Source organism: Phacochoerus africanus, chromosome 8, assembly GCF_016906955.1.
Source record: "Phacochoerus africanus isolate WHEZ1 chromosome 8, ROS_Pafr_v1, whole genome shotgun sequence".
Taxonomy (NCBI): domain Eukaryota; kingdom Metazoa; phylum Chordata; class Mammalia; order Artiodactyla; family Suidae; genus Phacochoerus; species Phacochoerus africanus.
Window position 1 is genome coordinate 158160395 of NC_062551.1, and position 141486 is coordinate 158301880.

At 53.3% G+C, this 141486-nt stretch overlaps 1 protein-coding gene across 1 annotated transcript; it reads left to right on the plus strand.

Annotated features, from left to right (window-relative positions):
• Positions 1-30176: 30176 nt before the first annotated feature.
• On the plus strand, positions 30177-119170 carry GLIS1 (GLIS family zinc finger 1). Its single transcript, XM_047789044.1, has 9 exons — positions 30177-30371; positions 35274-36156; positions 95107-95268; positions 100052-100162; positions 103715-103847; positions 109447-109603; positions 115030-115208; positions 115816-115983; positions 118662-119170. Exons 2-9 carry the CDS (start codon positions 35362-35364, stop codon positions 118817-118819), a joined length of 1863 nt encoding a protein of 620 aa, XP_047645000.1. The 5' UTR covers positions 30177-30371; positions 35274-35361; the 3' UTR covers positions 118820-119170.
• The last annotated feature ends 22316 nt before the right edge of the window (positions 119171-141486 follow it).

Consider the following 141486-nt stretch of genomic DNA (forward strand, 5'->3'; position numbering starts at 1 on the left):
CCCGTACCTTTTTACTTCTCTCTTCCTGCTTTACTTTGTTCTTTAAAAAAAACCTTGAAATGAATATTGAACTCATTAAATTTCAACTCTTTTTCTGACAAACGCATGTAAGACATTAAAACCCAGAATGTTTTCTTACGTTTTGTTTTAGCAGCATCCCACAGGTTTTGCAATGGAGAGTATTCATTATCAGTTAGTTCACAATACTTGCTAACTTCCATTCTCTTTTTGATGCCCGGAACGGGACCTCTTTTAAATTTGCAAACATACGGAATTGCAAGTTATCTTTTACCTCGTGGTCAGAGAACATGTTCTGTTCATTTCAGTCCTCGGAAGTGTATTCAGACTTGCTTTGTGGCCCAGTTTTGTAAATATGACTGTGGACCCTCCTCACTTACTCAGGGACACTACTGCCCCAGCAATTCTCTGCCCTCTTTCCTGAATCAGTTTTTCCTCCCTCCTGGATCATTCCCATCAGTGTACAAGCCTGCCATTATTTCTAATATCTTAAAAAAAAAAAAAAAAAAAAGAGCCCCAGTCCTCCTTTGACTCCATTTCCACCTCCAGCCTCCTTCTCCTCTCCCTCCTTCTCCTTTGTCTTAGGCTAGCTTTGCTTGATGGCAGAGATTTTCATGTTCTGGGGCAGGTAATTTCCCTGGGAGGTGGTCCCAGGGAGCTGGGGGAATGAAAGAGGGCAGGGGGCAGCCTGTGCAAGGGTGCATTCCTGAGCTGCTGTGCCTCCCGAGGAGCCTTTAAAGTGCCTCTCAGAGCCCTGTCCAGGGGACAGTATGTATTCGCCGGAGCCCATACCCACTGGTCAAGGGCGCTGCAGAAGCATCAGCTCCACCCGCTTTAGGGTGGGTGCCTGAGGTTGCCTGGCATGCCTGTGTTTTGTAGGAGGAGCTGTGAACCTGTCCCTGCCTGAAGCCTTCACTCCATCCTCCCCTCCAAACAGCTCTTGGCTCTCACCAGGGTCTCTAGTGACTTGCATGTGGCCAAATCCAGGGAACAACTCATAGTCCTCACAGGAGTGGTCCTATCGCCTTGGATGTAGTTCATCATTTTCTGCTGTTTTTGGTTCTGGTCGTGCCCATGGCACATAGAAGTCCCCCCGCCAGGGATCAGACCCACACCACAGCAATGACCTGAGCTTCAGCAGTGACAATGCTTGGATCCTTAACCCACTAGGCCACCAGGAAACTCCATTCTCTACTCCTGGAGACCCCACCCTCTCACAGATTCGCGACGCAGTTCATGGCTGCTTTCCTTTGACTTCTTGGGCCACTGCTCCTCAGCTCCTTGATCTCTAGCCTTGGTGGCCCTGGGCTTAGTCCGTGGACTACTTGCTTTTCTGCTTATGTTCCCTCCTTTGGTGTCTCCTCTTGTTTCGCTGCATTTCAAATCCCATCGATTTACTATTGGTCCAGAGTTATGTCTTGGGCCCTGAGCTGGCCCCTAAACTCCTGACTTGTTAATCCCATTGCTATTCAGCATCTCCATTGGCATGTTTAAAACGTATCTCATGAGTACATGACTGAAACAGCTCCCAAGAGTCTCCCCAAACCTGGTCCTTCTCCTGTCACCACCATCTCCATAAACGGTAGCTCCAGCTTATAGATCTGCAGGATCAACACCTGGTGTCATCCTTGACTCTTCTCTTTCACTCCCTGTAATGATCTGTCCATAAATCCTGGTGCCTCGGCACTCAGTCTGTCCAGTTCAGCCACTGTTCCGTCATCTCTCACTGATTGGCTGAAACCACTGTCATCTCTCACTGACGGACTGCAGTAGCCTCTTAGTTGGGTGCCATCTCTGCCTTTATCCTCATTAGCAGAGCAGCCAGAGTGATCCTGCTAAAGCAGTGGTTCTCAACTGGCTCCCCACCCCCCCCCAGGGGACATTTGGCAATGGCATTGTTAACTGTCACAACAGGGTGTGTGTGTGTGTGTGTGTGTGTGTGTGTGTGTGTGTGCGCACGTACATGGATACCTGTGAGCTACTGGCGATGCCACTAAACATCCTGCAATGCACAGGACAGCCTCCCAGAGCCTCACATGTCAGCAGTGCTGAGGTTGGCAAGCCCTGTACTAAGCCCTGTGATATGACTCTGTTTAAAATTCACCAGAATCATCTCATCCAGATGGTAACTAAGAGGTAAAGCAAGATCTGCACAAAGACCTGGGAGGCCCTGCATCACACGCACACACATGCACACACATGCACGCATGCGCACTCACCCGTATTCCTCTGGCTTCAGCTCCACCTTGGCCCTGGCTGTTTCCTCTACCTGGATTCCTCCCCCTCCAATCAGGCATCCACATGACTTAATCCTTTACCTGCTTCAGGTCTTCGTCCAGGTGACACTTCTCAGGGAGGCCTTCCCTGACCAGCCTGTTAAGAAGTGCATCCTTTCCTCAAATCCTTTCCAGTCCACTTCCTGTTTGATTTTTCTCATTACCGCTAATATTCTATATAGTTTACTTATTTTATTTTGTACCCCCCCATTAGAAGGTGTGCTCCACGAGAGCAGAGATTATTATCTGTTTGATCCGCTGCTGGATTCCCAACACTTAGAATGGTCCCTGGTGCATAGCAGGCACTCAGCAAAAACGTGATGAATGAATGATAAATGAATAATGCTTTGTAAAGTGGAAGTGAGATTTGCGATTGTCATTACACGTTGGTGCTACCAAGGGAGATGGGAGAAACCCTGCCATAAGGGTCTTGAAAGAAATAACAGATGGGGACAATTGGTTAACTATTGGGGGGAAATAAAGTTAAAGCCTCACTTATATTATCCTGCAAAATACATTCCAGATGGATTAAGGAGTTACGTGTGAAAAATGAAACCACACACAAAAATTAGAAGGTATGATAGGGAAATATTTATCTTATGTCTGGTTGGAAAAAGACTAGCTTTACCTAAAGCCCATGGAAGTGATCTCAACTAAAGACTGTTGGATTAGACTCCTTGAAAATTTAGAACAGTTTTATGTGTGAAAATTTATAAACAATAGTGAAAGGCAATAAGCAAAATGAGAAAAGTATATAAGCCTGATATATTTAATACCTAAGAAGAGCTCCCCCCACATGGTAAGAAAAATGGAGAAAGGATAGGAACAGACATTTGACAGAAGAAGAAATATAGATAGCCGGGAAGTATTTTCAGATAGTTGCCCGACTAGTCATAAAATCCAAATAAAGATGAGGTCTGATTTCAATCTCACACACTGGCAAAGATGAAGGAAGTCCTGAGGCTCGTTGCTGTTGTGTGCAGTGAAGGTGGCTGTCTCACCACCGCTGGTGGGAGTGAAAGTGGGGACAGCCTTTCTGGAGGGCAGTTTGACAGTGTTCTCTGGACCTGGAAAATACTCCATCCCTTTGACCCAGGAATTCCTCTTCTTGGAAGTTGTCCCGAGGAAGCGTTCAGAGATGCAGACAGTGATTTATGTTCAAGGATGCTCATCACAGCATTATTTATAATAGAGAAAAATTGGAAACAACCAAAATGTCTAACAGCAGAGAATAACGGAATAACCAGTCCCATGGTGGTGGAATACTATGCAGCTGTTCAAAGGGGGCTTTTGTGGACTCCTTAGCGACAAGGAAAAAAAAATGCTCATGATTGAATATTTACTGTAACAAGTACTAATCGGTGTCCTTGTAAGATCGTAAAACCGTGTGCAAATTTATATACACACAGACACAATCCCACACATAGGCGTAGTGAAAAAGATGAACATTTTAAAACCTAAGCAGTCTGAGGAAGCAACCCACATGTCCAATGAATGGATTACCAAAAGATGGTATATACATGCAGTGGAATGTTATTCAGCCTTAAATAGGAGGGAACGTCTGCAGTACACAACATGGATGACCCTTGAGGACACTATACTCTGTGAAATAAGTCACAAAAAGACAAATACTACATGATTCCACTTAGGTGCTTAGAGCAGTCAACATTATAGAGACAGAAAGTAGAATGGGAGTTCCCACTGTGGCTCAGTGGGTTAAGAACCTGACTAGTATCCATGAGGATGCAGGTTTGATCCCTGGCCTCGCTCAAGGGGTTAAGGATCCGGTTTGACCCCTAGCCTGGGAACTTCCATTCACTACAGGTACGGCCCTAAAAAGAAAAAAAGAAAAAAGTAGAATGGTGGTTACCAGGGGCTGGGGGGATGGGAGAGAGAATGGGGGAGTTTTTGTTTAACAAGTACAGAATTTCAGATTTACAAGATAAGAAGAGGTGAAGGGTGGTGATGGCTGCACAGCAGTGTGAGTGTCTTTAATACTACTGAACCACATACTTGAAATTGGTTAAAGGGTAGATTTTATGTTCTGTATGTTTTAACACATTTTTTTAAAAAAAGAAAAAGAAAATCTAAGCTGTCTGAGGTTTTTGAGGGTTATGGAATTTAAAACAAAGTTTGGAGATGTTTCCCCCCCCCCCTTAAAATTTACCACAAATGAATGCGGAGAGGCAGAGAGAGGCGAGAAAAACCCAAAACTCACATTAAATGGTCCAGGATGGCTTTCTTGAGGCCTCTGTGTGTGTGCAGGAATGATTGGGAAGGCTCTCCAGAAGCCACTTGATTTAGCAAATATTTGTGGAGTCTGGGGAGCGTCCCTGCCTTCATGGAGCTTGTGTTCAAGTGCGACAGACATGTGCGAGCAGCTGGAATGCTGGGTAGGTAGCAGTGTGTGCTAAGAAGGAAGACGAAGCAGATAGTGAGTGATGGGGCTGGGGGAGGTGGGGGAGGCCTCGCAGGACGTGATGATGTGGCCGTCCTTGGGCTGTGGGGGTAGAGCATGTCAGGCCGAGGGGATAGCTGGTGCACAGGCCCAGAAGGAGGAGCAGGCTCCCAGGACAGGATGAGGCCAGCGTGTCTGTAGTGGGGCTGGGACATGGAACAGGGAGCTCGGGGTGCCTCCCCTTCCCTCTTTATCTTGGGGTCACAGCTGTTCTCCAAGACCATCTCATGCCTCTTTTGTTTCTAGGGCATCATTCTGAGCCAGACGCTGGGCCAGGAAGTCAGGCTGGCGGGAGGACTGGAGAGGGGCTCTGAGGAGTCTAGCGTCCAGGGATGGGGACAGCTCGGGCCCAGTGGGGGCTTATTCATGGGGCTGGGAAAGGGCAGAGGAGATCTGGGACGGCTTCAGGGAGGAAAGATTTGAGCTGGGCCTGGAAAGATAAGTAGGAATGAATTCCCCAGGTAGAAGGGAGTAGAAAGGCATTTCAGGAGAGGGAACAGCATGAAGCATGGGGTGGAGATGGGGTTACACATTCAGGACTTATCAGGAGAATGGCAAATAGCTATTAGGCCTGGACTTTATGACTGTACTCTGTGTGTGTGTGTGTGTGTTCGCATGTGTATGACACAGTCTTAGATCAGACCAGAGAGGTGGTTTGGAGCTAGCCTCTCAAGGGCCTTGAATGTGCCAGGCCAAAGACCGAGACTTTCCCTTGGAGTTTGGTGGTAGCTAAACATTGGACAGGGCTGGCAGCAGGGTCAGCTCAGCAGGACCCTCTGGAGCAGTCATGTAAAGGACAGCTTCCCTGACCACATCCCTGAGATTCTCATCTGCTACGTCTAGGGCAGGGATGGATGTATTTTTCACAGGTCCCACCGCTGTGGGCTGAGAGTCACCAAGAATTGCCAGGACCCCGTCCTCTGCCTGGGAGCCTTCCCTGATGGCCGCCCCTTCTGACCTCTCAGTGGGTTGTGTCCCTGTATTGAGCCTTTAGTCATTAAACCCACTGTCCCCATCCTACACTTTGCTCCACTGGCTGCCTGACGCTCAGCACGCACTAGACTGTGTTGAGACCTGCTAAGTTGGCGCGTGGGGTGAGGCTCTGATGGTGCAGGGAGGGCCTTTGACGGGGAGGGTGGGGGCAGCAGCGGCAGCCTGGGTATGTGTTCCCCTTGATCATGGCCGAGTTGCTTCACCTTCTGAGCCTCTGGTTCCTGTCTGGTAGGTGGGGCTAATGGTCCCTCCCCTTAGGTCAGTAGGGCCAAATTGGTGTATAAAGCACACAATACTCAGTTGTAAGCTCCATGTGGGCACTATATCTAGTTCATAGTGCTGTCCCTGGTGCTGGTACAGAGTGGACACCAAAAAAATGTATGAGATACTCCATAAATATTAGTGTCTTGCCCTGGCCATCCTGTGCCCTTGGTTGATATGATGCTAGTGTTCAGAGTACTGGGGCATCAGAGAATGATAGAAACAGCATTGAGCATCTCCTGAGCGGCCATGAGAGGATACAGGGATGGACAAGGTCCATTTATTGGAAGCAAGCCCTCTGGGGTTAAAGAAGACAAATATAAAAATGCTGTAATTTAGGATTTCCTGTTGTGGCTCAGTGGATTAAGGACCCAGCATTGTATCTTTGAGGATGTGGGTTCAATCAGTGGCCTTGCTCAGGGGGTTAAGGATCCAGTGTTGCTGCAAGGTGCAGCATAGACTGCAGATGTGGCTGGGATCTGATGTTGCTGTGGCGTAGGCCGGCAGCTGCGGCTCTGATTCGACCCCTAGCCTGGGAACTTCCATATGCCACAGGTGCAGCCATAAAAAGAAAGAAAACGCTATAATTCAGCGTACTCTCTTGAGGGCAGAGCCCCAGGCTGGGTCCTGGCATGTTTGTGAGCTCAGGAAGTGACCACTAAATGCATCTCAGGCAGAGGACACAGCAAGGCTGAAGGATAGCAGTGGAAAAAGGCACAGATCACTTGTGGCACAGGCCTCTTGGGGTGCAGGGGCTCATGCCCTTGCTGTCTGTCTGTCTCTCAGGTCCTCTGTGCTCTCACGTTGGGCCATCTGTTTTCCCACACTCTGTTGGGTGGAGGGAGGGGAGCTTTCGAGTCAGGGAAGCCAGGCTACATGTCCTGGAACAAATCATCTTGGAGCATCTTCGAGTCCTCATCCATAAAGTGGGGACAATTATATATATATATGCTTTTTTTTCCCCCCAGGGCCTCACCCACAGCACATGGAGGTTCCTAGGCTAGGGGTCAAATTGGAGCTATAGCCACCATCCTACGCCACACACACAGCAATGCCACATACAAGCTGTGTCTGCTGGCTACACCAGAGCTCATGGCAACGATGGATCCTTAACCCACTGAGCAAGGCCAGGGATCGAACCCAAGTCCTCATGGATACTAGTCAGGTTCATTAACTGCTGAGCCACAATGGGAACTTCAGAACGGGGACAATATTATCGTCTTCACACGATTGGTTTAAGACAAGTCACGCCAATCCCAAGTGCCTGGCACACAGCAAGCTCGTAATTAATGCCAGTTCTTATGACCCTCCTCCCTTCTGGTCCCACCTCTTCTCTGGTTGACCCTCAGCCACAGGAAGTCCCAGTGGATTTCCCGGCCAGGCGTGTTGGCCCGGCATTCCACTATCTCTTCGAGATAATAAATATATGAATAAAACCGAAATCCATTATTAGCTTCTTCTAGACTGTCTGCATGATTTATGGCTTCAAAGTGTCTCTCGTTAATCTGTCGAAAGGGATTTTAAATTTCATCCGTCTTCCCTGCTGGCAGCCTCCTCTACCTAGAATTCAGCTGTTTGACATGTCTCGTACCGGGGTCCCATTTTAAAAACATTTACAGTGGACCGACAGGGAAAAAAATCAGAGATGGAGCAGCAAGCAGGAGGCTCCATTTGGTACATCTGCTTTTAATTCTACGCATCTCCAAAAGTGCAAATAACTTGAAAGTTCGCCCAGGGAAGAGGTCCGCGGTGCCCACAAGGGCCGCCTTAGGTGACTTTAAAGGAGAAAGGGATAATTACTGAAAATGAATTGTCACTGAAATAGAACCCTCCCGATCCGCCGGGCTGACCATCTGCTGTTCACATGTGCAGGCGCCTCTCCGCACCTCCCCCTCGAGGGCTGAGAGCCCTCAGCCCTGTGGTTTTCTTAACCTCTGCCTCCCGGCCGCTCAGGTGATGAGCTGTCCGTCGCACGCCAGCTGTGGTTGGGGCTGCACAGTGCCCGTGCCTGGCTGTGGCTGTGGGCCTTGGAGTTAGGGCCCAGGCAGGACGGCCCAGAATTTGGTTCAGCAGACTGTGTGGTAAGGCCCTGTGACTGTCAGGCCCTGGAGAACATGTGTGCATATGTGCGTGTGCATGTGTGTGTGTGGTGTGTGCATGAAAGCTCACTGCACTCTACAGCTTACAAAGCCCTTCTGCATTTATCACAGGGGGTAAGCTGAACTGCAGTCATTTATTTATTTTGTGAACATGTGTTCATTTGGCCCCTGACTTGTACTGGTCCCTGTGCTAGGTGCCAGACACAGAGATGAATCAGCCACAGCCCTGCCCTTGGGTACGGCAGGGAGAGATGAAGGAGGAGATGGTGAGGTCTGCACTTCCTTTTTTTTTGTTTTGGCTGCACCGATGGCATACGGAGGTTGAATTGCAGCTACAACTGCTGGCCTATACCACAGCCACAGCAACTCGGGATCCAAGCCATGTCTGCAACCTACACCATAGCCCACGTCAATGCCAGATCCCCAACTCCCTGAGTGAGGCCAGGGATCAAACCTGCGTCCTCAGGATACTAGTCAGATTCATTTCTGCTGTGCCATGACAGGTCTGCACTTCCGAGGGGTCCAAACAGGGGTGTCCAGGAAGATTTCACCGAAGCGGCATCTCTTTGGCTGAACCTTGTGGGCTTCATGCATGGGACAGATATTTGCTGAATTCCAAAGCAATGCTCTCAGATCTAGGTGGTAATCAAAACTGATCAAGTCCATGCTCTCAGAGGACAGAAAATAAATATGTGAGCAAAGAAACAAGATGGTTTTAAATAATGACAGAAGCTGTTAAGATGGCATGAGGATTGGGCTTCCAGAGTGTCAGGGAAGGCCTCCTGGATGACGTGGCTTTTGCTTCCAGACATGAATGGGGACAAGGAGCTGCACAGACCTGGGAGCAGAGAGGCCAGAGAGACTAGAAAAGCAAAGACCCTGAGGTGTGTTTGAGAACAGGGCAGGTGTCTTAGGCACAACAAAGATAGAGTAAGCATTTACTTCTCAGTTCTGGAGGCTAGGAAGTCTGAGGTCAAGGTGCCCACAGATTCAGAGACTGGTGAGGACCCATTTCCTGCTTCATGGATGGCCTCTTCTCACTGTTCTTATATGAGGGAGAGCACAGAGAGGCAAACTCTTTCCTGATCTTAAAAGGGCACTAATCCCATTCATGACGGCTCCACCCTTGTGACCTCATCTAGTCCTATTCACTTTCTGGAGGCCCCACCTCTAATACCATCAGACTGAGGGTAGGGTTTCAACATGGTAATTTTAGGGGGAACACAAACATTCAATCCATTTTAATGAGTGTGGCAGGAACAGAGCAGTGAGGGCCTGATAAGAGGCGGAGAACTTAGCCTGGCCAGCTCACTCTGTAGTGGCTATATACCTCAGAGAAAGAGCCAGGGCTGGGAATGGGGGGTGCTCCTTAGGCTGTAGAGACAAGAATGTCAACAGTAGTCAGGCAGTAAGTATTTGTTGATGTATACTTGAGTCAGTGAAGAATAAATGGATAATACAGTTTGCGTGGTGAGATTTGGTCCAGACCTGGACCAAATGGTAGAATCTATGACTCCATTATGATAGAGGATAAAGTCCAGTGTTACTGAGGCAGCCCACAAGGTCCCACCTGTCCCCATCCCCTGCTCATCTTACTTCTTGGGCTTCCTGGTCCCTGCTCTGAAATACTACTGTCACATGTCTCTGGCTAGATGCTAGTCCTTGTGCTTCTGATGCTCTTCTTGCTCTGATTTACTGGCAAATAATCTTCCAGCATTTAGCTCAAGAGTCATTTCTTCTAAGAGGTTTTTCTGACTTCTTGCTTAGGAGCAAGAAAAAGAGATCCATACCAGTGAAGTCAGATGTGTCAGCCAGACCCAGACCTACTGGAAGCCAGACTTGCATTTTGTTTTCTCTTCAGAACTGGTCGGCAAGAAGGTAGCCCTTCATTATAGTGAGTCATCAGCCTTCAGTGAGTGTCCAGTTGCCCAAGTTCCAATAAGCCAGTGTTGCTACTTTCCTCTGGCTTTATTTTAATATCCCTGATGACTAAAGATGTAGAGCATCTTTGGATCTTCCTACGTGCTCATCTTCTTTGGAGAAGTCTATTCAAGTCCTTTGCCCATTTTTCTTTCCTTTTCCTCTCCTTTTTTTTTTTTTTTTTTTTTGCTTTTGAGGGCCACATATGTGGCATATGAAAGTTCCCAGGCTAGGAGCTGAATCATAGCTAGAGATGTCAGCCTATACCACAGCCACAGTAGCGCCACATCTGAGCCACGTCTGCGACCTACACCACAGCTCACAGCAATGCTGAATCCTCACCCACTGAGCAAGGCCAGGGTTTGATGCCCACATCCTCATGGATACTAGTTGGGTTTGTAACCCACTGAGCTGCAGTGGGAACTCCCCTTTGTCCATTTTTTCAAGTGAGTTGTTTATCCTTTTATTATTGAGTTATGAGAGTTCTTTAAATATTCATGATATGTCTTGTTAGATATGTATAGGGAATATTTTCTCCCATCCTCTGCCTGGCCTTTTCATTTTCTAAATGGTGTTTTTCAAAGAACAAAGATTTTAAATTTTGATTCAGTCCAGTGTATTAACTTTTTTCCCTTATGTTTCTTGCTTTTTGTGTTCTTAGAAGCCTTTGCCTATCTCAAGGTATGCTCTCTTGTAGAATTTTTGTGGTTTAACTTTAAGTTTGGGTTGTTGTTGCATTGTGAATCAGTTTTTGTGTACAATGTGAGAGAAGGGTCAAGGTTTATCTTTTGTGTATAGATATCCAGTTGTTCTAGCAACATTAGTTGAAGAGACTTCTTTCTCTCATTGGTTTGTCTTGGCATATTGAAGAATCAATTGACCACATTAGTGTGGGGTTTATTTTTGGACTTTTTCTTTTGTTCCATTGATCTACATGTGTGTGTCTAGTCTTATGCCAACACTCTGTCTTGATGACTGTAGGTCTATAGAACCAGATCTTCAGAATCAGATAATGTGGGTCCTCCAACTTTGGTCTTCATTTTCAAAATGGTCTTGGCTATTCTGGGTCCTCAATATTTTCATATATGTTTCAGAATTAACTGGTCAAGTTTTACCAAAAAACCAGCTGGAACTTTGGGATGGTGCTAAATCTATTGATCCACCCAGATAGGATTGATATCTTAAGAGTATAGACTCTTTGATCCATGAACATAGTATCTCTCCCCGTTTATTTAGGTCTTCTTTACTTTTTCTCAGCAGTGTTAATAGTTTTCAATGTAAAAGTCTTTCTTTAACTTTGTTCCTAAGAATTTTATGGGTTTTTTTTGATATTATTATAGGTGGGATTGCTTTTTAAATTCCATTTCCCTGTTAATTCCTCTAGTGTGTAGAATGATAACAGATTTTTTTATATTTGACTTTGTATCTTGTGACACTGCTAGATTTTCTTTCTGTGTTTTTGGAGATTTCTTAGGAATTTCCATGTAAACAGTCATGTCTTCTGGGAGTAGAGAATTATGCTGCTGCTTTTCCTCTCTTCATGCCATCTTCTTTCCTTCCCTAATTGCACTAGCTGGGACTCTAATATGTTGAATAGAAGAAGTGAGTATGGACATTCTTACTTTGTTCCCAGTCTTAGGAGAAAGCATTCAGGGCTTCACCAGTAAGTGTGATGTTAGCTGTGGTTTATCATTGATGTGCTCTATTATATTGAGGAAATTCTTTTCCATTCCTAGTGTGCTGAGAATTTTTATTTTGAATGGGTATTGCTTTTCCTGCATCAGTTGGTCTGATCACAAGGCTCTTCTCTTTTATTCTTTTGATTTAGTGAATCCTGTGGGTTAATCTAGAACCTTGCATTCTGAGGATAAACCTCACGTAATCATGATGAATTACCCTTTTTATATATTGCTGAATTTGACTCATTTTTTTAAAAAAAGAATAGACATCAAATTGGATACGCTTTAACCATAAATATGAAATTATAAAGAAAGAGTAAAAGAAATTGGTTGTAAACCATAAAAAGTGCTAAAAGATAGGTAAGGTAAGAAACTAAGTAGTACAAGTAGTCCTAGCACCATTGTGTGCATAAATAGACGATTATTTATTGTCTAAATGATTAAAGTTAACAAGTTTCTTGAGAAATTAGCAAAAGAATCCTCCCCTCCAAAAAGAAAAGTAAAAGTAAGCAAAACAGAAAATGGCATTCATGATGAAAGAAATGTGTATTAGTTTCCTGAGGCTGCTGTAGCAAATTATCACAAACTTGTGCTTAAAAAACCACGGAGGTCCCGTCATGGCGCAGTGGTTAACGAATCCGACTAGGAACCTTGAGGTTGCGGATTCGGTCCCTGCCCTTGCTCAGTGGGTTAAGGATCCGGCGTTGCCGAGAGCTGTGGTGTAGGTCACAGACACTGCTCAGATCCCGCGTTTCTGTGGCTCTGGCCTAGGCTGGCGGCTACAGCTCCGATTGGACCCCTAGCCTGGGAACCTCCATATGCCGCGGGAGTGGCCCTAGAAGAGGCCAAACGACAAAATAAATAAATAAATAAATAAATAAATAAATAAAATAAAAAAAAAAAACAGAAGGATTGGGTGCAGGGTCGTACCCGAGGTCTGAGTGGTGGGGTAGGTTGTTCCCAAGGTGGGAGGTGACACCCGTGGCTGAGAAAGAGGCCTGAGAGCGACAGTAACCTGGCAGCTGAGCCATAGAGGCCCTTGGCACTGTTTTTCTGAGTTGGGGCGGCCTGGGAGTGGCTGAGTACTGGGCTTGGCAGAGGCTGCCCTTGCTGTGATCGCCGCCATGCTGGGCACCCGGGTGTTTGAGTCACACATAACTGCTGCTGCTACATTTAAAAAACCCTCCAAACAGAAATTTATTCTCTCACAGTTGAGGAGGAGTTTGGCATCAAGGTGCTGGCTCTGGAGGCTCGAGGGAAGAATGTGTTCTTGACCTGGTCCAGCTCCTGGTGACCCCTGGCATTCCGTGCCTTATGGCAGTGTCACTCCAGTCTGTCCCTGTGGTCACGTTGTCTCCTCCTCTCTGTGCCTCTTCTCATATGGACCCTTCTCATTGGATTTAGGACCCACCAGGATAATCTCCTTATCTCAAGATCCTTAACTTTGGGGTTCCTGTTATGGCTCAGCGGGTTAAGAACCTGGCTAGTATCCATGAGGATGCAGATTTGATCCCTGGCCTTGCTCAGTGGGTTATGGATCACACGTTGCCACAAGCTGTGGCGTGGGTCACAGACACAGCATGGATCTGGTGTTGCTGTGGCTGTGGTCCACGCGGGTGGCTGCAGCTCAGATTCTACCCGTAGCCTGGGAACTTTCCATGCTGCCAGTGCAGCCCTTAACTTCATTACATCTGCAAAGGCCCTTTTTCCAAATAAGTTCACATTCCCAGGTTCTAGAAATTTGACATGGACGTGTCTTTTCAGGAGCCACCATTCAACCTGCTGCACAATGTAACCTCAAGATTTCCTATATGAAACACTGGCATTTGATAACTGATAATGAAATACCCTGAGTAGTAAATATTTAAGAAGAGGGCTAAACCAACTCATGAGCCTTGATTTTGACTAGCTCAATATTTTTTTAAAGGCTGCTCTGAACACAAAATCAAAACGTGTTAACTAAAACTAAAACCATCTCCTCCAACACAAATGGTTGTCATCTTTATAAATGGTGAAAATAAATAAGTTTTGGGTAACTGTTTGGGTAATTTGGGAATGTAGCCACTTGGCAAAGTAATTTGTGGCTAATTGGCTTTTGATGAATTGGTCATTTGACACATTGATTTTCAGCCAGCTGGCACTTGAGAATTGATGTTCTTCAGCTTGGACTCTGTCCCACACGGGCCTGGGGCTTGATGCCTGGGGCCGGGCTGTGAGGCCCACATGGGCCTGGCAGGCTGAGCGCTTGGTCAGGGATCCAGAGAGCTTTTTGACCAGGAGGGGACAGTCCAGAAGACCTGGCCATCCCCCAGCCTGGGGCACCCACTTTATCCTGAGAGCCTGCTTGGGGCAAGTCTGTGTGAGATTTGGGACAGAATGAGAGTGACCTGTTATTGACAGCATGCTGGGCTGAGTGAAGGGCCTGTGGCCATTGTCTCCTTGGCCCCTCATCACTGGGCTGAGAAACAGTTTGGACCATTTGCATTTTACAGATAAGGGAGCTTCAGCGAGGTTAGGTTACTTGACTAAGAGCACACCAATGGATGGATGGCAAAGTTCGGATTCCAGACCAGGTTAGGCTGTTTGTCTCTAAAGCTGTGCTGTTAACCATCGGATCGGATGTAGTTCTGGTCCTTGGGCAGCTGCTGGCACAGTCAGCTCGTTCATCAAGAATTTCCGAGGCCTCACTGCAGCTGACAGTGGAGCCTTTCCTGTTGCTCCAGATGAGGAGACCAAGGCCTGGACAAGGTGCAAGTTTTGTTGAAGCAAAGGGCGCATGGTATGGATGTCAGAGCTAGGGTTGAAACCAGGCAGGGCCTCGTTCTCCCCTGCCGCCCTGGGCTGCCTTCACCTCCAGCCTGGCTCCTGGATTTGTGCCTTTTGTGTTCTTGTCTCCAAAAGTGGGATAGACCCCAGTGGCCTCCCGCCTCCCATCCCCCGGCCCTCCTTGTTTATGTCCATGTTAATGGGCCTTTACGGGCTGGCCCGGCTGCCGAGCGCAAGCCAACGAGCCACCTGGAGCCGCGTCTGCTACAGAATGTTTACGGTGCACGGAGCCGAAACGAAACAACATCCATCTTGTTGACTGGTCCCAAACACTGCACTCATTCATGGCCAGCCCGCGGACGGGGTCCCTGTGCTTGGCAGTGAGCTGCCACGGCTCACCCGGCAAAACCTGGCAGTGAGATGGGTGAGAGGAAAGCAGGAGGGCTTTGGGGACATGACGCCCTGAGCCTAGGAGGCCCTCTGGCCCATATTCTATTCACCACATCCTTTCATCAGATGTACCCATTAGGATGGTACACTGTGGTGTCAGAGTTGCTCTGAAGAAAAGATACTGGGCACTGAGCTGGCACCAGGAACACGAGTCAGTGCTAGCCACAGGCCTCAGTGAGGACGGATGAGGTCATCCGTGTACATGTGAAGTGCCACGTCGTGGAGGCCGCTGGCCCAGCATCCTGGAGACGGCTGGGGTGCTACCCCAGACAGACCTGGCTTGAATCTGGGCACAGCCCTCATCACCTCCCAGACTGGGTTTCCTTATCTCTGGATGACCCCTGCCTGGCAGAGCTTATGGGAGAAGCTTGAAGATACACTTGTAAACACAGTTGTCCCTATAAATGTCCCAGCTCTGCCAGAATGCTAAGGAGAGTGTGACCTTCTCCAGCTGCCTTTAAGAGGTAGCAGCAAGGTGTCGTGGAGTGAATGCCTGATGGGGACTCCGGGGACCTGGGTCCCATCCTGATTGGCCACTGGCTGTTTAAATTTGGACAAGTCCCTTGCTCTCTGTGGGTCTCAGTCTCCCTTTGCTGTGAAACAGCAGACTGAGATTAGATCATCTTGCCGTAGGCCATTTTAGCCCTGATGTCTTATAAGAGAGTGACTGAGCAGTGCTTCTCACCGCTGGGGAGGTGAGGGCTGCTTGAGACATATGCTTCTTAGGAACGGCCACCCTGGGCCTGTGGGCGGGCATGGGGTGATCCCGGCCGCCCTGGCCGAGGCCTGTGGTCTGGAATCACCCGTCCTGAGATTGACTCCCAGGTCTGTTTCTTTCCAGGTGTGTTACTCGAGAGAAGTCATTTCACCTTCCTGGGCCTCAGTGTCCTCATCTGTAAAGTGGGCTAGTCAATCTATCTAGCAAGACAGTTGAGAAGCTTGGATAAAATGTTTACCGCAGTGCTCTGCCCTCCTAGGTGGGGACACAGCACCTATGTCTCATGGTCAGAGCTGCAGGGGGGCACTTCCCAGAGGACCTGGGAGCCAGCAAGGTGAGGATAGGGTGGCAGGATCAGGGAAAGCTTCATGGGAACATGGACTGTGCTGGAGGAAGGGTCAAAGAAAGCAGCTGTGCTCCCTCATCCTTGGGGGTGGGTTGGGATTTCATTCCAGGCACTGATCTGGCCCAGAACCTTGTTCTATTTAAGGGTCCATATCACTCTCCAGACCGTGGGCTCCTGAGAGAAACACCTGTATCTGGCTCACGTCTGCATCCTGGTGCCAGGGTCTGGCATGCAGAGGAGCTCAGGGTCGGGGGTAGATGGCTGCTGTCTTCAACCCATTCCAGAAAAAGTCTTGGGGTCCTGGGGGAAGGGGTAGGCCCATCAGGTAGCGAGGAGCCCCAAATACTGGGGCTTGGGGGACCGAGAAGTCAGAGTCCTGTTCAAGACTAGCCCCTCCTCTGGGTCATGAGGCCACTTGACAGGACATTCAGGATGGCTCTCAGGGGCAAGAAGAGAACACGAATACCTGGAGGCACCTGCAGTCCACTCCCTTTGCTTCACAGACCCAGGGGCTGGGGGCTGCCTCAGAGGTGTAGTGAGTCTCCTGGGAAGCCCGGGATGCTGGGCTCTGCTTCTCTGCCTGGGGAGGGCCCTCTCCCCAGACTCCACCTGAGGTGTAAAGGGGGTCAGGACTGAATGCGGGAGCTGAGGACCAAACACAGGAGCATGGATTCATTCACTTTGGATGAACACCCGGCTCCCTCCTCATGGAGGTGAAAGGTGACCTCGTGGACAGGCTTCCTCCTCTGTGACACGTGTCATCAGCATGTCCCCAAATGGGCTGCCCTGTCAGCCTCATCTTCTACACACCCTCCCTTGCAGCCATAGAAGTCGGGCCTGTGGTCCTGCATGGCCCGGACAGTCTGGAGCAGAGCCCAGGAGGGGTCCAGGCTGAACCCGCAGTGTCCCTGCCCCTCACAGAGACCTGCTCCTGTGCGCAGTGAAAGCCCTGCCAGGTGCTGCTTCATTTTCCCTCAAACATGTTTTTGCAAATATTCCTTATGTTTGCATCTGCCACCTCTCCAGTGGCAGTCACTGGGTTTCAGCCAGTATAGCTGTAATGGCTGGAGTAGGGTCTGTGGCCTTGGCTGTTCCTCGCCCCCCACCCCAGGGGGCTGAGTGTTAGGAAAAAAGCGTCTGTCTCTCTTGTCTTTCTAGGTCTCTCTTTCCTGGCAGCAGAGGTTTGAGTGTCATTCAGGACCTTGCTCAGCTCTCCCCTGATGTATTCTTCTCTGTATCTGTCCTTCAAACTGTCATTTGATGCTCTTACACGTGGGCCACCACTCACAGTACAGGGGAGCTCTGATAGGGGCCACAAAGGGCTGGGCTAGTGCAGAGGGAGTAGCAAGGACATGCTCAGAGGAGGACGGCAAGGGCGAGGGGACACTTAAGGGGCAGGTTCCAGGGGGCTGTGAGCAGCTGGGTGCAGCTGGGGGCTGGGGTAGGCTGATGATGGAGCAGGAGAGAGGCTGGACCATGGGAACGGATGCAGGGTCTTATTTGCCTGGCTTAGGCATTCCGAGGGTATCTCATGGATAGTGGGAGCCATGGAGGGTTAGGAACAGGGCAGACTGTCAGATTTCTGTGTTTTGGAAAGATCACCCTGGCTGCGGTCCAGGGGCTGCATCACATCCAGGTGAAACATGCTGGTGGTTTGAACTGAGGCAAAGATGGTGAGGATGGCGAGGAAGGGATGGACTGAGAGCTGTTAAGTGCAGGGCCTGGGGCTGAGGGAGAGGGACGAGCTGAGTCAGGGGGCGCAGCAGGAGAAGGGGAAGTATGGGTGGGGAGGAAGGGAGTGGGGAGATGAGCCTGGTCCCAAGGTCTCAAGCTGCAGTCTCTGCTCTGCACCTGCCTGAGGCCTGCTCTCTGGCCTGCCTCTCCCGGGGCTTCTGGAGTCAACCTGGCACACCCCCGCCTCCTGCCCCAGTGCAGGACCTGGGCTGCCATTCACTTCCCCTGTCGACCCAGCACAGGAACCTTGTACCTGCCTTCCTGCGGGTCCCGACGGGCTCAGGGCTCTCTGTGTATCTCTGAATCCAGAAATGGATCCTGGGAGTGGCAGGGCTGCAGAGTCAGACTCCGCTGGCTGAATCCCGTTGCTCCCATCCCCACCTCACTGCGTGACCTTGGACCAAGGAGTTGGCTTGGTCCATGGCTCACAGCACCTCCTTTTTCTAACAGGTCCCCTGTGTACCACCTCCTTTACTCCTGAAATGAAATTCATAAAGACTGGGACCTGCCAGTGCCATCGTTCTTAAAGATCCCATAAGCTATTTCAGTTGTATCATAAAGAAGAAATGAAAGTGAGGAAACCCTTAGGTGATGTGTGCCTCCCCATAGCAGCCAGCGCCCAGGGAAGTCGCCAGTCACTCGCACCTGTGCCCAGCATCCCTGACCCAACCTGCCGGCTACAGACACACAGACGTCACTTGCGGAGTGACTGAGGGTGATGTCATTTTCTGAAATGGTGAACAACTGGTCAGGTTCCAAACCAAACACAGTGCCGTCCCTCCTCCATTTACGTGGTAGTTCCATTCCTGGAAAAGTCAGTGTATGCTAAAACGGGGAAAAAAGTACTGTGTGTTTGTGTGTAAAATGGGGCTATGTTCTAGACTGAGATGACCAGGTTGTTTGTTTACAGATATTTTGAATAGCTGGCAACGTACTCAAAAGTTAGTGTAGGGCTGACCCAACCTTGGCAGTGAGTTGGCCACCCCCGGCTCCTCCACGCTAAATGACAGCGGCTCCCAGTCGCTGTGACACCAGATACCCCCCAGTGATTTTTCAGCGTGCCCCCTGGGTGGAAGCTTCACTCTGGAGACCCCCTGTTGCAGTGATGGCTGAGGGAGGGTGCCTTGGGCTCTGGTGGGTGAGGGCGCAGGCTGGAGCACTGGCTGTAGATCCTTGGGGAGGGCGCCCTAGGAGAGCAGGAAGCCCTGTGGGATACGGCGGATCAGGGAGGGCTCTCTGGAGGAGGAGCCCTGGGAGAGAAGTGGTTTCTGCTCTGGGGTCGGGGAGAGGGGATTTTTCATAAGTCAAAGCAACTTCTGTGACTTTCTGAGCAGGCTAGCGAGCGTCTTGGCCACACTGGGGAACAAAGGATCTTTTCCATGAGTCTAGAAGCTCTGAGCCTCTCTGAGGTATAAGGAATTGTCCTGACTGCCTGCTCCCTGCTGCATCTCTGGAAGTACCCTTTCCTGAAGGTTGTGGCCTCTTCCACAGGATGGCGGCAATTTTTTTCAGTCGGAATAACTGATCCTTCCCCCTGAGATCCAGGGTGGAGGGCAGGGATTTTAAGGTGCTGGCATCTCGCGTGCCCTCACCCTCCTGCAGCTGCTTGGGCGTTTCCCTTCATTGCCCTTATGTCTTTCTTCCTTTAGCAGCTTAGGGGACATTTCAACAGTCAGGGGGAAAAAACCGACAGGGACATAGGAGTTAACTAATTAGCTTGATTTAAGGGGAGAGAGTTTAAAAAAAAAAAGGCCAAACATGAAATAATAAATATATGCCTGACATAAACATTTATGGTCCTGTATTTACTGAAAAAACCCAGATGGAATATGTTTGTCTTTGAGAAGTTTTTATAGATTTCAACAGCCATTTCCTCTGGATTTCTTGTCATCCCATTACTCTCCTGCTTTGTGCTTGGACAAAAACAAAGGGGTTTTGGTGACCATAACTATTGCTCCCTGATGATTTAGGCCTGGCCAGGGCTCTTGTGGGGTCCGGGACACTCTAGGAAGTGGCAGGCCTTCCAATCTGAGAAGCATGGGGTTTTACAACCTTGGAATCGAACAGTCTCCTTGTATCTGATCCATAACATCATAGATTCTTAGAACCGTAGTAATTTAAATGCTTAGCTTTATAAAATTACATCATCTCAGAGTGAGGGAATCATGGAATTTTAGAATCCCAGATGCATGGAAATCTCTAATCTTAAATTTTGGAACCATCTTGGCTCAGTATGATGAAATGTAGAATACGAGAATTTTAAATATCAGATAGCAGATCTTATTTACTACACCACCCTTCCCCCACCCCTGGGAAATACTTAAATATGCTAAATACATGCACTGCTTTCTTCTGCCAGCCCTTGGGACGCTGCTCTGTGCTCCCACCTCATTCAACCTGGAATCTGGGGTGTGTGTGTGTGTGTGTGTGTGTGTGTGTGTGTGTGTCCCTCTAGGGACGCTAGCAGTCATTTACACCTAGTGTGGGTGTAGCCTTTCCAGGGAAGGGTCTGAGAGAAGGAGGTGGGTGGGGAAGAGGGGAAGGGGGAGGGGAGTGGGAAGGAGGGTGGGTGGGGAGGAGGAGGGAGAGAGCACAGGGGAGCGGGAGGCTCTGAGAGGAAGCCTGGGGTCCTGCGGGCTCGCTGGGCTGCTCATCCCTCCTGACAGCCCTCTTCTCTCCTGCTAAGGTGCTTGTCCCTTAAAGCTGTCCTCTTCTGTGAGCCTTCAAGAGGAAGGGTACGGGGCGGGGGGGGGTCCCCTGCCCTGGGGTTGCTGGTGGTGAGCTGGGAGGGACGGGGCTTATTCACAGCCCCACGTGCTGGGGGATGGTCACCAACAGGCTGAGAGCAGCAGTCTGTCCCAACTCTGTCCTGGGTCTGTTCTCAAGGATGGGGTTTAGCACAGTCATTTTAAAATGATTGAATACAAAGAGTTTTAAGTATTTTAAAATGTATGTACGGTAAAAATCACTAAAAGTGGAGTTCCTGTCGTGGTGCAGTGGTTAACGAGTCCGACTAGGAACCATGACGTTGCAGGTTCGGTCCCTGCCCTTGCTCAGTGGGTTAAGGATCCGGCGTTGCCGTGAGCTGTGGTGTAGGTTGCAGACGTGGCTTGGATCCCTCATTGCTGTGGCTGTGGTGTAGGCCGGCGGCTACAGCTCCGATTGGACCCCTAGCCTGGGGACCTCCATATGCCGTGGGAGTGGCCCTAGAAAAGGCAAACAGGCCAAAAAAAAAATCACTAAAAGTGTATGTGTGTGTGTGTGTCAACAGTTCTGTGAGTTTTGACAAATGCACAGTCACGTTACCACCATTATAGTCAGGAAACAGAATAATGAACTCAGAGTTACCATTGTGGCTCATCGGGTTAGGAACCCCACATAGTGTTCTTGAGGATGCAGGTTCAATATCTGGCCTCACTCAGTGCATTAAGGACCCAGCATTGCCACAGGCTGCAGTGCAGCTTGCAGATGTGACTCGGATCCCAGGTTGCTGTGACTGTGGTGTAGACCGGCAGCAGCAGCTGTAATTCGACCCCTAACCTGGGAACTTCCATATGCTGCAGGTGTGGCCCTAAAAAGCAAAAAAAAAAAAAAAAAAAAGAAAAAAGGAAAAAGAATAATGCAAAAGAAATGGTGGCTTTAGAGAGGACTCCTATAGTAAAGCCACCACTCTCCCTGCAGCTACTTGTTTGTCTGCAGTCTTTTTTTCAGTGCAAAACTCGGACATCCATCCACACTATAATCAAGTCTGGTTGCTACTGCTCTCACCCTCCTGTAGCTTCTTACTGCATCAGAATAAAACCTGGAACCTCAGCAGGATTCTCAAGACCCCAAAGATCAGGCCTGGCTTCCTCATTACCTCTCACCCTTGCTCACTAGGCTTCAGCCACACCTGGCCTTCTTGTGGTCCTACCCTGGAGAACACTCTTACCTCAGGGCCTTTGCACCTGCTGTGTCCTCTGTGAGAATGCTCTTCCCCCATGTGTGCACATGGCTCCCTCCTTCCCTTCATTCAGGACTCGATGCAGATGTCAGTCCATTGGAGAGACCTGCCCCAATGTCCCCATCTCTCTGCACTTTCTAGCTTCTTACCTTTAATTCGTATTTATCCCTACCTGATACTATATTTTATATTTATTTACTTACTTTTGAAATTGTCTTCTCTCTGATCAGAATGTAATTCTCAATGAGAATAGAGAGTCTCCTTTCTTTTTCATCGCTGCATCCCTGTGCCTGTGCCTGGTCCTGGCACAGAGTAGGTATTCAATCGACATACATTAAATGAATGAATTATTAATATTAATATGTATTTACATTCCTTTTTTTTTTACTATTTAAGTGACTTTCATGTATGTGGACTTTTGAATCTTCTTTTCAATTAATATAATTTTTATATAAATATTGTCCCTTGTATTAAAACCTTTAGTAAATCCAGTAAAACCCATGATAAGATGCTTTGTGATAAGATACCTTCATCAAAAGCATGATTGGCTGTGGGCAAGTCCTTCTATCCTCTGTCCAGCTTCTTCACAGAGAAAATTCCTCCTTTCTCTGGAGGTTTGCAGGGGATGATGGGTTTAGAAAAGTGACTGCTTCATAACCATTTGAGGCTTTCTCAGTTCCTCGTTTAGTGTATACTTTGTGATAAGTGGGCTGCTTCTGACATATCTAATAAATGAATTAGATTTTACTAACATATTAACTGGAAAAACCACCCCAAACTCCCCCCAGTCTCTCTCCACGCACATACTAGGAAAGGCCACGTGAGGGACAGAGTGAGGAGGTGGCTGTCTGCAAGCCAGGAAGAGAGCCGTCACCAGAAAGCAAATCAGCAGGAGCCTTGATCAGGGATTTCTAGCCTCCAGAACTGTGAGAAAATAAGTTTCTTTTCTTTCTTTTTCTCTCTCTCCTTCTTTCTTGTCTTGTCTTGTCCCTTCCTTCCTTCCCTCCCTCCCTCCTTTCCTTCCTTCCTTCCTTCCTTCCTTCCTTCCTTCCTTTCTTTCTTCCTTCCTTCCTTCCTTCCTTCCTTCCTTCCTTCCTTCCTTCCTTCCTTCCTTCCTTCCTTCCTTCCTTCCTTCCTTCCTTCCTTCCTTTCTTTCTTTCTTTCTTTCTTTCTTTCGTCTTTTTTGGGCCACACCTGCAGCATATGGAAGTTCCCAGGCTAGGGGTTGAAACAGAGCTGTAGCTGCCAGCCTACACCACAGCTCACGGCAACGCTGAATCCTTTACCCACTGAGCGAGGCCAGGGATGGAACCTGCGTCCTCATGGATACGAGTCATATTCGTTTCCACTGAGCCCTGATGGGAACTGCAACCTGTGCTATTTTGTAATGTCAGTCCAAGCTAACACACTAGGAAGTGATCAGCTGCCTGCCCCCTGAATCTCCTAATGGAGATTTATGTCTGGGTGTCCCAGAGGGCTGCGCTTGCATCTTGAGTCCACCGTTCACCAGCTGCATGGCCTTGGGCCAGTCATTCTTCCTCTGGAAAATGGCATTAGTAGTTCTGGCCTAGGAAAAGCCTCGTACTGTGCCTGGCACATCATGTGTGCTCTATAAACTTTAGTATTCATGATTACGTCACTAAATGAAAACAGCAGAGTATAAGAAAATAAGTACATCATCCTTATTTTTGTCAAAAAAAAATATATACGTAGATGCTTAGGGAAATGCCGCAGGGGATGTATCATCATGGCTCTCTGACTTGTGGCTCAGTCTAATTTTTTTTTTTCGTCCAGCAAATGTGTGCTAATTTGATGGCAATAGGCGAGCCGGAGGGAAACTCACACCCATAAATGTGCTGAAACTCACCCCCCCACACCTCATTTCACTTCCTCTCTCTGCGGCACAGGGCTGCAGGCTCACTCTGGTTTCTCTGCGGCGCCGTCCCCCGAGGTGAGGCTGCTCAGGTTTTACTGGCCTGAGTCCCCGTAAATCTAGTTTAGCTTTAAAGGGGAATTTATGGAGTTTTTGTGATCTGGGATAAGAGACGCCAGGCGACCATAAGCCCGGCGTGAGGCCTTGAGCATCAGGCTCTGTAGCTCCGGAGGGCCTGCCAAGGTGACATGTCCCCTGATGGGGCCTGTGACACCCCAAGCCGGCTCCAGGCGAAGCAGCCCATCTCATAGTGCTGTGAAGACTGGAAAAGGCTCAGGTGTCGGCCTTCCTACTTCTTCTCTTTCAGAAGCTCCCACTTCCTGCTGATGGCCTGCCCTGCCTCTGGGTTTGGTGAGGAGAGAGAGGGGATGACAGGCAGTGCCATGAGGCAGAAGGGCCCTGGATTTCGGATACAGCACAGCCTCGCCCTCCACCGAGCATCGTTAGAGAGTCAAGGCTCACTGCACCCGGGCCTGAGCAGTGGAGCCCGCGGTCCCCTTGCTCCCTGGAGTCTCTAGTGCCCCTCTTGCTGGGGCCTGGCACTCCCACTACTCAGAGGGAAAGCTGAAGCTCACAGAGGGGGCCTACAGCACCCAGGCTCAGACTCAAGACCTTGCTAGCCTGAGGCTGCCCTCCTGCTGCTCACTGCCTGGGGGAGCCGGCCACTGTTTCAGGAGACACATCACCCAGGGAGGCCATGACCTTGTGTCCCCTGCTTGCCAAGAGAGCCAGAGAGGGACCTTTGCTAAAGTGCTGGCTGCACGAGGCACCACCTCCTTGGTGTATTATCTCACTTAATCCTCACAGCCACCCCTGCAGCTGAGATTCTCATCCCATTTTACAGAGGAGAGAACTGAGGCTCAGAAGAATAAGGTAGCTCATCTGAGGGTCAAGGAGTTGGAAAGCTAATGGTGGAGCGAGGGCTTCAGCCTCCGGGTGGGGGTGGTGTGTGTGTGACAAAAGCTTGTTCTGGTCCCTCAAGCCCCGGGGTGTGACATAGTAAGCACGCACATGCACTTTGGACAGCCCTCCCAGCCACTCCTCCCCAGAGTTTCTAAGCACCTACTGTGGGTCTAGCGTGGGCTGGAAATGAGGGGACGATCCCTGGTGGGGCCCAGGTGTGGAGAGCACCTGCTCACTGTGTGACTCGGACCAGCCTCTCCGCCATCCAGGCCCCTGTTTTCCCTTCTGTATGTGAAGCTGGGCACAGTCACGTGTCTGGATACACTAACGTTCAGCAGCTCTGGAGCTCCAAGACCCTTGTCCTGAAGGATTTCACAGGCTCTAGGAAAGGCAGGATTTTAGCTGTACTTAGAAGTATCTGTGCGGCGGTAGAGAGGGTTGTAGTCCCCACCTTGTGGTGATGCTGAGGAGATTTAGAGGGCAGGCGTGTTGAGTGTTAGGCAGATGCTGGCTGTGCAGCAGGTGTGTCCTCACTGGTAGCTATTCGCAGGGACTGCTGTGTGCAGAGGTGGGAAAGCTTGGGGAGGGTGGGAGAGACCATGGAATGTTCTGGAAGGAGATGCACTTCTGCTGAGCTCTGAGGTCCCAGAGGGGTTTGGGAGGTGTCAGGCAGCCTGACCAGAGGCTGGGGGTGTGTGCCGCACAGCATGTGGGAGTGAGAGGTAATGCCCAGATAGGGGCTGAGCCCAGGCTATGGGGGCCCCCCTGAGCCAGGCTGAAGGCATCTCCATTTATCAAATGCCTACCCTGCAGGCAGAGTCAACAATGGTTTTTACGTCATCAAGTCCACCCATAAAATACTCCCTGTTTTACAAATGCAACAAAGCCTAAATGCAAAGCCCATCTCTAACTGCTGCACTAGATGGGGGTCAGCATGTGGCAGCCAGGAGCCAGTGAGCTCCTTTCTCAATAAAGTTTTATTGGAACCCAGCCCAATCATCTGTGTACATGTTGTTTATGGCTGCTTTTCACAGTACAATAACCAAGTTGAGTAGCTATGGCAGAGAGTGTGTGGCAGAGAAAGCTTACAGTGTGAGCCTTGCACTTGCTGTGTGAGCTTAGGCAGATTGCTTGCCCCCTCGGAGCCTATCCAGCTTCCAAGGGTTGTAGCAAAGCTTGTAGATGATGGCTGTGAAATGTTTTGTGAACTATAAAGGGCAGTACCCTATCACCAGCCTGGCACGTGGTGGCACTAAAAGTCTGCTTGTCCATGAATGAGGAGCAGTCATCACATAAGCCTTCTTAGACCTGGCCACTGGCTGCTCCTGGGACAGCAAGGAGGCAGCCTCTGGGCCCGAGATGCTGAATGCATCTTTGTCCCTCTCATGCAGACTTGGCAGTTTTCTGTGTAAATTAAAATTCCTGCGGGGAGTCACCTTATATGTGGTACCGCTTTATAGCCAAGTCATTACGGTAATTTGCAAAGCTCCATGGTGTGTAACTGGAGCCACTTGCTTTATATTTGCTGTCTGTGACCTCATTCAAGCTGCCCAGTTCTGCATTTGGTGACCCCTGAGCCTGGGGGGCTTGTCCTTCTGAGTCTGGCCTCAGGGTCATCCAGACCTGACCTTCCTGAGGATAGAATACTTTTCATCCAGGGCCCTGTCTCCCAGCCACGTCCTGAACCCAAGGATGAATAGAAGTAATTATCATTATCATCACTATTACTCATTGTTGAGTGCTTACTGGGAGCTAGGCACTATGCCTAATGCCTTGTGAGGCAGGTGTTAGCACATTTTACAGATGAGAAAACTGAGGCTTGAAGAGGAAAAGAAACCAAACTTACCTAACCCCAGGGCTGCCAGTCCAGGTTCTGCTATGGATTTGCTGTGTGACTACAGAAGGTCCTTTCCCTTTCTCTGAGCCTCAGATGCTTCATCTATTAATGAAATAGATGGTCACTCGGTCCCAACCTTGACATTCTAAGTTTTCTCACCAATTTATACAAATGAACAGAGGACCCTCTCACCCTCCAAGCTTCTAAAGAAGCTTCATTTACATGGGGAGGGCCAGGTCCAGGGTCTGCTCTTGGTCCCTTGTGGTCCAGAGGGAGACATGGTTGCTGGGTGCCAGCCCCTTCTTAGGTTACCCCCAGCCTGCCTCAGGGCAGCAGGGCCGACATGCCACTCTCTTCCCCTGCCTTCTCAGAGAAAGACTCCATTCTTACTCCCTGGAGACAGAGAGTAATCAGGGGTGGGTCCTGTGGCGTCCTTGGAGACAAAGAGGCAAGATGCCAACAAGCAGGAAGGCAGTGGGAGGGCCCGGGGCTGCCGTAGTGGCCCCATTGCTGGGACATAGCCTCTAGTTTCACTTCTAGGCTTTGAGAAAGCAGGTGGCCAGGAGTGGGGCCTGGAGTGTGTTTGGGGAGACCTGGGTTTGGCCCCAGCTAGGCCAGCAGTTGTCATGTGACCTTGGACAGCCACTTGCCAGCTCTGGTGCTCATGTCCCTCTGTGAGGTGAGAAGGCCAGGGCTTTCATCAGGCTGCTGTGAAGGTCACACAAGAAAAGGGCTTGAAGGGGCTCAGAGTCCCAAGCACTGCCAAACCATGACCCAAGGGGCTCCGACCTCCCTCCCAAAGCTGCGTGTTTATTTATTGTAGGAAAAGCTCTTACTGGATCCAGGGAGAAGAAGCCAATAGGCCCCAATTGTTTGTCCAGTGATGACTCTTTCTTCCCCCAGAGGTGAGAGGTTTGCATCCCGACTCAGCCCCTTACTGCCTGTGTGACCTTGGGTTACCCCTAAACTTCTCTGGCCCTTTGTGTAGGCTTTTTTTTGTTTTGTTTTGTTTTGTTTTGTTTATTTTTAAGGCCACACCTTTGGTGTGTGATGGAGGTTCCCAGGCTAGGGACACAGCACAGCAATGGCAGATCCGAGCCGCATCTGCGACCTACACCACAGCTCACAGCAATGCTGGATCCTTAACCTATTGAGGCCAGGGATCAAACCTGTGTCCTCATGGATACTAGTTGGGTTTGTTACCGCTGAGCCACAACGGGAACTCCTCTTCATGTGTGCTTGTCTGAGACGGTAGTGTAGTTGCAAAGACTGAAGTTTAGGAGCCATTGTAATGGTTGTACTTTGTACTTCCCCAGAGGCGCCTCTGCGTGATCTTATTGGAGCCAAAGGTGGGGTGCTTGTTTGGCAGAGGGGATCCCTCATTGTTTGTCAGTTGGCTGAGAGGCAGCAGTACGGGTCTTGGGCTTTGAAGTCTGAGAGATCTGGGTTTGAATTGTGGCCCCATCTCTTACAGACCCCAGGGCCTAGTGGAAGGCACCTATCTCTCTAAGCCTCAGCTTATCTCATCTGGAAAATGGCTGTAATGAGACCCCTCACAGGGATCAATATTGGAAAGATTCAGATGTGCCTGGGGGTGGAATAGGAAGGGCTTGATGAATAGACCTGATGCGTTGGGGCTCCCCGGCTCCTTTCCAGGGCCCCCCCTTCCATCTATTCATACATCCTCCTACAGGAAGGAGGGGTAGGTAACTGAGACGTCCCCAGCCCATTGGGGCTGGCGGGCCCTTGAAAGAAGCTGGGAACTGCCTCCCTGACCCAAAGATTCTGGGAGAAAGACCCTGGCAGAACAGCCCCGTGTGATGATTAAGCTCTCTTTGTGCCAAATGCTATTAATGGTCATAAAATTATCCCCAGTTTTCTGAGGCCCAGTCCCAGGGTTTCCCTCAGTGGAACAATAAAAGCGCGAGCGAAACAGTTTGGAAAAGGCAGGGACCGCCAAGCAGAGACGGAGCTGAAGGAGCGGCAGCCTGCTCTCATTAACTCAGGCCATTCACATTTGTTACCAGGGATTTCTTTTTAATTAAAAAACAACCAAGTTATTAAAAAATAAGCTTGTAAGGGGCTGGCCGAGCAGCAGCCCCAGCCAACGGGAGTGAGTGTTCCTCACAGCAGGATATTGGCCCAGTGCTTGGCCTGGGAGGGTGACCCGAGGGCCACTTCGGAGGAAATGCTTGTCTGGAGATTCGTCACCTGCCCTGGGACCTTGAGGGCACTGCGTTCTCCTCTGCAAACTGTAAAGTGCTTGGCAGGTGACTGCCTGGTGCCTGTCCAGAGCTCTGGGCCTGTGATGAGTGAGTGCCGAGGGTCTGGCCTTCTGTGAGGGGGCTGCCTGGAGTGGGGGTGGGGCTAGAATCGGGGCTGGGGGAGCTGGATCCGGAAGATGAGGTTGGACTTGTGCCTGAGGCCGCTTTTTATTGCAGAGTGATGAAGAGGTGTTTGGGTCTGATGGACCTGAGCCAGACATCCAGCCCAGACTGACGAGCTGTGTGATCTTGGGCAGGTGGTTAGCCTTCCTGAGCCGCTGCCTTCTCCCCTGTTCCGTGGGGATAACTCACCTCTCCCTGCGAGGGCGGCAGGAGGCTCTGATGAGACAGTGGAGTCTCAGCAAAGGACGTTTCTGCTGTCCTTGTCTTTCCGCTTCTGGGCTGATTGTGCGCTGGTGTCAGCTCTTCTCACTTAAGGGTTTACCTTGCTCAGTGTTGACAGTCCCTGGACAATCCTCAGACCTGTTAATAATGTTTTATTACATCCGTAGGACACTTAATACTTTTCAAAGGGCTGTTTGGCACTTTCTACTCCCAGTATATCACCTGCTAGGTGCCCGAACTGGGCTAGGGGCTCTGGACCTTAGCTCTTAAACCCCACAGCATCTCTGGAGAACTGGCATGGGCGTCCCCATTTTACCTGGGGACTCAGCCATGGGGAGGAACTTGTTGGAGTCACAGACTTGGTTGGGGACAGTTGGGCCTCACACCGGGCTCATCAGGCCCCAGAGCCCATGCTCTTTCCTTCTTAACATAACCTTGCCAAGTGATTGGGCAGAAAGCTCAAGACGTTTTCAGATGAACCCTCCTCACACTCCAGATGGGAACAGAGTCCCAGATAGGGCAAGCAGCTTAATAACAATCATGCCTAACATTTTTGTTATACTTCATATAGCTTTTCAGGGCTTTCAAAGGCTTTATGTAGATTTCAAGAGTAAGTGAGGCACGCCTGCCTCAACGTGTCTTCCTAAAAGCCCACTAGTTGAGCAAGGCAGAGTCTATGATAGGCTGTCAAAGAACCGTGGAGGATACACAGGCGTGAATAACCATATTCTGTGTTTCTATGGGGTAATGCGATTTGGGAAACAACGCAGATTGAGCTTTGGTGATAACAAGAACAGGTGCACCTCTTCCTGGACCAACAAATGTCAGTGATGCTCAACCAGCCTGCCGGGCAGCCAGCCCCAGCCGTGGCTGGGCACCTTTGTCCAGTGAGCGCTAGGTGATGAGCATGAGGAACATAGATTGTAAGCTCCCAGAGGCAGGAGTCTGTGTGTCTAGCTCACCATGTGTCCCACCCCAGGGTAGTGTCTGGTACGTCACAAGCGCTCCATGTTTGTGTAAAAGTCATTTACCCACTGGAGCTCAGCATCCCCATCCAAGAACCTGGGGATTTTATTACTGATCCTGTTGGTGACTATGGGAATGTATCGCCTTGAACACAGCAGAAGTTCAGTGAGTGTTGCTCAGGGGGGCTGTGCCCTGCCTGGTACCCTGGTGACTGCCCTCTGCCCGCACCCTCTGCAGGCTGTCCCCGCTCACGTTGTCTCTTCTTCTTGTCTTTCTCTGCATAGTGAATGGGAGCTACGGCCACTGCACTCCAGGCTCGGAGAAGAGCCTGCTGGACCTGGACCTTGCCGAAGGCCCTGGCCCCACCTGCCGCCAGGGCCTGTTTCTCCCTGCAGGAAGCCCACCACCCCGGGGTCACCCCCCAGCCTGTGAGAGGCTGCTGCATTTCCCCCACCCCAGCAGGTAGGTGCTCCGTCCTCACCCATCAGCTGCCTTTCTGCGGATGCTCCCTGGAGGCCGAGGCCTAGGGCTCCAGACCTCCCCTGGTCTGCCTGACTCACGGGCCACACAGAGAAACTGAGGCACGGGAGGGCCAGAGACCAGCTGGAGCCCCGGGGAGCATGGATGGCTGCCTGGTCTAGGCTCTGCACCTCTCTGCATTGCAAGGCTCCACTGAGAGATAGGAATGGTTTTACTGGGATGCATTTCCCCGTTGCAGAAGCTGAGGTGGCTGTTACAGAGCATCTGTCATTTCGGAAGAGGAAAATTCAGAGGCTGGGGAAGAGGCTGGGGAGGGGAACACTCAGCTCAGGGTCCATACACCTATGGGGTCGTAGCCGGACTGCTCCTCGCGTGGAGAGGGCGGGCGTCTCCTGCCCCAGGAAGCCCTCGCCCCACAGGACGCTGCCAGATAATCCACCTCTGGACAGATGTTCTGTCAGATTGCACATGGGACTGAACTTGGCCTCCTGCGGCTTCTCCCGGGGTCCCAGCTGCGCCTCTGTGCCCTCTGGTTTGCCCAACCACAGACAGGCCTCTGCATGCACCCCCCTGGACCCCAGGGTCCTCTCCCACTGATTGGGGCTGCTGCTCCTCTTCCACAGATCAGAGATTCTGAAAGCTCAAGGAGTAAGCATCTTTTAGACTTGGAGCTGTGCGTTGTTCGGTGGCAGTTGCCTGTCTGCAATCCATTCCTTCACCAATCACTTACCAAGCTCCGACTCTGTGCCGGGCACCATGGTGGGTGCTGGGGTGGGCTCCCTGGTGAAGGAAGCGGCCATTTCCCCGATGGAGTTTACTTTCCAGTGGGAGCCCCACTGTGGGAGATACTGTGAATTAACAGGAGGCTTATTCTTCCCATGTGAAACCATTTTTTCTCTGAGAATGTAGATTCCCTGTGGCTTTCTCTGGTATTAGTGAGACTTCTGATTTACCAAAGGATCTTGGGCTGCCATAACGAAACACCACCGACTGAGTGGCTTAAACCACAGATGTGTATTCCCTTGCAGTTCTGGAGGCTGGATGTCCCCAGTCAGGGTGTCTGCAGGTATGGTTTCTCCTGCGGCCACTCTCCTTGGATTGAAGCCAGCTGCCTTCCCACCCTGTCCTCACGGGATCTTTTCTCTGTGTGCTTGCCTGGTGTCTTTTCTTCTTCTTGAAGGGACACCTGTCCTGTTGGATCAGGGCCCCACCGTATGACCTCATTAAATTACCTCCCTAAAGGCCCTATATCTCTAAATACAGCCACATGGGGGTTTAGGGCTTCAACCTGTGAATTTTAGGTGGACACAATTAGGTACATGACAAAGAGTAAGCATCTTTTAGCCTTGGAGCTGTGCATTGTTTGGTGACAGTCAGATGTGTGTGTCTGCTTGGTTACTCACTGAGACTCCCCCCCAGCCCCACCCCGGCAGCATCCGTTTTCTTCAGTGAAATTCCTTCTATCTCAGGGTAGGAGGAGCTATGCTATTTCATGACAGCTAAGAAAGTAGATGGCTTTTTTGGTTTTTTGTATTTTTAGGGCCACATCTGTTCCCAGGCTAGAGGTCCAGTTGGAGCTGCAGCTGCCTGCCTACACCACAGCCACAGCCACAGAGGATCTGAGCTGCATCTGTGACCTACACCACAGCTCATGGCAATGCCAGTTCTTTAACCCACTGAGCAAGGCCGGAGATCGAACCCACATCCTCATGAATACTAGTGGGATTTGTTACTACTGAGCCACAAGGGAAACTCCCTGAAAGTGGGTGGTTTTGTTTTTTGCTTTTTTTGTTTTCTCCAGTAGAGAGGATCAGAAACTTTTTTTTTTTGGCTGTGACTGTGGCATGTTCAAGTTCCTAGGCCAGGGATTGAACCCAAACCACTGCAGTGATGATGCCAGATCCTTGACCTGCTGAGCCACGAGGGAACTCCAGAAGCATCATTTGTCGTTTTGAATGTCATTTTGACAGGGCACAAGAGAGTCTGTTCCCAGAACCCTATGCCTGCATCTGAGTTGCTGCCACCTCTGCTGCTGATCTGGCTTTTCCAGACTCTCTCATTTTCCTAAAAGATAAGAGGGTCCCAGGCCCTATCTCCTACCCAGTCAGATCCCGTACTTTCTCCCTCCTGCCTGATCATCTCGGGCCTGGGGCCTGTCCATTCTTGCTGCTCTCTCAGATTCAGACAGATCCCGGTTCAAATTCCTGCTCTCTCACTGCCTGCCTCTGAGGGCTTGGGCAAATAGCTCCTGTTTTTATAAGTATCAAACAGCTGGTAGTTTCTCCCTTGAAGAACTTGGCTGTGCATTCAGCAGACACGGACCATTGTCCTGTTAGGATTCATGAGACAGGCCCTGGGAAAGTGCCCAGAGTAATTCGCTCTGTCTAGGAACCCAGCTCACAATTTCTGGAGATGCGATGGGAGTTGCCTGGGGTGCACAGGGCTCAGCGGTCGAGCAGGGCCAGAGCCACGGCCTGACTTATCGGGGCCAGAGAGGGCAAGCAGAGGCTGCCTCTGTTACATTGGGAGCCAGGAGACACTGGGCCTGAGCTGCCCCCTCCCTGCCCAATGCCGTTCCGGGTTTTGTTATTGATTATTTGAATGACTCAGTCACAGAAGGCCACAGCTCTTGGCTTCTGGTGTTGGTGCTTTAAGGTGGCTCTGTTTTTAAAGTGAATGCTCCAAACAGATGCTTCCCTGGCTGCCTTTCCCCACCTTTGCCCACCTCTGCCAGGCCCAGGATCATGACCGTGCAAGGAGCAGTTAGGCATTTATTATTATTATTATTATTGCTTTTATTTATTTTTTTATTATTTTTCAAGCTCCACAACTTTAAACCAGATCTTTAAGGTACTCAGGGCTTTCTGCTGGTTACAGTGGGCCCAGCGCCCCTGGCCCTGGAGATGGGGGGCATGTGTATTTGCCCCTTCTGATTCTACCTGATGGCCACACTCTGGGCAGCAGAGTTCCTGGGAGGGAAGAAAGGTCTCCGCTGAGTGAGGTGGAGAACTGTTCAGGTGTAGTTTAGAACCCAGCAGAAGAGCTCCTCCTTCAATCTTGTATCCAGGGGGCAGGTCAGGTCTGTACTTGAGAACCGTGCACCCCCAGGAGGGCGCCGGGAGCCTGGGTTCTGGCCCCAGCCCTGTCACTGGTTTGCTGCTGTGACCGTGGTGAGTCCTGTGTCCTCTTGGGAGCGAAAGGGTTGGAGCACTGTTCTCTGAGGGCTCCAGGCTCCGACTTTCCCTCTCCCCTGTCCCCTCCTTTCCCTCCACCTCACGGCTGGAGCTGAGGATGCCGGGGCTGCAGGGAGCCCGCAGGGAGTGGCTGGGTTTGTAGGGCCACCCTGGGAAGCAGAGGGACAGGGGACGGGCCCACCGTCCCCGGCTGCAGAGCCCCCGCACAGCGGTGGTAGTCAGGGGAGTGACGGTGGCACCATTCACCCTGCCATCCTCTTCCCAGAGGGCAGTCACAGCATGTGTCCTCCCATGGGCCTGGCAGGTAGGGAGGTAGGGAGGGCGAGTCCTCCTTCTGCCGGGGAGGAGACAGAGACTCGGAGGGGGAGAGGTACGAGGACGCACAGGATGTCCTCGTCAGTCTTGGGGCACGTAAGCGGGCACGTAAGCAGGCCCCCTGTTCTGCCCAGCCAGCCAGTGCGGCTCCTCTGATCCCGAGCCCAGTGTCACTTTGCTGGCTCTCCCCCCAGAATCCTCTGGTGACCTGCAGGCCCTGGTATCTCTACCCATACTTAACTGTCCACATTTGGGGGAGGCCCCCTCTTGGAATGTGGGTGGTGCTGATGTGAAGAAGGCAGCGTCGGGCCAGCTGGGCCCTGCCCGTCACCATCCTCACCCTCAGGAGAGAACCCTTCACTGCTGGGGTGTGAAGAGGGGCCCAGAGCACCTTCCCATGGCTGCTCCCCAGAGTTGTGTTTTGTGCACTGAAGGTGTCTGGGCTTGAAATTCCTGCACATCCCCTCCCCTCCAAGATGCTTTTCCTCGGACACCCCCTCACTGTGACTATGAGTCAGACCCCCACCCACGGGTGTTCACAGTGGAAAGGACACATTGCTTGGGGCAAAACGTCACACAGTTAACATTTTTATAAATTAAGAACGATCACAAGAGTTGAGAAAGATTTAAGGGACAAGGAAGCAGATTTTTTTTTTGTCTTTTGGCCTTTTCTAGGGCTGCACCCATGGCATACGGAGGTTCCCGGGCTAGGGGTCAAATCAGAGCTGTAGCTGCCGGCCTGTGCCACAGCCACAGCAATACGGGATCTGAGCCACATCTGCTACCTACACCACAGCTCACGGCAATGCCAGATCCTTAACCCATTGAGCGAGGCTGGGGATCAAACCTGTGTCCTCATGGATGTGAGTCAGATTCGTTCCCACTGAGCCACAATGGGAACTCCCAAGTAAGCAGAATTTAAAGCAAACTGGACCTGATGTTTGCTTTAGGTCCAGTTTGCTTTAAATTGTCGAAAGCCATCCTCAGCCTTCTTCCTCCAGAATGTCCAGAAGGTCAGGGTCGGGGGGTGGCGGGCCCAGGGAGGCCTCAGAGGCAGGGCGGGTGGCACTGGGCTAGAGGAGGAGCCTGGATTTGGTAGGAGGATGAATGTGCTCCTTGCTGGCCTTCTCCTCGGCACATCATGTGTTCAGACCTCCTGCCTCTCTAGAACCTCTCTCCAGCGCCCTCTTCTTTCTCTCTGTCCCCTTTTCCCTCCACACGCCTCCCTGCTGACCAGACAACCAGTGCCGGTCTCTGCTGCTCGCCTTCCCTTTCCCGCTCCGGCCTCGGTCCTCAGGCTCCCCGCCATCCCCTGCCTGGGCCTCTGCACGGTGGAGTGCCCGCCCTCTCATGACCTTTCTGCCCTGTCTTCCAGGTCACCCAGGTCCCAGGCCGCGTATGTGAACGGCAGTCTCCCGGCCACACAGCACATCAAGCAGGAGTCCCTGCCCGACTACCGGGCCATGGCGGAAGCTCGCGTGCCCCTGTCTGCCCACTGCCGGGCCCCGCCAGCCACAGGCCTGCACACGGACCTGGACCCCCCGGGCCGAGGCCTCGCCAACCCCGCACCTTCCTGCTACCTTCTGGGCAGTGAACCCAGCTCTGGCCTGGGCCCCCCACCCGAGGCCCACCTCCCTGAGGGAGGCCTGAAGCGCTGCTGCCTCTTGGGCCTGCCCCCCACCTCCTCGGCCTCCGCCTCCCCCTGTGCCTCCTCCGACATCACCTCCATCGTCCGCGCCTCCCAGACAGCTCTGGTCACCTGCGTAAATGGACTTCGGAGCCCCCCTCTGCCGGGAGACCTGGGGGGCCCTCCCAGGCGGGCCCGGTCCAGCCCTGCATCCACCGAGAGCCACGAGGGCAGTTTGCAACTCGAAGCCTGCCGGAAAGCCAGCTTCCTGAAGCAGGAGCCGGCGGATGAGTTCTCAGAGCTGTTCGGGCCTCACCAGCAGGGCCTGCCGCCCCCCTACCCCCTGTCTCAGCTGCCGCCCGGCCCAGGCCTCGGAGGCCTGGGGCTGGGCCTGGCGGGCAGGGGGGTGGCTGGGCGGCAGGCGTGCCGTTGGGTGGACTGCTGTGCAGCCTACGAGCAGCAGGAGGAGCTGGTGCGGCACATCGAGAAGAGCCACATCGACCAGCGCAAGGGCGAGGACTTCACCTGCTTCTGGGCCGGCTGTGTGCGCCGCTACAAGCCCTTCAACGCCCGCTACAAGCTGCTCATCCACATGAGGGTGCACTCGGGCGAGAAGCCCAACAAGTGCATGGTGAGTTCCCACGGCCGCCCTCGGCCGAGCAGCACCCACCTCGGGTTGGGTGCTGGCTGGGATCCCCCTGGGCTTGAAGAGGGAAGGACCAATGCGATGGACGTGGCCACTGGTCGCAGCGTTAGTGCCTCGTCTATGGGAACCTTGGCAGAGGGTCCCTCAGACTGGCCAGGTACCCCATCCTCCACCCTCCGTAGCCTGGTGCCACATACACTTGCTCAGGTGGTGACACACGTGCTCAGAGGTCAGAGAGGCTCAGCCAGCCTTCTCTCTTACCTGCAAGTGCACAGGGTCCCACCTGCTGATGTCCAGGTGAGTCATGGGGAGCACGCTCTGCACCCAGAGTCCTCCCCAGGGCGGCTCCCTGGGTCTCCTGGAGCGGCCACAGGCTTGTTTTCCCCCAAGGAGCTCAGTCCTCACCGGCGTCCAGCTTGAGAGCTGTGGGTCCCCAGGGCCAGCTTTAGGGCGAGGCCAAGGGTTCGCAGGGAAGGCCGTGGTTGGTGTCTGCAGTGTTCTGGCTGAGATTGAGACAAAGGTTTCCCGGGACACACGCTTTCAGTGTAGGCACCCAGGCCTCCAGCCCTTCCAACCGGCCCTTTCCGTTTCTCTCACTGTGGTGGGAGTCTGTCGGAGGCCAGGAATGTCATCTTAGTCTCTGATATCCTCAGCCAAGCCGCAGTCCCTACTGCCACGGCCCAGCCGGCCACCAGGACAGGTGCCTGTCTGCGGGGAGTGTAAGGGCAGAGGGAGCCACCAAGGCCCAGCTCCGTCTTCCCAGCCCTTGGGGCCTGAGCGAGGGAGAGGGAGGAAGCAGGGTGTCGTAGCCAAGGTTGAGTCACTGCACACTCATGTGCCGTCACTGTCACGGGGCGGTCCTACCTCGTGGAGAACTCAGTCTAGGAAGGGGGGCAGCCTGGGGAGAGGTCCGCCTGTGTTCCTGCTCAAAGCCCAGGGCAGCATTTGCAGGGCCCGGGAGGAGGCAGGAAGCTTGGGCATAAATTCCATCCTCCTGGGACCTGCTGTTCGCCCTTGGGGCCCAGCTGCATGTGGAGCAGTGAGCTGGGCACCCACTGGACCTACTTTTTGGCTTTCAAGAAGGCTGGGTCTTGTGGATGAGAAGGAATTCACTGTATAGACGAGTGAGGGGCAGGGAGTGGCTTCTGCCAAAGAATTGAAGTAAGACGGAATCTGTGGTTGGCGTGCTACGGTCAGGGGAGAGAGGCTGGCGTGAGCAGGCTGAGCAGTTGACCGTATCGTGTGCCTTTGGGCCGAGAGTTTGCTGGAGGGGGAGCTGGTGGCCAGGCCAGCTCCTGGCAATGCTCCAGTTCACTTGGGGTGTTGTGACACATGACTGGCAGGAGGGTGTGCCCCTGCCTGGAAGGAGATGCCTAGTGGAGGTCGCAGGACAGGGCTCCTGGACAGCAGACGGACCTCGTGTCTCTGAGCGCCTGCAGTTGTCAGCTGCTGGTTACACACTCCTTCATGTCTTCTCTCCTATGGGTGACCCCACTGGGGTCTGTAGGGGCCCTTGTGGACGCTGCCTTGCCTGAACTCTGGCAAAGTGTGGTCAGTGGCCTTCTCGCACTTGGGTTCCCATGTGGAAGCACAGCGTCCAGGAGTTTCTGTTACGTTAGACACGAGGGACCTTGGAGATGAGCTGGGTCTTCCGCCCCTATTTTCCAGGTTGGGGAAAGGAGGCCCAGTGAGGGGTCAGAGAGGCTCAGATCACTTAGAGCAGTCGCAGGATCTCTCTGTAGGATTTCTTCGCTGGAGCAGCCTGCCAACATCTCTTTTGGTTCAGCAGACTTTGGTGAAGCCAGGCTTCCACCTGGCTCTGGGGACCGAGACCTGGACCTGCCAAGGTCTTTGTCTGGGGGCACTCACAGTCAGGGATGGGTTGGAGATGGGTGTCAAGAGGAGTGACGAGGTCTGAGATGGAGGAGAAACCCAGAAGGGCTTCATGGAGGAGGTGATGTTCAAGCCATGTCTATATTCACCTGTGCTTGCATTTAATCTTTACAAGAGAGTTTTGTAAGACCAGGGGTTTTTACAGATGAAGATACAGAGGTTCAGTGGGGTCCAGCTGGCCTTCCACCTGCTACCGTGAGAACACGTCATCTTGCCTCCTAGGGGGGTTAGGACTGTGATCATAATACCGGCAAGCAGCTCCTGAATGCTGACTATGTGCAGGGGCTCTTTTAAGCCCTGTGCTCCTCACAGCCACCCCACGGGGCAGATACTATTAATCCCCATTTTACAGATGAAGAAACAGGCTCGGAGAGATTATATAATTTGCTCAGGTCACACAGCTCATTGGAGACAAGCCCTAACAGTAATCCTAGAGGCTAATAACCATGACGTGCATCATACTAACAATGAGAGAAATAACTTGCCCAGAGTTACACAGCTAGTGACCACTGGCGCGGAAGCTGAACTCACATCTTTCTAAACGGTGATGCTCTTGTCTTCATTCATCTTCTCCTGTGAAAACACTTAGTCTCTGGGGTCCTGGGCCAGCCCTGCGGGGTGCCTCCTCTGAGAGGGTAGGTAGCAGAGGTCTCTGAGCTCCGCCCTGTCCCCCAGGGGAGCGCTCCCGCTTCCTGCAAGGCTGGCACAGCAGGTAACCCGGGGAAGGAGCGGGCCTTCGCCGGCACCCAGATAAATAAAATCTCCCTTCCCTGTAAAATTATTAATTTCTCATGACAGGCCTCTGCTACCATGTGCTGTAATAGACAAAGGAATTTTGGACCCGGAGCCTCTGGAGAACAGGAAATAGATGAGACACTTTGATTGAAGAGTAAATGGCCCACTAAAATAGCAGTTAATCCTTTTATTATCTTTCCAGCAGCCGGTTCCACAGTTCTTTCATGAGGTAAGCCTTTCCCGCCCCGTCCAACTGTAACACTCTCGTCCGTCCTCCAGCTGGTTCACATTTAGCCTGTGAAGCCTGTGCTCCCGCACCGGGCGGGCTCCCCTCCACCCAGGCTGTTAGTCCCCAGGCCTCGCCGGCCCCCCCCCGGGGGGGGGGCCCGCACGCCCCCACCCTGCCCTCTCCTCGGCCCGTCCACGCCGTCCAGAGGAAGCTCCCTAATCTCTTTGCAATATCCTGTTATGTTTCTTACGTTGTTGGAGTTGTCTTAGCCTTATTAAATTTGGGGTTTCATCTGCGTTACGATAGCAAGATTACGTCCAACCCAAATACTGACGCGACGCCTCCAAGACGTTAACTTTGAAAAGATTAATTTCTTGCTTTCTTAGGTTGGCTCTCCCAGACGGTTGGAATTCTGATTGTCTGAGACCCAGAAATTAGCAGACTGTGAGTTTGCTGCTCTGCACTTTGAGAGAAAGACAGGCAGCGTGAAAAAAGGAAAACCTCTTATAACTTTGGGTTTTTTGAAATAATCATGACAGTAAGCCCTGAGTTTTGTGAAGAGCTTGACCATAGCTGTGAGTAGAGCGTGGAAGATGTGAAAGGCAGGTGAAAGCCCACGTCTAGAGTCACACCGACCTGCGGGCTGTGTGATCTCAGGCAGGTGACTTAACCTCTCTGAACCATAGCATATTCATTTGTAAAATGGGGTGGTGATACCTCTTAGGACTCTTGCTGTTAGGGTTAGAAGAGATGACCTAGGGAGGTGCTTGGTTCACTCTCCCCTTCCCCAGTCATGCTCTTCACACTGATCATTTTAGAGGATTTGTGAGGTAGCTTTAGGAGTTAGGACAGGATCACTGATGGATGTTTTACAAACAGGACCCTGTGGTTCAAAAGAGCCCGTCAGTAGTGGAACCTGGACTTGAGGTCAGCTAATTGCTCCAGCCTCTGCTGTTGGTGAGGTTAACAAGGCTGTCGCATGTGCTGGTGGCCTTGTCAGGGGTCTGCCCACAATGCAGAGCACCTGCTCTGTGCCAGATGGTGGCTATTCGGGGTGACTGGAGCTCGAAAAGGGAGCAGGCCAGGGAGGAGGCTCTAGTCCCTGCCCTCCGGGTCCTGAGGCCAAGCTGGAGCCTTGAGGCTGGGCTCACCTCCCGCCTGGGTTCCTCTGGCAGTTGCAGCCACACTGCCCGTTGGTCCCCATCTCTTACCCCGTCCAGTCTGTCTTGGGTGCCATTGGATCTGGGACCAGGAACATACATCAGAGGGAGGCTTGACAGGGGGTCTGGCATTGTGTCTTCGCGAAGTCCTGAGGGAGGAGAGACCTAACCTATTCTGAGAAAAGCTGTGTCCAGCCCTGGATCACCATGCCCATTTTACAGAAGTAGAAACCGACTTTCACAGACAGTGAAAGGGCACAGCCTGCCCTTGGGTCACCTGATGGTGCTGCTCGAACCATTCCACAGTCTACACGGCCCTCCCCCGCACCTCCCTCTGCCCAGCCTCTCCCTTCAGCAGAGTCGAGCCCTCTGTGCTTCTCACCTCACACTGGGAGGGGGCCGAGGCGTCTGCTCCTCCCCCGCCCCCATGTCCTAAGACCCGCCAGGTCCCAGATTGGGCGCGTTCCTAGGCCAGCTGACACCCCTGCCTCATCTCAGCCTCTCAGGCTCATCCCAGGGAATTAGCCAGGAGTTTGAACTGTCTGAGCAGCTGCGTTTATCAGCCCATCCTCACCCCGTGTGGAGGGGGCAGGGGGAGACTCGCTCTGAGGGGATGGGGGTCAGCATAGCACAGCAAACGGGGCAGTTTCAGGGGACAGGGGGCTTCCCGAAGGGGCTGGCCGCCAAAAGCTGGGGCAGGTTTGACTGGGAAAGTGACCCGCCACTGAGGGAAGACCCTTCCCCCTGAAACACTTGCCTCCCTGGAGGGGGCAGCCTCCCCCGTGTGCCAGGCCTCGTACTGGGCGTTGGACGTCCAGAGGTGAAGATGATATGATGGGAGACTTCTGGCACTGCGGAGGGGATGCTGCCCTGGAACCGTGCCATCTTGCTGGAGGAGGGCGGGAGGGCGGGAGGGGAGCCAGCAGCTGAGGAGTGGAGCCTGGCTGCATTACCTTGTCCGAGTCAGCCATGGGGGATGGGAACGTTCCTGAAATACTCATCGGGTGTTTTTCAATATTTAGGGCTTCCGCGCAGCACTCAGAACATTCCTGGAGTCTGGCATTATCCTCATTTAACAGATGGGGAAAGGATGGTCCAGCTCATGCCCAAGTTCAGGCCCCACATACATCATGGGGTCACACTTGAGCCCAAGTCTCAGCCTGACTCTGGATACGATGTGCTTAGCCTGGAGCTCAAGCCACCTCCCAGGCAGAGAACCACGAGTCTGCTTAGAAGTGTCGAGAGAATATCCGATCTGAAACTCATTGGCAAGGTGACACTGAGTGCGTCCGGTGTGCCAGGCCCTGGTGGGGAGTGGGATCACAAGAGAATCAGAGCCAGCCTGGCCTGGTGGACCAGGGAAACGGATAGACGTGTGCCTTTAACCAGTTTTCCCAATTTGGCATCCCATCACTTTCAGAGCCGCAGGTCCCTTGCACGGCTGACATGATGGGTCTCTTGTTCCAGAGCAGAGGAGAGAGTACTCACGCGATGAAGAATAAGACAATCACCTTTTTAAAAATAAATAACCTGCTGTACAGGAGCCCAGAGAGGCCAAGCTGGTCCAACCAGTTCGGGTCACCAAGTCCATCCACCTTGGAAATGGGGATCTGAGCCTGGCCTCGTTCTGGGCATGGGGTCTAGGTAGGAAAAACTTTTTGAGCAAAGGCAGCCATCAAGTTGGCATCCAGGTGTGTCCTCATGAGCCACCATTACCGAGGCCTTGGCTTTTACTGATGCTTCTGTCTGAAATACTTTCCCCACCAAGCAAACTCTTAACCATCCCGCAAAACCCAGTCCAGCATCCCCTCCTCGCCTCCCCCTTGCTCTGTGCTTCCTGTTCTCCCAGCCCGTGTTGCTCCTGGTGTGGCCGAGTGTCTTGGGGACCACATGCCCTTTGACATGTGGCCTGCCCTTGGAGACAGAGGAGCTGAACCTGCTCCCTAGTACAGAGGCTCTGCCTTGGTGCTCTGCTCTCACCATGGCTCTGTGAGGTTTCCTGGACACTGTCCTCCAGAGTGGTTTCCATGAAGTCACAAGATTGGAGGGACCTTTTTTTTTTTTTTTTTCTCCCACTGTACAGCAAGGGGATCAAGTTATCCTTACATGTATACATTACATTTTTTTTCCCCACCCTTTGTTCTGTTGCAACATGAGTATCTAGACATAGTTCTCAATGCTACTCTGCAGGATCTCCTTGTAAATCTATTCTAAGTTGTGTCTGATAACCCCAAGCTCCCGATCCTTCCCATGGAGGGACCTTAAAGGTGGTCACAATCACCCCCTAATCTGGTGCTTGAAGTTTTCCTGCAAGAAAGTCTTAACTTGAAACCTGGCTTTGCCACCTCTCAGCCTGTGATTGTGTGCAAACTACCTGACGTCTGTAAGCCTGTTTTCTTCCCCGTCACGTGGCGGTACTAGGACTCATGAGGCTTTAGTGGGGTCCCGCACACGAGATGCTTGTGTAGCGTCTGGCACACGGGAGGCGCACAACAAATGGTTCTGACTGCTCTGGGCAGTTTGCATTAGGCAAGGTGAAGAGGGAGAGTCTAAAATGCAGAGTGGCCCTGCAGTCGTGAGCATCGCCAAGGAACAGGAAAGGTTGTGGCAAGTCCCAGCCCTGCCATGGGTGGGCCATATGACCTCGGAGGGGTCACTCGGCTGTGCTGAACCTCAGCTTCCTGACTGAAATGGGATTGGTGCCTAGCATTCTGGGTTTCTTAGAGGCCCGACAGATGCAAATGCTCTTTCCCCTTTTGAAGTCAAGGTTCCGGCTCCACAGATCTTGGCTTATACTGGATGACTTCTTCTCTCCCCTAGTTTTTAAAAATCAAACTCAGGAGCCTTCATAAAGAGAGGTTTTCTGGGTGTTCCCATTGTGGCTCAGCAGTAACGAACCCAGCTAGTATCCACGAGGATGCAGGTTCATTCCCTGGCCTCGCTCAGGGGTTGAGGATCCGGCGTTGCCGTGAGCTGTGGTATAGGTCGCAGACGTGGCTTGAATCCTGTGTGGCTGTAGCGTAGGCTGGCAGTTGAAGGCCCCCTCTTGTCACTGCACAGGGGGAAACTGAGGCCCCGATGACTGTGGCCTGCCAGGAAAAGGGCACAGGAAGTGGGGAGTCATCCCAGCTCGCTGTTCCCTGGCTGTGCAGCCTTAGACAAGTCATGTCATTCCTGAGCCTCCGCTGGGCATCCATAAAATGGGGTGTGTGATGCTCCCCCGACAAGACTCTCTGTGGGTCATGGAGGCCTGTGCTCCACAGACTTCAGAGTGCTCTGGAGAGGGGTCACGTTGAGTCCCCCGATCCCTGTCCAGTGCACCTGCCCATAAGCAGCCTCAGAGAACACGCTCACCCTCGCAGGCATCTTCCTCCCAGATGGACTTGCCATCAGACACAGAATTGTTAGCCACATGCTCCCCAAATGCAGTTTCTGCTCTTTGGGGCTCTGTCTGCAGCTCTCCTGGCCTCCCCCTTCTCCTCCTCTGCTCCCCACCCCCTCCCTGTCACCCCCCCCCCCATACGCCCATTCACTTCCCCACCGCAGCCCTCCATCTCCAATTCCTGACCCCACCCCTGTCTTATTCAAATCCGGAGCCAAGAATCGGTGGCCCAGGGTGGCCCAATGGCTACATGCATAGGATAACTGCTGGGGTTCGAGTCCCCACTCTGCCCTTCACCAGCCGTGAGACCGCATATAAGTCACATGACCTCTCTGAGCCTCAGCTTCCTGTCTCTGTAAAAGGGAAAGTGGTGTGAGAATTAAATGAGCTCATGTATATGGAGCACTTACCTCATGCCTGGCAAAGTGCTCCATGCCTAAAAACAGGAGCCCTTGTTCTTTTTTTTTTTGTCATCAAATCCGAGCTCTTGTAGAGACGAGAATTCCTGGGAGCACCAAACTTGAGGGTACAGGCAGGAACATGAGCCAAGTTTTGTGAACTCCACGCTGCTTGATGGAATATGAAAAAAATTAAGGATAAAAAAAACACAGGCCTCTGAATTGAATTTAAAATAATAAAGAGAGAAAACGCTTTTGAATGTAATGTAAATGGAATTGAAATGATTCTCTTATTGGAATGAGAAAGTCAGATAAAATCAACAGTGACTCGGAGAAAGTGTCCAGAACATGTTTTCTAAGCGGGACATCCTGGAAACGGTAATGGTCGTGATGGAGCATTAATAGGCTCTGTCTCCACTGCATGGCAGATGGGTTATCTGAGCCGACTTCACGCGCCTCCCTTGGACCTCAGCGTCCTGGCTCCATCTTTTAAGTGGGTGATGGGGCCTCGGTCACCACAGACGCTCTGAGACCAGGGACAATCAGCTCGCCTGTTCCCCTCCCTCAGGAGAATGCTGTGGGCTCAGCTGTGTTGTCTCTCCCTCCGCCCTGCCAGTTTTCGACACCCATGCTGTGCCGGGTTCAATGCTAGAAGCAGGGGTGCAGCGTCAGATGACCTCGAGGTGAGGGAATTAGCCACATGCCTCAGAGACATAGAATGGGGAGAAGACTTCCTCCAGGACGTCATGAGAGGAGGGCTTTGAAGGGAGGGTAGGAGCTTTCTAGGTGCAGACCATGAGGAAAGGCATTTCAGGGAAAGGGAACAGCATATACAAAAATGTGACAGTCTTGACCCTGGGGAGGGGGGAACAGAGATGTCCTCTTGTGCTTGGAATGCATTCTGTGTGTTGGGACTGGGAGCAGAAATGGCAGTCGGGTTGGACTTTAAAGGGCCTTGAAGCCCCGAATGGAGAGCTTGGACTCTACCTGGAGGACAGTGGCGAGCGTGGTGGAAGGATTCTGAGCTGGAGCGTGATGGAATCAGCGTTAACATTTAGAACGCTGGTCGTGTGGCAGGTGTGTCCAAGGGGGAGCAGCGGTCAGCAGGTGAGGACACAAAGGTCCAGGAAGGTGCCATCTTCTGTGGGTCCACCAGAGCAGACAGCAGGGCCTGGCTGCCAGCCAGGGCCTGGGCACCACAGGACAGGCCAGCTCAGCCCCGTGAGCTGCACTGGGCACAGTGTCTGCACCTGATTGGGTCCCAGAGTGCCGTTGCCCTTTGGAAAGAGCATCCAGCACGTTTACCAGTGGGAAATGGGAAAGGCATTTCCCATAATGTGGCTCCGTAAAGTTTGCACAACTGTTCTTTGTTTTCCACCCATCCCCACAATAAATCTTCCTCCGCTGCCAGGACTGGGGCCTCCGCGGTCTGTAAGTGATTACAGCACTGACTTGAGCAGCGCTGCTTCCTCGAGATGCATTCTTCTGACGTGGGTAATGATACAATGAGAGTCCACCTCGGAGACTCCGAGGCCTTGCGAGTGGCGATGTCCAGACGGCCAGGAGGGAGCTGCCTGATGGAGAGCAGCCTGCTCTGGCCTCCTGGATGAGTCTGCCATGTTGGGCAAGAAGCCTCAGAGGGCAGATGGGCATGGTGGTTCTGGGCTGTGTGCTTCCTGGGGGTAGAGATCTCTGCTGGGCGTGGGGAAGGGCAAGCCAGGGATTGTTTAGCTGATGGACCATCTACCAGGCTGTTTGACTGAGCCAGAAGACCGAGGGTGTTGGAGCTAAAAGGAACACTTGGAGCTTTGCAGACCCTGGTGAGGCCCTGGTGAGGCCCTGGGGTGCAGAGTTTTGTTGGGTAGTTCCTATGCTCAGGTAATGCACAGGACAGGGGCGGGATCCCTGTTTTATAAGGGGCTCGCCAAAGTCCGGAGTGGAAGCTACCTGGCCAGGTATCATCTTTGGGGCTCCACCCCTTGTCCCTGGCGCCCTGCTCTGACATCTTCCCACTGCCCACAGTTGTTTCTGCACCCTTATTTAACCACACGTCTGTGCTCCCTGGCATCCGTTGAACCCCTTGTTTGGGGAATCAGTTTGCACTGTGGTGTCATTTCGGACCAGGTTTAGTTGCCAATGAACATGATCGCAATGGGAAGTCAAGAGAATCTGGCCCCAGGAGGAAAAAGCAATCTGCTGTGCTTCCAATAATTCCTCAAGATCCACCCCCCGCCACTACCCGCTCTGTTCCTTCTCCCCAGGCATCCTCGGGGAGGCCACAAGTCTGCAGTGCCTTCTTGCTCTGCAGAGTCGCAGAGTCTGGCTGAGTACCTGCCGTGTGCCAGGCCCCGCCATGCATTGCCTGACCTGCGTTGCCTCCATCTTTACCATCACTGCCTCCCAAATTCTAGGGAACACTGGCTTGTGTTGTGTTTGGGGGAAGGGCCCTCCAGGGCATCTCGTCTGATGCTGCTCCCAAGCCCTGCAGCCCCCTTTGACAGATGGGGACCTGAAGCCCAGGGCGGGCGATGGCCCACTGGAGGCCCCATAGGGGCGTGGCTGGCGGCTTGTGCAGTCCGCATGTGTCAGAATCACCTTCCCTCCCAGCAGGATCGGGTTCAGGCAGCTCTGCCTAGCAGGCTCTAGGGAGGCCATAACCAGTGGTGGGTTTCAGACAACACAGCTTCTTGAGTTAGAAAAGCACGCTGGTTGATTGCTGTGGGTGTCAGGCCCAGAGGAAGCCTGACTTGTGCAAAGACCCACACAGGGGTGCACCAGCAAGAGTCTGCAGCTCCTCAGCCTGCCCCTCCTGCTTGCCTTCTTCATGCATATGCAGCCACCGGCTTTGGGCCTCAGCTTCTTCATGTGTGCGATGAGGCCTTTTGATCATTTCCTAGCCCTTATGTTTCCTGGCCTTGACTCGGCCAGTCTGGGTAGAGACAGTGTGGGCCAGGGGTTCAGAGCTTGGTTCCCTCCCCAGCTCTTCATCAGACTGCCTGTGACTGTGGGAAAGTCACCGGGCCCTTTGCCTCAGTTTTTTCATCTGTAAAATAGAAGGCTCGGACGCCAGGATCCCTAAGATCCTTTGAACTCGGCTTATCCTTCCACATTTCCGGGCGGGGCCCAGGGGAGGAGGAAGACAATGCAGGGCAGGGAAGGGGTAGGTGTGGGTTCCTCCTGAGCTGCCTGACCTCAGTTCCTGCCGCACTCTTCTCTCGTGCGCTGCTCCAGCCACACTGGTTCCTGGCTGTTCGTCAGACGAGCTGAGTTCATCCCCCCACTCAGGCTCTTTGCGTGACTCTTCCTTCTGCTCAGAGTTCTCTTGCTCCAGCCCTACCTCCCTTCACACAGGTCCACAGAGGCTTTCCTGGAGGTCCATGTCCCCTCCTCCGGGAGGCCTTCCCTGACCACCTGTCTAATGTAATACCTTCAGCCACCCTCTGCCCCTCATACTGCCTGACATTATGTGTCTGATCTGTTCCCTCCATTCAAACATAAGCCCCATGAAGTTGAGGTCTTTGTATTTTTTTTCCCTGTTGCATCTGTTTCCAAAGCCTCAGACAGTTCCTTGCACACGGTATGTGATCACAATTATTTGCTAAATGAATGTGATTGAGTGAAAAAGAGGAGAATCTGGGGTTCCTGTTGGGCTAGTATCCATGAGGATTCGGGTTCAATCCCTGGCCTTACTCAGTGGGTTACGGGCCTGGCACTGCTGTGAGCTGTGGTGTAGGTCACAGACATGGCTTGGATCCCGAGTCGCTGTGGCTGTGGCGTAGGCTGGTAGCTGCCACTTCGATTCCACCCCAAGCCTAGGAACTTCCTTGTACTGCAGGTGCAGCCCTAAAAAACAATAAATAAGTAAATAAGTAAAAAGCTAAAGAGGAGAAGCTGCCTCAGCGGGGCGGAGGTGATGGAGTGTACTGGGAAGGTTCTTTGCAACAAACTCATGGGCTGTGGTGAGGATTGCACGGGTTGCTGTCTGAGGGGCATCTCGATGCCCGATGGGTAGTGTGCCCAGAGAGCCCAGCACGGCGCCTAGTGCACAGTTAGTGCCCAGTTCTCCCCGCCACCCCCGATTTCCCTTCCTCTGTAATCAGCGGTGTCAGGGGATAGGAGAGGCTGCACCGCAATTCCTCCAACTCATGGAATGTCAGACCCAGACAAGAGCTTCGAAACCATCGTCTGAGACACCTTCTGGCTCGATCCTCTTTGTGGATTTGGAAACTGAGGCCCAGAGAGGAAGGGTTCTTGTCCAGGTCCCCATGCTGTTACTGGGGCTTGGAGAGAAGTTTACAATCAGGCGCTCTGCATAGTAGATGCTCTGTAATTAGCTGCTGCTGCTGCAGCTGTTTATCATTAATTCCGTCTCCACAGAGCCTGTTTTTATGACCATGGGCCCAGAGATAGAGCAAGAGTACAATTTTGCATTAATTGACAACAAAAGGACTGTTACAGCCAAGAATGCAGTGGGGGAATGATTAAACCTCCCCGAAGCAGCAGCTACTTTAAAGTGCGAGGAAGGAGGGAACGTGGCATTTATCAGGAATGTGCCCTCCTCCGGATAGCAGGTTAAGGCCTTAGTCTCTGTTTTCTCAGTGAATCTTTTGATGTTGGCATTACTGTCCCATTATATGGATGAGGAGAGTAAGGCTCAGACAGGTTAAGTGCTGGGGTTCCGATCCTCAGCCTCGCCCTGTGCCAAAAGACCCTCTGTGTCAGCCTTATTTTCCATAATTGAGCAGGCACTGATCACTCCCTGTTTGCATTAGACTCAGAGGACCCCTGTCAAGGCATCTTCATTACTGAGACGCCCTCAAAAGCTATCACATCATCTGGGTTTTGCATAGATCTTTCCACTTGACCTGCACTGGGGTAGAGGTGGGATGCCGTTTCAAGAATCATCGCTACGGAGTTCTTGTCGTGGCGCAGTGGTTAACGAATCTGACTAGGAACCATGAGGTTGCGGGTTCGATCCCTGGCCTTGTTCAATGGGTTAAGGATCCGGCGTTGCCGTGAGCTGTGGTGTGGGTCACGGATGCGGCTCAGATCCCACCTTGCTGTGGCTGTGGCGTAGGCCAGCGGCTACAGCTCTGATTAGACCCCTAGCCTGGGAACATCCATATGCCGTGGGAGTGGCCCTAGAAAGGGCAAAAAGACAAAAAAAAAAAAAAAAAAGAATCATAGCCACAGACACAGGGCATCCTTGTGTGCAGGGAGACAGTGACCTCCTCACCAGTTAGGAGAGGCACACAGGAGTCAGAGGGAGGGGCTTGGGGGCAGCTGCTTGGGGTCCAGCTCTGAGAACCGGGTCGGGGTGGAGGCTTGTGTGGCCCAAGACGGCCCACAGCAGGCAGCGGAGAGAGTGTGGGTCCCATGGCCTGTAAGAGTTGGGGTTGAGATTTGAAGCCAGGGAAGCCTGAAAGCACAACCACTCCTCGTGACTCTGCCTTGAGGGCTTCTGGAATCCAGTTCTGATCCCTTTTTCACCATGGCCTTGCCTGGACCAACTCTTTCCTTGTTCTGGTTTCAGTTTCCTTATGTTTGGTGGGAGTGAAAATCCTGCCTCCTCTGCTGGAGGTTGCTTACTGCCCATCATCCTGTATCATGCTCACAACAGCCTTGTCTCTGGCACCATCGCCCCATTGTCCCAGGGAGGACACGAGGGCCTGGTGAGGCAGGGAAACCAGCGAAAGGTCATAGGGCAGGTCAGCGGTGATACCCAGGGCAGGTGGTTCTCCCCCCACTTATGCCCCAGGTGAGCCCGGCTGGCAGGTGGGGGGACAGATGAGGTGTGGAGCCGAGGCGAGAGGAACAGAGGGTGTGCCGCCTGCAGTCAACACCTCTGTCGAGAAGTTCTCAGCTCGTGCCTTCAGAGTCCTGTAATCATCTCCACACTGTGAACCCAGGAAGATTCGTCCTGACAAGGGGTTGGCAGAATCAGCCTGGGGACGCTCCTCCCGCAGCCGGGTGGTGGTTGCAGGCTTTCAGGAGCTGTTGGAGGTGGTTACTGCCAGGTATAAATTAGATTCACCTGGCAAGGCCCCGCTTCCCACTGGAATTTTCTTGAATATGCCGCCTTCAGATTCCATCAGAGAGGGAAGCTCGGAGGAGGCCTGGGCCCCTGGGAAGCCGGCCGGTGGGAAGGAGGAGTTTCCTGGACTTATTGATGAGACGGGCAGAGTGAGCAGGGCCTCATCTTGGCATTGGCTGACCCCAGCGCTTTTGGCTTCAGCCTCTGCCTCCATAAAAAATACTAAAAATTACATTTTATGACAGCGTTGGTTTAAAGACAACATATTAATATTATGTATGAAAACATTTTCTTGGACCTAAAAGCTTTTTCTTCTGATTTTTAAATGAGATTACATTTTCAGCATTTCCCGTCATGGCTCAGTGGTAACAAACCCAACTAGAATTCATGAGGTTGCAGGTTCGATCCCTGGCCTCACTGAGTGGGTTCAGGATCCGGCATTGCTGTGGCTGTGATGCAGGCCAGCAGCTACAGCTCCGATTCGACCCTTAGCCTGGGAACCTCCATATGCCTCAGGTGCAGCCCTAAAAAGACAAAAGAAAAAGGGAAAAAAGAAATGACACTTTTGTGGGTCCCTGAAAGTACTGTGGACTTTGTGTACTACGTGTGCTGTGCCTGGTGGACAGGTCAGCTCTAAAGCAAGCCTACAGAGGCTGGGAATCCTTGAGGTGCAGTCCAGGCCTTGCCTCCTCCCCCTTCCCTTCTCTAGGCTTCAGTTTCTTCCTCTATGAAGAGGGACGAATGGAGGAAACACCAGAAAATCCTGCTGCAATGATTTACTCTGCTCCCTTCTGTTCTAGTCCATTTTATTCCTTATCATCGAGTTCTTGTTTTTCATTAAGAATTCATGAGTATTTACAACAAAAAGATCTGTGGGCAGTTAAGCTGACATAGATTAGAAGAAAGGACATAAATATGTGAAAAACCTAAGCTCACTTGGTTATTGTGATCCAACCCTATATTTCCTGGAGCTTCCTGGAAGCCAAAGCAAAGAAGGCACCTTGTTGAATTGTAGCATTCTTATTATCTGGGGAAGGGAGCAGAGCCGCCATATTGTGTTGGGGCCAGTTTTGTCTGGATATCAAATCTTGAGTAGGCCATGGTGAGAGTCACGAGTGCTGTTTGCTGGAGGAAGGTAGTACAAATGACTGATGATGCAGAGTCACTGAACCAAGCCATAGACCTTGTTTTTCACAAATAACTTGGCTAATGTTCTTTAAGAAAAGCCAGGGGCAAGTAAATGCTGGCAATGAAGGTACCTTACCTGTGTTCTATAGTCTGCAATGTGCTTTTAGTCTGTCTGTACAGCAGCCCTCTGAGGTAGCTGTCATTATTCCCACTTTACAGATGAAGAAGCTGAGACTCAGAGAAGTAACTCGACTCTGATCATCCCATGGGACCTGACTTCTATGGCAAGTGGCCTCTCTCTACAGACTTCATGGTTCAGTCTATTACTTGGGGCAGACTCAGCCCCTTGCTCAATGAGCTCATAGTCTAGTAGACCCTGCAGATCTTAAAAAGAAGGGGCAACACTGTGGTTGGTTTGAGGGGTGCTGAGAGGGTGATGGGGCCTAGTAGAAGGAGCATCCTGGGCCTAGGGTCAGGGGATCAGAATAGCATCATGGAGGAGGTGAGAAAGGGTACTAACGTGGGCCAGGAGGTGAGCCAGTGAAGCCTGGACCCAGGCGGTGGCAGAGAGCAGAGAAGCAGCTGCTGCCAAGTTTCTTACTTAGAAGCAGCAGAAACCAGCTCTGGCCATAATGAGCCCAGCATCCCCTCCCTCCCCCACCTCCTAGGATTTATCAGTAGGCTCTTGTGACAATGGGCCATTTGTCTAAGGAAAGGGGAGCAGACATGGAGGACAGGCAGATTCCAGGACCCCAGGGGCCTAGAAGCAGAGAACCTAGACCTGTTTCTCCAGGGACTACAGACTAGGCAGACACCATGCGGGGGTCCTCGGCCTCTGTGCTCTCTCGTGTGGGGGCCAAAACTGTAGCAAGGCATCTCACTGGTCAGGCCTGTCTTGGGTCCCCCCAGCCAGCTTGACGGAGGTTGTCCCCTCCTTTGTGGGAGGAATAAAGGTTCTCCCTATTCACGCCTTCACTTCCCACCGTGAAGGGCTCTTTAATCTGGGGAAACCGGACAGCCAGTCAAACCAGTACATTTGCAGCTACAGAAACTGGATCTGAGGGAGATTCAGGAGGGACAGTTGAGAGCAGGGGATGGGAAAATTGTTAACTGTTGGGGTGGAGGAGGAGCCCAGCTGGTGCTCCGCTCTCTGGCCTGGGTTCACTGTGTGAATCAGTAAAGCCAGCATGAGGGAGGAAGGGGTGCATTGGTGGTTTTGGGCGTGCTGAGTAGGGAGGTGCCGGCCAGAGGGCCCCAGGGGGCAGGAGATGTGTATGTCTGGGTGTCATCAGCCTAGTGGTGGACCTGAGAGCACGAGGGGCTGGAGGATCTGGTTGGGGAAGTGGGGTTGGTGGGCCGGGGACTGGAGCGAGCCCGCCACCCTCCTGACTGCACTTGCATGTCTCCAAGGAGAGTGAGCTGGTCAGCGGGCTGAAACGCCTCCTCAGCCCTCCTTCGTTCTGCTGGTGTAACAGAGGGCCCTTAGGCAGTCCTCCCAGCCAGCAGCTCCTGCACCATCCCCAGGGGCCGGGGCTGGCACAGGGTCCAGCTCAGAGCAGCATCTCAGCGTGTGCAGCCATGCTTGTGAGTGTTCATTCATTCACGAGCGTGCCTCTGTGCACTCTGCCTTGTCCTGCCCTGGAGACGCTCGCTGTCTAGAGGGGGCCGGACTCAGAACCCAGTTACAAAACCCTGTGATGAATCCCCTGGAGGAAAAAGTATAGGAATTCAGAGCAGGGGATTTTATCCAGGGTGCAGAGGCCTCTGGAGAGAAGCTAGGTGAGAGTTTTCCAGGTACAAAAGGAGGGGAAGGGTATCCCGGGGAGAGGGAACAGCCTAAAAAAGGACTGGGGGCGAGAGTTGTAAACTGATGAATTGATGGAGAGAGTGATGGAGAGGAGAGCCGGGCTGGTGATGGAGGACCTTGTGTGCCAGATGGGGGGCGCTCGGCTCTGTCCGCAGGGCTACGGGGACCCGGGGTGGTTTGGAGCAGGAGGGGCGTGAGGTGTGTGTGTACCTAGATGTGTATGCGCTTCCTGTGCCTCTCGAGGGCCAGCGTGCCCACAGTCCTGCCATCCACTAAAATCTCTGCCCCGCTCGAGTTAATTAACAGGTAATGACTTAATTCTAGAGGATTTTCCAATAATGAAGTTAAGTGTCTTTGGTTGCAGTTTCCCAGGGCTCAATAACCCCTTTCCTCCAGATTTATATAGGCTGCTGGGGAGCACTGGGCTTGCAAGCAGTTTGCCAACTTGGCCCAAGAATCCTCTGTGGTGGGCCAGGGTGTCCAGTGAGGGCCGCTGACAAGATGTCAGGTCCCGAGGGGGCCCCTGCTCTGCTCCTGGACTGATGACAAGGTTTGTGGAGAGGGTCGCTCTGAAGAAGCCCAAGCTTTGGGCCGGCTGGACGTGCTCCTTCAGTGGGCCTGTTATCAAACCCTCCTCTTCTTAAACATCCTCACATCCAGACCTCCTGGCCAGGCGGGGCTCACAGTGCCCTTTGTTAGTGGTACAGCTGGAACCACAACTGTGACTTGGACACAAGGGCAAAGTGGGGCCACTTTCGTACCCATATTGGCGACCACGGGACAGCAGGACCTCCCCAGCCTCCCAGCCAGAGGAGGAGTGAGGGCTGCCTCCCCAGAACTAACCCCCAAGGGCAACTGTGCTGTGTGCCCCTGGGAGAGTTAACTTTACCTCTCTGAAGCTTCCACTTTCTCATCGGGCAAGTGGTATTTAGGTGGGTGTTCCAGAAGCAGACACTGAGAGGAGGCTTTGTGTACCAGTGATCTCCCAGGGCAGCCCTGGAGGGAGGGTCTCCTACAAGCAGCAGAAGCAATGCCTGAATCCAGGGTGGGCAGGGGGTTCATTCATTCCCCCCTCTTATTGAGACCTTGGGCTATGCTTGGCACTGAGTGAAGCTGGGGAGAGAGAGGGGACCTGGGAGAACAGCAGGCTGGGAGGGAAGTTGCATGGGAACTGACCAGAAGTCAGGTGACATCTGGGGAAACTGAGGCTCAGTGCTGTGCTCCACCTGGGCCTCACATAGAGTGACCTTAAAGCAACTCAGAGCCATGACCACAAGTATGGAGGTCAGAAATGCATGTGGTCTCAGGGAGGGCGACACCCAGCCCCGATCACAGCGTTCTGCTGTCTGGAGCGCCTGGAGCAGGCTGCGGGAGTTGTATGGGGAGCAGAGGAGTCTCTGTTTGCAAAAGCTAACCAGCCTGCAGCCGTTGCTGCTCTAATTGTCATTGTCCGGCAATTTGTGCAACAATTTATATGGAATGGAACAGCGACCATGGCCTGAATATCTGTTCATGCCATCACTAAAAAAGCCCTCCTAGGCCAGGCTTGCTCAGCAACCACGGCGAGACCTGTGGTCTCTGGAATCAGCCAAGGAACATGTTCAGGGTAAATCAAGTCCATTTCTAGGAAAGCACGGAGCCCTTCTCCCCTAAGGGGCTCTGACCCTGGTTCCCCAGCTGCTGGAGTTCTGAGGACCTGTGTTTATGTGTGTTTGCCTGTCTCCCGATGCCGGTCACCCTGTCTGTGTGCTGTGATATGTGTGCATGTGTGTGTGTGTGTGTGTGTGTGTGTGTGCATGCAGACCTGCATGTTAGCATCATGTGGACACATTTGTATTGTTGAATGTGTCCCCAGGGGCCAGGGTGTTGTGTGTCTTCCTGTGAGTGGTTGCTTTGTGACTGTGTATCTGGGGAGTGTGTCTGCACATCTCCCAGCAGCATATGTCTGTGAGTGTGGGTTCTACGAGCCCGGGGAAGGTGCCACTCCTCCTGGTCAGGGTGGCCAGGGCAAGCACCACTGAGAGGAGCAGGATGGATTTGGGATCTGGAGAATGGGTACAAATGAGGGGTGGGGGAGCTTCTCCTCCCCACTCTCTTTCCCCCTCCCCCAAACTCAGAGGGAGGAAGCGGTCAGGAAGCAGCTCAATACCAGGAAGGACTTTCTAGCAGACAGGACCTTCCCCAGTGGAAGGAGATGTGAGAGCAGAGGCTGGCGTGGCAGTTTCAATCAGCAAACATTCCCTGAAGCTTTTTTTTTTTTTTTAGGGCCGCACTCGTGGCATATGGCAGTTCCCAGGCTAGGGGGCAAATCGGAGCTACAGCTGCTGGCCTACGCCACAGCCACAGCCACAGGAACGCAGAATCTGAGCTGCCTCTGCAACCTACACCACTGCTTACGGCAACGCTGGATCCTGAACCCGCAGAGCGAGGCCAGGGATCAAACCCACAACCTCATGGTTCCTAGTCGGATTCGTTTCCACTGCGCCGCAACTGGGAACGCCTCCCTGAAGCTTCTTATTCTTTATCAGGCCTGGCTCTGGGCCCTGGGACAGACATAATGCAGGTTGAGTGCCAGAACTCACAGACACATGATGATAACCCTTAAGGCTGGGTCCCCAAGGGAATACTGGTAGTTAGAGTGATGGAGCCCGTGCCCTACTGGGCATGCGTCTAAGCTCACCTGCACATTTGGGCCAAGTGCTGTTTTACAAATGAGAGACTGAAGCCCGAGTGATGAAGCAGCTTGCCTGGGGTCCCTGAAGCAAGCACAGGCACAGCCAGGGGTGGCGCCACTACTGAGTCAAGAGTACTTGAAGTGGCCACCCCCTCCTGTGCCCTTTCTCTGGGCGATGGTGCTGGTCAGGGCTTCGAGGAGGCTCGTTTCTGACCCCAGAGCTCATGGGCATCCAAGAGGTGCCAGTGCTGTCCTGCCTGTTCCCTGCCAGCCATCCTCCAAGAGCTCTCAGCACTAGGCTGGGCTATTAATCACTAAGGCCCAGGGGCCACCACAGTGCTGGCTGAGGATCTTAATCCACCAGGAATGTAAACATCCCCTGATGGCATGGGGCTGTTGGCCTTGGTGCTGCCTGAGTCAGTTGCTCCTCTGACAAGGCTGGAAAGACTCACCCTGCTGCAACCCACAGGGGTCTGCAGGTACCAGACAGAAAGGGCAGCATAGAAAAAGCACTGGATTTCCCATTGTGGCTCATGGGGGTATGAACCCAACTAGTACCCATGAGGATGCGGGTTCGATCCCTGGCCTCTTTCGGTGCGTTGGGGATCTGGTGTTGCCATGAGCTGGGTGTAGGTCGCAGTCACGGCTTGGATTATGTGTTGTTGTGGCTGTGGCGTAGGCCGGCAGCTGCAGCTCTGATTCAACCCCTAGCGTGGAAGCCTCTGTATGCCGCAGGTACAGCTAAAAAGCTAAAAAAACCAAAAAAGACCCGCCCTGGCTTGGGAGATGGGGTTGTCCTGGGTCCCTGCCCTGCCCCAGCCTGTTTATCATTATTAATAGTAATCCTAAAAGAGCAAACCCCCACTCAGTGCTTCATACATGCCAGATACTGGGCTCAATTAGCAGCGGCTCTCAGCACCTCAGGGGGGAGGTGTCACCATCCGTCTTTTACAGACCAAGAAACAGAGTCTTCAGAAAGGGAGGCGATTTGCCAAGGTCTCAGGTTAGGAAGTAGAGGCACCAGGATTTGGACTGGCACTTGTTTAGCCCCAGAGCCCTTACTCGTGTTTACATTTTTAAAAATTATAGCGTATTTGATACATTGAAAAGAATACAGGCAAGTATGTGTGAGTAACAAAGCATAGCAAAATGAACATCCATGAATTTCTGGAACCACTGTTCTTTTTCTGTCTGGCACTCTCTGCTTTTGTTAACGCGGTTTCATCACACACATATATATCTATAAACAATGTAGTGTTTAGTTTTGCTTGGTTTAAAACTTTATAAAAATAGTATCATACTGTATGTGGTCTTTGCCATATTTTCACTTGATATTATGTTTGACTGTACCCATCGTATTGTGTGCAGCTATAATTCATTCATTCTCACTACTGTGTAATACTACATGGTGTGTGTCATTCAAACTTTAATCATTCTCTTGTTGATGGACATTTGAGTTGCTTCTGTTTTTCCGCTAGTTCACAATGCTACTGTGAACATTCTTCTTCGTGTGTTTTTTTGGACTAGTAGAAGAGTTTCCGGAGAGTGTGTGCCTAGAAATGAAATTATTGGGTCAGAGAATGCAAGATGAGGCCATGTTGTTTTTTAAAAGTGGTGAGGAGTTTCCCTGTGGCTCAGCGGATTAAGGACCCAGCATTGTCACTGCTGTGGCATGGATTTGACCCCTGGCCTGAGACTTTCTGCATGCTGTGGGCACGGCCAGAAAAAAGGTCGTACTGGTTTACACTCCCACCCACAACATGTAGAAGTTCTGGCGGGTAGGAAACGGTATCTGATGGCCATCTTAATCTCCACGTAGCTGATTGCTCATGAAGTTGCTCACCTTGTCGTAGTTTGTAGGTCATTACTGTTTTCCTCTTCTGTGAAATGCCTTTAATGTCCTTTGTCCATGTTCCTATTGGTTTGTCTTTTTCTTATGGGTAGATAGGAATTCTTGATATTTTCTACCAGTTGATGACTCATATTTTCTTTCTTGACAGTGTTTTTCTGGACTAGACGTTCTTAACTTTAGGGTGGATTTGTCAATATTTCCTTTAATGGTTTATTTCTGTTCTTTCTTAAAAGAAATCCTCGGAGGAGCTCCCATCGTGGCACAGCAGAAATGAATCCAGGAACCATGAGGTTGTGGGTTCGATCCCTGGCCTCGCTCAGTGGGTTGAGGATCCGACGTTGCCGTGAGCTGTGGTGTAGGTCACAGACGCAGCCCGGATCTGGCATTGCTGTGGCTGTGGTGTAGGCTGGCAGCTGCAGCTCCAATTCGACCCCTAGCCTGGGATCCTCCACATGCCATGGGTGTGCCCCTAAAGAGCGGGAAAAAAAAAAAAAAAAACCCAAAAGAAAAGAAATCCTCAGAGTTCCTGCTGTGGCTTAGTGGGTTAAGAATCTGACTGTAGCAGCTTGGGTCGCTTCAGAGGTGTGGGTTTGATCCCCAGCCCAGCACAGTGGGCTAAAGGATCTGGTGTTGCCACTATTGCAGTGTAGGTCACAGCTGTGGCTCAGCTTCAATCCCTGGCCGGGTAGCTTCCATATGCTGTGGTGCGGCCATAAAAAGAAAAAAAAGTTGTTCTCTGCCTTGATGTCACAAGTAAGTTCTCTTGTATCATAATGGGAGGATTTATTTTTAAGTTTTTTAACTTTTACTTTCATTTAAAGTTTTAATTCATTGGAGTTAGAGTGTATGATGCGAGGTAGGGACCCAATTTATTTTATTTTTTCCGTCTGGGAAATTGGGGGAAGTGGATTTCTTTAAGATATTTGGAATCATTCAATATGTAGCCTTTTTGGATTGGCTTCTTTCACTTAGTGATATGCATTTAAGCTCTCTCCATGTCTTTTCATGGCTTGATAGCTCATTTCTTTCTTTCTTTTTTTTCTTTTTTTGTCTTTTTTGTCCTTTTAGGGCTGTACCTGCGGCATATGGTGGTTCCCAGGCTAGGGGTCTAATTGAAGCTACAGCTGCTGGCCTACGCCAGAGGCACAGCAACGCCAGATCTGAGCTGCGTCTGAGACCTATACCACAGCTCATGGCAACGCCAGATCCTTAACTCACTGAGCGAGGCCAGGGACCGAACCTGCAACCTCATGGTTCCTAGTTGGATTTGTTTCCGATGTGCCACAACAGGAACTCCGCTCGTTTCTTTTTGAAGTTGAATAATAGTCCATTGTCTAGATGTGTCACAGTTTATCCATTTATCTACTGAAGAACATCTTGGTTGCTTCCCAAGTTTGGGGAATTATGAGTAAAGTTTCCAGAAACATCCATGTGCACAATTTTCTGTGGACATGTTTCCAACTCATTTGGAGAAGTACCAAGAGTACTGTTTCTGGAGCATACAGTAGGTAAGAGTATGTTTATTAGTTTTGTAAGAAGCTGTCAAACTGTCTTCCGCAGTGGCCGTACCATTTTGCATGCCCATCAGCCATGAACGAGAGTTCCTGTTGCTTCCCATCCTTTCCAACATTTGGTGTTGTCAGTGTTTTGGATTTTAGCCATTCTAATATTCTAATAGATAAGTAGTGGTATCCATTATTGTTTTAATTTGTAACTCTCTAATGACATAAAATGTGGCATATCTTTTCGTATGCCTATTTGCCATCTATATATCTTCTCTGGTAAGGACTCTGTTCAGATCTTTTGCCCATTTTTAAATCAGGATAATAGTCTTTTCTCAGATATATCTTTTGCGTATATTTTCTCCTGGTCTGTGGCTTGCTTTCTTATTCTCTTGACAATGTCTTTTGCAGAGCAGAAGTTTTTAATTTTTTTTGTCTTTTATTTATATGTATATTTTTTTCTACTGTATAGCATGGTGACCCAGTTACACATACATGTATACATTCTTTTTTCTCACATTACGTGTTCCATCATAAGTGACTAGACAGAGCTCCCAGTGCTACACAGCAGGATCCCATTGCTAATCCATCCCAAAGGCAACAGTCTGCATCTATTTACCCCCAGCTCCCAGTCCCTCCCACTCCCTCCCCTTCCCCCTTGGCAACCACAAGTCTATTCTCCAAGTCCATGATTTTCTTTTCTGTGGAAAGGTTCCTTTGTGCCATATATTAGATTCTAGATATAAGGGATATCGTACTACCATATGACCCAGCAATCCCACTCTTGGCATGTATCTGGACAAAACTCTCCTTAAAAAAGACACATGCACCGTATGTTCACTGCAGCACTATTCACAATAGCCAAGACATGAAATCAACCCAAATGTCCAGTGACAGAAGTTTTTAATTTTAATGAAGTCCAATTTATCAATTATTTCTTCCGTATATATATATACACACACACACATAGTTTCCATCAACGTATAAATATGATAAGTTAAATATATAGATTTTTCTGATGTTAAATTGTTCTTACATTCTTAGAACTCTCCTAACTTGATTATGGCATATTGTCTTTTCTTTGTATCACTTAACTTAAGTTTTTACATCTTTGTTAATGAATAATATTTGCCTATAGTTCTCCTTTCAGAAGCTTTTCTCATTTGATTGTGGTTTCAGGGTTTTATTGGTCTCATAGAATGAGTTGAGGAGTAGTTCTTTTTCTATTGCTTGAAGGTTTGTATAAGATTGGAATATGTTCTTTGAATATTTGGTGAAATTTTCCTGTAAAATTAGTCTAGTGTTTGTGGAGGGATTTTAAACTGCTGTTTCAATTATCTTAATTGGCATAGAATGATTAAGGCTTTTTATTTCTTATGAAGTCAATTCCCCTATCTTGGGAATTTGACCATTCTGTATATGTTTTCAAATTTATAGGCATAGAATTGGTTATAGTGTTCTCTTTCATTTTTTATTTATTTTTTTTGTCTTTCATTTTTTAAATGTTTATTGAATCTGTAGTTATGTCTCCCTCTTTATTCCTTATATTACTCTTTTTGTGTGCTTTCTCTCTTTTTTCTTAATTCATTTCACCAGAGGTTTGTCTCTGTAGGTAGTTGTTCCAAGAACTAGTTCCTGGCATTGTTGGTTCTCTCTATTGTATCTTTGTCTTCTCCTTTATTCATTTGTGCTTTTATATTTATTAACTTCTTCCTTTTATATTTTTTAGTTTGACTGTCTCTTTTCTAATTTCTAAAGTGAATTGCCTAGCACATTAATTTTTAGACTTTCTCTTTTTCTAGTATAACCATATGCAAAATAATTTTTTAATGCTACTTTTATTGCATCTCAGAATTTTTTATATGTAGCATTGGCATTATTGTTCAGTTCTAAGTATTTTAAACATCCATTATGATGCTTTGATTGACCCAGTAAATCCTTAATTTTCCAAACACAGGGTAATACGTTATCCTTTTTGTTACTGACTCGTAATTTAATTTTTGTAATTAGAGAACATTTATTTATTTGATATCAACCATTATAACTATAATTATGACAGTTTTTTTAAATGTCCCATGTGCTCGAGGAGAATATGTATGCTCTATTTATATTCAATAGATCAAAAGTCTTGTATTATTCAAAATTTCAATAACTTTATTAATTTTTTCTTGGCCTATTAATAATTGAGAGAAAAGTATTGAACTCTCCCACCAAGATGATGGGCTTTGCATTTGCATTGCTTTCAGTATCCGTGACATCATTGGTTCCTAGAAGCTTAAAACTTTTTAAGTTTAAATTCTGCTTTATCCAATATTAATATGTCTATATCAGCATTGTTTGGGATAGCATTGGCGTCCTATATCTTTTTCTATCCTTTAACGTTCCACTTTTTTCATGTCATTATTGTAATTAGCAAATAGTGGGGGGTGTAGTTTGTTTTCTTTAGTCCATTCTGATGTGCTCTTGAGTTTAGTCCATTTGCAATTATTATGATTCCTAATGTATTTGGACATGTTTCTGGTATCTTACATTTTGCTTTCCACTTCCGCTTCTTCTATGCTTCTTGCTTGTTTGTTTGCTTTGGGTTTGTTTTAGTGTTTGTTTTACTTTGCCTTTTTGATTAAGAGAAGTTGGGGATTTTTCCCTCCTTATTCCTTTCCCACCTTTGCTGGCTTGGAGGTCATACACTCTAGGAGTCTAATGTTAATACCTTAACCCTTTTCCCTGCTGTACGAGAATCTTAGAACACAGTCTCTAATTAATCCCTGCAAAATTGTTCCTACTGTTGTACAGTATTCTGGGGCTCTCCTTGTTTCGACTCCATAAATTAGAGAGCATTGTTATTTTATAAAGCAATGTTTGCTTAGCGCTACCTACATATTTACACATTTATTTGCTCTTCATTAATTCTCTTACATTTTAGACCTTCTTTCTGGGATCATTTTCCTTCTTCTTGAAGTTCATCCTTTAGAAGTTCCTTGAGTAAGTCTGTCTTTCTGCCTCTCTCGTTTGTCTTTTTTTTTTTTTTTGGTCTTTTCGTCTTTTCAGGGCCACTCCCACGGCATATGGAGTGTCCCAGGCTAGGGGTCTAATAAGAGCTGTAGCCGCCGGCCTACACCAGAGCCACAGCTACTCAGGATCCGAGCCGCGTCTGCAACCTACACCACAGCTCACGGCAACTCCGGATCCTTAACCCACTGAACAAGGCCAGGGATCAAACTCGAAACCTCATGGTTCCTAGTCGGATTCATTTCCGCTGTGCCATGACGGGAACTCCCCCTCTCTTGTTTGTTTATCTGAAAATGTATTTTCTTTCACCTTCATTTTGAAAGATAGCTTTTTGAGTACTCATTTGAAGTTGTCCATTATTTTCCATTAATGACAGTGATATAATTGTCATATGGATTATCTGTTTTCTGTCCATTGCTTTCTATATTAAGATCAACTTTGGTGTTCTGAATTTTTCACTAACCCATAAGTAGGTGTAGATTTCTTTAATTTTTTTTTCCTTCTTGTAGCTCTTGAAAATTCTTAGCCATTGTCTCTTCAAATATTACTTCTTTCCCATTTTTTTCTTCTTGGCTTTTGAGACTTTGATTAAAGGTATATTATGCCTTTTTCCCTTGGCCTCCAAATCTCTTATTTTCCAGCTGTTTGTGTCTCTGTTCTGAATTCTGTGAAATTTCTTCAGCTTTTCCACCTCAGCTGTGTCTACTGTGCAGTTTTCCCTATTTCAGTTTTTAGAAATTTACTTGAATAATTACATTTTTTAATGTCTAGAAATTCTCCGTGATCCTAGCAAACCTCATGGGTCGTTTTTGGTAGTCTCTCATTCCTTGCTCATACTTGTGATTCCATCCTTTCTTTCTTTAAACGGTTCACCCATGTTAGTTTGTATTCAGGATTGGATAGTTTTAAATTCTGAAATCCTTGAGGCAGGGCCAGGGTGGGAGTCTGATTTTGTGGTTCTTTGTTTCTTCGGTTTCTCCCTCTGCGTGTGTGTGTGTGTGTGTGTGTGTGTGTGTGTGTGTGTGTGTGTGTCTCCCCTGTGTGCTGGGTCATTGTCTGAGGTCCTGCGGAGGCTTGGTCTCTGAGTATCCTGGAGGCTTGAGATGCACGTGCTTTCCTGTGCACATGCTTCTAGGAAATCTGGAAGCTGGGAGCCCTCAGAACCAGGTTGCCCCAGACCTCGGCCGGGTCCCCAAGCCCAGTGTAGGAGGTGAAGGTCCAGCCCCCACACTTTGCTGCGGTCCTGATGTCAACACCTGCTTTAGGACAGCTCCCCCCTCGCCAGTCTTCTTTAGCTCATGACTTCCTCCTTTGGTCTCTACCCTAGCCCCTGAGATTTTCCTTACCTTCTGGAATATAAGCAACTCAAAAACTCTTTTATGCAGAGTTGCCATTGTGGTGCGGCAGAAACGAACCTGACTAGTAACCATGAGGTTGCATGTTCCATCCCTGGCCTTGCTCAGTAGGTTACGGATCTGGCTTTGCATGAGCTGTGGTATAGGTGGCAGACGCGGCTCAGATCCTATGTGGCTGTGGCTGTGGTGCAGGCCAGCAGCTGTAGCTCTGATTTGACTCCTAGCCTGGGAACTTCCATGTGCTGCAGGTGCTGCCCAAAAAAGCAAAAACAAACAAACAAGAAACCCACTGTTTTATGCATAATCTGGTTGTTTTTGCAGCAGAAGGACCCAGAAGCAAAACCTGAGTTTCTTCATCTGTAAAATAGTCACTGATAATAATAATAATGGTGGTAACAACAACTGCCCCACAAGTTGCTACAAGAATCATAGGAACTCATATATGGCAAAGAACCATAAACGTGTTATTTTAAGAACTAGCTATTGACCTGCGGTTGATCTTTTACAGTGCTGAGTACTTTACATGCATTACTTTATTTAATCCTCCAGCAGATCTCATTCTTTGTGTGTGGGGTGTGTGTGTGTGTGTGTGTGTGTGTGTCTTTTTAGGGCCACAGCTGCAGCATATGCAGGTTCCCGGACTAGGGGTTGAATCAGAGCTATAGCCACCGGCCTACACCACAGCTCACGGCAACGCCAGATTCTTAACCCACTGAGCGAGGCCAGGGATGGAACTGCATCCTCATGGGTACTAGTTAGATTGGTTTCCACTGAGCCGTGAGAGGACCACCCACATCTCATTCTGTCATTACATCCGAGAGGAAATTGAGGTTCCAGGGGGTTAAGCTTCATCTGCCTTGCTGTTGCTGTTATCATCATTGTTAGGTTGTTGGAGGAGAAGGAAATGAGAATACCAGTGGGTAAACCAAGTATAAGGGAGTGCAGTGGGTGCCTGCCCACATGTCTAGGGGTGTGTGGTGCAATGGGCAATGCTGGGCTGCAGCTCAGGAGGAAGGGCAGGGTTGTGGCTCCGACAGGTTCTTGCTGAATAACCTTGAGCCAGCTCAGTTCATGGTCTGAGGAACTGGCTGCAGAACCCTAGGCTGCTCATCTCTTGGGAGTAGAGGGGTGCGCTGCGGGTACAGGACTGTTTCTCTACATCGAGAGTCACCACAGAGGTGCAGCTCCAGTTGTTTCCCTGGTACGGTGGTCCTTCTTGAATGTCCCCAAGTTCCTTCTGTGTCCTATTTCTGTGTGCAGTGGATTCTTGGTGCCCTGTTTTCTGTTCACCACTTGGTCGCTGGAGTGGCAGAATTCCTTGAAGGCAGGCACTGATCTTTCTAGGCTCTTTGTCACCTGGCAGGAGCCTGGCACACCACTGTTCAGCGGATGATGGGGACAGGAATAAAGAGTCTTCTCTATGGCATCTTGTGCTAACCCCATCTTTAGCATCTTTTAAGCCTCTGCTCACCCATCTCTGGGAAGCTCGCTCCTTCCCCTGGTGTGTGTTCTGGCCTCATCCCACCTTCACATGCTCTGTTGTGTTGCCCTTGTAACCACACTTGTATTTGTCATTCCTGGTGGACAGATTGTTGGTTTGGCAAATATGACCTCTGTTATCCGTCTGCTCCAGTCCTCTCCTCATGTGTGACGTGGAAAAAGGCTTTGGGGCTAGGCTGCCCTGGATTCAAACTGGCTTCTCTACTTGCTGGCTCTGTGGCCAAACAGTGTAACCTCTGTGAGCCTCAGTTTCCCTATGTCTAAAGTGGGGATAGGAAGCCAACCTCCCAGGGTGTGGAGAGATTCGCATGCTGTGGGTTTGTGGTGCAGGTGTGTTCCCTCCAGGTTCCCTGACTGGCCTCTGGATCTGCTCCATTTGTCGGCATGTTCCACCCAACCAGAGCATTCTGACTCCCATGGGCCTAAGCTCCTTTGGTCCCACACCTTCGGATGACAACTCCATGGGCTGCTGGGCCCACAGGCTCCTTTTGGCCTCTGCAAGCCCAGTGTGTTCTGAGGCTTCCTGAGAGCAGGCTGGACCCCCACCCCAGGCCCATTGCTGTAGTTCTGAGCTGGCCAGGAGGCAGCTGCCAGCCGGCTGTTTACCTTGGGAGCATGGTCTCCTCTCCGGCTGTGTTTGCCAGCTATGGAGCGAGGGCAGATTTATTAACTCGGTCACACCGAAACTATTTAAGGCCTTGGTTGGCCAACAATAATGTAAAGACATACAGTGCCTGTTTGAAAAAAGATTGCATTTAGGTGCCGACACTTGGGCTGATTTACAGCGTAGGCTGAGGCACCAATTAGCAGTCACAGCCGTCTTTTAGCTGAAATCCAGCGCCTTTCAGGATTATGCAGACTTTCCAGGGCCTGGGCTATGATGAAATTATAGCTGGAGGCTTGTAAATTCATGCACTGTTTATAAATGCAGTATATTCTTAACTGCCCTGCTGCTCAGCGTACCTGCAAGGCCAGGGCCCCTATGGCCTAGCTGCTTGTTAAAGTGACCCTAGGATGTTATTGGAAAGAGGGATCTGGTTCCAATCCTGGCTCTCTACTACTCGTCGTGTGACCTTGGACAAGTGTTTTAGCCTCTCTGATCCCGAATCTCTTCATCTGTAACTTGACTGGTGTGGCAGGATGGGACTTGGGAAGAGTAGCAGACACTCTGCTTTTTGGGGAAGTAAACAAACGTATAAGGAAAAGTAACAGCTGCAGACAACCCATGACAGTTCCTGGCACATAGTAGGTGTTCAATAATGACATGTATGTTAGAGTTCCTAAAAAGGAACAAAAGACCCAGACAGGGCTGGACTCTTCTCTGGTTCTCTGCCGGGCCACCTGGTGGGAGAGGGAGCAGGGATGGGTGGCAGAGTGCCGTCTATTGTCTGCGGTCCTTCCAGCAGGAGGCCTGGAGTCCTGTGGGCTGGGTAGGAGCCCCACCCTGGATTGAGCCCAAAGACTCATCACCATCACAGGCTGCATCTCAGCAGTCTGCTCAACAGGTTGAGACCTTCTTAAAGCAACTACTGGAGTTCCCACTGTGGCTCAGCGATAATGAACCCTGACTAGTATCCATGAGGATGCTGCTTTGATTCCTGGCCTCACTCAGTGGGTTAAGGATCCAGCGTTGCCATGAGCTGCAGTGTGGGTTGCAGACGCAACTCGGATGTGGTGTTCCTGTGGCTGTGGCATAGGTCAGCAGCTGCAGCTCCATTCGACCCCTAGTGTGGGAACTTTCATATGCCACATGTGTGGCCCTAAAAAGCAAAAAAAAAAAAAAAAACCTTCTATGTGCAAAACTGCCCCAGCGCCTAGCACAGTGCTGGACTCATAGCCGGCCCTCTACAATACTTGTGGAAGCATGTTTGTAAGGCCAAGTATTGGCACGCAGCATGACCCTGGGCCTGCCTCCAGGCATCACTAAGCTATCCCCCACCCCCAGCCTCCGCCAACTGGATCTTTTGAAGGTGTCCCTCTGCATCTCTGCCCCACTCGTGCTGTCCCACTTCCCAAGCCTGGGTTCCCATGACACTGCTCACACACCTGGGCGTTTGATGGTGCGCCCTTCCAGCCTGCCAGCTGCCAGCCCCTGCCAGCCCCCGTCCCTCATCATCCAGAGCCCCCTCCCCGTCTAATCAGCGGCTCCGTCCTGCTTTGATTTGGGGCTCTCCAAAGGACATTTGATTGGCAGTAACTGGAGTCAACCAAAAGCCCATGCAAGAGGGAAGATTATTTATGTGTTTTTCCGCTCTTCTGTTAACAATGACTTTAGAAGGGCATATGGAATGGATAAGGGATTATTTAGAAATCAGAAATTTGCAAGAGACTGGAAAGAACTTGATAAAAACCATTTAGGTACTATAACGTGCTTCATTTCAAAAAGATATGTATTTACCTAGTCTGTCTGATTTTACTGGACGTGAATTGAAAGTTATTCAGAAATGTTATTGGAGTGACAAGGTATTTCATGGAAGCTGCTGGATGGTACCATGTGCTCTGCCCTGTCTGTTTCAAGCCCAAGGTTTCATGGGCTCAGGCGGTCAGTTCTGCCCTACTTGGCCCCAGCCTGGCGCGTGGTTGCTCTGCATCTGATACCTGCTGCCCCACCCCCATTCCTCCACGCCCCCGAGATGCTTTCTGGATGCTTCCTCACTTGCCTATGTCTAGTTGGTCACCAAGTGCCGATGACTCGAATTCCTAAACCTCTCTCTCCAGCCAGACTGCCTGAGTCAAATCCTAGTTGCTATTGGAGTCACCCTGTGGTAGGGGCTCCCCTCACGCCAAAATCTGCAAACGCTCAAGTTCCCTATAGAAAATGCCCTAGTACAGTCAGTCTTCTGTATCTGTGGGTTCCACACCCTGGATACGCAGTTGGTTGACTCCACAGTTGGTTGACTCCACAGGTGAGAACTGGTGGATATGAGTTCAGACTGTACTTTCCACCTAAGTGAGCAGGGGCAGCTTCCATACCGCTGTTGCTTCAGTTTCTTCATCTGTAAAATGCGGACCGTGATGATAACACCTACCCCTGGGGCCATTATGGGGACTTGATATACTGTACAGTGTCCAGCAAATAAGGCATAAGTGTGGCCGAATAGATAAGCTTTGTTTCCAGTCGCAGCCCTGGGGTTTGGGGTGAAGAGCGAGTCTGTGGCAATTGACACCCCCGCCCCCCCCCCCACCCCCGCTCCCCACTCCTGTGCCGGGTACACACAGGACCGAGCTGAGCCCCAGCTGCTGCCCCCGGGGCCACACTGGCTGTGAGTGCTGGATGAACACGGCCTGCAGCGGAGCGCCCTCCTCCTGAGCCTGGGGGTAAATGTTTCTCATTTTGACTGAGGGCTTCAGAGGAGCCTTGCTTCCCAGTCGAGGGCTCTGGTTGCCTGGGCTCTTCCTAAAGCTGGTCAGTGTAGCCCCGGGCCCCCTACGGCCGGAACTCGGTGCCCACGTGCACACGCACCACACGTCCTCTCCCGGTCCCCTTTCAGTCCTGCTCTGTGCTGCGGCCAGGGTGGCGCCGCCAGTCCCCCAGCAGCCTTCAGGGCCACGAACGAGGTCAGAGGCAGAGGATTTACAGAATCAGAGCAGCCTGAGAGGCTGTCTTATCCCAACACACTGCTCTGTAGAGGAGGCCCGAGGGGCAGCCAGTCTTTCTTTAGTTCTAAGAGTCCCTGTGGAACTCTCTGGAATACTCCAGTCTTTCTGGTTATTGAGCCTAGAGATGCAACCCCACTCCCCAACCCCCTCCTGGCCCCGAGGGACAGCTACCATGCTCTCACCCCTCCCTAAGACCCTTGCTCTTCTTGTGAGGCCTTCTCCATTCTGCACCCCAGAGGGTGTCTCCTCCAAGCCTCACGAAGCCTGGGAGGAGGAGGAGGACAGAGTGTCCTTCACTGGTGGCTTCAGCAGGATCGGCGGGGGGGGGAGGGGGGATGTCAGGAGTGGGGAGCCTTCCTGTGCCCCCTGAAGCAGTGGCTCTCCAGGGAGTATCCCCCGGCTTCTCAGAGCTGGCCGGTGGAGCCTGCATCACTGCCTCCCTGATGTGACCCATCCCCACCCACACCCTTCCCCAGTGTTACTGAGTCCAGATCAACCGTGGAAGAAGAAACACTGAAAGAACAAGCTGCTGGATTAGTCCCGTGGCACCAGACTTGAGTCAAGTCCTGATTCCTCATCATATTTGCTGTGTGACCTTAGGCAGGTCACTCACCCTCTCTGAGCTTTGGTGCTCTGATTCTATAAGTTAATATATGTAAATAGCTTGGCACTGGGCCTGGCCCTTACTGCCTGCAACTACCTCAGTGAACCAAATGTTATCCCACAGGGCTGAGTTGGGTGGGGGGAATCCTCTGGTACCCCCTTTTTGGGCTTAGATTCAGAGCCCAATGTGTGACCTCAGATCATGGTTCTGCCTCTTTATGCCTCCAAAAGAAGTTGTCCTGACTGCCTCCCCCTTCCTTATTTTGAGGATGCTCAGATGGGACTGCGAATGGGAAAGTCCCACGAGGGCAGATAATGGACCGTGAGACACTCTGTCGGGGAACACACGGTAGAGCCTTTGGCTTTGTGGGCGCGGGGCGGCGTTCCCTGCACCAGGAAGCGGTGCTGACAGGAGGTGCTTGAGCCAGACTTTGAGGAGGCCCAGTGTCCTCGTGTCTCTTTAGGGACATCCAGGGAAGTTGTGGAGGGTGGCACTGCTCCATCTTGGGAATCCCTGCCTGCTGGGATACCTGCCAAACCTTCGTTCTAGCAACAAGGCAGGCCCCCACCTCGCTGAACCCCGGTGGCCGTCCTCTCCCTTGCCTGCCCTACTCCAGCCACGCTGGCCTCCTCACTCTACCTCTGTCCTTACATCTTTGCGCTGACTTTTCCTCCTACTCGGGACTCTCTGCCCCTACAGCTTAGCATGCCTGGCTCCTTCTCAGTCTTCTTTTTGTTTCTTTTTTGGCCGCCCCCACAGCATATGGAATTCAAATTTGAGCCGCAGTTGTGACCTACACCTGCAGTGAGGGATCCTGTAACTCACTATGTTGGACCGGGGATAGAACCTGCATCCTGGTGCTGCAGGAACGCCGCCCATCCCATTGCACTGCAGTGGGGGCTCCCTGGCTCTTTCTCATTATGAGTCTCAGGCAGATGCCACCTCTTCAGGGAGGCTTTCCCTGGACACCCACTCACTACCACAGTACTTCTGCTCCGTCACAAGGCCAGGTGCTTTTCCCCACAGCACTCACATGTCTGACGTTATCTCGTTTACTGACGTGGCTGGTACCTGTGTCACCTCACCAGCGTGTTAGCTGCACCAGGGAAGATGTCATGTGTGTCTTGTTCACCACTGTGTCACCACCAGCTGGCCCGGTACCCAGTATCTTGTAGGCACTTAACCTTCAGTAGGTGAGTGTGTGAGTAGATGGGTCACCGTTGGCCGGAGAGGTGGCGGATGGATGGGAAAAGTCTGCCTCAGGTGAGGGGGGCACCATCTCAGCAGGTGTATAAGCAGAGGGGAACGGCCCCTGGCAGGGGCTGTGGTGTGGATTTATCGTGGGGGAAGGTGGCTGCGGTGACCCCACAAGTTCCTCCAGCCCTGGCTGTGCTTTCTTGATCTACCCCACATCGAAGTGCAACCTGTATTCACCAAGACTTCCAGGGGGGCAGGGAGGGTGGTGGCTGCAGCTGCCAGGGCAGCCAGTGAGGCAGGTGCCTAGAAAGGCAGAGAAGGTTGGTGGCCCCCTCGCTTGGGCTGTGGTATCAGCTCAGAGACCTGCTCTGTGTTGCCTTGGTCGGGGCCTGACCCCAGTTGAGGACTTGAACAAGTTACTCATTCCCTCTTGGCTCTGTTTCTTCATATGTAAAATGGGAATAACACTGGTCCCTACTCCTGTCCCCAGGTTATTCACTGTCGAAAAAGGCTGATGAAGTAAATAGGAGCTTCCTGTTGGCTGAGGTAGTTTGTCTCTCCTGCCCAACTCCTTCCTCTAGGGTTGATGATACAAGTACAAATAGAAAACCCTCATAGACATGGTCTCATGTGGGGCTGCAGCCCACGGTCCAGCCAGATCCCTCTTCCTGCCCCTCGACCGCCAGGCAGGAGGAAGCGGCCTGAGGATGGAGTGCAGTGGGGGAATGTTTCTAGGAGACCAGGGAAATGTTTGCTTTTCTTCTCCAAGAACTGGTTGTGGTCACATAAATCACCCCGGAGGAAAATCAGAAGGTCTCCAAATGCATCTGTTGGTTTTGGTTTTTATAAAAAAAAAAAAAAGAAAGAAAAAGAAAAAAGAAAGATGAGGACAACAATCTTTGTGGTTGGTTTAAAAGTATTTTCATCATCAGTGAACAAGGGAAGAATAAAGAGCAGGCAGGAGTGTCACCAGGGGACCTGAAAAGGCAGGCTTGGTGCGGCTGCTTGTGCCCCTGCCACCTGGCTCCCCTGCAAAGAGCCTGCCCAAGCAGGGGAAATGGGGTGCGTGGTGAGGTCTGGGGAGCGGGTAGGGGAGGGTCCAGGGGGTTCCATCTTTGGGCGTGGCAGGGGGGGTCTGTGAGAGTGGGTATGTGTGTGCTTGGCGGTACTTGGGTATGTGTTCAGCCTTGGGGAGATCAGGAGACAGTGACTACTTGCGTTTGTGTGATTACATCTGTGTGGTATGTGTGCCGGTTGTTGGCAGCGTGGTTGAAATGTGTGTGGTTGTGGAGCTGATGTCTGGGATTGGGACTGGAGAGTGTGTGGGCTTTGGTGTGGGATGGAGATGTTTGTGCAGTCAAGTTCACACATAATGGGGACGTGGTTGGGGAGCATGTGGTAGAGAGAGACATGTACCCATTGCACACCCACGTGCCCCTACGCATCAACACCCACATCCAACACACACTCCCAGAGCACACTCGGAAACACACTCCTCCGGTAGATATGCATGCGCGCGCGCGCGTGTGTGTGTGTGTGTGTGTGGTTGGGTTGAGTGAGTGTGCATGTGTATATGTGGAGTTTGAGTTTGGGGGTTTGTGGTCGTGGCCTGTGCTGGTGTTTAGGGGAGTAGTTTGGGAGTGTGGTTGAGTGTTTGGGTGTGTGTTGAGGGTGCAATGTGTGTGTGTCAGGTGTATGGTGTAGCAATGGGTGTTGACTATGTTGGAGGTGCATCTGGTCAAGGCACGTGTGTGTTTGGAGGAGCGTGTTTGAGAATCTGTTTGCTGTATGTGCACCTGTAGTGGGTATAGGCTGGGTGTGTGTGTGTGTTTAGGTGTGTATGTTGGATGTGCACTGGGTATGTGTATGTTGGGTGTAGGGTGTGGGAGGAGGGTTCACACTGGCTGGGAGAGAGGTATCTAGCCCAGCCCGGGCTGTGATTTGAACCCAGGAGCCTGTAGCCCCCACTGTGTCCCCAAGTTGAGGACCATGTGAGATGTTGGAGAGGGCGTCTGGGAAAATTTCTCGGAGGAAATGAGATTGAGCAGGGGGCCTGGAGTGGTGACGAGAGCACTGGTGTCCAACGACATTGCAGGCAGAGGGACCAGGAAGCAGGTCCCCTGGTGCATCCGGGGAAGGGAGTGGAGTGTAGGGAGAGGAAGGGCAGCAGGAAGGGAGGCTTGGGCCATGACATGGGGACTCTGAATTGTCAAGCCCGGGTGTAGAGCCTTGATTCTGTGGGCAGAGGACGGAAAGGGTGAGCAGGCAGAGCTCACAAGTGGAAGAGGCCCTCGTGGGGGCAGCATTGCCAACAGCGCTCTGTCAGTGGTGCTCACAGGGTCCCTAAGAAGGGCAGCCCCTTTGTGAGGCATCATGTTGGTCCCCCAGGCCCCTGAGCTGCCTGCTGTAGAGTGACTATGTGACCTGGCATCCTCCCAGCACCCGGGAGGCAGTGGGCAGAGTGGTTACTCCATTTGACAGATCAGGGCCTGGACCAGGGGGAAGAGAGGAAGTAGCCTGAGGCTCCCCCCCTCCCCCACCCAGGCGGCTGGAGCACCAGCTGTGAGTGGCCTCCATGCTGGGGACCTGGGGACCCAGGGCTGGGTGTCAGTGGGCCACCACAGTTCCCAAAGAACTGCCTCGTGACGTCCCTAGGCCTCACTGCATTCCCAAGGTGGGCGTTTTGAATTTCTTTGCATGAATATGACATAATCACATGTTTGAAATTTTGCAAAACCAAAAAGAGAACGGATGACTCAAACCACCGCAGAGGAATGTTTTCTTTGGTCTTGTTCCCGTCCATGTGTGACATCGAGCTTAGCACAATGTCTGGCACATAGTAAGTGCTCAGTGAGGAGTGATTTCAAATTCATTGCTGGGATTTTAGAGTGAGAACGGTGCGCAAGCCAAGGGCCAGTCCAGCCTCATCTCGGATGAGGTGCTTCAGGCTCCCAGTGGGGTTGTCGAGAGAATTATTGACAGTAATGGGCATTGATACACGTAACACCATGGCAAAGACATTTCCTGTGATTCTAGATGCGTCATCACAACTGTTTTTTTGTAGCCCATTGTGAGGATTGTGGTGCAGTCTGCTCAGCTTTGCTCCCCCTGTTAGATATTTCGGTTGTTCCTCATCTTCCACTATTTGTGTTGCATAACAAGAATGTCTGATGAACCATCTTCTTGCATAAAGTTCGTCTGATGTCCAACCTGGGTGGGCGCCCAAAACCGAGATGTCAGAGGGCAGCGGGAACCTGGCTGTGTGTGAGTGGGTGTTCTTTCCAAGCATAGTCAGATCTAACCCTCCAACCCCTGGGGCAAGACTTTCTCTCCCTGAGCCCTCTGTTCCCCCAGCACTACCTCCTTCCTGCCCAGACCCACTGCAGAGAAAGGCCCTGGAAGCTCCCTTGCTAATGCACTAAGGGCTGGGCTCCCTTTGGTGCTAATGGCTGAAAACATCATCCATGATTTGCAGTGGGTCAGTTCCTGAGTCAGGGTCTGCAGTCTCCACCCAATTTGAGCACGCATGGCTGAAGAAAACTGAATCCTTCCTGAATAAAATTGAACCCAGATTCCCCAAGTTTGGCAAAGGAAACAGAAAACCTTGTGAGGTGGGCTCAGCCTGGTGGCTCTGCCTCCTGTCCCAGAGTTAAGTTGCCTTTTCGGGGTCCCTGGCTGCTCTGCCCGATATCAGTCCCAGGAAGCATAGCTTTCCAATTGGTGTCATGGCTCAAGATTGGGCCATGAGGGAATTCCTTTGTGCTGGGTTAAGTATCTGGCATCAGCCCTGCAGCAGCCCGGGTCAATGCTGTGGCCAGGGTTCAATCCCTGGCCCAGAAACTTAGGCATGCCATGGGCACAGCCAAAACAAAGGGGGTGCTTGGGCCGTGACCTTCCCTTAATGCCTCAGAGCTCCTCCTTTGCCCCTTCCTAGATGCGTGACTGGAGCAGGATACTGCTCTGTGACTGTTTACACCTCTGTAATGTGAACAACAACAACAATAATAATACGCTATCTCATGGAATTATTGTCAGGATCAAAACACTCATAATGTGTAAAGCACTTGAAACAGGGCCCAGCACATGGTAAGCACTCAGTAAATGTTAGCTGCTATTGTTTCAGCTCAAAAATGACTTTACTTTTGCAATCACGTTTCTGATAAGGGACTTGCATCCAGCATATATTAAGAAATCTTAGAGTTCAGTAATGAAAAAGATAGGAGTTCCCATCATGGCTCAGCAGAAATGAATCTGACTAGTAACCATAAGGACACCGGTTCGATCCCTGGCCTTGCTCAGTGGGTTAAGGATCCGGCATCTGGTGTTGCTGTGGCTGTGGTGTAGGCCGGCAGCTACAGCTCCAATTCAACCCCTAGCCTGGGAACTTCCATATGCCACGGGTGCAGCCCTAAAAAGACAGAAAAAAATAAATAACCTAAATTAGAAATGGGCAAAGGCAATATTCTGTGGTGTTCTACATGGGAAAAGAGTTTGAAAAAGGATGAAGGTGTGTATATGTGTTGCTGAAACACTTTTCTGTACAGCAGAAATTATCACATTGTAAATCAACTATCCTCAATAAAACTTTCTAAAATGGGGGAAATAATGGGCAAAGGACTTAAATAGGCATTTCTCCAAAGAAGATATACAGATGACCAAAAACGCATAAAGAAATACTCCGCATCATTAGCCATGGGAGATGCAAATCAGCATCATAATGAGATACCCCCTCACACCTTCTAGGATGGCTGGAATGAAAAAGATGGGCAATAACATGTGTTGACAAGGACGTAGACCAATTGGAACCCTCATGCACTGATGATGGGATGCAGCAGCTGCTTTGGAAAACAGTCTGGCGGTTCCTCAAACAATTAAACATAGACTTACTGTGTGATCTAGCAGTTTGGCTCCTCAGTGTGTACCCAAAATAAGTGAAAACATAGGTCTTCACAAAATTTTGTACCTGAATGTTTGTAGCAGCGATTTTCATGGTAGCTAAAGAGTGGAAACAACCTAGAAATAAATGACATGAATAAAATGTGGTGCGTCAATAAAATGGAATATTATTTAGCCATGAAAAAGAATGAGATACTGATCCATGCTCCAAAATGAATGAACCTTGAAAACATGCTAAGCAAGAGCAACCAGTCACAAAGGACCCCATACTGGATGATCCCAGTTACATGCAGTTTCCAAAATAGGCAGATCTATAGAAATAGAAAGTAGATTCGTGGTTGCCGTGGGTTACGGAGAGGGAGGAATGACTGCTAATGGGTATGGGGTTCTCTTTGGAAGTGATGAAAAAGTTCTAAATTTGATTGTGGTAATAGCTGCACAACCCTGTGAATATACTTCAACACCACTGAACTGTATACTTCAAATGGATTGATTTTATGGTTATTTGAATTACATCGTAACAGAGCTGTTTAAAAAAAAAGAAAGACTTACCAAAGGCTCATGGAAGACCATGGGAAAGCAGATACACAGCATGACATTGCCCAGAAAATCCAGCCCACCCTTGACACTCCTCCTGGTTTGCTTTCACGGGGCAGAGGCCATCTAATCATCACCTTGCCAGAGCAGGTCAGCAACTTCTGAACTCATACAGGCCTGTCCCCTGAAGCCAGGCCCAGAACTGTGGTCGCCATGAAAGGTAGTGTGGCCAAATGGTAGGAGCCTGAGCTGGGACAGATTTAGCATGACAGTGTTGTCAAAGGATGAGCAGAAATCGTGGGCATAAGCGTGGGACCCTCCTCCCCTGCCCCTTACTGCCCTGAGAAGTCCCCCCATGCCCCCACCCATGAAGGACATGGCAGTGCCCATGGCAGCATGCCAAAGGTCTGGCAGAAAAACACCTACTCAGTGCTGCATGCAGACCCTAGTTCTCCCGTTAGGGACATGCACAGACAGAGCCTTTTGTCGGAAAGGTCAAAAGTCCAGCGTTGGCGTGAGCAAGGAGGCCCTCAGAACTCACCCCTGAGCCCCGCCTTCGGATGCCTGGGGTACACACGGCTGTGGCAGGCCAGAGTCAGAGGGGCCTGTGAGACCGTCTCCCCCCTGACCCCTTTGTTCTCCAGACGGCTGACTGAGGCCCAGCCAGGGGAGGTGGCAAAGCTGAAAAGAGCAAGTGCATTGCATTCAGGTCCTGATCAGCCAGGGACTCCTGGGGTGGCCTTGGACATGAGTCATATTTAAAAGGTGGGATTGCTGAGAAGGTAAAGCCAGCAGACCCAGGGTCTAATTAGATCTCGGCCGCTCAAGGGGGAGATTCGGCCCGTGTTCAGCGGAATCCGCCACTGTGCAAAGACGAAACGAGAGAGACAAGCCAGCAGGGAGGAGTTAGAGAAGCAGAAGGATTCTGTTCTCGAGATTTTAAAAATAAATATTTGTAAAAGTTTTTTATGCTTGTTGCAGAAAACATGGAAAACACAATGAGCATAGATTTATAAGAAAACAAAAGTCCTCCCTGCTGCTCCCCCACAAAAAGGCTCTCGAGTTGGACCTCTTTGGGCTGCTCCTGGCTCCTTGAGGAAAATGGAAATAGACTTTATGAAACATTTATTTCTATTGAGAAATGACCATCATTCTGCTCCGGTAACCTCTGGCAGCCTGGCTTGGCTCGCACGGAGGGAGAGGCAGACAAATAGAACTTGTCAGACCCAGTCTGAGCCCGGTTCCCCGAGTCTGTGTTCCAGAATGTACAGTCGTTCCAAAGATGATTAAAAGCCCTTGTGCTGCACACAGTTAGCAGATGGGTTCTGAAGCAGAACCCTTATGGTCCAAGTTTGAGGGGAACTGTGGGGTACACCGGCGGCTCTGCTGCTGGTGAGGTTCTGGGAGCTGGATGGGTTGTGGGGGGAGTTGCCTGGGCCAGGACTTGAGAAATGGGACCTTACAGAAATAAGCAACACTTTCCATCCATGAAAGGCAGGAGCAGGCGGTCAATGGTGGAGTAGGGCTCAGGACCCAGGAGTCCAGCGCTCGTTCTCTGCAGGTATAGGAGGAGATGGAGGGGCCTCGGCCCACACTGAGCTTGGAGCTGCTGCCTTTTTTCTCAGTGTGAGGAGCAAAGTGCCCCTGAGGCCAAAGGTCAGGGAGCCCTGGGCTGGGAGTCTGGAGCTTGGGCTCCCTGTCTTGGTAACTCCATTGACTTGAGCCAGTCTCTTCCCCTTCCCCAGCCTCAGTCTCCCCATCTGGAAAGTGGGCAGACTTATTCTAATGCCTGTGCCGATCAGACCTTCTGTGATTTAAATAACCTTGCTCTCGTCACCCAGGGGTGGGATGGAACGTGGGTGACCAGCCCCGACGGAGCAGATTGTTTCAGTCAGCGAACATGCCCTGAGCCCCTGCTGTGAGTATCGTCCACTGCTAGGCCCAGGGGGAGAGGCCCTTCCATGGGACCAGCATCAGCCTAGGTCTGACTCACACCCCCCATGGTGGGAGAGAGGGACCCGGAGGCGACAGTTAAAATCCTGAGTCCTGGAGTTCCCGTCGTGCCGCAGTGGTTAACGAATCCGACTAGGAACCATGGGGTTGCGGGTTCCGTCCCTGCCCTTGCTCAGTGGGTTAACGATCCGGCGTTGCCGTGAGCTGTGGTGTAGGTCGCAGATGCGGCTCGGATCCCACGTTGCTGTGGCTCAGGTGTAGGCCGGTGGCTACAGCTCTGATTGGACCCCTAGCCTGGGAATCTCCATATGCCGCAGGAGCGGCCCAAGAAATAGCAAAAAGACAAAAAAAAAAAAAAATCCTGAGTCCTGGGCTGTGATGAGGGAAGCACAGGACTATGGGACCTGAGGGGAGCATAGCTCTAACAGTGGGGGAATCAGGGAAGGCTCCCTGGAAGAGGTGGCACATGTCTGATGCTTGGTTGGAGGATGAGCAGGATTTTGCCAGGCGAAGTGGCAGGAGAAGAGCATTCAGGGTAGAAAGTGATGGGAGCAGAGGCACATCCGTGCAGGCTGCATGGAGAATGACATGCATCCCCGGTGTACAGTAGTGCTGGGCAGGGTGGGGGGCGTAACCAGAGGTGGGAGGTCCTGTCGTGTGTGTCTCTCTTTTTTAAAAAATAATATTTTAACTTTTTATTGAAATGTGACTCGCAAGATTCATCCTTTTAAAGAGTATAAATCAGTGTTTTGCATAGATTCACAAAGTTGTAAAACCATTGTCATGATCTAATTCCAGAACATTTTAATCACTGTCCTTCCCCCCAAAAAAAACCCTGTACCTATTAGAAGACATTACCATTTTCCTTTCCACCAAGCCCCTGGCAACCGTTAATCTACTTTCTGTCTCTTTGGATTTGTCTCCCGTGGGCATTTCATATAAATGGAACCATACAGTGCGTGGTGTTCTGTCTGGGGCGTCTTGCACTTACTATAATGTTTTCAAAGTTTGTCCATGTCGTAGAATGTATCAGTATTTCTTTCCTTTTTATGGCCAAATAATACTCAATTGTATGAATACACCATTTTTGTTTAGTTATTCATCACCTATTGGCATTTGGATTTTTTCCTACATGATGTAGTAGTTTTGTTTGTTTGTTTTTTGTCTTTTTGCCTTTTCTAGGCTCGCTCCTGTGGCATATGTAGGCTCCCAGGCTAGGGGTCCAATCAGAGCTATAGCTGCTGGCCTACACCACAGCCACAGCAACTTGGGATCCAAGCGGCATCTGTGACCTACACCACTGCTCACGGCAATGCCAGATCCTTCACCCACTGAGCAAGGCCAGGGATTGAACCTTCGTCTTCATGAATACCAGCCAGGTTCATTAACCACTGAGCCATGACAGGAACTCCTGAGATAATTATTGATTCACCTGTAGGAGGAAGAAATCATAGATCCCGTGCGGCCTCTTATCTCATTTAGCCCTTACAGTAAACCTGCAAGGAAGGAGTGTTAACTGTTTTCCAGAAGACAGCTCTGGACCAGAGAGGCTAAGCAACTTGCCTAAGGGTAGGGGTCGGTCAGTGGCGGGGCTGGGGCTGGAACCATGTTCTGCCTGCTGTGCAGCCCTCAGCCCAGCCAGCTGGCACAGAGACCAGTCCCAGACGCCAGGCTGAGGCCGCAGAGTAGGGGGGTGAAGGCGCATTCACTCCTCCGTGGTAGCTCTGGCCACTGCCGGAGAGCAAAGCGCAGCCTCGCCCTCCCCGCTGCAGGCCTGCGGCTCAGACCTGCCCTAGGAGTGAGCACATTTGTGTCCACTGGTTTCTTAAGTGGTCTCTCTGTCTCCTGAGATGCCTTGGTCATCGCTGGTCACCACGTGGAAAACAGCTTGGCGACGTCACTCCATGAGAAGGCATTCCTCGGTGCATCCCACAGGGCGGGCCCGGGTTCCCTGAGGCAGACACACAGCCATCATCATCCTGGGCCGTGTCCCTAGCTGTTTGGAAGGTTGGTTGCCGTCCATGTCTTCCTGCACCCTCAGATCCCCTCTGGAGGGGACCATGCTGTTCCTGCGGGTTTGCGTGGAAGCTGAGTTTAGAGGGAAGTCCTTCACCCACGCCACCTAGGATGGGAGCGGGAGCACATGGCCGGTCCAGACCAGACTCAGACATTTCTGGCTCCATGTTGAGGGTGGGCATATCCCCAGGTCATGTTACGTGGGGCAACTCACCCAAAGCCACGGGCAGAATTAAGAAGGTAGAAAGTAGAGCATAAAGCATAAAAAAAAGAGCTCCCGTCGTGGCTCAGCGGGTTATGATCCTGACTAGTATCCATGAAGATGCGGGTTTGATCCCTGGCCTCGCTCAGTGGGTGAAGCATCTGGCGTTGCCATGAGCTGTGGTGTAGGTCGCAGACGCGGCTTGGATCTGGCATTGCTGTGGCTGTGGCGTAGGCTGGCAGCTGTAGCTCCAATTCAACCCCTAGCCTCCGAACTTCCATATACCATAGGTGCGGCCCTAAAAAGAAAAAAAACACTAACAAAAAACCAGAAAAGGAAACATTACCTCCATCTACAGCACTCAGAAATCACCTATTTAACATTTTAGAGTGCTTTTCCAGACCTTTCTCTCCATGTGTGATAATTACACTCTCTACTAGAATGGACTCACGCTAGACGTGCTGTTTGGTAACTTGCTTCCGTCACGGTCGTGGATTTTGGACACCTCGCCACGTGCCCTTGGCTGACGCACGAGTGAGGAAGCAAATGAACTGCCATCTGCTGTCTTGTGCCACTGGACGAGTCAGGCTTTGTGAACCCTGCCTTCCTGGATCCGGGAGCCTCTGTCTCCATCCTGTCACTGACCCCCTGTCCTCTGTAGCCTCGGACCTCAGTTTCTCTGTCTGCACAGGGGGTTGCTGCTGGTGTTGGGTAGGGTCAGAACCATGTCCGGGGCTGACTCTCCATCATTTCCATCCTCGAAAGGCCAACGAAGATGTTGACTCCCAGAAAGGTTAGGTGGAGGGAGTCAGGATTTTAACTTGGGCCTGAATGACTCCAGAGCACTCTCCACCCCAGAATGAGCATGCCCTAAGAATCCAGGGAGGCCACAGTTGGCGGCAGGGGCAGCCATACCCTCTCTGAACTGTCTCTATGTTCCTACCTATAACACACGGACCTCTGAGGGCCAGCCAGTCCTGATGTCATGTGAGCCTCAGGTTCCCACGAAGCCAGGCCCAGCCGCCTTGCTGTTACCCCTGGGCCAGGGGGGTCCTAGAGATGAGTCCGGCCCAGGATCTGCCCCAGAGCCTCTGCAGAGGAGCCACCACTGGAGCTGAGCCCTGGCGCCAGAGGGAATTCCAGGCTGAGGGAACAGCCTGTGCAAGGGCACGGAGGTATAAATTTCCAAGCCCAAATAGTCAGTGTTAAGTGGAGACCAAAAAGGGAGAAGGGAGTGTGGGGAGCCAGCCACAGCCGGAAGGCCCGCAGAGTCAGATGGTGGGAATCTGGACGTGCCAGGCTAAGGGCGCCCGGTTGTATCCTAAAAGCAGTAGGGAGCCATGGATGGGTTTTGGGCCATGACATGGGAAGGCTTGCAACTGAGGAATTTCTCTGGCTGCAGGGTAGAGATGGGTTCGGGGGCAGAGGCCAGGGTGGAGACAGGCCAGTGAGGAGGGAGGCAGGGCGGGCCTATGCCTGGTGCTGCCATGGGGAGAGAGTGGTCAGAAGGCCTCCCCTGAACCCCCGGCCCTCCCACCCTCCCAGGCTCCCAACGTGCTGCGCCCAGGACAGGAAATGGGGACTCAGCTCTCAGTCCTCAGCCCCCGCTGGCAGCTCAAGGGTGCCAGCTGGGCCCAAGCACAAGGCAGCGATTTTTTTCCCCGTAAATGATTGGTGCCCAAGTCATAGCTGAGTGGCTCAGCACAATGGCATCCTTCTCTTTTTGTCCTCCTTCATTTTAGAAGCCAAAGCTAAATGTTTTAATTTGACATTATTCCTGACATAATGCTAATGAGTTCCAGGTGTCCCCCTGCGTCGGGCTGTGCAGCCAGGCATCTGGGCGGGGCCTTGCCCACCCCCGCCACGGGTTCTCAGCATGTCCCTCCTTAAGGACCCCTTCCTCCTCTGTCATATGGTTGTAATTTTTTTTCAGTTCACTTGGTCGTTCTTTCGTGTGGTGACCCCAGGGTCCCCTGCTCAAGGGACAGAAGGGTCCCATGAGAGTCAGGCGGCCTGGCTGGCCCCGGAGAAGGCACACGTCCCTTCCAGACCCCCAGGCACCCAGGCAGGTAGGGGTGGGACGCCTCCCCCAGACTCTTCTAGAACTCTCCAGCCTGTGTTGGGCTGAACATCTGGAGAATTGGCCTTTTAAGGGGAATCCACAATCTCAGGGGATGCAAAAAACGGTGTGGCCACCATTATTGCCAGTCTTGTTCTTTTCCATTTACTTCTTTGTTTCTAGTGATTTCTAGAAACTGGCCTAATGTTTCCTAAGTCTGAAGAACAGTCTGAATTCAGTGGAACACCATGTGACAACAGCGACAGAGCTTTGGCATCAGACAGCCCTGGCTTCAGTCCTGCTGCCGCCCCTACTCCCTGGGCACCTGCATCCAGGCTTTCCGGGAAAGAGGGCGACAGAGCACCTTCTGTGCAGGGTGCCCTGAAGAGCACAGAGGGCAGTGCCCAGAAAGGGGGCCACACAGGCCGTACAGACTCAGAGATGCCCCCTTCAGGGGCAGTTTTCCTCCCTTCTGCTTTTTCCACATCCCCATGACAAGGCAGACAGTGGTCTCCGTATTAGTTATGTCAGGTCTGAATTGGAAGTCCACAGACTTGAGTATAAGAGAAAAAAAAATTGTCCTTGAACTCCCTTCCTGTTCTGAGTGTGTCCCCACCCCCCCGCCCGCCAGGCTAGGTAACACTTCTCAGGCAGTCCACAAATCCCTGCCCCAGTTCTGAACCAAGGGGTCCCCAGAGTCATTTCTCATGCTGGCACCTGCTGAGCCGTCCAGCACCCCGCCCCGCCTTTGGTCAGAGCCCACCTGAAAGGCTGCTCAGGGCCGTGTGGGCTCAACCTCTGGGTCTGGGACCTCTGGAGACATCTGGAGCCCTGCCCATGATGGGGGGGGGGTTCATCCCACCTGGGAGGAGCCCTGCTAGGCAGCCCCACAAGCCTAGCTGGGGGTGCAATAGCACACCAGGTCCCACTTTGAGGGAGCCCTGCCACCACCACCACCCCCCGCATCTTGCTTTTCCTCCGGTGTCCCTTTTCCAGCCAGAGCATCTTCCAGGGCTGGGAATGCAAGGAGCTCTGGCGGCCTCCCAACCAGGCTTCTCCTGGCCTCCACTGATGTGGGGGGCTCCCAGCCCTGCCCTACACTCCTTTCCTTCATTAGCAGATATTCATGCAACCCCACTGTGTGCCAGGCCCTGTGCTGGGCACTCTCAGATGGGTTCATGGCAGAAAATCATCTGAAATATTAACTATGTGTGACTCATCCCTGTGTTCAGAGTTCTTTCCATTCGGCCCTGAGGCCTCAGATTTTGAAACCCAAAAGCCAGGGACTGTCTCCTGTCTGCTCTGCTTTCTGCTAAGTTATCGCCTCCCGAGGCCCTTGGGTGGAGGCTCAGCGCTATTCCTACAAACACATTTGACAGATAAGAACTGAGGCTCAGCAGGAAAAGGGATTTTCCCAGGACGCCTGGCCCAGGGGACACCTCTGTGGCTAGGTGCCCAGCTTACAGCTGGATGTCTTTGGCACAGTGGGTCACTTGCGGGTTGGGGGCATCAGCAGTGGCTACCAACTGCCGAAAAGCCCCAGAGTGAGCCTGGGAGCCCTCATCCTGAGCCTCGGAGCCCTGGTCGTGCTTCTGGTGTGATTGCTGTGATGCTGGTAGGACCAGGGAAGAGAGGTGTCCTACCGACTGAGGCATTTGGCCACTGGAAAAGTTTGACCTGTCTCTTCCCAGCTTCTCATCCCTTCCATAGGGTGGCTTTCATTTGTTTGTTTGTGTAATGGGTTCCTAATGGCAATTGATCTTCCTTCACCAGCTCCAGTGTGAGAGCTGGGCTGTCACCATTCCTGCCATCCACCATGATCAGTGAATCTAGGAACTGGGTTTGATCAGTGAAGAAGCACGCGATGTGGGGTCACGTGGCCCCATTCAGGGAGTGGCCCCATAGGCTCAGTCCCTTGGGAGCTTCCCAGTGGATCCGTGGTGGGCGGTTGAGTAGGAGAGCGGCGATGATGCTGAGACAGGTCATCCTGGCCTGTTTATCCTGCTGGGCCCCAGGTGTCAAGTCCAACCCAATTTAAATCCTTAGACGCTAGGATGTCCCTGAAGGTAACTTAGGAACCATCTTGCACCCTTTGAGCAGCACGGATGAACATGCAGTTGCCTGGTCGTTCCTGCGAACGTGGGGTGGGGCATCGCTCACCTCCTTCCAGTAGGGCTCCCTCCTGACCAAGCACAGCCCTCTGTGACCCCACCCCCACCCCCCGCCCCCACCACGACTCCACAGGCCCCACTACCCTAGAGCTACACCCCCCAGCCCTGCCCCTGCTCCCTCCCAAGGCGCCCAGAGCCTCATAGAACATCCCTGATGGGAGCTGAGCCCCAGGTGCACAAGGGGCAGGTGATCCCCCACCCCCGCTCCTCCCCCCCGCCAGCCTCAGGAGGGAGCTTTGCCTGTTGTACAATTGTCTTGATTCCCACTGACCCGACCCCCCGAAGTTTTCCTTCAGGAGATGCATAGAATGTCTTGGATCTCCTTTACCCCCAAGCAGCCCCAGGATGCTGTGAGTTGTCTGGGGCTTAATTAATGTAGCTGCCACCTACAGGTGGCCCTAAGGAGGGCAGGTGACTGGTTTAATGTCACACAGTAGCCTATGACAGAGCCAGGGCTGGAATCAGGCCTTTAGATCCTGATGTTTTTTACATCATGGACTCTGTTGTGTCTTCTTGGAGTTCAGGAGAGGAGCCAAAAAGAGGACTAACGTCTTCTGAGCCCCTGTCCTGAGCCCCGTATCGAGGCCACACCCTGATGTGCATGATGAGCTCCTAAGGCCAGGAGTGTCACCCATTCGTGGGGAGCATACTGAGGCTCTCGGGGGCCAGGAAGAGGAAGAACTGGACCTGAGCCCCAGACCGTGCTGGGCTGCAGGCACAAGCTTATCTGGCAGGGGGATGAGGCTGGAGAGAAGCCCTTTGCTCCTCGCAGTTCCCCTGTCTCCTGGTCCCGGGGCAGCGCTCACCAGCCTCACCCCCAGCTCTTTGGGTCAGACATTGACCCACCTGGAAAGGTGTGTCTCCTCAGCAAATGGACCGGGTGCTTCTGCTTCTAGGTCAGTCCGTGGAGGGAGCCGGCTCCCCCTCCTGCCTGCCTCCCCTCCTGGGGATGAGAGGCCAGGCTGGCACCCGGCCAGACCCAGGGGGTGTGGGGATCTGCACAGAGGGGGAGCAGTGAGACACAGGCAGCCCCGGGATGGCAGCCAGGCAGAGCGAGAAGGGCAGGAGTGGGGAGGATTGGGGGGCACTGGGGCAGGGGGCAGGGGGCGGGGGGCCTGACCAAGTCGAAAAGGGCAGGGAGGGCTGGACCCTCAGAGGACACCGTGTGGGCAGAGGCCTGCGGCTGGAGCTGGGGAAGGGGGAGGGGGCACCGGGCTGGAGGTCGGCGGGGCCGAAGGGGGGCCTGCAGTCCTGCCTGGGGGTGCTCCCCCGCCACGTGTAACCTCCCCCAAGCCAAGCCAGGCCAGCTGCCCTGGGAAGGTCGGAAGATACCACGCATTTGGCTGGCTCCTCCCACCTGCAGCCTCAGCGCCATCTTCTGGGTACCCTGGAGCCATGGAGAGGTGTGTGGTAGCCTGACCATCCGTGGGTCTGGCTGTGTTGTGTCTCGAGATACTGGTGTGAGGACATGTCTGTATCCCCTGGTCTCTTGGAAGTGTCCACTGTCTGTTGTCTCGGGTGAGTGTCCCTCCTGTGCACACACAAGCCACTGTGAGGCCATCTGTGTTCTGGTGTATGAGCCAGTCTCTGCCTGTGCTGTATGTGGGGCTGTGTCAGGGTATCTGGAGCCCAGGACTTTGTGTGTTTGTGCTTGTGGTGAGGTCTGAGGCTTGGGAATCCTTGGGTTGAATTGTGTGTGTGCCTCCCTGTGTGTGTGGCATGAGTCGTGGTACGTGTGTGCATGTGTGCTGTGTGTTGATGTCCTGGGGTTCTGTCTCTTTGCTAGCTTGGCAGGAGAGGTGTCAGAGTATGTGTCTGCATTTCTGGTCTGGGGCTGGTGGTGTGTGTGTGTCTGCCCTTCTGTGCAGTCTGCCTTCTGCTGGGCCCTGGCCGAGAGCTGAGCCCTTCTCCACCCCTCAGACGATGTCCATAGCTCAGCAGAGGGAGCCCTGGATCCCGCTGGCCACCTGGTGAGCAGGCTCCACCTCCCCGTGCACCCGCTACTCCAGGGGGGCTCTGCACGCACACATGCACGCATGCCCTGGAAAGGGGGCCTGACCCTTGGCCCTCACTGGCTGGGAACAGGAGCCGGTTTCTTGCCCAGACAGGGACTTCCTGCTGCAGAAGGACCCAGCCCAGAGCCTCCAGTGCAGTCCTGGTGAGGAAGCAAGGGGGAATCTATAGCTCCCCCTCCCCCGCCCTGCTAGCTTGTGAATCTCCCGCCAAGGGCAGGCACAATCTGCCCCCGGCTCTGGCAGGGGGGCCTGCGGCCTGTCTCTTGTGTGCCTCCAGCTTCTTGTGATGGTTATGAAGGCCTGGAGAGCTGGGAGATGCTGGCCTGGGAGCGCATGGCATCCCTCAATCCTGGCTGCCTAGGACAGGAGCAGCTCCGGAACAGGGGCGCTGCCGGCAAACCCAGGCTCCATCCTTCACCAGCTGGGGTCCCTCTCACAGAAACTCCCTGGGCCTCGCTGCCCACCTCTGTGACAAAGGGGCTTGCCATGCTGGCCTAAGGGGACTGGTGAGATGGTGTTTGGGGCTGTTACAGTCATAGTTTCCCTCCTGCTCCCATCTGCCCGTTCGTGCCTTCGCTCAGCAGGTACCGGGGGCCCAAGGCTGGACCCTCCCCTCCCAGAGCACAGTCCAGCCCGGGGCCCTCCCCTCCCAGGCCCTGAGAAGACCCCTGTGGAAACCCCGCGGGTTTCAGAGGACAGGGACTGCAGGGCTGCGTCCCCCTCCTAGGGTGCGGACTGAGGGCCGGACCTCAGCTCCCGGCTGGCCGGCCGTGCCAGCTGGCCAAGCACAGAGTTACTTGACATCTTGAGGAAGGCTCTGGCACCACGCAGCTCTCCCATCCAAATCACTGTTGTAAAGTAGGTTAAAAGTTTGTACGAAAATGTGAAGTTGATCCCCGAATGGCCTGCCAGACTGTTGTAACCCAATATATTTTACCCTTAAACCAGAAATGTGTTTGTTTAGAAGCAAGTCACTGGCAAATGCCAAAACTGGAGGCATTTCCTCCCCCCACCCCACCCGTGTGCCCTGATCCCCCTCCTTGCCCTTTGTGTCCAGATCCTTAGCCAGACCGTGAGAAAAGGGGCCTCCCCCTCCTTGGACCCTGTCAGCCGTAGGGAGGAAACTTGACGTTGCTGAGGTACCCGCTGTGTGCCAGTTCCTGTGCTGGGCATGGACAGCAGCTGTTTGTGGTGGCCCCATTTTAGAGAGGAGAGTGAGGGTGGGGACGGGACATAACTTGCCCTGGCCATTGGGGTGGGGGGGGGCACCCTGCCACAAACTTCTGTCTGTGTGACTTTGCGGCCTTTGGCCTGTGGCACAGTCCCGCATGTCATAGGAAATGGGGCTCCCAATCCTCCCCCAGGGCCCAGTATGGGGGCCACCCTGAATGATCCTGCTTGGCCCTTTGACAGATGCGGGAAAGGCTCAGAGAGGGCAGCTTGCGGAGTGGGGATGCCCAGCCCTGCAGGTTCTGACGTCGGACCCAGCGTCCTCTCCCTCCCCCAGCCAGAGTCTGGAGGGTCCCCGGGCTTGGCCTGGCCGGGAGGATGGTGCCCCCTCCCCAGCTGCCAGGACGGCTCCTCTGCGTCTTTCATCTCCTGCCCTTGGTTCTGTGAGCTGCATGCAGCGGTAATGGATTGCAGCGGACTTTTTTCAATTAGATTCTGATTTTCCCCTGCCTGTTACTATAAAACTCCAGATGGTCCAGGGCTTCACGGTTCCCGGGGTATTTTCCCCGTTATTTGAATGTTCTTTTGTAACACGCCCCACATGTGGGAACTGGGCCTTTCAAGGCTCTGTGCGCTGCCTCGGCGGACTTGCTCTTCTCCGCTGTGTTGCCCCGGCTTTCCTTTTCATGGGATGGCAGCTCCTCTCGGAGGCTCCGGGAGGAAGGTGGGCGTCCCCCTTTCCCAGCCTTGGCTCTGCATCCAGGGCTGGGCCAGGTTTTGCCTGGGAAGGGAAGCCAGGGTGTGAGTGCTCCCCGGTGGAAATCATGGTCATAGATCCCCAAGTGCCAGCCTGTGCGGGGTGCTTTCTGTAGGGGTCCCAGAGGCCGTGGCCAGAGCAGTTAGGGACACATACGAACAGACTTGCACATCAGCCAGACCCAAGATCCGATCCCAGCTCTGCCCCTTCCTGGCTGTGTGACCTGGAGCCAGTGAGGTTGCTTTTCTGGGCCTCAGTGTCCTCATCTGCAGAGTGGGGCTAGGAAGGAGCCTTGGCAGAAGAGGATGCTGTCAGGTTAAATGGCACACCACACGGAACACACACAGCCCCTGCCCCTGGCAGGCGACTGAGAGGCTGTCACCCAGTCACTTACATCATTCTGAATTCCCCCCCTTTCAGCATAGTACACATACTAATATTAATTCATTCTAGTAAGAGAAAACCTCTCATTCTCAGATTTTTTTTTTGTCTTTTTGCCTTTTCTAGGGCTGCTCCCGCAGCATATGGAGATTCCTAGGCTAGGGGTCCAATCGGAGCTGTAGCCATCAGCCTACGCCACAGCCACAGCAATGCGGGATCCGAGCAGCATCTGTGACCTACTCCACAGCTCATGGCAATGCCGGATCCTTAACCCGCTGAGCAAGGCCAGGGATCAAACCCGCAACCTCATGGTTCCTAGTCGGATTCGTTAACCACTGAGCCACGACGGGAACTCTTCATTCTTAGGACTTTTTAGATGGTTAGATATCCCTTCTGTTCCTTGTTCCCTCTCCATGCACCCCTTATGCACAGTAGCAACCCTCTCTGTTGCACATGGCATGTGAACCTTTGTTTCCAGCCCCATAAATCTGTTGTGTTTGGTCATGTGAGCTGGTGTGTTTTCAAATTCATCCTGAATAAAAAGTGCCCAGGTAATTCTCTGTGTGCCCCTGGTTGGCATCAGGGCTCTGGGCCACAGGATGCTGCGTGTGCCTTGTGGCTCACAGGGGCATTAGCCATGTACTCAGGTGTACTCAGCTGATGCCCCCATTTACAAATGAGGAGTCTGAGCTCTGGAAAGCGAAATGAACTTGCCCAAAGTCATCAGCTGGAAAGTGCGGATGGGCACCCAGGCCACTTTGAAACACGGGGAGGGGGGGCGGGCACAGACATCACCAAGCCATTACCGGGGCCAGGTCACACCCGCCAGAATGCTGGGGTGAGGATCTGTACTCAGGAGACAACAGGCACCATGGAGGATGTTGCGGGGAGAGACACTCAAACAGACCTATACAGGCTGAAGGCTTTGTTCTGGATACTGGATATCATGTGGGAAAGAGTTGGGAGGGGAGGGTGGGAGGCAGGATGGCTGCTGCAGTCACCTGGGCGAGCGGTGCAGGGGGTGTGGACCAGGGCAGTGGGCGGACAGGAAAGATGTTTAACAGGTGGCCTTTCTCTGGCTTGGCAGCTGGTTGGATGCAGGGGTCAGGGAGGAGGGAATATGTCTCCGGCTCAGGCACCAGAGTTCCCCAAGTCAATGGCCTCCTACTGCCCCACGGGCAGCTCCGCATCAGTGATGACACAAGCTGGTTTCTCTGGAAGCTTGGGATCCAAAAATCCCCAAACTTGCCTGCTCCAGATTGTGTCACCACTCCATGGGTTTGAATGCAGGGACCCTCAAAACTCCCATTTCTATATGTCCTTCTTCCACTCCCTTTCATTCCAATTTAGCAGATTCTTAGCTGTTTCCAGAACTTTTACCACCCCTTCCAGTCTCCCTGTGTCCTTCACCCTGTTTCTCCAAACCCTGCCCAGATATCAAGTCCCAGCTCCTCCGCGAATGCTTTAGCGACCCCTTAGGCTCCCCTAGCTGGAAGTCTCTGGAGACCAGCCCCTTCTTAGGGCTGAATACCTTCTCTTTCATTTGTAGTTACATGTCTTTTGTGGTCTTTGTGGCCCTGAGGTCTCAGCTCCCAGCATGCTCCCAGCTACACCCAGGGGCAGCTGAGTGAAGCAGGAAGCTATGAAACAGCTGCAAAAAGATTCACGAATGAATGCGTGAATCCAAGAAGTGAGTGGATGGGAGGTTGGGCGGATTCATGACAAGTGATGGGGATACGAGTGAGCAGTGATGGGGGTGTGAGAAAGCTGGGGGTGGATGGGGCACACGAGGGACCTCAGAGCTGGGGGTTTGTCTGATGTGTTACCTTATGTTGAAGATGAATGGGCCACTTCTTTCTAGAAGAGATGACAGTTCTGATTGCACCTGAGCTCAGGCTTGGTGCCCTCTGGCACAGTGGGCACAGTTCCCCCTATTGCCCCGTTGCAATGGGGGTGGTGTGTCCCAGAAGGTCTGCTCTGCACGTTCAACACCCGGACAATGACGGCAGGAAGGAGGGGTTTGCCCGGGACAAAATCTGCCATAGACCCTCCAGAGACTGGGGTGTTGCGGGAGAAATGTCAGTCTTCCTAAAAAGTGAAAAAAAAAATGTGTATCCCTGGGGTACAGACCCCATGGAAGCATCTTTATACCCTTGGGTCACCATAGCATTGCCTTAGAACCCATCCTTTACCCGCTCAGGGGAACCGAGATCCAAAGCCTAGGATGTGCCTGTTGGCTCCATTTCTGCCCCAACAAGATCCAGGTTTCCATTCCGGCAGCATTTGTTACCCTCCCCCACCCCCAGCACGACAGTGGTGGGGTACCTCTTCCTGCTGCCCTCCCAACCCCCCACAGTCCATGCATGGGGTCCCTTCAAGCCGTTCCCATCCCAAAGGCTATCTCACTCTCTTGGAGGTACCCAAAGACTGTTCTACGGGCTTGGCGTGGGAAGAGTTTTAGGGCCAGACCAATCAATGGCAACACATCAGCCAGGGCCCCTTGCTCTTTATTTTAGGTCAGTAAAACCTGACCCACACTGGTGTCCTCCCTGAGGGCAAGACAGGTGTAACCACCACCACCACCACCCTAATAATAGTGATGACATTTTCAGAGTGTGTCCTATGTGACATATGAATCTATGTATTGCCCCACTGCCACAACAACGCTGAACTGGTTTCTCACATCTTCATTTTACAGAGAAAGACTCTGAGCCAAGGGGAGGGCACTGACTTGCCAAGATCACAGGGCCATCTATTTTCCACATTTGGACCCTTCCTCCCAGGCTCTGACACACCAGACTGTGGAGGGCCTTGAATGCCAGGCTGAGGAGGTTGACCAGATGTCAGAAGGTGCAGTGGGCTCTGGAGGGTCCTGAGCAGGGGTGACCTGGTTAGATTTACAGTTGAGAAATAGATTCATAAAGCATTAGAGCTGGAGGGGCCTCAAGGGCTGCCAGCTGTAAGGCAGCAGAGAGGGGCTCAGGAGAAGCTCACATGCCCCAGCTCTATGATTCCAAAACCAGGCCCTTCTCCCATTGTGTGAGCCATGCTAGGTCCTGGCTTCCCAGGATACAGATGTGGGGGTTGGTGGGTGAGCAGACCTGTCCAGGGTTCCTGTCCTCAGAGATGGAGCCAGCAAAGCCCTGGGGTGACCCCCCTATCACAAGAGGTGCTGGGGCAGCTGCTTTCCCAGGCCCCAGGCCAATACCCCCTTGATATATATGATGGAGCCAAGGGCTGGAGGACCCAGGGTGTGCTGAGACTGTTAGTCCGGATATCAGGCTGCAGGAGGAAGATGGAGAGTGAGATGAGGGATAAGGAGTGAGAAGTAGAACCAGGACATGGGGGCACTTGGGAGCTCACCATGGCCAGTGGGATGTCACACATGCGCGTGCACACACACATACACACACCTTTCCGGCGCTGCAGAGGGACAGGTGGCCCAGGCATTGCCACCCCAGGCAGAATGCCACTCCACTACGTACCTGTCCTGTGACCCTGAGTGATGGCTACCATGACGATATTGAGCAGGAACCTGGTACCTAAACGACCACTTCCTGTGCGGTCCTCACAACCACCCCCCTGGAGTTGGTAGAACGCACCCTGTTTGACAGATGAGGAAACCAGGGCTGAAGAGTTGAAGGGACTCGCCTGAGATCACTCTCAAGTGGAGCCATCAAGACACAAACCCGGGTCGTCCCACATCAGGGTCCATGTCTGTAAAGTGCTGTGCTGTGTCTCTGCGCCCCCAGCCTCGGCTTGACAGTGGGAGAGGAACATTTGCCCTGAGGAATGGAGAGGATATGCGATCCCAGCAGGGACAGTACCAGGCCTAGCAGAGTGAGCACACGGGTGCTGAGCCTGCAAGCATCCTTGTCCTCTTCTCTTTGTCTCTGTTAGCCCATCTCTGGGATTGTTGAAGGAGAAGCCCTGGGGGCTTGGCAGGCATCTGCAAGCCAAGCCCGTGTACCCTCAAGGCCCTGGGAGTCTGCCCTGATGGGGGTGTGGCTCTGCCAGGGGTCCTGCAGCATCCTCTTCCTGAACCTATTCTGATGGGTCAGCATCTCTTCCCCACCTGCTGCTACCTCTGGTTCTACCTTGAGGGACAGCGCCCCCATCACGGTGCCCTGGGCTGCTTGCTTGTTATACCCAAGGCTGGGACTCGGCTCTGGGAAGTTTCAGGGGGGTGGGGGCAAGCAGCTGGGCTGGCATACGCAGGCACAGCCTGGGCAGGTGCACAGGTGTGGGTACCATGATGAACCCTGGAGGAAGGCATGTGCACCTCGAGGCACAGAACCCCTGTTTTTACCTCCATTGGATCACCTTGCTAACCCACCTTTGCCCCATGAGTGAGATGCCAGCCCAGCCCAAAGCCTCAGCCTGGAGACGTGGAGGGAGGGTAGTGGAGGTGCAGTGAAAACCTTCTCCCCGCCAGCTCAGAGTGTGGACCGAGGAGGAGCCGGGAGGTTGGGAAAGGCTTTTCAAAGGAGGTAGTGCTTGAGCACCACGTTTGCTTAGTGAGCCAAGGAAGGAACAGTGTTCCTTTCCAAGGGAACAGTGCCAGCAGGCCTGGGGGCATGGAAGTTCCCCACTCGTTCAGGGTCTCATCACTCCCGTGCGGCGGCAAAGTAGGGCGGACGCCGACGGGGGAGGTGTCCGGCCGTATTGGAAGACCGTGAAGACCAAGCGGCAGATCCCAGACTTTTGAAAAATGTACGAATTAAATTGTCAGCGAGTTGGAAGGGAAGGTGTCCCAGGAGGGGTGCAGGCCAAACCAAGGCGTGGGGGAGCAACTGTGCTGGGATGGAAGGCTGGCCAGACGGGCGTGCAGACCTGGGATGGGGGGTGATGGATGGATCTCCAGAGACCGGCCAACCCATCCAAAGTCAGCAGCAGCACGCTGCACGTGAGTCGTAGCTCCTCTGCCTCAGAGGTCCGTCCACCCTCCCAGCACGGGACAGGGAAGAACAAAGGGACTGGCTGGGGGCCGAGAGGCTGCCGGCTTCAGCTGCTGCTCCATCTCCCTGTGGATGAACTTGGCCATGGCCTTGCAGGAGAGCGGCGGGTGGGGCGGGGGGGTGTCTTGTGGCCTATTTACTCCCCAAACAGGATTTCCTTCTGGTTTTGATGCACGGGAAAGGCATAACATCTGGAAATAGGAAGCAGAACAGCTTCTAAAACCCAGCTGCAGGCAGCTTGCCTTGGACCAGCCCTAGCAGAGCCGACCTGTGGTGGTGGCCGGGCCTTCAAGGGAGAGGTGCCGAGGGAACCCAGCCCTCCTGGTCATCAAGTGTAGATCCTTGTCCTCTCGTCTGCCCCGGCCAGGGAACCCATGGCTTGGGACAGGGAGCCGGCCCTCCTCCAATCTCTTCTTTCTTAAGGGTCCCCTCCCCTGCCCACCTGCCCAGGGAGGCAGCAGGCACAGAGGAGCCACCTGGGCTTTAGCCCCAGACATGGGCTGCATCCCGTCCCAACCCTGTGATCACCCCAGGAAGCCTCCGTCTCAGAGGTGGGGCTGTTGAGGGTACACCCCTCACGGCGGTCGTGGGGTTAAACACCCAGCCCCACGCCTGGACGGACAGAGCAGGTGTGAGCCAGGGCAGGTTCCCCCTCCTGCCCATGGCAAGCACTGTGGGGAGAAGACGGAAGGGGTAGCCCGTCCCACCAGGACCAGGGAATGCTCGCTGGGCAGCGTTCAAGCTGGACTTTGAAGGCTGAAGGGAGATGGCATGGACTGTTGAGACAGGATGTCCCTTACTGAGTGCCTTTCGTGAACAAAGGCTTGGAATTGCCTGGCAAACCGCTGCTGTCGCAAGCCTCTGGTGGGGAGTCAGGAGGGGCCAAAAGGTGTGGAGGCTGAATGCCAGCCCCATAGGGCTTTAGAGGGGACCAGCAGAGTCCGTTCCTATATCAGAGCCTCCTGGGGTAGCTGTGGGATGGAGGACTTTGAAGTTAGAGGATTCTGGAGAGAGATGGGAGTGGGCAGAGGCTGCCGTGATCAGCATTGCTCATTGCTCTCTATCCACCCCGCTCCTGACCAGGGGCCTCAGTCTGTGCTTTGCCCACTGCATGCTACCTGCCCAGCCTGGGGCCTGGTGGGCATTGAATAGATAAATGGCCAAATGAGAAACCAGACATTGAGTTTACTGTAGTCCGTGTGGATGCTGAGTTCCAAATGCAAAGCCCTTTGACGGTCAGTGTCCTGCCCCTTGGGGCCTTCCTATCAGTCCCGCGTAATTGCCACACACTCTTAAGTTTGTAGGCAAGAAAATAAGGCATAGGGAGGTCAAGGGCACTGCCCAAAGCCTCACTGGGACAGAGCCCGACTCAAATCCAGGTGTTGGGCTCCAGATCCAGGAATGCGTGCACTAGATATGTACCTGCATCCTATCCATTCAAGGATGTGCTACCATGAGAGCGTCATGACGTTTCTAGATACCACTGCGGGGTGGGGGCAGATCTGTCCAGAGCCACAGAGGGAAAGACCCCTTTTTTCCTCCAGCCCTAGGGGCCATTTCTAAGTTCAGATCCATCAGGGCTTCCCAGATAGAGTCTGGACCCTGAACGCTTCATGGGGAGTTAAACTGGGGCACCTGGAGGTCTCGGGCAGGACCGGGGCGGGGGGCGGGGGGCGGGGGCAGGGAATGCTGGGCCGTTTCCAGGCTGGGTGGTGGACCCTCCAGGGGCTGCAGAGCACCCCTCACCAGCCTCTCCCGCAGTTTGAAGGCTGCAGCAAGGCCTTCTCGCGGCTGGAGAACCTCAAGATCCACCTGCGGAGCCACACGGGCGAGAAGCCATACCTGTGCCAGCACCCAGGCTGTCAGAAGGCCTTCAGCAACTCCAGTGACCGTGCCAAGCACCAGCGTACCCACCTCGACACGGTAGGCCTGAGGGCGGAGGCCGAGGGTGGAGGGTGGGGGGCGTATACACTGCCCGCTTGCTGAGGTGCGGCGGCAGCTGGCTCCCCCCAGAAGCCCTGCCTTCACCCTGGAGCCCTGTTCACATTTTGGGCAGGATGGTTCTTTGGGGGAGAGAGAAGTACTGTCATCACAAGAGGGTGTTTAGCAGTGTCGCTGGCCTCTACCCATTAGACAGGAACGATGTCCCCCTTCCCAACCAAAAATGTCTTGACATTGTCAGAAATCCTAGGAAGAGGGCCTTGTGCTTTCACTGTCCGCTGGTTGAGAACCACTGCCGTAGCCCAGATACACAAGCCTGGGCACTAGCATCCTTGCCTGTCCCCACTGAGAGGGCGGGCTCACATTCTGCATCCTCTCCTGCTCTTCCCACCCACACCTTCCGTGGAGACAGGCCAGAGGCTCTCGGGCCATTCTCTGTCTCCTGGGCACAGTGGGCAAGGCCGAGGTGAGCAGGGCCTGAGGCTCCAGGCCCCTGGAATAGTGACTGGGCCCCTTGTCCATCTTGTTGCCCTGGACAACTCGCAGCCCTGTCTCCTGTGCATTCAGATGTCAGCCCTTAACAGACCCCTTCCTAGAAGGTCGGCTCCCCCCACCCTACCCTGACCCTGCCAGTCAGGGGGTCCCTAGCCCATTTGATGGATGAGGGAGGCAGGGCTCTGGGAGGCTCCCTGCCTCCTCAGCGGGAAGGTGACAGAGCTGACTCAGATCTGGGCCTCACCCCAGTCTCACAGGGCCTGGGTGAGGGGGCTGCACCCCGCCTGGGGGGACCCTGGCCCCCAGGTACAGCAAGATTCAGGTCCAGAGCCAGACTCCCCGTCTGGGCCACTGGCCTGTGTCTCTGCTCTTCACACACATGTTTGGGGGATTGAATGGTGTGGGGCTGGGAGACCTGAGTGGCCATCCAGCCCTGCCTGTCCAGTACCCAGACGTCCAGATGAGGAAACAGGCCCAGGAGGCAACTGAGCCCTCCAGGGTAAGTTGGCGGCCAGACAGCTCACAAAACAGCAGAGGTCAGAGCTGCAGGCCCCCTGGGCTTTGTTAGCTGGGAAACCAAGATCCAAAAAAGATGGGGGAGGGAGGGGCGGAAAATAGCAGGGAAGACAAGTCTGGGCCCAGGTCAGGCACTGGGCAGAATGTTCGACAAGTCTGCCCTCTCCTCTAAGATCATACACACCCTTCCCCAGTTTAATCCTGGTGACAAACCACAAGGTAGGGGCCTGTCCCCTTTTTGCAAAGAAGCTGAGACTCAGAGATGGAGTCATTGACCGTCACATAGCCGGTAAGTGGGGGGCGGGGACGCACACCCAGCCTGCCTGACTCCACGTCCAGTGCCCCTTGGAGCGTGTCAGCCCCCTACTGCAGGGAAGAAGGGCCCAGGGGACAGGCTAGGAAGGAAGAGCCCTGCCCCCAGCTGGAGTCCCACCCCTCTCCCCACCCCTCCCCTCTCAGGTCCCACTGTCACAGGGTTGGGGACATGAAGTGAGGAGGTATGCTGACAAGTCCTTTTGCCTTCGTGACCTTCTCACATGCGCAGCCCTTGGGGCTCTTGGCACCCAGTGCTGGCCCTGAGAGGCAGGGTTTGTGCCCTGGCACCCTGGTCACGGCTCTCGGAGCCCCAACAGCATCAAGCCTCTCTCCGCCCTCTCCCCCAAGCCTGAGCCATGTCCCTCCAGGCATCTAGGGGTCACCTACCCTGACTTACCCCCTTCCTCCCTTGTCCTGACTGCATTTCCTGGACCCAGCCCCAAAGCAACAGGCCTCTGGCCCCCACTGGGTGTGTGAACAGAGCTCCGAGGGCTGGGTCAGTTCGGGCCCAGAATGAGCCCACAGAGTTATCTCAGCCTGCATCTCCCCAGAAGGTCTGGGTGAAGCCGGGGGCGGTGCAGCCGCCAAGCCCGGCCCGCCTCGTGCCAGCCTCAGGGAAACGCGGCGGGCACTCCGCGTGGCTAGCTTGCTTTCCCAGCGCCGGAGGCTCAGGCCCAGCGGGTCAGCCCCACGCAGGCTGGGCCTTGTTTTCCAGAGCGACCCATTCGTGGCCCCAGCTTCCCTCGGGCACCAGAGAAGGTGGGATTCTCTCCACGGGCAGGAAAGCAGCAGAACGGAGGGGGGAGAAGTAGCCCAGGTTCTGACCCCCGGAGGTCCGAGGAATGCCCCCTGGCCTCTCTGGGCCTCAGTTTCCTCAAACACCCACCCTAGAGAAGGATGGGGGTCAGTTGAGGCAACAGGTGTGGAGGCCAGATGCAGAGTCTGCACAGCAAACTCCAGCCCTTCCTTTCCTGACGTGTGACTCACTGACTGAACGCGGACCAAATTCCGCCATGTCCCGGGCACTCAGTGAGGGGTTCGAGTCCTGGCCACTGCAGACTCTCTGTCCTGCCTTCAGTTTCCTCAGAGGGAAGGTGGGGGTGATAACCTCTCCTTTGCCCACTTCCCTAAACCGTTCAGGGCCACAGAAGAGAGGGAGCACCCTGGCAGAGTGTCACGGGCACTCTGACTCACCGCAAGATCTCGGCCACAGCATGGGCCTCGATTTCCCCATCCATGAAGTGGGGACGCTTTTTACAGGGTGGGTGTGAGACTGAAGGGAGTGGTGGGTGGCAAGTGCTGAGCTTGGTGCCCGCGAGTTGGGAGGGCTCGGCAGGAGAGGAGCTGATCCTGAGCACGGAGCCGGAGGGCTCTTCGAGGTGCTGTCCTCAGAGCGGCCACCTCGGGGGTCCTCCTGTCATCGAGGCTCTGGAGCCGAAGTGATGACTCCAGGCTGGGGCTTGGCTGCTGCTTGGGACAGCCTCGGGGTTTCCTGAGGGCTCGTGGGGGAGCTGGGCCGGAGGAATGTCCTACACACGTCAGGCCCTGGAAAAACAAACACAGAGATGGGCCTTGTGCCCTCTTTCCAGGCGAGTGCGCCTGCACACACGGAGCTTTGTTTGTTTGCTTTTTTGGCCAAAGCGTGTGGATTTGTATCAGCATCCTCACGGGACGGGGCCTGGGGCAGCACAGGGTCCATGAGAGGGGAGAGTGTGTGTGTGTGTGTATCAGTGGGGGGCTCATGAGAGGGGCCCTATGTGTGTGTGCGTGTGTGTGTGTATGTGTGTGCAGGTGTGTATGCGTGCAGGTGTGCGTGGCTGTGTGTCTGTGCACACATCCTGGGGGCGGGGGTCAGGCCCGTGAGGGAGGGGCCCCCTTACTGTGTGGGTCTGCGTCTGTCTCCGTGTGGTTGTGTGGGGGCAGGTCTGAGGCCTGCCGTCCACCCTCCCGCCCACACCTTCCTTTCAGCCCGGCCAGCTTCTCACTGCGCTGTCTCTCTCTTTTTGCTCTCCTCCGTCTCTTTACCCTGGCAGCTCTCCATGGCAGCACCAAGGTATGGCCATCTCTTTCTGCTTCCCCCTCCCCATGAGACCCAGCAGGGCCGACTCGCCTTGAGGTTTGGGGGCAGCTCCAGTGGGCACATCTGACGGGGACCTAGGCATCACCTCCAAACATCCCCTCACATCCCCTGTAGCTGCTGGAGGCCAGAGGGCCCTGTGAGATCAGAACTGCTATATGTGTTCAAAAAGGAGCCTTAGGGATCTCAGACCCCAGTAACAGCTGGGGTCCCCAAGCAGGGTCTTGTGGAGGCCTCTGCGGGGAGCTCAGAACTCAGAGCCACAAAGCCCCTGCCCTGGGCCAGTGCCTGGAACTCGAGATGGATCAGAAGGGACCCTCTCCTGAGGAACACTCAGCACTGAACAGACCCAGCAGTGCAGGGGACAGGGCTGATACTGAGCTGGGGAGGTGGCGGGAAGAAGACTCGAGGTGGGGTTGGAGAGCAGGTGACAAGGGCTGGGCAGGAGGAGGGTGAGGACTCAGGCAGGGCCAAGTCACAAAGGGCCTTCAGTGCCTGGAGATGGGCTGTATCTGAGGGCACTAGGGAGCCATGGGGGTTAGAAGGTAAGAGCGTGGCCAGGTCTGGGGGAAGGCCCTCCGGTGGGAGTGTGCGGGGGCTGGAGGCACAGAGAGCAGGGTGGGGTCTGGGAGGAACCAGGGGTGGTGGTGTTGGGCATGGATTTGTTCTAGATGAGTGATGGGGTTCCCAGGGGAGGGACACAAAGGGCACAGATGCCAGCCTCCCCAGGGCTGCGTCTGAGATGCTGTTCCCTTCTGGTCTCCCGCGACTGTCAGACAAGGACCTGGGCTTTGCTTGGTCTGGAGACCAGCCTGGGGTTGCTGGACCTGCCACAAGGTTTGGTCAGGAGCCTGGCATGGGCCCTGCCATAGGCTTGGCCTCACATTGTTCTGCTTTGCCCCGTGCTGGCCCTCTCTTTCCCTCTCCTCCTTCTCCTCCAAGGCAACCGATTCATTGTACCCCTTGTCCCCTTGCTGCTTCTTTGCAGCTGGCGGCTGCACAGGGTATTTTCTCAGAGCCAGTGTCAGAGCTGAAGAATCCTTAGAACTCAGTTGGCCCCATTTTGCAGAGGAGAAAAGTAAGACTCAGAGAAGGGGAGGTGACTCAGCTAGGTCCCAATGTGAGGGGAGAATGGGGACACAGCCCCCTCCTTCACTACCAGGCCAGGGCCTTCCCCGCACCCGTGCACAGGGCCTGGCCCAGTCAGAGCCCTCCTGGCCCAGGACACGGCGGGGAGGGACCAGGTGTGAGCCTGCAGCCGCTCGTCGCCTGGTCATCGTCCCCACTGCAGGCCACGCAGTAGGACCTTGGGCCTGGCAGGTGGCCCCTTACTCACCCCACCTCTGCCCCCTGACATTCCAGAAGCCGTACGCCTGCCAGATTCCTGGCTGCTCCAAGCGCTACACAGACCCCAGCTCCCTGCGCAAGCACGTGAAGGCCCATTCAGCCAAAGAGCAGCAGGTGCGTAAGAAGGTAAGCGGGCTCCGTCCCGGGTCCATCTCTGCAAACCCCCCTGGCCTCCCGGCCACCTGTCGAGCGTCAAGCCAGGTACGAGCCACACTCCCTGCATGCATTCAGCCTTCTGCACCTGAGGGTGCCCCTGACCCTCGTCCTCTGTCTGCCTCCCACTAGCTAGAGTAATCCCTAACTTATGATGGTTCAACTTACACTAGTTTGACTCATGATGGTTGGACTTCATGATTTTTCAACTTTACAGTGATGCGGAAGTGAAACAAATTCAGTAAAAACCATACTTTTAATTCTGAATTTTGATCTTTCCCGGGCTCATGATGTGCAGTAAATCCTGTCTTGTGCTGCTGGGCAGCAGCCATAGCTCCCAGTCAGCCACACGATCGCAAGGGGGAGCAACCAATACACTTAGAGCTGTCCTGTGCCCAGACTGCCATTCTGGTTGTCATTTGAAGTACAGTATTGTGTACATTACATAAGCTATTCAGTACTTCATTATAAAATGGGCTTTATGGGAGATGATTTTGCCCAACCGTAGGCTCGTGGAAGTGTCCTGAGCACATTTAAAGTAGGTGGGGCTCAGCTAGGGTGTTGGGCAGGTTCAGTGTATTAAATGCATTTTTGACTTGTGATATTTTGCACTTAGGGTTTATGGGGACATAACCTCAATATAAGTTGAGGGAGACCTGACCTTTGTCACAAAGGACATTTATCCAGCCCCATGCCGTCCACCAGCTCCTCTCTCATCCATCTGCCCACTGAGCCATCCGACCATGGCTCCTTTATAAACATTTGCCATCAGGCCCTCGTAGGCATCGAGGATGCACAAATACAAAACCATGGTCCCCACCTGCCGTGGGGACAGTGAGGGACAGACATAGAGATAATTAGGTACAATATGAGCAAGACCACAGGAGACACGTGCAGAGAGTAGTGGGGGCACAGAGAAGGGGCTTAGCCCATCAGCGTGGGGATGGGAGGGTCATAGCAGAAGTGACATGGGCACGGAGACAGGGTAGAGAGGGCCAGCGGTGCTGGCGGGCACTCTGGGCAGCCTGCCGGCTCACTGCTACTAGCCCGCTGACCTTGGGCACGTGGCTTAGAGCCTTTGTTCATGCTCCTCAACCATCAGGTGGGGCAGTAGAGAACTTGCTTTAAAGGGTCGTCCCGAGGCTTGAATGAGTACATTTATGTTAAAGGTTTGGAGGAGCACGTGGCCCAGAGTAAAAGTTCCGAACAGCAGTCAGTGCGTGTTGTCAGGAAGTCCTGAAGAAGGAAGAAGTGTTGAGCAGATGACAACAGCGCCCCAGGGAGCAACTGACATTTGAAACACTGTGCAAGGATGCACAGGTGCCCTGCCTGCCTCGGGGCTGCGCAGCCAGGCACACGGAGGGGAGGCGGTGCAGGCAGGGCCGCAGGACAGCCTGAAGCCCTGCAGAGGGGTCTGGGCTGTCCTCAGGACAAGGGGTGCCAATGAGTAGTTGTAAGCAGAGAAGGGGCGTGCCACCTTGAAAGATGGCTCTGGGGACCAGGTGAAGAATGGGATGAGATGGTTGGAGGGAAATTGAAGGCAGCAAGGCCACTGCTGGGAGCAGGAGAGATAGTGGGGTCCCAACCTGGCGGGGGGCGGAGGGGGACAAGGGACTGGGCTTGGAGACTGCCTGGCAGGGTGGGCAGGGGCGGGGGAACTGGCAGAAGAAGCATCGGTGTCGGGCATTGCATGCAAGGATGGATGCTGGGCTCCTTCACCAGGACAGAGAATCTAAGGAAGAAGCAGGTTTGCAAGACAAAGCAGTGGATTCTGTTTTGGGCAAGGAGAGTGTGAGCAGCCGAGGGACCCAGGAGGGATGGGACTGCACCTGGGGGCAGAGCCTGCCCGGCTGGGTTTAACCCACATCTCCCAAGGACCACCAGGGCTTGAGTGTCAGGGGAAGAGAAACAGCAGGGGCCACTCTGGGAACATCAGCCTGACAGAGGACAGAAGGGAAGAGGCCAGTCATTTGTTCAGCAAGATTTAGGAGCCCCTCCTGTTTGCCAAGCACTGTTCTAAGAACTGTGGGTACAGCGTGAATAAAGCAGAGAAAGGCCCAGCGGCTGGAGAAAGCAGACCGCAGTTGTCCATGGATGAGATATTCAGGGCTGGGGTGCTAGGAGCAGGCAGGCCTCAGTGGGAAAGACCGTGGGGAAGGGACAGCCAGGCTGGGGAGCCACTGGAAACAGTAGAGCAGAAAAGGGACGTGGTCACAGCATGCACCGCGAGGTCGCCGGTGACACGCCACACCCATGTTCACCCTGAGAAGCGAGGGCTGAGCCTGGTGCTTCCCAGACGGTACCTCAACTCGTCTTCTCTATAACCATAGGAAGTGGGCAAGTGTTTCTCATTTTATAGATGTGGCCACTGAGGCTCAGAGAGGTAGCAAATCTGCCCAGAGCTGTGCAGTGTGGGAGTGGCAGAGCCGGACCCACCCGCTTCCAGGGCCTGAGCTCCCTCCACTGCTCTCAGGTTGAGGGGCCTGGGCAGGGACAGGGAGTAGCCCAGACTCCACGCCAGAGAGGCTTCTGTCCCAAGAAGATGATGCCTGAGGACCAAAATCCTACCCTGGTTTTCCCAGGCCCCGTGCTTGGCTCACACTGAGCCCCAGGGACCTGGGGCCGCAGATCTGCAAACCTCCCAGTAATAAGCATCCATTAAGAGCCATCGGGGATGATGTATCTTTCTGGGTAAAGCGACCCTTGTATTATGACAGCTCCTTGGCAGCCCTGCTGCGTTTCATAGAGAATTAGAAATGCTTTTCTTCCTTAATTCTCCTCTCCTGCTGCTCCTAATCCGATCGACATTGCGGTCTGCAAGAACATGCCTTGCCCCTCTTTTGCCAGAAACTTAATTTACATGGAAAACAGCTGCTGGGTCAGGGAGCTGAGGGCCCATCAAGAGGCTGGGCGTGCCTTCCCCTAGCCTGGGTGCTGGCCCTGCTGGCCTGGGAGTCTGGAAAACCCCTCGAGGCTGACTCCCAGCTGTTGGGTGACATGTGTCAAGGCTCTTGCCTTCTCCGGGTTGGCTTTGTCCCACATAAAATGAGGGTTTGAACCTTCAGGACTCGGATAGTTGGCTTTGGGCTTTCCCTGGGAGAAGAGACCCTTCCCACCCGGGCGCACGCCCCCTTTCGTTGCCCGAGGGCTCCCTGAGAACTCCCTGGTCCCTAGGTGCCCCATCTAGGAAGCGTCCACCAACTTCCTCTCCCTCCATCCCTCCCTCGGTCTGAGGGCTCTCCCAGCCTGCCCAGCTCTCCCCATTTGCTCTCACACAGGTACCCCCCTCCATTAAAATCCTTGCATGTTCAATCTCACTGTAGCATCTCCTTCTCAGCCCTGAACTGACCCAGCCCTCGCCATCTACCCAGTTAGCTCCATTGTCCAGATAATGAAACGGAGGCACAGTGAGGCAAAGGGCTCTGCCCTGGGGCCACTGCTTCCCGCCCTGTTCATTAAAGCAAGGGTTGCCCGTGGGCAGGTGATGCCCCACTAACACCTTCTCTGCTTCTGCTCGCTCCCCAGCTGCACACGGGCCCTGACGCTGAGGCCGACGTCCTGAGCGAGTGTCTGGCCCTGCAGCAGCTCCACGCATCCACACAGCTGGCTGCCAGCGACGGGAAGGGTGGCCGCGCCCTGGGCCAGGAACTGCTCCCAGGTACGCATGCGCGGCGGGCCGGGCCAGGCGCACAGCCACAGCCTGCAGGGTCCCTTCCTGCACCCAGCCCTGGTGCGGGAGGACAGCCATGGTCCGAGGGCCCCAGGGGCCACGTGGGCACGGCCTGCTGAAGGGCACCCATTGCCTGTGCAGCGAATCTGGCCCGGCGGACACACGGTGGCACGGTGGACGTGGTTCCCCAAATGTTTACCCCATGCTCCCCTTGCCTCCGAGCCACTGTACCTGCCTCATCGGCCTCCACTCCCCTCCCCTGCACAAGGCAGCTCCTGCACTTCCTTCAGGACCCATCTCAGGGTTCAGCCCAGGCCTCAGCTTGGAGTCCCCTGTCCTCCCCACCACGACTCCTTGCCTCCGAGGAGGAAAACCGAGGTTCAGTGAGGGTGGGCACTTGACCATAGTCATTTGCCTCTCTTCGCGAGATGGGGTCCCCTCCAAACCCTGGGACCCTACAGCCCGTCCAGCCGGACACTCAGAACCTCTGGTCCAGCTGAGGCAGCCTGTCTGTCCCTCCCAGCAGCCGCAGTCCACGGGGCAGTTCTCAGGCCCCTGCAGGAATTCCTGGCTGCTTGGGAATCCAGCCCAGAAAAGGGCAGTGTGGCCTGTGGATTCCAGCTGACAATACTTGTGCTCTACCCTGCTCCCCCCAAAGAAACCACAGTATCAGAGCAGAAAGCTCTTCTCACCCTCCGGGATTTCTTGAATTACTCCAGCCGTTATAAACATTTTTTATTCTCCAGTTCCTTAAAATTCTCGCCCCTCAGCGTTAAAGTTGCAGCAGATTTAAAACCGTGTCAAAGCACTTATCAAACAGCCTGGGGAATCAAAGGTGTTTTCCCGTTCTCTGGGTCGCCCTTCACAGGGGTCATGCTGAGACAGGTCCACAAGGGTGAGGACTCCCCAGGAGGATGGGTCCACAATGGAGGGACCACACCCACCTCCCTCCAGCTACGGGGCTCGGCTGCCATGGGCTGCTTCGCAAGGGTTAGAGTTGCTCAAATAGCAGGGACAAGAGCTAGGGATGACCCAGCCTAGAGATGAAAGTTTGCATCTCAAGTGCCAGCTTCCTGCCCTGTGGCTAGAGCTCTGTGTGGAGAAGGATTCTGAGGCTCAGCAGGAAAGAGAGCTGTGACCGATTAGTAATGGCTTCGCGGGGGCAGAAGTTCTGCAGCTGCACTGTTTTTACCCTGGAAGGACTCAGCTCTGGGCAGGAAAAGGATTGAGCCAAGGTCATCCAGAAAAGTTAGCAACAGATCCAGTTTGGAAGCCTGTTCTCCCAGATACTAGCCCAGGGTTTGTCTCAAGAAGAGGGGCCAGGGCCAGCAATAACCTTAGGCTGGCCACCTTACAAATATTATCTCATTCAGGCCCCAGTGAGCCCATGCTGCAGATGAGAAACAAGTCACTGAGGCAGCATCCTGCATTGGGGAAGGAAGGGCACTAGGGTAGGGTCATACCAGGCCGCCCAGGACTCTTGTGATGGCAGGTGACAGGTATCTCCCTTGCCTTGAGCCTCAGTTTCCCCCTCAGACCTGCTGTGACAACAAATGTGATTAGGATGTGATCATTTCTATAAATCCAGTGTGACCGGGAATTTCATCATTATTATTGTTGCTCATGGTGAAGGAGAAGAGGAACTATTTATTCATCCATCTCATAATAAGACACAAGCCGCATTTATTGAATAAGTGCCAGGAGCTGTTCTAGAGACTCTACATGGATGTGTTAACCAACATAATTCTCATGCCAGCCTCATCAAGTACATGCTACTGTGCTCTTTCTTTTCCAGATGAGGAAACTGAGGCTTTGAGAACTTAAGTAACTTTTTTTTTTTTTTTTGCCTTTTAGGGCTGCACCTGTGGCATTTGGAGGTTCCCAGGCTAGGGGTTGAATTGTAGCTTCAGCTGCCGGCCTACTCCAGAGCCATAGCAACGCCAGATCCAAGTGGCATCTGTGACCTACACCACAGCTCACGGCAACGCCGGATCCTTAACCCACTGAGCAAGGCCAGGGATTGAACCCACATCATTATGGATACTAGTCGTGTTCGTTAACCACTGAGCCATGACAGGAACTCCAGAACTTAAGTAACTGTTTGCTGAGATTCCACAACCAGTAGATGGCAAAGGCCTATTCGAAGCCAGGCCAGCCAGCTGCAGGCCATGCCCTTAACCAAACCCCCTGCTGCCTCCCCACTGCCCAATACTATGCCTCCCCATACTGTGTGCCAGGCTCTGTGCTGCTCCCTGTCCTTGAGCTGACTCCAGCCCACTGGGAAGAAGAAGACCAGCCAGGCAAACCCAGGAGTCCTGGGTCCCCCTGAGATTCGGCTGCCAGGTTCTTCTGCAGACCCCGCAGCAGATGCTGAGGCGCAGTTGGGAACAGATGTTAGGGCCAGAGGTTAAGTGCTCACGGCTGATGATTGATGACGCTGATTTACAGCCTGAAGTGGTGCGGGTCTGGGGCAGGGACCGTGGTGTCCCCACTCCGGCTGCTCCGCACGGTATGGCAGGTCCTTCCTTCCCGCCCACTGTCAGTCCTCAGGTTCAGTGTGCCCGGTTCACCCACTCAGTCGCCCACCATGTGCTTGTCCTCAGGGAGCTGTACGGGCAGGGACCTGGACCAGGGCAAAGGCAGGGAAATGCGACACATCCCATGGGTGTGGACAGAGTCCGGAACAGGGAGCTGAGGGTAGGGAGATGCTGGCGAGGGCGACCTCACCTCTTCATTGTCCGACTGAAGGAAGCTCCTGCAAGCTTGTCTTTCATCGAGAAGGACCAGCTCTCTTCGCAGGAAACCCTCAGGAGCTCAGGCAGGCCTCCTGCAGCCAACCCGGTGGATGGGCAGTGAGGACATGAGAAGCATGAGATCAGCATGGCTGAGGGAGAGGGTGCAGGATTTATTAGGGTTCTGGGCCTTCCCAGCTGTCACATCCCATATTGGTTCAAGATGGCAGGTGAGGAGCTGCTTTAGAGAGTGGCGAGCAGAGTAAGCCATGAGCCATGCTGAGCCAGCCTCCATCCACAGAGATCCCCTCCTGGGTCTTCTTGCCCCAGCTGGGAGGGACGTGTGGCTGAGGCAGGTGGCAGCTGGATAGACAGGAGGTGCTGCCCCTGGGAGCAGAGGTCCCAAGACAGGGAGGGGACGGACTGGGGCAGAGAGGCAGAGGACCCCCAAGAGCCCATTCAGAGGCTGGCTCTCAGATCCAGGCTGCAGTGAAGCCTGGACACCTAGCTGGATACCCAGGCCGCAGCCTGAGCTGGAGCCCTGGGCTATTTCCTGGACCGAGCTTTAAATGGACTTTCTATTGGTGTCCCTTGGGAAGCCTGATTCGCTACCCGTTGTGTGACTTTTGACAAATCATTGACCATCTTGAGACTTTGTTTCCTCATCTTAAAATGGGATCATATTACCTTCTGTATTGACAGTTGTTGAGATGGTTAAACCAGATGGTGCAGGAAAAGAACTTGACATATAGCATCCTCTTAATTAGCTCTCGTTGATAATATACACTTATTGTAAGAGTAGGGTATCAGCAAATGTAACCCATCCACAGGATGTCTGCTGCTCTAGCTCCAGACCACGGGTTGCAGACTCTTTGCTTTACAAACTGTGTGGTGCCACAGTCCCCACTGTTCCCTATTGTAAATCACTGTGTTTCACTTATTTTTCTCCCTGCTGTGCCATTTAAGGCATTGACCTTGCAATCCCTGCCACAGCCCTGGTCAATTCCTGGTAGTAGCTCCCTGAATTGCAGGCCTGAACCAGAAGTGTCAGCCTGGAATGGACTGGCCTTAGAACCCCAACCACCTGACAAAAAATAAAATAAAATAAGAAATAAAAATTAAAAAGGAGTTCCCTGCGTGGCTAAGCGTGACTGGCATCCATGAGGACACAGATTTGATCTCTGGCCTTGCTCAGTGAGTTAAGGATACAGGGTTGCCATGAGCTGTTGTGTAGACACGGCTCAGATCCCACATTGCTGTGGCTGTGGTGTAGGCCAGCAGCTGCAGCTCTGATTCGACCCCTAGCCTGGGAACCTCCATATGCCACAGGTGTGGCCCTAAAAAGACAAAAAAACAAACAAACAAACAAACCCAGTCACCCAAAAAGGTGAAAGTTCCTCCTTGACCCCATCTGTGAAAACAGTGTGGTTTATTCTCAGACGGTCCTTGTGAAGTGATGAGAGCATTTGGCCTGGATCCATGATGACCAGAGTGATACTCAAAATGTGACAGCTGGGAGTTCCCGTCATGGTGCAGCAGAAATGAATCCAACTAGGAACCATGAGGTTGTGGATTCGATCCCTGGCCTCGCTCAGTAGGTTAAGGATCCAGCATTGCCATGAGCTGTGGTATAGGTTGCAGATGCAGCTCGGATCTGGCTTGGCTGTGGCTGTGGTATAGGCAGGCAGCTGCAGCTCCGACTAGACCCCTAGCCTGGGAACCTCCATATGCTGTGGGTGCAGCCCTGAGAAGCCAAAAAAAAAAAAAAGTGACAGCTGAGCAATCAGAGTGGACATAGGTGCAGCTCTAGGCATGGCCTGCAGGTCCACAGAGCCCTCCCAGAGCATCAACTTGATGAGCTGATTTCTAGGATAATGATGTCAATTTGATTAAAATTCAAATAAACACGGGCAGATTAAAGAGGAGGGTGCAAAATTGGACTTACTTGTTTCAGGTAAAATAAGGAACGTCAGACATTTGCAGTCCTTGCTGTGAGCTTCTCAGGCTCCAGTCCCAGAGTAGAGGGGATTCATTCTTCCCTCTAACTGGGGGTCCTTAGCGAAGGCATCTGGGAAGCACTGGCATCAGTAACTGACTACTCTCAGACCCTCAGTTGAGCCCCTGGGGCCGCATCTGACCCTAGTTGCCCACATTCAATTTACTAGCCCACCATGTCTTCTTGACGAGGATAAGACCCTTGGAAGTAAAAGATGATAAGGGGTGGATCACCCTGCAGGTGTCTTCCAGAGGCTTAGAACTAGGCTGACGCCTCTCTGCAGTAGAACCCTTGTGCAGTGTACAGCCTACACAACTGTCTGCAGCCTCCCTTCTCCTGAGTCTCCCAGGCCAGCCTGCCATCCAGCTAGCACAGTCATCCTCTCTCCGGAACCCCTCCAGTGGGCATTCAGGCCCTACTTGCACTGCTTTTCTCAAGCTTCTTTTCATTCTAGGGTCTCCGCCTACTTCTGCTGCTATGTTGTGTAATCCCCCTCTTTCAAAGAACAACCCTAGAAATGTGAGGCAGCCTGCTCCATTCAGTACATCCTCACCCCAATAAACACACACACACACACACACACACACATACCACACACACAGAGCCCAACCACCCCATGCCTCTCTCAGCCCCTTGTTAGTCTACCTCCACTCAGCATAGACCTCAGCCCACACACAGCCCTTCAGCCCTGGCGTGAACAGAGGAAAGGGGGGGCCACATCTTCCCCACTTGGGCCCCTAACCTTCCATGGCTACAGCCTGGCCAGTTTCCCTTCTCATCTTCCTCCAGCTCCTGGAGTGCCCACAGTCCTCTCTAGGGAGCGGCTGAAGCCCAGTGAAATTTGTTTGCTTCCCTGCAGGCATGTATCCTGGCTCCATCACCCCCCATAATGGGCTGGCATCAGGCATCCTGCCCCCTATGCACGACGTCCCTTCCAGGCACCACCCACTGGATGCTACCACCAGTTCCCAGCACCATCTGTCCCCTCTGCCCACGGCCGAGAGCACCAGGGATGGGTATGTACAGCAAGCCAGTCCTCCAGGCCAGCAGGTGGGCACCTGTGTGGGCAACAGGTGAGGGCATTACTGGTAATGGAAACAGCCAACATTTATGCCGCCCTCACTGGGTACTGTGCTCGGTACTGAACCCACAGCGTGCACTGTGTCATCAGTGCTCTCAGTGGGCTTCTTGATGCCTTACTTGGTGCCCCCTTGTCTCCGGTGGGTGTGGCCCCTGAGAAGGTGCTGCATCCTCACCCAGCCCTGCACTCTGAGCCACCCCCGGGCCTCCTTGGGAGCCTGACCCTGACTCCTCTTTGGTTTGCACCATGTGTGATGAGCAGCTTGCCCACTGCCCACTCTAGAGATGCCTGCCTGGACCTCACCTCTGCTCCCAGCCACCGCAGCTGTGACGATTGCTGGGCCTGCAGGGGCTATCCTGGAGCCCTGACCGCGGGCTCATGGCACGGAGGGGGCCTCTTCCTGTATTCCGTGTGGTTCCCACTGTGGCCATTGAATTGGCTAGAAATGGTGAATGGGCTCATTGCTGGCCCCTAGTGCTTGGGAAATCTGTTTTCCTTGCAAATGGGCACAGGGAGGCCTCCCAGCTGCCGGTCTGCCATCTCTGCCACTTTTGCTTGTGGCCAGCAGGACTCGATTGACTTGTCCCCCAAGCCCTGGCCCCAGCACCTTCCTTCTCCTCTGCTTTTCCTTCTCGAGGCCATTGCCTTGGCCTTGGCCTGCCTGTGCCTGGGGTCACCGGCCTGAGTTCATCACCAAATTTGTTGTCTAGGGCCCCTCACTGGGCTCCGCCTGCTACTGACTCTTCTATCCACTCAGTGTCCAGTTATTGAGCCCCTGATGTGGGCAGAGCCCTGGGCCCAGTGCTGGGGCCACTGATAACCTTGGCCCTGGTGAAGTTCACTGTGACAGACCTATAGGTATTGACCACACAGAGCACACGCCTTCAGGGAAGGAGGCTGAAGGGGCTGTGGAGGCCCAGAGAAGAAGCCTGTGCAGTGGGGGAGGATGTCAGGGAAGACTTCCTGGAGGTGGTGTTAAGCCAGGCCTCCAAGAGTAAGCAGGAGTTGGCTGAGTGGAGAGGTTGGGAGGAAGGAGCAGCAGGAGCGTGGGCAGGCATGGTGAGAGCTTGGTGTCTTTGGGGGACTCCCAACCCTTCATGTGAAGTGACAACCTCGGGAGAGAGGTCCCCGGCACCAGATCACAGGACCTGTGGCAGGACTGTGTGAGGATGTCAAGCTCTGAGCAAGTGAGGTTTGGAGTGAGAAGCGTGGGGCTGGACTGTAGCACGGAAGGTGGGAGGATGGCAGCCTGAGCCAGTGCCCCTGTGGAGGAAGGAGGGACACCCGGGAGGCAGGAGAGGTGTGGGATGAGCGGGCGCAGGGGAAAGTGGCTAGGCGGGGAAAGGAGGACCCGTCAGGGACCAGCCCCTGGGTGTGCAGGGTGTGCCCTGGGTGTTCGTGGGCAGGGGAAGACTGGCCGTGGGTGAGAGAAGAGCCACAAAGAGGCCGCCTGGTGGAGTGCACAGGGGGACCCAGAACACCAAGCCCTCCTCAAGCCTCAGTTGCTTGCCTCCTCTGTAAAATGGGCATTGAGGAGTTCCCATGGTGGCTCAGCAGTAATGAACCTGACTAGGACCCATGAGGATGCAGGTTCGATCCCTCACCTCGCTCAGTGGGTAAAGGATCCGGCATTGCCATGAGCTGTGGTGTAGGTTGCAGACACAGTTCGGATCTGAGGATCTGATGTAGCTGTGGCTGTGATGTAGGCCTGCAGCTGTAGCTCCGATTTGACCCCTAGCTTGGGAACTTCCATATGCCGCAGGCGCGGCCGTAAAAAATTTTTTTAATGTAAAATGGGCATTAAGATACCCTCCTCTAGGCAGGTGGCAAGGATCAGTTACACATGCCTGATATTGTATGTGTCACCTGGTACAGGTTCCATGGACCCTAGCCCCTGGTCCCTCACCCACCCACTGGCTCAGGCTACCTGCTCACCCACCAGCCAGCGTCAAAACATCACCAACCAAAGGCAAATAAACTACACAGGCCTTTTCCCACTCAGGCCTGTGCACTCTGCTCCGCCTCATTCATCACCTGCCTGCCGCCTGCATAAGTGCCCGTCACAAATTCCTGCAGTGAGAGGCAGAGTGATGACAAGACTGAGATGGGACCCCCGGCCTGCCCGGCCACCCGTGCCTGCAGGAGCTACGGCCAGGGCCATCCCACCAGCCGGGCGCCCAGGCTCCCCCAGGCTGCCCGAGAGAAGGGCCCTCACGCCTGACCCCAGGCCCAGGCCCAGCTTGAATGGGTTTCTTTTTTCAGCCCCTGAGAAGAGGCGAGGATGGGGGGGCAGGCCTTCAGCCTCCCCTCCTGCCAGAGTCAACAGGGAAGGCCACTCGTGGCTCCCCGGTGGTTTGCTGGGACGTTAAATAGCTTGACAGAATTATCTGATTCACTCAAAAATATGCTAAGAGGGCCTGACTTCATGACCAAATTTATTTACCCTGGCTCAGAGAAGACGCCCAATAGGGTGGCTTTTTTTCTCCCCGGCCCTGCACGAGGTATGAAGCCTAGTCTGCCAGGCCAGTAAGGTTTTATATTAATTTTTATAGGTTCCAATTGAAGCAAAAATATTTGATTTAGGGATCATTTGCATGACTCAGAAGAGGAACTCCAGATGATCTTTTTTCCTTTTAAAGAGTTCAGGTAGAGCAACGTAACCTCAGCCCTCACGTCTGCCGTGGAGAGAGTGTGTTCTGTTTAATTTCACTGGCTGTGAAGGTGGCAAATGTGAATTTATGGCAGGTTGGAGACAGGGAAAACAAACTTTGAAAAGGCATGGTTCTTTCCCCCTCAGATCTGGTTCTCCTTAACTCTGCAGTGCTGTTAATCTCTCGGTTTTGTAGCTGAGTGATTCAGAAATCCATGCGTTCGTGTGGATCAGCTGTTTGCGGAGTGCCAGCCCCAGTGCTGAGCATGGAGGGACTGAGAAGGCCAGGGGAGGGGAAGGACAGGAAGTCAGCGAAGAGCCGGGGGTGGGTGCCAGGATGGGGTCGGCCCAAGACAGGAGGGTACCAAGCAGCAGGCTGGAAGGAGGAGGACCCTCTCTCCTGGCCATGCCCGGGCCCAGCCTCAGCCAGGAGAGCTGGTTAGAAGGACACATGGCTTGTGCACAGCCCTCCACAGTTTATACAGCGCAATGGTAGACCCCCTTGATGGTCTGTGCGACAGGCCGAAAAATACTAATGATGATGATAATGATAATGAATTCATGATAAGAATTCAGTTCATTAATTAAAGGAGGCTGATGTGTCCCTCTAGCGTCTTAGATGCCAGGCTGGGGACCCTGGACCCGGCGTGGAGTCCCTCTTCTGCTGTCTTCCACACATTCGAATGGCAGGGGTCCCAGACATAGCAAGGATGGCAGTGCACTGTCCTCACAGGGGCAGTGACTGCAGGATGCCCAAGTTAGAGCAGGCGGGGTCCCTGAGGAAGCGCAGGCACGAAGCCCACCAACCTCTCCCCCAATCTCCTTGCCCCAGTATGAGACCGTCTCGCTGCCTTCAGAGAGAGGTGCTGATCTGTGTGTTCACACCTCCTTGGGTCTTGGAGGGTGGGCAGGGATACCATGCCTAGCCTCAAAAGGCCACCTGGGGCTGTGACACTGAGTGAGGAGGGTATTTTAATGTGGATGGGCCAACATATCCTTAATGTAGGAGTTCCCTGGTGGCCCAGCAGTTAAGGAGCCACTGTTGCCACTGCTGCAGCTTGGATTTGATCCCTGGTCTGGGAATTTCCGCATGCCACAGGGGTGGCCAAAACAAAAAACCATAAAACAAAACAAAAAACAACTTATCCACTAAGGCAAACAAGAAAATAAATACTCTGAGCCCTTGAGCTCTCGTGCTTTTTGCAATGCACATAAGTGCTTCATAAATGTGAGCCTTCAGCCTGGTCCGCAAACCCCCAAGCCCCCTGATCCCAGGGTCATTTTGGTTCCTGTGGGCAGACCTCAGGCGCTTAGGAAGGTGGCCCGAGAAAGGAATGTGGCATACAGTGAGTGACCTGCAGCCTGGATGTTGGGCCAGCTGGGGCTGAGCTGGGCTCAGGGTGGCTGCACAGCTCGGCTGCTGCAGTCTTGTTTCAGTACATGAGCTTCCTAAGAGCACAGGCTGAGGCCTGCACCCCCCTTCAGGGTCTGTATGCAGGAAGGTGGTGAGTCTCCCATCACAGGTTGTATGCAAGTAGAGGAGAGATGGCCAGAGATGGAGACAAAAGTTCTCCCAAAGGACACCGTGCCGGGGATTAAAAGCCAATCTGGACCTTTTCCTTTCCTTTATCTCTTTGATAAAGAGACGATGTGATGATGATTCACAGAGTAGTTAATGCATCTCACATCATGCTGGGTGCTTGGTCTCTGTTGCTTTATTTAATTGTACCCTCACTATAACCCGTGAAGTCAGTGCTGTGTGGCTGGGACTATCTGGGGCAACCTCTCTGAACCTAGATTGTCTGATCTGTGAATGTTTCTTACGGGCCCGGGGCGAGGCAGAGGCTCAATGAGTGAGAGGTGACTGGTGACGCCACGGGATGTTCTCCTGCTAAGGAGCTGCCCTGCTTTCAGTGGGGCAGTTCCTGGGCTCACCCTGCAGGTGGCTAGAGTGGCATGCACAGAGTTAGGGGTGTGGTCCAGCAGGGTGGCTGGTATGTAGCCCTGGGCAGTAAGAGCTGAAATGGAGTTGCCTAGTGGAGAACAGGGCAACCCTGCGAGGAAACCAGGGCTCGGGGACATGAACCATGGTGCCCAAAGTCACGTGACCAGTGAGAGCTGATGGGATTGAAACACAGTTCTGTTGATTCCAAGAGTCGTAGTTATAACCAGTGGTCCTTGCTGACTCTCGATTCTAAACACCAGATAGAAGTTTCTCTCTACTGGTTCCTTTGGATTCTAAAGCTTAGAGGGTTTCAAAATTTAACTCCAGTTTGAACATAACCAGAAATAAAAGCTTCGGGGTTTTTTTGTTTGTTTGTTTGTTTGTTTTACTTTTTAGGGCTGCACCTGCAGCATGTGGAAATTCCTAGGCCAGGGGTCAAATCAGAGCGACAGCTGCCAGCCTACGCCACAGCCACAGCCTCTGAGCCATGTCTGCGACCTACACCACAGCTCAGGGCAATGCCCAATTGTTAATCCACTGAGTAAGGCCAGGGATCGAACCTGCATCCTCATGGATCCTAGTCAGGGCTCATTAGCACTGAGCCACAACAGGAACTCCAAAAAGCTTCCTCTTCTAACTGCACTGTTGTGCCTTAGAGCAGGTCACCTAGGGAGTTCTTAGAAGGGAGCAAGCAGCGGCAGGCGTGCCTCTGGCCCCCACAGCCTGCAGAGCCTGTCCTGCTGATGGCTGTCTCTGTTCTCTCCAGGCTGGGACCCAGTCTCCTCTCGCCCATGGTCAGCCCAGTGAAGGGGCTCGGGCCACTGCCGCTGCCACCGTCTTCCCAGAGCCATTCTCCGGGGGGCCAGCCCTTCCCCACGCTCCCCAGCAAGCCACCCTATCCTCCCTTCCAGAACCCTCCACCCCAGCCTCTGCCCAGCCCGCAAGGTAAGCCGTGGCCGGGGGGCTCTCTCGCTCTATACCCGCCGACCCCCGCTTGGCTGCCTGAGAGGAAGGAGGCATTGATCTGGGTTGGCAGGAGGGTAACTGGGATGGTGGCGGGCACTGAGGGCCACGCTGGACAAAACCGGGAGACTCCCCCCACCCCACCCCCCGCCCCAACCTGCCCAGTGGGGGGACTTCTTGGAGGAAATGTGTCCTGAGGGGTTTTGAGGAAGAGTTTGTTCCATCGACAAGGCTCAGGAGGGAAGAGCATCGGCAGTGTCCGGGGGTGGGAGTGGCCCCTGCTTGGAGGACAGTGAATGATGGGGGGTCCTGGGAGCAGAAGCGGGTAGAAGGCCAGCAGTCCCTTCTCTCTAAGCGCTATTGCCAGGCACTGTCACGTGAGACCCCCCCCCCTGGCCCCACCCTCTAGTGTGGGTACAGCTAGGAGAGGGCCCAGGACCCTGCTACCTTCTCCACCCTGGGCTCTCGCCTCTCATCCACACCCTCCGTGGCTGGGGACAGGGTGGGGACTGAGCAGAGTGGCAGGAATGGTCCCCCGTCTCTGGGCATTTCCCTCTGTGAATGCAGCATCTGCCACCTCCCCCTGCAGGCTACCAAGGAAGTTTCCACTCCATCCAGAATTGCTTCCCCTACGGGGACTGCTACCGGTCAGCTGAACCTGCAGCCAGTGGGGACGGATTGGCCGGGGAGGCCCATGGTTTCAACCCTCTGCGGCCCAATGGCTACCACAGCCTCAGTGCACCTTTAGCTGCCACAGGTAAGCCCCACCTGCATGCCTCTTCTCCTCAAGCGCCCACCAAGGCCCACTGCTGTGATGGGGGCTTGGTGCACATTGTCCCACAGCCTAGGGGCCCCTGTGAGATAAACCATCCCCACTTTACAGAGCAGGAGCTAAGGGCTCAGGGAGGTCCCAGGACCCTACGGAGCTGGATTTGCACCCTCCTGACCCCAGCCTCAGTGTCCCTTCCACACTCTCACACAGAGAAGCATCAGACCGGGGGCTCCCAGGCTAGTTGATACTTCACTTTAAATATTTATTGATGGAGTTCCCATTGCGGCTTAGCGGGTTAAGAACCTGACGCACTGTCCATGTAGATACAGATGGGTTCGATTCCCGGCCTTGCTCAGTGGGTTAAGGATCTGGCATTGCCACAAGCTGTGGTGTAGGTCGCAGATAAGCCTCGAATCTGGCGTTGCTATGGCTGTGGTGTAGGCTGGCAGCTGCAGCTCCGATTTGACCCCTAGCCTGGGAACCTCCATATGCCACAGGTACGGGCGTAAAAGATAGATAGATAGATAGATATAGACAGACAGACAGATAGATAGAGATAGGTAGATAGAGAGAGAGATACTGAGCCAAGCACAGGTAGGCCCTGGGGATACAGCAGGGAATGAGGCAAATACTGATCCCCATTTAACAGATGAGCGCACTGCGACCCGCAGAGTCCACACTGCTAGGAAGAAACAGAACCTGGAAGTTGCATTTGTCCCTCAATGCAGCATCTATGTCCCCTTCCGGACCCTGGGTCTTCCCAGCTGGGGCGGAGAAGTCCAGTGAGAGGCGAGGGCTGTGCACTGCCCAAGTGGAATCGGGCTCAGACCACGAGGCCAGGCCTGGTCAGAGCAGGGGCATCAAATGGGTGGTACCGGCACACCCCGGGCTGAGCCCACCCCACCCCAGACTCTGGGCCCAGGTCTAGCTGGAAGCTGCACGGCCTCCTGAGCAGGATGGTGGGAGCCTGAGACCCGGCCCCAGAGGCTGGGCAGCTCTGGGTGTGCAGCTGGGGAGGGACAGGGCCGGGGCCAGCACCAGGACCAAAGCTGAGCACGCACACTCCCCATCTGCACCAGCACAGTGGATTCCAGGCAGTGCGAGCCGCCGTGAGTGTGTAAGGAGCGTGCCGGCAAGTGTGCTCACATCGTGTTTATGCTGATGTTCATGCCCTGCCTGTGCACACACGTGTCCTCCTCCCGGGACCCTCCATTGTGTGCACGCACATGCATGTGCCTGGTTGTGTGCTAGCGTGTTTGAGCCGTTTCAGGTAAGTGTGCTTGTGTGCAGGTGTGAGCCTGTGTTCAGGTGTGGTGTACATACCTCTGTGAGGCAACATGTGTCACACACATGCACCAGTGGCGGGTGTGGACCTGATCGCACGTGTGCAGGCTCAGGCAAACATATTCCGTGTTTACTTCCCACGGATCGGTGCGTGCTTAGGCCGGCACCACTGGCTCTCACGACCCCGTGCTCCACCAGGCCTCATCCAGCCCTAGGCAGGATTTCAGGAAGGCCTGAAATAATAGCTCTGAGCGGGACGGGAGGCAGTGTCTATGCCCCACACCTGGGTAGGGGCTGCTTTTGGCCTCCTCTCTCCTCTGCAGTCTGGGTGGCAGCCCAGCATCCAGCGCCCTTGCCCACACCTCTGCCAAGCTGAGAATGGACTCATGGGATTGAGTCCAGACCGAGAAGCTGGGACCGTGGGGCCTCAGGAATCATTTGGTCTGATCCCATTGCACAGACAAGAAGACTGAGACCTCCCCTGTCTCCAGCACTGCACGTTCATGACAGCTGCTCAGGGACAGAACCTTTATGTCAGGGACAGGATCACCTCTCCCGGCCCCTCTAGGTTACAGCGCCCTCCCCCGCCACCCCCAGTGTGTCCAGTGAAAATGCCAAGCGTCTTGGAGCCAGATGGACCTGGGTTCAAAGCCCCGCTCCCCATTTACTATGACCTGGGCCAAGGGGCTTGCCCTCTCTAAGCTTGTCTTCTCAGCTGTAAAATGGGATTTTTTTTTTCTTGCTTTTTAGGGCCCCATGTGTGGCATATGGAAGTTCCTAGACTAGGATTTGAATCAGAGCTATGGCTGCTGGCCTACGCCAGAGCTCACAGCAACGCAAGATCCTTAACCCACTGAGCGAGGCCAGGGATTGAACCTGCATCCTCATGGCTGCTAGCCAGATTTGTTACCCCTGAGTCCTGATGGGAACTCCTGTAAAATGGGATAATGAGTTCCACCTCGTAGGATTGTTATGGAGCTTCCGTGACCACCGGCCTCCTTGTGTGGGTTTCTTGTGTCTGCTGGAGCCGAGGGACCTAAAAGGTGGGGGTGGGCTGGGGTTCTTCTGGCAGGAGAGGACCAGCCCCTGAGGACAAGAGCTGTGATGCCCCCACCCTGACACCCCCTTCCCCACATGCCTCCCCACACCAGCCCTTGCCCAGCTCCCCCGCTGCCCTGGGCCCCTGGGGTCGGGGGCAAGGCCCACAGAGCCCTCCTCCCCGACCAAAGCTCCCTTATCTGGACGAGCCGAGGGCACAGAGCAGGCCCTGCTGAGGAGATGCAGGGAGGAGGGCCCCGGGGCAGGAGGGCGGGGAGCTGGGAGGAGAAAACGAAGCCCCCAAGGTCTCCAGCCTGGGCCTGTGTCCCCCACCCCCGCAGGCTACGAGGCCCTGGCCGAGGCCCCGTGCCCCACGGCGCTGCCACCACAGCCATCTGAAGATGTTGTGTCCAGCGGCCCCGAGGACTGCGGCTTCTTCCCCAACGGGGCCTTCGACCACTGCCTGAGTCACATCCCCTCCATCTACACAGACACCTGAAGGCTGCTGCCCACCTCCACCGCAGACGCCACCTGCCCACCCGCCGTCTCTTCCCACCCTCCAGGCACCCAGCCCGAGCAGCAGGCCACTGTGCCCGGAGTGCAGGGTGCCGGGTCTGCGGCGGCTGCCAGCTCCGGCCGGGATGGTCCTCTGAGCCCGAGCCGGGCGCTCGGAGGTGCCCGTCAGGATCCGTGACCTGTGACATCCCTTGACTGGGTCTTCCTTTCTCTCTCCAATGGTTTTGAAATCACAGACCTCGTGTATATAAAATGTACAGAACTTGTGTTCCAGTCCCCTGCCAGTTTTATATGTTGGGTTTTACAAGAAAAGCATTAAAAACTGGAAATGAGACTTGGGGGCCTGGTTCTGCTCTGTGATTCAGCCCGGAGGCGGAGACCAGGAGGGCGGTGGAGGGCGCCCTGGGTTCCCTTGGCGGGGACGGGCCAGCATCCCGTGATCCCCACCATGGGCTCTGGGCCTTACGGACACCAGCTTTGGTGCCGGGACCTCACCGAAAGGCAGGCTCACCCCACTGGCAGGCGAGCAGACCAAGGCTGGGACTGAAATTGGAATCTCAGAAGTACCCAGACCTTCGCTCTCTGCGCTGACTGCTGAGCTGGTGGGAAAACGCTTCAGTTCTGGCGCTGGCTTGGGGTAAATGCAGGGGCGGGAGCAGGTGGGCCTTCCAGGGGCAGAGACCAAACTCCTGAAGGCCAGGGGCAGAGGCAGGGCACCTGAGGCGGGTGGGGGTGCAGAGAGCATCCTTTGTGCAGAGCCCCACCCACTGGGAGTGATGTGGGGGCGGGGGGCACCACGACTCCCCTGAGGCTGCCGCCCTCCCCACTGCCCAGGCCTGTGCAGGTGCCCTGAACAGCGGCCTGTGTCCCACCATGTCCCCATGAAGGTCACCTGATTAAAAAAAAAAAAACTTTTCAAGGAAAATTCCTGCCTCATCACTGCTGACATGAAACCAAGCAAGAGAGGTCACACTGAGTGCACCCCCTACTGTGTGCGGGGCTCTCCTCCCACCCACCCCCACCCCCACTCTGGGAAACAGCCCCAGGGAGGGTCTTTCTGCCCCCATTTAGGTGGGAGGAGCAGCCAGGATTCAAACCCAGGTCAAAGGGATGCCTCTTTGTACTGCATGGGGGGGTTAGCTCAGCAAAGCAAGATGGAAAGATCCAGCCAACCTCTTATTTACAGAGACGGGACTAGGATTCAGAGGGGCCACCCAGCCCAGTGGGGGCAGAACCTGTGACGTGTCCCTGGTCACCCCCCATAAGCTACGGAGGCCGAGGTGGCACCTAACCCTGTGAGCGCGGTCTGCACCAGCCCCGGTGTGCTGCCCCGGGCCCTCCGCGTGCCCGTCTACCCCGGGTGCACACTCCACCTGCGTGTCCACGGCCGATCTGTGGGGACTGTCTGGCTCCAGCCAGTGAGGAGCCCAGAATGGCAGGGAGAGGACGAGGGAGGGTCCCTACCACTGAAGGTCCAGGGCCTTCTATGCAGCCCCCAGCCTCCCCTTCAGGGAGGGGCTGGCGCTGGAATTGCTCCCCTTGGGACCGTCAGGACACGGCACTGTCCCCCTTTGCCTGAGACCTCGCTCTCCGCCTTGTGCTGAGAGTCGTCTGTGTCCTGCCAGAGCCAGACTGACAGCTCTGCCCATTTCACAGACGCAGAGACTGAGGGATGGTGAAGGCAAGACCCTTGCCCTCACAGCACAGGCTCCCAGGGGGTGCAGCTGGGGTCCGAGGCTGGAGCTCTTGGGCCCTCACCTAGTGCACCTCCGACCCCCTGAAGACTCGGGGTGACCTGGATCCCACCTCCTCTCCCAGCTCCAGCCGCCCAGAGCAGGCAGTCCGAGCCCCCGGCGGTGTGTGTCCCTCGGCACATCACATGTGGGATGGGGACCCAGGGCTCCTGACTCCCACCCAGACCCCCCTCGCCCCTCTTGTCCCATCCCCCACCGGCTTTATGGAACTAATTAGGTGGTGGCAACATTCCGTTAACCGAGATGCTCAGGAATCAATACTGCATGTCATTGTGAGCACTTAATCCACTCCAGATAAGCAGAATTAAGCTGTACAATGAGGACATATTTCTATTAATAATGAAAAGGGCTGAGTCGTGAGCAGGAGAACACACAGGGAGCTGGCAGTTGGATCCCATTTAATTTCAGAGAGATGGAGAGGGGACAAAGGCAAGAGAAACAAAGGACAGAGAAAGAGAAGACAGACGAGTGAGCTGGAGACCAGGCGGGTGCCCAGATCCCTCGCACATTAGGGCTCAGTAGGTCGTGGCTTTCCCCAGCGTCCGCGAGCCGTGAACGTGATTGCGCCCTTCCCCTGCTGGGGTCTCCCTGGAGCCTCTGCTCCTCCTCTTAGCCCCTCAAGGGACCCTCTGCCTGATGCCCCAAGCTTGCAGGGTCCCTCCAGGTCTTGGCAAGCCCAGCAGCCAGCAGGGTCCCGGGGCAGGACCCGCTGGGAGACCAGGCCTGAGCCCCTTCCCCGCCAGTGCTGTCTTCGTCTCTTATTTACAAAACGCCTAGAACCTCGGCCCCTCCTGAGCGCTGAGCCTGTGCCAGGAACCCTGCCACAGGGGTCCACACTGTCACAGGGGACGGCATTGCTGCCCCCAGCCGGAGGAGGTCTGACTCACAGGGGGCCTGGGGATGAGCAAGGGGTGGTACTTCTTCCCTGGGGAGCCCCTCCAGGGGGGACCAAGGCTGGGGACGGCCAGACTCAGTGGGCAGGAAGCAGCACCCTGCAGTGGTGGCGACCAGCCTGCGTCCTTCAGTTGCTGCCTCTGGCTGTCAGTGGGTCCCAGGCACTCAGGCTCTCTGAGCTGTCCTTGGCCGCGCTGTGTTCCTGCTGCCCTGCCTGCCCTATCTCTGCCCTATTTTTTGGCCGTGCCTGCAGCGTTCAAAAGTTCCTGGACCAGGGACTGAACACGCACCACAGCTGCAACCCCAAACCACAGCAGTGAGAATGTGGGAGCCTTAACTGCTAGGCCACCAGAGAGCTCCATGGAGCCCATGACACTGACACGACCCCCAACCTGAATTCCCCCTGCAAGGGTCTCTGGTGATTGCATATTGGGACCTGCCCTTTGGCTTCATGGCCAGGCCCAGGGTCCCCTTGATGCTGCCCACACACCTGGTCTGCCCTCCAAGGACTCGCCGCCTCCCCACCGTCTGTTTCTGATGGCCCTTGTGGTCCCCAGGGCCCAGCCTTCAGGGCTGAGAGGGCCTGTGAGACCCCCAGGTCTCCCTCTCACTTCACAGATGGGGAATCTGAAGCCCCAGAGAGACTCCATTTCTGCGATGCCTCCCAGCCTCCATCTACAGCCCTGAGTCCAGCCTCAAGGTCATGGAGAATGGGGCTCCAGGCAAGGGAGCCGTCAAGGGGGAATGCTCCAGATTGACCCCCTCAATGCTACCCCCCCACACCTGCACCCACAGAGGGAGCAGACCGGGGAAGCTCCCACTAGAACGTTCACCCCGCCTCCCCCCAAGGGCAGGTTCTGACCTGTCTTCCTCCCTGCTGACTGCCCAGCTCCTAAGACGGCACCAGACCCCGTGAGGTGCTCAGCACCTGTTTGTCATATACGTGGATGGATCAGAGCCGGGAGCAAGGAGATAGGGCCCATCTGTGCCGAAGCTCGGGTGGGATCACAACAGACACTTGCTAATTCGATGGCCCGACCAACCCCTCCTTTTCAAAACGGGGAGACAGGCCCAGGCGGAAGTGACGTGTCCGAAGCTACAGAGCAGGTCTGTCGACACTTCCTGCTGGCCCACCGGAAAAGCTGCTGCAGCCAGTACTTCACGGCTCCCACAGAGCTGGCGTGACATTGCCGCGACACTCGGCGAGGTAAGTACGGTGGCCCCATTTTACAGAGGAGGGTACTGAGGCTCAGAGAGCTGGCTTGCCCAAGGCTGCCAAGAGAGACAGGACAGACAGAGCTGGAATCGCAGTGCGGGCCCTGGGGGGCGGCCTGGGGGGTTGGCGTACGCCCCTCCCTGCCATCCAGAGGCGACCATTACACTTTTACAAGTGCCGATTTATGTACTCGCCTGGGCTGTCAGCCCTGCCAGGAATTTATAGGTTCTTAAGTGATCGTGTCTCAGGGGTAAACGCAAATGGAAAGTGAACAGGGCAGGAATTGCCAGGCCTCATCAGCCCTGGGGCTGCGGAGCCAAAGCTCTTCTTTGGTTTATTCCCAGGAGTCTGGGGCTGTGGGGCAGCAGGGCCCTGCAGAAGAGCCATCAAGAGGCCAACAGGGAAGGGGGCAATTTTGCCCAGCCGCCCCCCAGGACACATGTCCTGTGGTGTAGGAGCCTGGGGGCTGCCCGAGCTCCCACAGGGCCAGGGCTTGGACTTGGGTCTGGTGGATGGGATTTTTAGGCCATGGAAGAACTAGTTAGGTTTCAACATAATTTGGGACAGGGATGGGGACGGGGGGGTGGAGGTGAAGAGGGGCTGGAAATAGGCTTCACCTCGAATTGGAAACGCTGAAGCTGGAAGATGTATCCACTCCACTATTCTCTGGGGCTCACTATTCTCTGTACTTTTGTGTATGCTTGAAATTTTCCAAAAAAGAACTGACACAGTCCCCCTGTGGCCACGCTGGGATTTTCTCACTGGCCTGGCAGCTAGGATCGGTCCAGGAGGCACGTCCAGGCTTGGGCCCTGTTGGGGGAGGGGCTGGGGCCCAACCTTCACTGTATGATTGTCTTGCCACAGCAGAGACCTTGCTGGTGGCCCTGTATCCCCAGTGCCCAGCACAGGACCTGGACCACAACTGGGATTTAATAAATGCTTCCTTGCTTGGGTTAAGTTGCCAGTGACGTACATGCGTGCACAGAACTAGGGCCAGGATAGGGAGAGGTCTGCTCACCACACACTTGACAGTGGCTGCAGGTGCTAGGGGGCATGCCTGGGAGCCCTGGAGAATCAGGAGACCTCAGCCCCAACCCCAAAGCTCTGTAGGGAGCCCTGGAGAGAGGGAGCCGACTCGATGACAACCCTCAAGCAGACTGGGACGCCAGGGCATAGAGGAGGGGGATCTCAGATTTCTTTTTTTCTTTTTTGTCTTTTGTCTTTTCAGGGCCACACCAGTGGCATATGGAGGTTCCCAGGCTAGGGGTCGAATCAGAGCTGCAGCCACTGACCTACACCACAGCCACATCAATAGCAACGCCAGATCCAAGCCGCATCTGTGACCTACACCTCAGCTCACGGCAACACCGGATCCTTAACCCACTGAGTGAGGCCAGGGATCGAACCTGCAACCTCAAGGTTCCTAGTCAGATTCGTTTCTGCTGTGCCACCAACAAGAACTCCAGGATCTCAGATTTCTAAAAGGCAAAGCCCTCTAAAGCAAAAGGGACTACTGTGGGTTGAAGTGATCTCCCCATCCCTGGGGGTATACAAGCAAGAGTGTGCAAGAAGCTACCAAGCAATGCCGTCCTTGAGTCAAGGGCTGGACTGTACAGCCTCCAAAGGCTTCTCAGGCCAGTCAGGACTCTAAGGCAGCCACCGTCTCACACCCACACAGACAGCAGGAGGGCTGGCCACCCAGCTTCGTTGTTCCTGAGGCTGGACCGGGGCAGAGTGAGTCCACCAATTAATTGTGCAATTGCAGGGAAAGCAGGTGGGCGAGGCTTGGGTTACTGCCTATTTCTCAGAGGTTCAGGCCTCACGCCCAGCACAGCAGGAAGGGACGGCCAGGATGCCCTGCTCTCTGCCGCCTCTTGTGCCCGAGCCGGATGGCCATGCATCAGGAAACTGAACCTGGTCTTGGGCAGGAAAGAGCAGTGCTGACCCAGCAGCCACAGGCTGAGCACACGAACTCCTGTCTGCCTTTGGAGCCTAGAGGGGGGGCGTCGCGGGTACAGGTAGGGCAGCTGCTCACCAACGCCCTCACTTCCCAGACAGGGAAACCAAGGATCCGAGAGGTCAGACGGGCCCCAACTGGGCCACCATCTCTACTCCCAGAGGTGGGAAGGCAAGGGACAGAGAAGAGGAGAAATTAAGTCCCAGTCAAGGAAAGGCTGTGCCTGAAATGTCCCTATAGACGCCAGAGCCCCTCCCGCTGTGTGCCCAGCGGCTCAGCAGGAATGAGCCCCTCAGGGCAGCAGAAGGCTGGGGCAGCAGGAACCAGAGCCCTGAGGACCCGTGAGTCCCTCTGCTGCCAAGAGACTCAGTTTACCCGCCTGCACCAACAAAGAGCCCCACCTCTGAGCAGTGGAATCAGCGGAGGATGGCTGGCCTCCTGTAGGTGAAAAGCTACACCGGGAGGCCCTGGTGCCCAGGAAGGGCTGGGGGCACTGGTCCTGAGGCTACATTAATGGCTGTCACTTACTAGAGGCCAGGGGTCAGTGCTTTACATGCGTGGTCTGTTTAATCTCCAGGCAGCCCTGCAGGGAAGGTCCTACTGTCATCCCCATTTTACAGATAAGAAAACTGAAGGCCAGCAAGATGAAGTCAATTGCCCAGATTACACACAGCCAAGCCAGGTGTCGGACTCGTGTCCTTGCTTTTGGCCAATCTCCTGGGATGAGGGGTACGAGCCGAGCTGAGATCTCAAGGTTGGGAGTCAGCATCAGTCTATAGCCTGCCTCTGCCACTGCCCTGCACCCTCTTGGAGCCTCTGTTTCCTGCAGGAAGGGAGCCATAGGGCCAGCCATCCCTGCCCCGCTCCTGGGGAATCAAAGGGGCTGACAGAGCAGGAGATCAGGCTTTGCAAACTGGGAAGCAGACACATCCTCGGAGGTTTGTCACTTGGCCTTCACAGCAGCTTTCCTTTGGGTCGATTGGCCTCTGCCACGAGAGCGTAAGCAAGCTGGGTCAGGGCCCCGGGGAGGGGTGGGGGCTGAGACCCAGAGAAGGCGGAGCAGGGCCTCCTGCTAGGAAGCAAAGGGAGAGGAGGGGGCAGCCCCAGGGTGAAGTCATTCGCCCTGCGTGGGCGGGAGGCCAGGAGCACAGGCTCCCCGAGGCCTGGACCTGGTCCCTCCTAGCAAGCGCTGCGTGTTGTGCGGCTGTCTCCATGGAGCCTGACTTTACAAGGTGCCTGGACTGGCCTGTACTGGCACCCCTGCTCTTTCCTGATGGAGAAACTGAGGCTCGGAAGTTTGTAGCTTCCAAAAGATGGCGTGGCCCCAAGGGGTGACAGCGGGGCTTCCGGGGCCCTCAGATCTGCTCAGACCGGGCCCCTGTGCAGGTCACCTCACTGAGCCTGGGGTTCTACTCCATAAAATGGGACAATGACCCTCCCTTCATGGGTGGATTAAATGGGGTGATAGCATCACATAGTAGGATCTCAGGAAATGTCCGTATTTTTTTTCCCATCCGAGGACCGCCCATTTAGACGAAGGCCCTGCGCTTTCTCCTCATGCTCTGAGCTCTGGGTCGTGCTACAAGGGGAGGCCCAGGAATTGGAGGCCCGGGAATTGGTCTGACTTGGCTGGGGACACATGGCAAGTTGGGGGTGGATCTGGTTTCAGGACCCTCATCACCCCATGTGGTCTTGGGCAGATGCCTCCCTGGCCAGAACACCCCAGCCTCTCTGCCAGGGACCTCCGTTCGAATTCTGGCTGTGCAGCCATAGACAAGTCACCTGCTCTCTCTGAGCCTCTGTGTCCTCAACTATAAAATGGAAAACACTGATTACGCATATGGCTGTGCTGAGGCAGACATAGGAAATCAGATGTGGCGGTGCTGACTGGAGGAGAAAAGTCACAGTGGTGGGGGGAGAGGACGCAGGCTTCGTCTATAACTGAGCAACGCAGTGTATATCGTTTTGTTATAAACAGAGTTTGAAGCGGCTCCAAGTACCCTCACACGCATCCAACAGGGTAGGGGGCTGTAAAGGTGTCTCAGGGCCCCACACGCAGCAGGACCTACCTTCCCTTTCTTTGCAAATCTCTCTTCTCTCAACTTCTCTCTGTCCATTTAATATGCTCTTGAAATAGATTTTCTTCTAATGTGAGAAAAAGGATGTCTTATGTGTGTGTGTGAGAGAGAGAGACTGGGTCACTTTGCTGTACGGTAGAAAATTGATAGAACGCTGTAAACCAACTATAAAGGAAAAAATAAAAATCATGCAATAGACTTTCCCCCGTGGAGCCCTCTTGATGGCCCCTGGACATATGCCCAGAACGGGTACTGCTTATAGCATCTCGCTGAGCAGGTTGATGATTGAGGAGAGCAATCCTGCCAGTGCCAGAAACAGATAGAATGTGACCTTGCCAGCTGATGGGCCTGGGCCGTTCACAGGCAAGGCCGTCCCTCCGAGGTGGAGCCATGTGCCACAATCCGTGCTACCTGCTCCCTCCCTTTGGCCAAGAAAGAGCCTGCTTTAGTCTCCCCAACTTTCAGGCCTCGTTCATGACAACAGGCGTTGTTTGAGCCCCGTCTGTGTGTCCACCACCTGACATATGTTAACTCATTCACTCTTCAAACAACCTAGAGAGAAGCAATCCCAGCTCAGAGCACCAGACCCAGTCTGCTGGACCCGAAGCTCGGGCGTCTTTCTCCGAGTCCCACTCCCTCCAAGATGGCCTTCGCTTTCGGTTCAGCAGCGTACCTTGTTCAGCACCGGAGCATAGGGAATGCTCACCAGCCCGTCGTGACCGTGTGCAAAGGCTCTGGATGTGCTCACAGGGTCACGGGCTCAGGGCCAGGAGAGAGAGCGGGAAGTGGGGCCTGCCCAGGGCACTCGGCCAGCAGGAGGGTGGCAGAGGCTGGACTCACGGGCTTGCTAACCCCCAGCTGGGGCTCTGGGATACCCACGGCCTCTCCCAGCTGGTCAATCTTTCCATGCCTTTTCTCTCGGAGCATCTCATCTTCCAATGACAGGGAGTCCCGCAAGGCCAGGCCACTTGAGTCTTCCTTCCACACAATGGAGCACTCAGTAAGTCACATAACAAGGATGCCCACAGTTTGGCTGGTGGAAGCCCCCCCCCCATGTGGCTGTCAGGCCTCACTCTGGGGGACAGCCCCAACTCATAAGTCCCCGAGGCTTCAAGAACTTTCTGTCCATGAGGCCCAGAGTTTCAGCCAGGCCATCTCCGAAGGGCTTGAAGGGAAATCATTTCAACACCCATTCTTACAGACAGGGAAGGGCAGAGCCCAGGCGAGGACACTTCTGTCACAATGACTTTTCCTCAAGAGATTTGGCCCAAAGAGACTTTAGACTCAGCTGTTTCTCATTTCCCTCTGAGTCCTTTGGCCGATGCCCATCAATTCATCAAACTGCCTCCAAGTTTTCTCCGAGCTGGGCACAGGGAAGTCTTAGCCCTGGACGGCCTCACAGTCCAGGGAGGTGGGGAGTCAGGCTCATAAACAGCTCCCACTAGAGCCCTTATCATGTCATGCAAACAGTGCTGTGCTTACATACTCCCCCTGACGAGGCGCTCACTACCACCAAGGCAGCCTCTTTCATCTTCATTCAGCTCTGATGGTGAGAAAATCCTTCCCTCAATATCCTGGAAACATCATGTAGTGAAACAAGGCAGTGTATGTGATATGGAAGTAATTTTCTAAAAATATATTCATGTCGGGAGTTCCCATGGTGGCTCAGTGGTAATGAACTACTATCCATGAGGATGTGGGTTCGATCCCTGGCCCCGCTCAGTGAGTTAAGGATTGACGTTGCCGTGAGCTCTGGTATAGTTCACAGATGCGGCTCAGATCTGTGTGGCTGCGGCTGTGGTGTAGGCCGGCAGCTGCAGTTCTGATTCAACCCCTAGCCTGGGAAATTCCATATGCTGCAGGTGGAGCCCTAAAAAGCAAAACAAAAGAAAAAGAAAAAAAGAAAAGGAAGCCCTGGTGGGAATGTAAATTGGTGCAGCCACTATGGAGGAGAATATGGAGCCTCTTCAAAAAACTAAAAATAGAACTACTATAAAATCCAGCAATCCCACTCCTGGGCTTCTATCTGGAGAAGACCATAATTTGAAAAAATAAATGCACCCCATTGTTCACTGCAGCACTATTTACAGTAGCCAAGACATGGAAACAACTTAAATGTCCATTGACAGAAGAATGGATAAAGACGATGTGGTACATACATACAATGGACTATCACTCACTCATAAAAAGAATGAAATAATGCCATTTGCAGCAACATGGATGGACCTGAGATTATCCCACTAAGGAAGGTAAGTCTGACAGAGAAAGACAAACATCATTTGATGTCCCTTATATGCGGAATCTAAAAAAAGGATGCAAATTTGCAGACGAGAAGCAGACTCGAAGACTTTGAAAACAAACTTATGGTTACAAAGGGGACAGGTTGGAGGGTGGGATGGGCTAGGGGTTAGGGACGGACATATGCCCACTGAGGTATATGGAATGTCTGGCCAACGGGGACCTGCTGTAGAGCACAGGGAATTCTAGCCAATATTCTGTGATCATCTATATGGGAAAAGAATCTGAAAAATAAGTGGATGTGTGTATAGGTATAACTGAGTCATTTTGTTGTACAGCAGAAATTATCCCAACATTGTAAATCAACTATATTTCAATAAAACTTTTTTTTTTTTTAAGGCTGCACCGGTGGCATATGGAGGTTCTCAGGCTAGGGGTCAAATCAGAGCTGTAGCTGCCAGCCTGCGCTACAGCCACAGCAACGCCAGATCCTAGCCGTGTCTGCAAACGTGTTACACCACAGCCCACGGCAACACCGGATCCTTAACCCACTGAGCAAGGCCAGGGATCAAACTTGCATCCTCCTAGATGCTAGTCAGATTTGTTAACCACTGTGCCATGACGGGGCACTCCCAATAAAACTTTCAAAACGGGAAAAACATGTCCACCCAAAATGTCATACATAAATGTTTATAGCAGCCTTATTCACAACAGCCAAAAAAATGGAAACAACCCAAATGTCCATCGGCTGATGACTAGATAAACAAAATATGATCTATCAGCACAGTGGAATATTATTCAGCCTTGAAAAGAAAGAATTAATGCTGCCACAACGTAGGCAAACCTTGAAAACCTTATGCTGTGAAAAAACCAATCACAAAAGCCTAGGTACTGTATGACTGCATTGATTTGAAATGTCTGGAACAGGCAAATTCCTAAAGACAGAAGGTAGATGAGTGGTTTGTCCGGGAGCGAGAGAGCTTGAGGGAGAATGGGGAGTTAACTGCTATGGCTATGGGGTGTCTTTGGGGGGGTGAGAAAAATGTTCTGAAATTGATTCTAATCATGGTTGCACAACTCTGCGAATAGGCTATAAGCCACCGAACTGTACATTTTAAATGGGTGAATTGTGCGGTATGTAAATTGTATCTCAATAAAGCCATTATATTTGAAAAAGAGAGAGTCTGTGTGTGGAGTTTGTTCTTATAAACCTCTTAATGAGGACAGAATCCATGCAGTCTAATTAAGTGCCTCTTGGCAGCGGCACCAAATGACTAATCTATTCTTTTTCCCACTGGCACTGCATTTGTCATCCGTATGCAGCTCTGTCCCTTGCTTGGCCAGCTGTCTCACCTCAGAAACAGAACACTAACAGGTTAGGTACTAATTATTTTAAAAAAATGAAAAACAAATAACAAAATCCTCCTTGGAGTTCCCACTGTGGTGCAACAGGATCGGCAGTGTCTCAGGAGCGCTGGGGCTCGGGTTTCATCCCTGCCCGGCACAGTGGGTTAAGGATCTGGCATTGCCACAGCTACAGCATAGGTCGCAACTGCAGCTCAGTTATGACCCCTGGCCTGGCAACTTTATATGCCACAGGGCGGCCAAAAAAGACAAAAAAATAAAAACTTCCTTGGCAGGAAAGTGTGTACATCCCAGGTACATGCTGCAGCAAAACCTTTTTTTGTTTCTTGCCTCGCCTGCAGCATGCCAGAGTTCCTGAGCCCGGGATCATGCCCATGTCGTAGCAGGGACCTGAGCTACAGCAGTGACAATGCTGAGCCACCAGGGAACTTCCTGCAGGAAACCTTTTATACAAACCAAAATCATTAAAGGACGGGGCTCATCGCTAGAGAAATTGCAAAGAAACAACATAGAAAACAAGCTGTTATGGAGGCCAGAGCCGACAGGAGGTGAGCTGGGGCTTTTACAGCTGGGATCCTGGGCAGTCTTCGTTCTTACATGCAAGCTTTCCTGCAATCGTTTGCTCCTTCTCCAGGGGAACAGCCTGTGCAAAGGTGTGGAATGGGAGTGAGGCCGTGGGGTGAGCCCAGCACTGAGCACCTAAGATCCTTCAGGCCGATGCAATAGGTAAGGATGGGGAGGGGGGAAGGCTGGAGAGGTCAGTGCGTCAGGACCCCCCAGGGCTCTGACTCCAGCTGAGGAGTTTGGATGGTCTTGCTGGGTGGCTCTGGGCAGCTGACTGACATCTCTGAGCCCAACTGCACATCTGTAGGTGCCCTCAGAAGGTGGTCGTAAGAATCCCATGAGCTAATACATTGTAATGGCATTAAGAAGGCCCTTGGCACGGAGCAGGCATGGAATGAATATTAGCTCTTTATAAGGTGTTTCTCTGGCTTTCCCACATGGCCTGACACCGGGAGAGTCTAAGCGAAATGGGAGAGGGAGCCTTATAAGCATTGATCTCATCTCGTCCTAAAACCCCATTAAGGGGACAGGACAGACATAAGCAAGACCGTGGGAAGAGGAGAGGAGCCAGTGGAAGATGGGACGAACCAGCCAGGCAGGGGCAGCTCCACGTCGGTGGAGGGGGCACTTCCAGATGGGAACAGGGTCTCCTACAGAGCCCCAGAAACACTCAGGACTCAGAGGCATCAGATTCTGAGGAAGGTGGCTGAGGGACGGATTGAAAACAAGGGGGGTGGTGGAAAGCCAGTGTGGGAGCTGCTGGACTTCCTGGTCCCCCCTTCCCAACGCTGCAGCCAAGCACCTAGTCCTCCCCGTCTCTCTCACTCCCCCACTCCCAGGAGACCAAGAGGTGAAGGTTCCTTCTCCAGAGACAGAGACCTGGGGGGATCCTGACCCAGAACACCCAAGCAGCCGACCCCACCCCCACCCGCCACTGCAGGACAGAAGGATGGAGCGTCCTCTCTGGAGTAATGGGTCTCCACACTCGCCCCTAAAACCGGACTTGCTACCAGATCACCACAATGAAGCTTCCAGTCAACTAGTTCCGCCCCGCACCCCATCCTGAAGTCAGGCACACAGCTTCCCATCGGGTTGTTGCCTGTAAGGGTCACCAGGAAAAAACAGGGACAAAAAATCAAGATACACCTGGAGGAGTTCCTGTCGTGGCGCAGTGGTTAACGAATCCGACTAGGAACCATGAGGTTGCGGGTTCCATCCCTGCCCTTGCTCAGTGGGTTAACAATCCGGCGTTGCCGTGAGCTGTGGTGTAGGTTGCAGACTCGGCTCGGATCCCGCGTTGCTGTGGCTCTGGCGTAGGCCGGTGACTGCAGCTCCTATTCAACCCCTAGCCTGGGAACCTCCCTATGCCTCGGGAGCTGCCCAAGAAATAGCAAAAAGACCAAAAAAAAAAAAAAGAAACACCTGGAGGAAACAGATAATGCAGCAGCAGAGCAAAACTGAAACAACAAACCAACAAGAGAAGCAAAATGAAATTTTTTGGGTTTTTTTTTTGCCTTTTTTTTTTTTTTGCTTTTTAGGGTCACACCTGCGGCATCTGGAGGTTCCCAGGCCAGGGGTCAAATAGGAGCTGTAGCTGCCAGCCACAGCCACAGCCACAGCCACAGCCACGCTCACTTAACCCACTGAGCGAGGCCAGGGATCCAACCTGCGTCCTCATGGATGCTAGTCAGATTCATTAACACTGAGCCATGATGGGAACTCCCTGAGGTGAAACTCTAAGCAGAAAGTTTGAAAGGTAACATGAAGGAAATCTCTCAGAACTAGGCAAAAAGGGAGAATAGGAAAAAAAATAAATAAACGAGAAAACTGGAAGATCGATCCCGGGAGTCATTATCTGGTGAATAAAAGTTCCAGAAAGAGAGAAAAGAGAAAAAAAATGAAGGAAAGGAAGTTATCAAAGTAGCACTATACGAAAAATTTCCAAAACCAAAGGGTGTGAGCCTCCAGCTTGAAGGCCCAGGACAACAGAGAAACAAAAGAGGCTCCCTGAGGCACATCTTTTGAAAACATCTGAAGACCAGGAATAAGGAGGCAGAGGCAGAAGTGGAGGCTAAAAAGAGCCAGGAAGCCCCATACAAACATCTGGGATCAGAACCCTCCGAGTGACACTGGAAGACAGACAGCTCTAGAGCCAAGTCTTCAAAATTCTGAATGGACACAACTTTCAACCTGGAATTCGATGCCCAGCTAAACTAGAAGTCAGGGTGAGTGTGGAATACAGCTACTTGCAGACATGAACTACGGAATAAAAGTATTTTCTCTGCACTGTGTTTCAAAAGGCGGCCAGAGGACCAGCTCCGCTAAGCAAAGGGAAGGAAGCAAGAAGGAGGAAGACATCAGATCTTGCCAACAAGGAAGCTGGTGCAGGAGAGGCCAAGGCCAAGGTCAAAGCCAAGGGGACAGTTATGCAGAGGGAGCAGAGGGCTGAAGCGGGGTCTCCGGAGCGTCTGGCAGTGTGGACAAGGCTCGGGAGTGGTGGCGAACGTGGCCATCTGAGAGTTTGTTTGGGAAGAATTAACAATAGGGCCACAGAAAGCTGGACAGAGGAGAGAACAAGGCAGCTGTACATTCCAGAAAACAGCAGAAGGATGAGAAAAAGAAACTAATCCGAGTGCAGTACTAGGATTAACAAATATTTACACAGTCATGATAACAAAAATCCAGAATATCTCTTTAATGAAAATTTATGTGCTATAACTACAGGGAGTTTGAGGGAGACAGACGTGGTAGGAGCACTGGAAGCAAACCAGGTCATTCCTGCCCTCCCAGGAAGCCCACAGACAATATCTCAAAGTGAAAAGACAAGAAATAGCAGTTAACATAGTCTATGAAAGTGAATACGGAGGACCCAGCTTCGGGGCTGGAATGCAGCTGCCTCTGGAAAGTGGAACTGGGATTGGGGCTTCTTGAGACATAGCATAATTTGAGGACGGTTGATTTTTGTTCTCAGCCCGTAGTATACTAGGATTTTTTTGAAACCATGTGTTTATAGTACTTGGACAAAAATTAAAATGAATGAGGAGGAGGTATAATTAATCCCCTTGGTAGGTGAAGCTCGGATGCTCCCTCAGTCTCAGGGTGCGCCCAAGACCCAAGCATGGCCAAGTTAGGAGAGGAGCTGAGTCCCCTACTGCCAGGTGGCTCTCTGGTACCCACAGCTGCCAGCCATGGTCACAGAAAAGTGGAAAACTTTTCCACACTGAATCACAAGAGGCGATGCTGCTCGATGCTCGAAGGCTGGTAGGAGAGTTTAAAAAAGTTCGATCCATTTACGTAACGGCTGGTGAAGCCAGTTGAGTTCAGAAGAAACGTATGACCATGATTTGTATTGATTTGATCCAAAAGCGTTACTTTCAAAGCGAGGGAAATATGGGACCAGGGGAAATTCTTCTCAATGACCGTGAATTCCCGGGCCACAAAGCAAGGAGACAATTTCCATAATATTCCACCTTATTCTGCACACGTTTCCAAGCAGCCTTTGATGCTGCAGCTTAGAAAGCGGCCCAGAGTCTCCTGCTCTAAAACAAATCAGCTGCCGCCCGCCCACCCCTCTCCGCCCCACCCCCACCACCTGCTTTTGCAGCCTCAGCTCCCGCCCACCCCCCTCCCAACCTGCACGCTAGATGAGGGCAGCTCAACGAGAGAGTGTGGGGTTGGGGGGGACCAGGGCCCTTGCCAGGATTGGGCTCACCGAGTTTATCAGCAATGGGAGCCCCCAGGCTGGTGGGAGCCTTTGGAGCAAAAGGATGACTACAGACCAGGTGTGAGACCTTCAAGTTCAAAGCCTTAGTGAGGGCACAGGCCCTTCAGGATCAGAACCCCGGCCCATGCTCCCTTCACACTCTCCTGACCTTTCTTTCTTTATTTCTTTCCTTTTTTCTGCGCCCGCAGCATATGGAAGTTCCCAGGCTAGGGGTCCAATCGGAGCTACAGCTGCCCGCCTACACCACAGCCACAGCCACGCCAGATCCGAACTGCGTCTGTGACCACAGCTCACGGTAACTCGGGATCCTTAACCCACTGAGGGAGGCCAAGGATCAAACCCGCATCCTCATGGATACAAGTTGGGTTCGTTAACCACTGAGCCACAACGGGGACTCCCAGACTTTGTCTTTTCAAATGCTATCTCTCCCTTCTAGGTTTTTGTCCATGCTGGTCCCTCTGTCTAGAACACTCTTCCTCGGAGCTTCCCAGGTTCTGGCACGGGTCACCCTGTAGGTGGGTATCGGCCCCTCCAGACGGTGAGTCCCTTGGAGGCTAGAGCAGATGTGGTTTTGCTCTCTGAGCGCCATGGGCGCAGGGGCCCCGCCTGGAGTGGGAGGCATTTCATGCTAAACCAAGGAGGAGAGGAATGAACGCATGACCGCCAGGCTCGGAGGCCCACCCAGCCTGGCACCCAGGACAAGATGCTTTTGCCTGCAGAGTGGTGTCCACGAGGTTGTCTGGAGGCCCCTGGTTCAGAGTCCTTGGGGCCACTTATACAAAGGCAGAGGCTGGGCACCCTCTCTGGCCACCTAAGCTTTGCAGCCCGTGGCCTTCCTCCAGTGTGGCCGCCTTCTACTGGGCTATGTGCAGTTCCCCAACTCTGATGCCAGGGGTCTCTGCCTCCTGGCAACTCCCAGAGCAGGGAAGAAACAGCCCCAGGCCCTGGCAGGTGGCCCGGAAGACCTTCAGTTCCCTGTGCCTCAGTTTCCACACCAGCAGGGTCAGGGCTCCCGAGTTCCCAGAGGGCTGTCGGCGTAGGGCCAGTGTGGAAACATCCTCCAGCCCTATGGAGCCTGGAGGCCGCCCCATGAGGAAGAACAGTAACAGAGACCTCCGTGGGCTGCGGGCAGTGGGCAGGTGGGTGGGACAAGGCACAAGTCACTGAAAGGTGGGGGGGCAGCACAGGCACTGCTGGGCGGTCCCCAGGTGGGCCCACCTCCTTCCACTTCCCACACCCAATCAGGTGAAGAAGGCCCCACCACGAACCAATGGCCAACAGGCCCCAGAGCACCGGCAGGGCTTTACCCAACGTCTCTGGCCGCGCTGGGAACTGAGCTGGGCCTCCTGCATCCTCTCCAGGGTGGGAGAAGTCCTGCCCCATGGCGAACATTCAAATTCTCGTTGCAGCCCCTTCAGAAGAATACTAGGTAGAGAGGTCGGAGCCTGCTGGGCGGAAGCAGCTGGTTGGCTTGGGTCCTGGCGCCCCCTCGTGGTCCTCTCTCACCTGCACTTTGCAGACCGGTCGGAATTGCTGGTGGGCGGAGACCCAGGGGTCCCAAGCGGCTGCAGGGGGTTATCCGGGTGGCGGAAGGGGCCACAGGCCTGGATGCGTTTTGGACTCACTGTGCAACCTTGGACAAGCTCCTGAACACAACCAGACCAAACTGTCAGGGGAGATTAGAGCAGAAGGGACCCTGGAGCCTTCTCTACTTGGGAGAGGGGAGCTTCCTGAGCCAGGAGGACCTCTCTCCCCGGCTCTCACCCCCAGCCCAGGGCCCAAGGTCTTGGAGGTCAGCCTCTCACTGTTTCCGAAGTCCTCCCTCCCCCCAGCCTGTCTCCTGGCTGCTCCTCCTACCCCAGACCCACAACACTACCAGGTGGCCACTGGGCAGGCCGAGGGCAAGTTGGAATTCAGGTTCAGCCTTAGTGCTGCCCCAGCCTTGCCCCTGGGCCCTTTCTCAGCTCCACCCGCCTCCACCATTCAAAGCTCACACTGAGGACCCCATGGGCCAGTCTCTTCCAGCTGCTGGCGACAGACGCTCCTGGAGTTCACAGCAAACCTCCCTCTCTCCTCCCTGCCAGAACCCCAGGCCCCCTGCCCCCCCAGAATAGAGAGCACTGAGGAGCCTCTTGCGATGGCTGCTCCAGGCTCACAAACTACTTACTTCTCATTCTCTGCCGCCTCTGTCCCTAGTTTCTTTCTTCTCTTTTTTTTTTTTTTCTTTCATCTTTTTGTCTTTTAGGGCCTCACTGGCGGCACATGGAGGTTCCCAGGCTAGGGGTCAAATCAAAGCTATCAAACCAGAGCCACAGCCACAGCAACGCGGGATGCAAGCCGTGTCTGCAACCTACACAACTCAGGGCAACACCAGATCCTTAACCCACTGAATGAGATCAGGGATTGAGCCCGCGTCCTCGTGGACACTAAGATGGGTTTGTTAATCACTGACTTCTGCTCTTTTCTTGTCGGCACTTAAAGACGTTTTCAGTTCATCTTAACCACATACACCTGCAGCCCCCCTCCCTCACCAACAACCTCCTATGTCTGCCCAGCTGTTCAGTTTTCTTTTCTTTCTTGGCTGCCCCCGTGACATAGGTAGGGAATTTCTCTGATCAGGGATCGAATTGAGCCACAGCTGCAACCTATGCCACAGCTGCAGCAACGCCAGATCCTTAACACACTTTGCTGGGCTGGGGATCAAACTGGTGCCTCCACAGAGACAAGCTGGATCATTAACCCACTGTGCTGCAGTGGGAATGCCAAGAGCCCAGTTTTCAAAGGAGCAGTTTACACTCATTTGTCTCTCCCTTCCCGCCTCACAATCACTCCAAAGCCCTCTTGTTGTTAAACCATCTGACACTTTTTTGTTGGGCCACTCTTGGCTCATTCACCTCAACCAGCTGACCCCACCCACTGTGCCTGCTTTCCCATGTCTCCACACCTTCTCCTACGCTGTTCCCTCTGCCTGGAACACCCTTCCCTCCCTTCCTTACAATGCTAATACCTTCCTACTCTTCAACACCAAGCCTGAGTGTCACTTCCTTCGGGAAGCCTTCTCTGGTGCCCCAGGCTGGTTTGGTAAATTCTCTAAAGACGGCCCCTGCTTCATGAGACTTGACCCCTGCCCTCTCAGCCTCAGGGAATTTCTTCCTCCCTTCCTTTCCTTTCTTGCTTGCTTTCTTTCTTTCCTTTGGGTTTTTTAGGGCCGCACCTGCGGCATATGGAAGTTCCCAGGCTAGAGGTCGAATCAGAGCTACAGCTGCTGGTCTACACCACAGCTCATGGCAAAGCCAGATCCTTAACCCACTGAGGCAAGGACAGGGATCAGCCCCACATCCTCATGGATCTTAGGTTCGTTAGCCACTGAGCCACGAAGGAAACTCCACCAGGGAATTTCTTTTCTCAGTTATGAAAACCTTTTTCCTGCCTCAGAACCTTTGCATGTGCTGCTTTTCTGCCGGAACCCACAGCTTCCCACCCTGTCCTCGATTTATATCTGGAAAGCTGGTGTCTCCTCCTCCAGGAAACGCGCTCTGCCTCTTCGGAGGCCTCCCTGGGTTCCTGAGGTCAGGCCTCCGCTGTCACAGCGCTGATCCGTCTGGGTGTCGCAGAGGCATATGCGTCTGCCTCCTGTGAGCATAACAGCGCCTCATTCCTGGGCGCTGATCTAAGCACTGCACACGGTCATCCTACACTGGAGAGAATGCTCCCCTCGTTAGCCCAGTTTCTCAGGTGGAGAAAGTGAGGCCCTGTGTCCTTCATCCAAGGCCAGAGCCAAGCACCCAGTCTGCACCAGGCACAGCTTCCCAGACCCAGAGCTGAGAGCCGACGCCTCCAAATCTGGTTTAAATGGAAACCAGCCTCTGAGCTGCTCCCCCCGCCCCCGCCAGCCCTGGATGAAGGCTCCGCATCCCCTTTCATGCTGTTTATTCTTTTGAACAAATTGTGAGTTTTATAAGACATTCAGGGCCTGTGGTGGCAAACACATGTTCCCGTGGTGAGACGCATCGGAATTGCGGGGCAGAGGGCTGGGAGGGTAGCCGGCCCAGCCACCCAAGCCCTGCTTCTCCTGTCTCTTCTCTTCCAGGCTGTGGACACCCTCGCGTAGGCTCACCTCCCTTGGACCACTGGAGAGAGAGGCCGAAGCTTCATCTCTGCAGCTCCCTGCCCCTCGCCCCCCCCAGCATCCCCTTCACATCCCTGGTTCCCACATCCAAGGATCAGCCTCTCCCCGCTCCTCACAACCTCCTAGGAGCGGAGAGGGCGCTATCACCTCCACTCAGGGGAGGCAGAAACTGAGGTTCAGAGAGGGGGGGTGCTTTACTCAAGGTCGCACAGCTGGTTAGGGACAAAGCCTGAAATTATAACTCAGATTTCCTGGCTCCAAAATAGCTGCTCCCCCAAAAACATCACCCCTGCCTTTGAGGCCAAGGGAGCAGAAGGATTTGCTGTCTCTTGTACTGGCACATTGTCCTCCAGGCTCCCTGTCCTGAAAAAGCCTGAAGCTCTAGGAAGCCAGGACACTGCATTCTAAGCCTGGCTCTGCACCTTGGGAAGTCCCTCGCCTCCTCAGGCCTCGAGTTCCCCTTCTGAAGACAAGGGGGATGGACCCACTGAGCTCTGCACACCCCCCCACTTCCGAGGGAACAGCATGGCCATGTGGCCTCGGGCAGCCCTCACGGCTGACAGGTCCCAGCCCTCTGAAGGCTGACTGTCAGTAAGAAGAGCCATGTCTCTTTCTACCAGGGTTCCAGGCGACCCTCAGAAGTGTCCAAAACTGGAGTGCAATGGAAACAAATCTGACCAGGAACCATGAGGTTGCAGGTTCGATTCCTGGCCTCGCTCGGTGGGTTAAGGATCTGGCGTTGCCGTGAGCTGTGGTGTAGGTCACAGATGCTTGGATCCTGCATGGCTGTGACTGTGGTATAGGCTGGCAGCTGTAGCTCCCGTTGGACCCCTGGCCTGGGAATGTCCATATGCCTCCAGTGTGGCCCTAAAAAGCAACAAACAAACAAACAAACAAAAATACACAAAAAAGAAGAGTCCAAAACTACAGAGCTTGTTTTGGTCTCACATAAATTCCCCACCAGAATTGGTTTTTCAAAACAAATTAATTAAGGAGTTCCCATTGTGGCTCAGTGGAAACAAACCTGACTAGTTCCATTCCAATCCCTGGCCTCACTCGGTGGGTTGAGGAACTGGCTTTGCCGTGAGCTGAGGTGTGGGTCACAGGCGCAGCTCGGATCTGGCGTTGCTGTTTGTGCAGTGTCGGCTGGTGTCTACAACTTCGAATCCACCCCTAGCCTGGGAACCTCCATGTGCCACAGGTGCAGCCCTAAAAAGAAAAAAAAGTAATTGAACAAGTGCCCCCAAAATGTGAAACCATGTAAAGACTTAAATATGAGGCAACCTCTCTTTTCTGAGGGGTAAATTGGGGGGATACCCACTTGCCTTCTATTCGAGCATATACGGTGGCTGCCCCTCCTCAGAAGCCTGGGTGAAGCACCCTGGCTGCACTGGGCACAGATCCTAACACACTCTGGAAGCCTTCCCATATCTGCTCTCAAACCACTTCTCTGGTCCCTCTCTCAAGCCACCCCCTCGACCCTGTGCTCCAGCCACATCCAAAGCAGCCTCTCCCTGAGCTCCCCAGAAGACTTGGGTCTCATGGATAGTTCCTGGGAGGGGAGGGCTGCAGACCCAGGTGGGCTGACATCTGAGACAGTGACATTGCAGCAAAAACAGAATGATGAAGAAGAGTCAGACCAGCAAAAGCATTCCAGGAAGAGGAAACAGCAAGTGCAAAGGCCCTGGGGCAGGGATAAGCTTGGAGTACGTACTACAGGGCCGGGGTGGCTGGCATGGGGTAGGTGAGGGGAACTGCTAGAAGGTGGGCCAGCAGGGCCCGGGGCAGTGAGGGTCCCAGCAACACTGTTCCCTACAGCCAAGCCGCACACCGAGGGCCAGCAAGAGGGACAGTGTGAGAAACCTGGATGCCACACAGGAATATCACCCCGCAGGAAAACTAAATGAGCTGCAGCAGCCCAAAACAACACGAATGCATGGGAGCCATATAATATTCCGTGAAAAAAAGTTAGCCCCAAGACTACACAGCCTAAAATAACTTTTTAAAAAATATTTAGGAAAACATATGGAGGTGATGCCATAAAAAAAGGAAAGCTAGTGAATGAGGCACCAAGAGCCAGGATGCTGGTTACCGTGGTGGTCGGGTGGGGGGAGCTGATGGTACAATTGGGGACCAGACGGCTGGGTGGATACTGTCAAGGGCCTGGCTTTTGTCTGGAGCAATGGATTCATCATGGGTGCTTATCACATTTTTAAAAACAAACAAGCAAGCAAATGGAAGTAGACCAAGCATGGGCAAATGGTGAATTTATCTCATGTACCCGCCTGGGTGGTGACCGTTTGACTCAGAATCTCAGAAACCAGGCCAAGGGGTTGGGGTTTTATGGCAAAAGCAGTGAGAGCCACTACAGTGTTGGGGGCTGGGAAGTGACCTGATTTAATCCATATTCTCTAAGGATCCCTCTAGTTGTTTATGGAGAATGGCGTGGGGGCTGGGAAGGAAAAGAGGGGCAAGGCATCCAGTGAGAAGGCTACTGCCACCCAGCAGGCAGGAGGTGATGCTGGGGGCGGGGGGCAGCGGCAGTGGACAGGGCTGAGAGCTCTGCTTTGCCCTGGCGGGTTGGAGCTGTGGGGCCGGCTAGCTCCCTCCTCGCCCAGTCTGCTTGGGCTGCCGTAATAGACTGGGTGGCTTAAACAACAGCGATCTAGGACCCACAGTTCTGGAGGGTGGGAAGTCCAAGATCAAGGTGCCATCAAGGTAGTTTCGTGCC

Excerpts from the sequence above, each read along its gene's own strand:
- GLIS1 (XM_047789044.1), top strand. The coding sequence starts at position 35,362 with ATGGCGGAAGCTCGCGTGCCCCTGTCTGCCCACTGCCGGGCCCCGCCA. Across the intron at positions 103,848-109,446 it reads GGGCCAGGAACTGCTCCCAG|GCATGTATCCTGGCTCCATC; the intron begins GTACGCATGCGC and ends GCTTCCCTGCAG. Across the intron at positions 109,604-115,029 it reads GCCGAGAGCACCAGGGATGG|GCTGGGACCCAGTCTCCTCT; the intron begins GTATGTACAGCA and ends TGTTCTCTCCAG.